Below are 115,152 nucleotides of genomic sequence, written 5' to 3' on the forward strand. Positions count from 1 at the left end.
TTAATTGGTGCAATTCATATAATACTTTATTTTTATTTACCTTCTACAGGTTACTCACTAGGTTCAGTTCATATTCATTCACTAAGACACTTACTGAATAATTTACTTTTCACTAATTGTTTTAATTTATCCATCGGCAGGTAATTCATACTCAGGATAACTATACTGATGCTGTACTAGGCAATTTGGTCAGTAGGAACTTCAGTTTTATGTGGAAATGTGGCTTATTTTATATACATATTTCAGTAGGTGATGAATCCCATTCAAGAAATACTACATGAGAGTAAACAGGAGAAAAATAGAGTTGAGAAAGCAATATACCACAATCTTTCTCAATGAGTAATACATTGCTTTCAAGAAGCAATTTATTCCTTTCAGTATAAAACATTTACACTTCAGTCAGAGAGCATTTAGAGGTTACATTCACTTCCCTGTAACTCCTTAAGTCAACACTCCAAACTGAGGTTATGTCAGTATTTCTGAATGTCAGAGGCATGATTCTTCCTCACGTTGGCATGAAGTACTCTCACGAAATTCTGTCTCTGATGATACTTGGTTTTGTCCTAGCTGCATACATCAGATCAATTCATGAAAGTTACTACCTAAAGCAAAAGAAAAATTAATTCGACTTATTATACACATATCTTTTAATACTAAATATATACAAAGAAAAAGGTGTCTTGGATTATTTGGCATTTGGCTTATATCCCTCAATTCTGAGTATAGTTATTTTGGTATAATCCAGCAGCTGCCTGCTGGAAGAGTTGTAAGGAGATTTTTCGTCTATGCAGATTGTTCCAGCAGCTGCCTGCTGGAAGAGATGTAAGGAGGTTTTTCCTCTATGCAGATTGTTCCTGCAGCAGCAAGTATTAGTTTAAAATTTATCTTGCCTGACTTTAATCTCTAAAAACTCAAAGATCATTTCCTAGGCTAAATTAATTGTTAGCTCTCCTGTCATCAGTGCAAAGAAATAGGTGGGGTAAATCTCTGTTTGGATGACACTGTATCAGACACCTACTTTAAGAAAGGAGGAATCAGGAGGTACCTGTCTCTTCACATTACCTGTATCCATGTGACTAACTTAGGTTAGCCTTTAACTTTGAGATGGCAAAAGTTAAATAAGATGTCTGCTCTTAGAGAACAATCTGCTAAGTGGAAAAATTGGTGTAATTTAATTTGGCAATTTATACGTCTCACAATTAGAGAGAAGATGTGGATTGATGAGAACACAGAAGTATCCTTATAATGATGGAAGTAACCTCTTGTCAGACCTTTCGTAAAGTATTGCTCAAGTTCCTCCTGGGACAACTTCAACTGCAGTAACTTGGCTGTCCTCCAGAAAATTTTACTGTATATTAAGGTGGGCTAGATAATCCTCTCATGCCTCCAAATTCAACACACTTAAGTATATATAAAATATTGAAGTTTTTAAGGATACTTTATTTTAGGTGTAAAAACCCTAAATGTATCCTGGATTGTTTCTACTTATACCAAAAAAATTAAAAATGTGTTTCTTTTCAACTTCAAAGCACCTGTCAAAATCCTAAACACAATACAAAACATAACACAGTATTTGTAAATCATCTATGTGAAAGAAGAGCCTTGTTTATGTCATGTTCACAAAGGGACAAAAAATACTGAATTCTTGAAAAACATAAATGAACTGTGATTCTCAGCAGGCTCTAAAGCAAATTTTTAGCAAGAAGCAGATGGGATTTCTAGAAATGAGTGAATTGTATGAAGGAAACGTACCAGCAGTCCCTGTTCTTTCTCTACTTTCAACTGTTATCCCGAGGCTTGGAAGACAGTGGAAAGGATTTAAAATTTTTGAGTTGAAGAACAATCTCTTTAATCATCTGAAAACTTGCCTACCACTGATGCTGATGTCCCTTCCACACACCACCTGCATTCACCCACACTCTGTGAGATGTTCTGGTACGTGAACATGGATTTCTAAACCACGTGTGACAAATTTCAGGAAATTTTATTTGTGATTTCTGTCATATTGGAGTAAGGTGCGATCAGTTTAAAATAATCAAGATGAGCAGAGTTTGTTCTTCCTTGTTTGTAACCTCCCTGAAACTGGGATCACTGTCGAGTTGCACATAGTACTTGAAATTCCTGTTCTAAGAACACAGCAACACATACCTACTCTTATTCTGTAAACGTCGTCCATGGCTTGTAAGATTTGCAGTTTCACTTCTGTTTTAATTTGTTTGTACAAGTTTTGGCTTTGATTCTAGGCAGGTAAAAAAAGGAATATATAGCAATCCGAACCTTACATTATCCTTAAAGCCTGAGAATAAACTCCACCGTTCATTGTCCGCTACTCATTTTAAAACTGTTTTAACGCTGAACTTGGGGTCTGTGATCCCTTAGGCTGCCCACTCCTGGGGCAGCCTGCACTGTGGTCACTACAAGCTGCCATCTACCCTGCCTGCGCTAAAAGCCATCCTTGACCGTCATTGACAAAACAACAGTTTATGCCTAGGTGTGACAGTGTCCCATCTAACAAAGCAGAGTGGCTCACATCATCTTATCTGGAGCACTAAATCTGCTGTCCGGTGTAATCAATGACATTGGGCTTGCCTTTGTTTTTATAATGCTGACCGAGATAAATGAGTTGTTCTCCACCCCAGGAAACATATGTGGTTTGAATTCTGTATGTCTCCTGTGAGTAGAGTCATTGTACTGGCATGTGTTTTTAAGCAGCCTTCCATCCTGTTAAGCAAAGGTCCCCCACTGCTCCTTTAGGGTATTATAGTTATGTTCCTTACATAATGCCTTTCATATTTGTCCATCATTTAAACTGTTTGTACAACTGTTCCTGAGACTAGAATAAATTGTTGGGACACAGACTTATCAGCAAAATAAGATGCTGAACCTGAGTCCTTGCCAAAACTTTGTACGGAGGTTCACCCACTGGATCATTTCCACAGCGCACATACGGTGAGACTTAGCAGATAACAGAGATTGTGTACCGTATATGTTACCCTAAGAAACCTGTCTTCTGATTACATTTCTTTCCCATTCTTGAAAGCTGTTGTCATGTCAGGTGTCTTCGAGTTGTGATAGTTCCTCTTTTAGCAATTAAAAATGCATACCCCCAATCTTTTCATCTACTATGACTGTTTACTTCTTCCCATCATCTCCTTCTTACAACAGTATTCAGAAATGGGAAACAATTTAGCCATCTCTTTTCATGTGATTCCAGCTACTAAAACATTGCAGTAACAGACCTTCAGATGTTACAGGGACTGTTTATACAAACACAATTATAAATAGGTCTAATAACAACTCCATTTAGTATCAGCAATATTGTTTATTCTGGTCGTACTAAAGATACTAATACACATGTTAACATAAATTACTTTGTTAACAATGCAGTGCAGCAGAAAAGACCCCTCTCCAGATTTGATAGGAAAACTATAAATTGCTTTGTACTTATAAAAATTAGGAATTGTATATAAGACAATCCACATTTCTACAAACTATCTCATAGCACCGACATTTCTGCCATTCCTAGTATCTACATAAGCTGGTTGTGTGCATTTAACAAGCAGATAACCCATCCCTCCACTGCTTCTCTAACCAGGGCTTAATGATTGTATTTCCCTTTAAGCAGGCTCTAAAACAACCCTAATGAAGCCTTCATATCCTTCTTTTTTCTGCTATGGAAGTATTAAAGTATATTGATAGCTTCATAAAGTTATGATTTGTCTTCTTACTTTGGTTTCAGGATCCGCCTTCCCCAGACTCAGAGCATTTACTGATACATTTTTTAATCCTGGTGCGGCAAAAAGCCTGTGTTTGCAAATTACAGCTGCTGAGAGATTATACCTTTTTTAACTCTGCTATGTTTCCCATTATTTTTCCCCAAAATGACATGCTCATGCTGATTTGTAAAGGTCATCTGTAAAGAATAATGCATCGTTGTCCCCTTGATACAGCTTCAGTTAATATTCTGAGTACTTTAATGCATTGGAAAACAGAGACAACACTTGGAAAACAACTGGCTACTAACAGTCCACTTTAAGGATTTATCCCTACATGACTGATGTCAGGCAATTTTTCAGAGTGAAATTAATCTAAAAAAAAATTTACTTGTTGGAATGTTGGCATATAGTCTGAATTAGAGGTGTAACATCTCCCTTTAGTCAAGAAAGTGAGACAGGCTCTTCCGCAAATGATTGGTATTCAGGAATCACTGCTCTGAATTGTACACGTCCCAAGAAGAGTCTGTGCCTCTCCTCTACTTACAGAAGAAGTACACAGAAATTAAGTCAGATAATTTAGCAAAGTTAGGTACTTAAAGTTAGGAGGAGCGACTATCTTTATTGTATTTCAGTCTGAAATAACTATCCTTGATCCTGCAAAAATATACTATGGCTATTTTTTTTTCAAGTGACTGCAGTAACTGAAATGCGTTGCTGTCTGCAGAAGCTGCAATCACTTCATCCTCCCCATACTTTATTCATGACTTTCCCTTTTACTGTAAAAGAAATTGTTTACAAAAAAGAAGTCTTCCGGAACTGTTTTAGTGCCTTAAGGAGGAGAATCCGACTCTTTCTCTTTAAAAAGCAAAGCTGAGGCTTTGTTGCTAGGGGGAGTGTTGTGCTTTGCTCTTGTCTGTACTCTGAAAGCTGCTGTATAAGAAAACCCAGGTAGGAAACAAACATTTTCCTTTACATCTGTTTCAATATCACTGCATTCTGTGTGTTTTCATGAATGAGACAGATTTAAGAATCCAAAATCCTCAAAATTATTTTCTAGGTACTTTTGATGTAATTATTTTTTTTAAAGACGAGTGAGAGAAACTTCACTGCATTTCTGTTGTTAGTTTTAAGTGCTTTGGAAACCGCGTCTGAGCTAATGGAGAGGCTTTATAGTTCTTGCATCCAATTGTTTATTACATTTTGAAGTGCCTGCTACAGTACTTAACTTCAAGAAATGCTAGAAAGCTGTTAAAGAAAGCAGCCATAAGGCCCTTTGCTCTGTTGCCAGCGTTCTCCGTTTACATATGCCTTTAGGAAAGACTCGCTAAATTCGATACATAAAGCTTGATATGAAAAAGAGGTTTATGTGCCAAGCAATAAAAATGCTGCCGTTTCTTGCAGTGCTGTATTTTTTGTGCCATGAACAGGGTATTTGATGAACCTTGCCTGCAGCAAGGAAATGTTGCCATTTTTGGGTACATCACCCTTTGCCCCACTGTGAGATACTTACAGAGGGAATTGGTGCTGGGGCGAAAGCACAGGTGGTTTGGGAGATAGTCACATTTGTCTAAGAAAACCACTTGTTTAGGGCAAGTTCAGCTCCCTGTGCTAGCTGAGACTTATTTAGAAACCTGAACATCCTTGGGGCTAGTAGCTGGTAAGGGCTAAGTCTCAGGCAGGAGATAACCACGTTGCTCCTCCTCTGCTTCTTCTGATTTTTTATTAGGCATCTCCTAAAAGATAAAGAGGAATATGAATATCACTCTTCATATTCTAGCCTGGGCTGGAAGCACTTTTTGAGGCGAGTATGCATGAGCCTGCACATACCCAGTACAAAGAAGTGATGGGGAAACAACAGATGACCTGTGTAGGCCTCAGTTAGTCCTCTTGCTGGAGGAGATTTAGCCAGGTACAGAAAAAGGCCCCACGTTTTACTCCCGTGAGTTGTTTCATGGGGATTTTCAAATCCAGAATAAATTATGCTGCTGCAAGTTACTTCATCTGTTAGCTCTGTACATCAACACTCCGGTTTTGCACTGGTGCAGCTATGTTGGCGCAAGCTTTGCGCCGGTGACAAGTACAGCTGAGGTCGCTTTCCTGTCGATTAAAGGTAAAGCAGGACAGGAACCTGCAGTAATAGTAGCAATTAATTGAGTTGTACAGATGTAAATTTAAAAATTTCCTAAATGCTTGTAATCAAATACAGCAACTTTCTAGTGTAAACAAAGTTGAAGCGATTTGGTGGGTTCCAGGTTTGGTAAAGTTGAAAAGCCAACTGAGCCCAACGCTGAAAGTGGGGAAAAAAGGGATTGAACGTGTCTCGGTGATCTGAGTCTTGCAGCTGGCTTTATGGACTGTAGGTGGATTGTTTATTAAGAAAAAAAAGTAACAAAAGTGTTCATACAGCACGTACAGGCCCACATTATTCACTGTTATATGGAATAATTAAATAAATGGATGCATACATTTTTGAATATTCCTTTCTGAAAAAAATCTGGGTTTTTTTAAGTACTAAGGCTGTATGTTAAATGGTATGTCATTTGAGTGTTCAGGGTGCAAAGGTTACATGGAATGTATCTCGTGATCCTTATGCACATATTAAAGCATATCTCTCATGAGTAATTCCTGCGTTGCTTGTGACAGCTAAGTCTCAGCCACTGACCAGATGAACCGCAGCGAAGAATCCCAGATGATAATCATGGAGGTTAGTGTCCAGTTAGTTGAGACAAAAATGGTGTATGATTATTTTTCACTGAGAAAAACAGGAATCTTTTATATACGTAACTGCAAAAAGTGAAGTCAGTCAAGAGTGTCTTGTAAGCTCGTTAACCCTACATCAGTCAGTACCATTCTAGTTAATGCAGGTTTGCATAATTATTCATTTCTGTGCAAATACATTGCAACCATAGATACCATACGCTGTGAAACAGGCACATTTAATGGGTATTTTTTATTCTATTTCATATTGGTCCAACACTTAGTTCATTATCTTATCTTCAAATTATTGGTTAAATGTATTTAGTCTTGAGTAGGTTGCAAAAACAGGAAGTTACCCTGTTTTCTCATCTGTAGAAATGCTTTTGAAGTGATGTTTAAACAGTGCCTGGTGCTATGTCAATAAAATGTCAGAAGGGGAAAAAAACCCCAAGAAACCTCTCTGTGCTATGAGGAGATAAATTGTAAAGACAAGGCAAGACGCTTTAGAGCGGTCAGTAGGCTTTAATCTTGCTAACAAATAGTAGTGTATGCTAACTTCAGCCAGTGTCAGGACCATAGCCTGGCAATTGCATCAGTGGAACATACATATATACACAGAGAGAAAATTGCTTAAATCGGGTGTTTTGATAGACTAGAGATTATCTCCACGGGTCTGGGGACAGGGCCAGCCTCTACCCCACAGCACAGCTCGCTCTCTCTGTGAAAGGAGGAGCTCCTGGATGACGACCCTGCCCAGGTGGAAAGGCTGAGGAGGACCTTGACAACTCGCAGGCACAGGAGAAAGAAAACGGTGAGCGTCCTCATGCCCACGCCTGGCGGCCGCCGCCACACCACCCCTCCACCGGCTGCGGCCGGGCCGCTGCAGCTATCGCGCATGCGCACACAGCGCGGGCATCGGCGGTGCGCATGCGCGCTCGCTCTCCCCCCTCAGGGTCGGGGTCCCACCGGCGGCGGCGGGAGCTCCTGCGCCCGCCTCCGGTCCTCTCTTGGCTCCCCTCACTCATGCGCCGTTCCTCGCTCTTTCCGCCCCGCTGCAGGTGCCGGAGGCTGTCGGTCCCCCCGAGCCGCGGGCGGAGGAAAGGAGCCGCGCCAGCATGGCGGAAGCCCCGTCCAGCGCTGCCTCTCAGCCCCTGCGCGGTGAGTGACTCTCCAACGGCTGGGGCGGGGCCGGGGGGCGGGGCCGACCCGAGCGCGCTTCCGCCATGCTCCGCCTGGTCCTGAGCCAGCGGTCGGGACTCCGGCACTCCATGGGCTCACCGTCGGTGGTGGTGTCCCAGAGCCAAAGGGGCAGCTTGCCCTAGCTGTAGTCGGTGTTACTTGCGTTAAGTGTTTCCACTTTGAGGTTGTCTTCAGCTCATAGACAGAAAAATTGCTGCAGGATCCATGTGTGAGGGGAGGAGCGTGGTACGCGCTAATTACTCTTGCCCTTGAAGAGCTTCCTTAAGCTCGCTTTTCATTCGCAGTATTAGAGCAGGGATGGAGGGGTGTTTGTTATGTGCCAAGTCAGCTCGGAGCATTATGCATACAGTCAGAGCGCTGCACTCGAAAGACATGCTCCTATCGTATTTAAATATGAGGAGATTATGAAATGTTCTTACATAAAATACACAAGATTTTTCAAAGGTGTTAGTGTAGACATGCAGTATTTACATATTTGAATGAACCTCATATTTTGTGCTTGAAGTGCTATTCATGCTTATGATGGTGTATGGATTTATTGATGGGCTATTTTAATAGTCACATGTGAAATACAAAGTAGGAGAGTGCAAGAGAGTGATGCAGTGGGAAGCTGTTAGAAGTGAATGTCACATTGAAGGCTTGGAAAGAATAGAGATTGTTGGTACTTGAAAAGTAATCTTCAATTTCTTCAGCAGAATCTCTGCAACATTCCTATTAAATACTTAGATTCACAAGATTAATGTTGTCCTTACTGCATGATTTTATGGGCTTACCTAAATAGGATGCATAAAAGAGCTAATTAAGACCAGAGTATTAAAAAGTCAATAAAACCAAAAGCCAGTGAAGTATAAACATGCTTAGTTCTTCATCAATATCAACGTTTATCAAAATAAAATATGTATTGTCCTTAAACTCATTTTAGCCAATTATGGTGTTTGTTACAGACATCTACAATTTAGGGATGTTTCCAGCTCTTTCAAGGTCTGCGTGCTTTTCTTTGGAATGTTTTTTGAGTCTCACTGTGCCAGCTTGTGCTAGGAAGGGATACCCTGTTGACAGATGGAGTCCAAACAGTTTTCAGAAGTGATTGCATGGGGAAATCAAGAGACACCCTCTAGTGATGGCTGTTTTCTTTTACAGGAGCTCATTTTCCAAGAATAAACAGAACAGCACAGCAGTACTCTGAGAAGAAAACTAGCCATTAGTTCCTTTATGTGATAAATGTTTTGTTTTCTTAAGTATTTTGCTCCGTTACTTGTTCTTGTTGCTTCTGAAATCCCTGTAATTCTGCTAATTTTGTATGATCAAGTGAAAAGTACTGCATGTGGTATTCTTAATAGACTGTATGATTGGTTTACTTAATTGCTATCCATCTGATTTTTTTTTTTTTTAAATTACATTTTAAATTTTGAGAAGACTTCAGCTCAAGGTGCAGTCTTTCATGCATCTATCCAAAACTTATTTCAATTTCCCCCCCCCCCCCCGGAATTCAGTCTGACAGATTTTTAAATATTTTAAATTTCCATCTTCTGTATGTTAAGCTTTTGAATATGCCTACACTGACATTTCCTATTGTGTTGCCCAGTCATAAGGTAAAAGTAGACTTCTTTTCAGTTCCTCATTGCCTTTACTAGCCTGATGATCTGTGTATGAATTTCTGCTTATCATTGTCTTGCCAAGTGATAACTATTTTAAAAAAATAATAAAAATATAACACCCACATTTTCCAGGTGCCATTGAAAAATTCTACATAGGCTGTTTCCTCTACTGTCTTGTTGTGTTTTTGCTTTAGTGCCTGTGATAATACATTGCCTCTATTCCTAGGCCTTTTTAGTTTGACATGGTTGTCACCATATTTGTTCATTGTTTGTGTTAAATTTCTGGTGTTAAAAGTATACACACACGCACCATTTTTTAGGAAAAGGGAACTGTATTTTAACATGAGTGGGAAGTAGGTAATGTTTGTGTTATTATCAATTTGTGACGTCCGTCAAATACTTGGTTTATTTTATGCTAGCATGGTATGATCATTTTCTCGTTCTGGTCCCACTATGGCAAACTTCTTTTGAAATATATCCATCAACTATTTCTTGACTTAATATTCATCATAGTCTCTGTTTGTTCCTATTAGTCTCTCAAGCGTTCAGTCAGTCTCTACTATTTTTTAACGCAGTCTGTTTGCAAAAATTTATTATTTTACTATAATCCAATTATGTGTGTGCTTGGATGCCTATATACCTTTCTTAAATGGAAAGACTTGGCTATATGTCAGTCCACTAGTCAGACTAATAAATAAGACTTGCAAAAGAAGAATTGCTTTAAATAAAAAGCCCATGTCTGATACTTATTCCCTTGTGAAGCTGGGACAACTACAGTGTTACAAAATCTTTTTCTTCATTGTTGGTTTTTTTGAATTTGTTAGTTATTTGGTTGCAGTTTCTGGAGTGTCTTACTATGCATTTATGCAACGATTGTATCCATGAAAAATACAAAAGTGTTTCTAGGACCTATGCTGGAAGTTACCATTCCCTGTTTTCTTTCAGGTAACTGATGCTTGGTCACAGCATAAATGTCTGTCTGTCTGCTTTCCCTCATGCCTGGTTTCTGCATCCCGTTCAGATACAGGGCTGGTGCTGAGACACTTGCAGCAGTTCTGGGTCTGCGTCAGTACAGAGAGCTTTGAAGTCACACAGAGATCTAGTGGGTTTGGGCTCCTCTGAGTGCAGGTGAAATCAAGGGAGAAACTTACTAGATGACATTTTCAGGTTCTCCGTTTGGCTTAATTTCAGTTTGACTATCCAGCAAGCTTATTAGACCTGTCCAAAGTAAAATATGGAGCCATTGTAGGATAATGACACTTCCAATGTAAAACGTGGTGTGAATTTTTTTGATACAGGCCTGTAATGGTGATCCTGCGAAGTAATGCCCTCATGGATATCAGTCTTATTCTTTCACTTCAAAAATATATTTTGAAGTTAAGCACAAATTAGTTGGCTGTAGAGCCCATTCACATAAGCAGAACAAAAGTATATGTACAGAGAAATAAAGTAACAAAAAATTTTTTTATGTGGTCCTTTTTTCAAGGAACCACAGGATCCCACAATAATTGATGCATTAAATTAATTTTACTGCACCTACTAAAGCCTTAAAATGTTTTTCGTTATGTATAGAAAGGATAATTCCCCTGTTGTCGCAAGGAACTGATTCATTCATAAAGAATTCTGCATATAGAGCATGAGTTCTGATGCTTTTAAGAGGTGCTTAAAGTAGTGGCAGATTGTTTCTGGCCTAATTTTGCATGTTTACGCTGTTCACTTTAACCTGGTTTATCTGGAAATGTTTACAAGCAGTTGTCAAGTATTTCAGAAGATCAAAAGCAGATTCTAATCTGTTGCTTTTTAGTTTTCATTCATCAGAATGGAACTGAAATGAAGCATTTGCTCCAATGAAATAGAGTATGTTTTTACACGCTAACTGAACAGAATACAATGGTAGAAAAAAGTCACAGAAGGGAAGTCAAAAGGTAATTTCAGACCAACTTCTCACCTTAAGTCATTTCAACTCTATTTAAGTCTTGATACCTGGTTTTGGTGGGGCTTTTTTTGGTTGGTTGGGTAGTTTTGGGGTTTTTGTTTGTTTGTTTTTTGGTTTGGTTTGGGTTTGTTTTTTTTTTAACTTAAAAGCTTGCACCAGTGAAGATTCCATAACTATTTAAGGGACTCAATTCCAATGCTAGAATACCCCGAAAGTTAAAAAGCTTTTCCAGTGTGTAACCACCTTCCTTATTGCAATTAAAGTCTGTCCTGTCCCTTTCCAGCAGACACAGAGAGCCTTTCTGTATGCAACAACCTTTTGTGGGCTTGAAGTCGTAAAAGATGTTGAAGTTTTTTCTCCATTTCAAAAACTCTTCAGAGTCAGTCTTTGAGCAAATGTGACTTCTGACAGTTCTTGCCTGTGTGTTTTATACACAGATAGACATTATTCCATCATTCAAACCGTTAATAAATGTTTTAAAGGCATTAGATTGAGGCAGACCCTGAAAATACCTACTCAATATGGGGTTTGAATTTATTAACTGTTACTTGCTTATCTTTTTAAATGTGGTTTTCCAGTGACTTGCATGTGCCACCCTCCCCGTCCCCCCGTTGTCATTTCATCAAAATATTTCCTACTGAAAGACACTTTCTGTAAGGCAGACTCAAAAGTTGAGATGTATGCTTTTTTCATTATTCACAAGAATGGGTAGAATATATGTTGAAGAACATCAAGACATATCAAGCCTACTTAATCTTGGCTAATCTAGGCCTTCTGTTGCTTATTATTTTACTGTCTTTTAAATATTTACAAATAAGCTGAGTCTTTTTTTTAGAGTTGAAGTTAGACTGACTTGTGTATGCTTCTGCAGCTCGCTCTTTCCCATTTCTTAAAAGACAGTTGCCTGAGATTTTGGAACTTGCCTGTTCTCCATCATTTCTCAGAATCACTGATGGTTCTGATTTTGCTGCAGCCAGTTCATTATTGGATACCCTGCAATGATGGTTTTTAATTAGCTCAGTCTGATAAATATTTATCTAGATCTTGTTCTCTGTTTTGTCATTAAATCTTACCCTGTTCTTACTCATACTGCATTCCTTGTTAGAAAAGACAAAATGCAAATAGGCTTTTCCGTGTGTCATCTCTTAGTGTCTCTACTGAGTACTTGCTTATTTCTGTCTCCAGTATTCCTCTTGGTAAAGAAGGGGTTATGGGATGCTTGCTTTTCTCTTATGTGTCTCATGCTAGTGATAATCACTTTGTGCCTTGTTCTTTCTTTTGAAAGTTTCCAAATACAACGAATGCTTCTTTTTACAAATACAGGCAGTAAATTGTATAATTTGAAAAGATTAGGATTCTCCCAAATCTTTTGATGTTTCTGAGTAGAATCAGTATTAGTGGGGTTTATCTTAATGTATTTTTCTTTTCTAAATGACAGTGGACTAAGGTCATCTTAGAAATTAGATTGCACTTTGACTTTGGTATAGTAGATAGCCTTTAAATGTTTAAGTTGTATATCAACATACAGTATTTTCTGCCGCCAGTAAAGCTCTTGGAATAATATTGAATCAGCCATAATGTGATATATGTTGTGTGACATTACCACTCCTAAGCCCTTACCCTTTGCTGGTTTATCTCCTTTTCATGAATTTAATGCCTTATATAAACCTGAAATCACCCTTTACTTAGACCTTGGCAAACAATGTTCTTTTGTAAGGGCAAAGAACAAATCAGTGTTTGGCTCAAAGAACTGACAAGTAATATAATTCTATAAGTGGAGATAACTAGAAAAACTTATTTACCTAGAATGTCATGTGTTCACAGATTAAAAATTAAAGAAAAAAAAAAAAGCCATGCACCACAAAGCACATGTGCGAAAAGAGCTACAGTTTTCTCCTGATAATCATCTTACAGTTGTTCCAGTAAAAGGGCCAGGGTGTTCTGTGTGGAATGATGGAGCTCCTTCTGGAAATAAAAGCTAGTTACAAAAGTTCAGGAGAAAAAAAATAAGATCTGAGGATTCCACGTATAAGAAGGGGTGTAAAGCATTTCTCTTTAAAAAGTTAATATTGCATATATCACTCAAAGTTAAAATTTCAGTAAGCTCCTGGGAATTTCCAGGTGAACTCCAGGGCTCCAGTGAGACTGAAGAGGTCTGTGCAGATGGGGAGACAATTATGTGGCTAGAATCAGTTTTGTTAAATGAAGAAATGAATTAGGTCTTTCAAAAACAAAAATACTTCAGGGATGACTTTCTAAGCTATTAGGTATATAAAACTATGTTTTCAGCTAAAAATATTTGGGAGACTTTTATAAAGAGGATAACCTTGACTCTTTTACAGTGGTAGTGCAATCCAAGAGAGGGAGATGGGTACCTTCTGAAAATACTGCGCAGAAGATGACCATAATTGTGTTTAATACATAAAGTTGCTGGAAATGTTGCCATTTGCTTACACATACAATCTCATTTATATTGTACATTTAAAATGTTTTTCATTAGTGTTTATATGAGAGGAAGGGTTGTAGGTATCCACTCCTTTGTATTTCTGACTCCAAGAGCGTAGCTTTTGTGTAAACGACTGGATAATTATTCATTCTTTTTATTTAGGTATCAGGGAATGCAGTAGGGTACAGGGTCACCCTACTAATATTTACTGAATCTACCTGAAGAAATCATAATCTAAGAGGATTTGATACATGGAAGATAAGGGGGAGGAATGCCATCAGTCCTTCAAAGGAAAAGGAGGCCCTGATAAGTTTGGTTATCAAAGACGTGTTCGCATTCAGTTTTAATTATGGAAGAAAAGCCTGGGCTTTTTGGGAGTAGCAATTCAAAGGCTGCAACGAACAGTAATTCTCCTTTTCCATAATCACATGATTACCCAAGTCAGTGTCCAAACCTGGTATTTACTATCTATCAAAAAAATCAATATATGCCACTGATTTAGAACTCAGATTTGTATGTTTCACAGGATCAGCATGTAGATCTAAAGGATGTAGAGTTTTGATGAGTTCTTGGGGTTGGAGAGTGGGCTGTGGGATTTTTTTGTTTGTTTGTTTGAAATCAACCTCAGGGGTAGTGGTGGCCTCCAGCTGGACTTAACACTACGGATCACAACCCTTTGAGCCCAACAGTTCAGCCAATTTTCAGTCCAGCTACTTATGTAGTCCATATTTCATCAGTTTCTCTATGAGGGTGTTACAGGAAACAGTGATAAACAACATCCACTGCTTTCCCTTCTTCCACTAACCCAGTTATTTCATCATAGAAAGTTGTCTCATTGGTCAGCTAGAAGTTTTTCTCCTTCATAAATCCATGCTGATGACTCCCAGTTTTCATCTTGTACTTAACATATTTGGCAATGGTTTCCAGGATTATTTGCTCCATCACCTTTTTGGGCATCAAGATGAGGCTGACCAGCCTGTAGTTCCCCAGGTTCCCCTCCATGAAGACAGGAGTGATGTTTGCTCACCTCCAGTCCTCAGGAACCTCCCTTGATCATCACCACAATCTTTTAAAGATAATTGAGAGTGGTCTTGAGGTGACATTGACCAGCTCCCTTGGCACTCATGGGAGCATCCCATTAGGACCCATGGATTTGTGTATGCCCGGTTAGTTTAAATACGGCCTTACCTGATCTTCCTCTACTGAGGGTAACTTTTTGCTGCCCCAGGCTTTGCTGCTGGTCTCTGGAGCCTGGTGTTCCTAATGGCAGTAGAAACTTGAGATGAAGAAAGCACTGATTACTTGGGTCTTTCTGTGTCCCCTGTCACCTGCTCCCCTCCCTCATTCAGCAGCAGGTAACCATTTTCCCTAGTCTTCCTTTTGCTGCTAGTGCCCCTGTAATATCCCACCAATTGGCTATCGCATCCATTGCCAGATTCAAGTTCAGGTGGGCTCTGGCTTTCCTAAGCCCATCCCTGCATGATCGGACAGTGTTGTATTATTCCTCCCAGGTCACCTGTCCCTGTTTACATCTCTTGTAAGCTTTTTATACATGAGTTGAGTTAGTTCATCCGTGTAGCCTCCTACGAGTCTTGCTTGACTTCCTGAGTATGGGGACAGACTGCTCTTGAGCTTGGAGGAGGTGAGCTGTTGAGCAGTGGCACGAGTAGAGCTGAGAGTAGCTTGTGTGTGAAATGGGAAGTTACTTGATGATGCTGTCAGTCATACGTGGGACAGGGTAAAATGCATCTTACTCTCTTGATTGTACTAGAACTATAGCACAAAAACACTGCTGGACAAATTAATATTTTGTCGCTACAAAAAGCAGGTAGCTCTAAGCTGAAAAAGGAAGCAAGTGTGTAAATTCTTTACTGTTCTGATCACACCTGTATCAGGATTTATGGCACATCACCATTCAAAATTAGATCTAGACAGTTCTGACTAACAGCTTATAAAATGCCAGGTAATTCTTTATGTATTTTTAATAGGAAAAAAGTGTGTATATGCTTTACTTAAGGTGGTTTATAGTATATAATGAAAGGTAAATCCATCGCAGTTAAAGGCATTTAAGTGATGGTCTATAAGGTCTGAATTCCAAAAAATGTTTCATTCCTTCATATTTTCTCATGAAAGTTCTTTCTGTTGGAACATGGGGCTCTGTATGGTATATATGGTTTTATTTTACATAATTTTAAGTTTCTTTCAGAAAACACTTAATTTAAACATGTTACCATGTTTTCTCTGTTTCAGACTTGCCACCTGTTCCTTCTACATCGAGGACAGGCTTTGCAGAATTTTCTGTTAGGGAGCGAATGAGAGAGAAACTAAAAGCAGCAAGGGTGAGAATCCTTCAGAAGTCCTGTTTGGTTGACTTTAGTCTTATAAGTACCACCCACTTCATTTTGCTTGCTTCGTGCTATGTGAATCTGAATTGAGATATCTGCTTTTTTATTTCTAATGCTGAAATAATACTTGGTTCATCAGTACAGTTATTTTCCAGTGTATTTCTATTGCTGTATTTTTTCTAAAATTTATATTTAATTTGTTTCTAATAATATAAAAGTTATCATTGTTTTATAATTCAAATAATACAATCATTACAAGATCCTTCTGTGTTTTTGTCAAAAAATTCCTTACACTATTTTGAAATCAATGGATTTCCTTGTAAGTTTACTGTGCAGTTTAATAAGGGGTATTAACATCTAGCTCTGTAAAATCGCTTAAGCTGATTATATAGTAGAAGATTCTGTCTCTAACACAAACATGCATAAGTTGTTGAGTTCCTGGAAATTATTGTAGCTTTGGTCTTACTGTATTTCTATTATGGCTAAGCATTTTTTGTTTGTTTGTTTGCTTAGTCAAAAGCAGAAATTACTTTATTGCAAGAAGACCCCAGTCCACGACCAAGGCGTTTAAAAAGCATCAGAGAAAGGAAAACAGAAGTCAGGTTGGATGAAGCGGTAAGAAGGTGCATTGTGTCTTGCTATTCTGGTAATAAGAAGGTGAATGTGAAACATGAAATAAATGAAAGACTACACATAGTCTTGATCAATTTCATTTATTTTAATGGGATCAAAATTATACTATTGTTTGAATTACTAACCAGGAAGGAACCTTTCTGATTATTGCTTTTAATGTAGATATTTAACAATAATCATTTGCTTTCATTGTAGTATAGACATAATGTGAAACTTCTGTCATTTACAGGTTCATGACTTCTGTTGCTTAAGGTGCCTTGAAGTATTTAAAAGTTACTCTAACACAAAGGACCACTGTATTATAGCTTTATATAAATTTGCACAGTGTAATTGCTAAAGGCTGGATATTAACTTTATGTTGTACCGTATTGTATTTCCTTGTTATTGTTTTGTATTCATGTTTTTTTAGTATAAGCATGTTCTTTGTTAGACAATGAATTTTATATTAAAAAAATAACAAAGGCTATGCCTGTGCAGACCTTGCACTCAGATATTCTTCAGAATTCACAAAGAGATTGCTTGCCTGTAGAAAATGTGTTGCAAAGAATGTGTATGCCCAGGAAATAACAACATGTAGCAGTAACGTTTTTATCTGGAATTCCAAACAATATGAATTAGCCTGGCTAAATTGCTTGTCTAGGGCAGAATTACCTATTCATGTAGGTTGTGGGAAGGTTTTTGGCCGTGTTTTCTTATAAAAAGTAATTGTCATAGGTTTCAGTTAATTAGTATTGGTTTAATATTTTTATATTAGGAAAATGTGGAAGTGATACCCTTATTAAAGTTGGTTACTAACTTCATATAAAGTGTATCTGAAACCTTCCACGTGTTAGTTTTGTTTCCTGTACTTATTTACACACGTATGAAGTATTGTTTTGTTGTTAAACAAGTGGCCATCAGATTGCCAGGGTCTGAGATTTTCTTTTTGTTATTATTATTTTGAAGTTTAGGTTGAATAGATGTAAACTTGAGAAATGTCTTCCTTTAATCTAAGAATTCAGGCCACAAGGAGGGAAAACAGATAGAATGTTAGATGTGTTTATGTTGGCTGAGCCTGATGAAAATCACTTTGAATCACTTAAGTGAATTTGCTGAAGCACCTCAGAACCAGTGATGTTTACAGTGATCTGTGTGTAGCGACAGATAAGGCTTCAGAAAACTGGAACTGGATAACCATGCTACCTCCTCTCTTGAAAAGGTAGAGGAGTATCACCCATGGAGTTTTAGAGTAGCCTAGCAATAATTGTTTGAGAGATAACAAAACGAATAATCAAGTCTGTATTTAAGCACCCAAGCAGTGGACACCACCTTTTTTTGAATAATACCAAATAGGTTTTTCCTGATTGCAGCAGGGGCTATATGAGAAGCTGGCCTTAGCTCCTTGATTCCCTTCCCTGGTCAGCAGTGTCTGTCAGCAGCACCCTTGCTGCTGCTGCACGGCTTGTGCTGTCAACCTCTCATTTGTAGATGGGAAGATTTTGCATTGCTACCCCATTTCTCCCCCTTGCGGAGATTAGCATGTGGTTGCTTGTGTTCGGGAGTGCAGAAACAATGATCTCATCAGCAGTGAAGAAAGTAAGCTAACATTTATGCAATGAACCATTTCTTGATACTCTGCAGTCTATTTCTTGACCCAAAGGAGAAAGGAGTTAAGTAGTAATTAGATGTACCCTTTTAAAATAAATGTAAAATCAGTATAATTGTTACCACAGTGACTGTGTTTCTTTTTTGGTTTGGTTTCACACACACACACACACACACACACACACACACTCCCCCCCAGTAAAAATGCAATATCTAATTATCTAATCTTTGTATTCAGCTATTTGTCTTTTTTATGGATCAGTAAATGTATGCTATAACATGTATATATTTTTATGCAGTCTGATAATGATAAATTTAGGGAGATGCAGGAGGATGAATCCCACTTACCATCAAAAATGAAGTTTCATGATTCTGTAAAAAAGCTTAAACAAAAGCCAACAGTAAGTACCAATTACTTCATTTCAATAACTGATATTAATTTCATTTAAACTTTATATGGCTTCATGATTCTGTTTGAAGAAGCAGACAGAGTTCAGTCTTAAGTAGTGGAGAGGGTTTTATTTAATTTAAAAATTCACAAACAGTATATGCCAACAAATGAAGTATAAAAAGGGAACCTTCATCAGATATAAGAAAGGCTTTGGGTCATTTGATTTAAAAAAAAAAAAAATCAAGTAAATCCATCTGGACACAAGTACTGGAGCTTGGAGGAAAAATGTTTCTTCTGTTTAAATCCTTTTTATTGAATGCCACCAATTGCCAGTTAAAGCAATTTACAGATTAGTATATTGATATTTATTAGCCACAAAATGCTACTGCTAATTCTTTTATTAGAGGATTCATCCTAACACTAAAGGAGCATGGGTCCTTCAGAGGCAAATGCCATTAGAAATTTCTCTTCATATCATTCACCTGGATATCTGCATTATAGCCAGAATTTAAACTTTGGCATTTCTCATTTGCAAATTGTTTATATTTAAAACAATAAGCTGGTTAAAATTAAACCAGGTAACTTTTTTTTAATAAAACATTGCAAGAAATATTTAGTGAAATAATAGTGTAGCAATAGAGAAAGTTTCATGTATCACTTAAAAATTTCAGTCAGCTTCATTTGGGTGAGTTGTCTTTGAGATAAAATAATTACTGTCCTGTGACAAGTGTTTATACATGCTGTTATTGCTATTATTAATAAAAGAGATCTTCACTTGCCCTAAATTTCTTACAAATGTCATATTAAAGTATCTTTGTCTTCTTTTCTTAGTTCCAGAATGATTTTCCTTCCACTGAAGAAGCATATAGTTTCTTTACCTTCAATTTTGATCCTGAACCAGACAGTATAAAGGCTGGAGCCAGGAAAAGGAATGAATTAAATGAAGAGGAGGAGGCAGAAGAAGAATGTGTAGAAACCCATGAGGATGAACAAGAGGAGGATGAAACGGTGTGAGCTATAGAATAAATGTTCATATTTTTATTCAGACTTCTTGAATTAATTTTAATCATTTAATACAAAATGGCAACTTTTGTTTCCTTAAAAATTCTGAAAGTATACTTTCTAAAGATCTCCATTGTAAGAAATAGATGAACTAACAGAGACGTTTGCACTTGAACTATAGGATGAAGATGTACGCCTAGTTAAAGATGATGATTTATTCATTATAGGGCAGACAGCCGAAGATTTTCTAGTAATGAAACCTGCTGATTGTGAAAGCTACTCTGAGCAATTGAAAAAGGAAAAAGAATTTCTCTTCACTCCCAGCACGCTAGCAGGTATGAAGATTGCGCTTATCCATTTTGTTCCTGGATTTTGCATAGCATGGCACCCTTTGATCTGCTGAAAAATCTTGTATCAGACTGTCTCTGGCAGTAGAGAGATACTTAATTGCAGTTCTCTGACACTGATCATCCAGTCAAGTCTGAAAAGGTCTGACAAAATGGATTAACTAGGAACACGCACACCTCAGCAGGTCACCAGCTGGTATGCTAGCAAGTGAACTCAGGGCACATCAGTTGCTCTGGCATAATTACCTTAGTGCTGTCTATAGTAAGTGCAAGATGGCTGGTCCCTCTTTCACTGGGGTTTAGCTATTACATTATTTAACATATGCAACAGGTTACTAGGTACACACATTTAGGTACTAAGAGTGGCTCATGCACTATGCATTATAACTTACACTATTTCTTCACTTGGCCACATTTGCAATTTTTTCCATGTGGCAAGTTTGTCAAGAGTCATGTAAGTAACATAAGGATTTTTCTAATTCAGGGGGCCCTTTTCCCAAAATCTGATTTTGTGAATTGGAAATAGTTAGTCAACATTGATCATGTCTCTGACCTTTTTGCCTTATTCCCAGAGAACTGCAAAGTCCAAAAAAATTGCTTTATAATATCACTTGCTATTTAATATTTGAAGTGGAAGAAAAAGAAATGATTCTCTCAGTGGTCTGTACCAGAATGGTATCAGCACAGCTTGCAATGTGATGTCAAAATGTTTTGACAGTGAGTGCCTCTGGTTTTCGTGTCTTGTAACTTAGTTCTGACTGCTTCCAGTGTAGTCCACTGTGTTCTGATTTAGGGGATAACTTTTATTGTAACCCTCAGTCTAATCTCTCCCTGTTTTGAGATTGCTCCTTGAAAAATACTGAGCCCATACACACCAGTGAAATAATCCTGCAGGCAGGCTTTAAAGAATTCCACCTGCTGTTGTTGGGCTAACATGACTTTTTATGCATGTTCCGTATTTTGTACAAGAGTAGCTTACGCAAACTGGTAATAGTAGTTTGGATTAATCGTATTTAAAGTTTCACTTTATATCGGAAAGGCTTAGAAATGTTTGTCTAGTCAGTTGTTGCTGCTAATGCAAGCAACCATTAAACCTAAACTCCACTGAGCTATTTGAAGTATTTTTTGGTGAGGAAATGTTTAATTATCTGTTTAGAAGACTTGTGACACTTTTAGGATAGATTTAAACTGTGGATCTGTCCTGATTAAGAAAAGGACCTGTTTTGTTTATATATTTATTTCTTTTTTCCCTAGTTAGGAATTCTGACAGCATGCTCAATATGCAGTGCCCTTCATTTTAAGAATGGCATAGGCTCTTAGAGAATTAATAAACTAGAACTACAGTTATAAGGTATTTTACATGCTTTTCTATTTAATTTCTCATTAGTGCCCACTTCTGAGAAGATGCCTGGAACCATGCAGCCTAGGTACCTTGAGGATGAGGGTCTTTACACAGGAGAAAGGCCCTTTGTGTCACAGTCTAATCAAAATATTTTAGAAAACAGAATACTCAGACAGGAGCAAGTAAGTCACCACTACCTTCTTAGTTGTCTTTTTAAAATCCTTTATTTATCAGTATTTTATTTAGTTATAGTTAGGTAGGTAGATGGTCATGGTAATATGCGGCTTTCATCTTTAAAATGTTTAGCAGTATCGGATGTCAGGAAATGCAGATTTTTGTAGGAGTGTGTTTTAGTGTATCCCAATAGTCAGAGCACCAGGCTGGGTCTTAGAAAACTGGTGTCTTTTCCTGGCTCTGCTTGTAGCCTGCTGGGGAACAAATCACTTCACTTGTCTGTGCCAGAGTTTAGTTGCCACTACAATAGGGGTAATTATAATTTACTTTTTTTTATAAAATGCTGTGAGAGCTAGTGGTATGTATAAAGACTTGTGCAAGAGCTGAGCACTGTTGTTATTATTTACTAAGATACTAGAAGATCACAACAAAAGGAAGCAATATGGAATGGCTGTTTTCTGTGTCCACTGAAGATAATATGAAGTAATAGACTTGTAGAAATTTACTGATCAGACTGTAAGGGTGATTAAATATTGGTATAGATTATCTGGAGAGGTTTTAGAATCATTTTAGATTTTTAAGAATGGCTTATGGAAACACCCATGAAGGTGGCTTGGATATATTTTATCCTGCTATATTATCCTCCTATACATGATAAGGTGTTTATAGTTTAGTTTAGATTTAAGCTACTATACAGCAGTTGCCCTTTATATTTTTTTATGATTCTATGAATTCGTTGTGGGCTAGCAGAGGTACTTCAGGAATATTCGCATCTAAAATTTTTAACTGGCCAGGTTCAGCCTGGTTAGTTTTCTGGTTTGCTTCACCGTGTTACCACATCGATCTTTGGTTCTAGAGTCAGCTTAAACCAGGTGTGGGAATAAGAGGACAGGCCAGCATCTTTCAGCAGCTGCACTGGTTTAAGCTATTCTTGAATCCAGGTCATGAGAGCAGAGGGATGAATTAGGACAATGTTTAACACGTGAAGCCATGGATAGCAATTAGTGTGTAAGATACTTACCTCATCTGCTTTCATAGATGCTGTTTAATTAGTTCAGGTTGTGGACTAGAAGAATTGAGAGATCCTTTGATAAATGATCTCTCTGAGCTGCCATTTAGCTCTTTAATTCTTTGCTTTATGATTTTTATAATCCAATTTAAAGATGTGAGTGGCAGTCTTGTGTAAAACATTACAATTCTTTAAATTTTAGTGATTTAAGAAAACAACATTTAAATGTTAAGTGATGTAAGTGTTGATTTTTTTTTTTCTTCTTTCAAATCTGTAATTGAATGTTGAAGGAAAAAATTCAGTATGTTTAAAGTTCGAGCAAGCTCTTGGTCTTTTTATTTCAAAACTTATCTATAGTATATTTGAAGATTTCATTTTAGTGTCTTAGAAAAGTTTTGGTTAATTGAGTCACAAGCAATTCATAGTCACCTTTTCTTCTGTAACTGCTTTTCATAAGAATTGTAATTTTGCAAGTTATTTCTTTATGAAGTAAGAAACAATATAAAATTCTGGTTTTATTTGTAGGGGAAAGAGTGGTTTGGTGACGATGGCAAAATCTTAGCATTGCCTAATCCAATTAAACAGTCTTCTACTAGGCCTCCAATATTCTCATTGGAAGAAGGCATTGCACCAGAACTTGAAACAGTGTATAGAAAGGTAGGCGTATTTCATATATGTGGTTCCTGAGACCCAATATCCCAGTTCTTCTGTACCAGAAACCCTGGTGAGCTGAAGGGTTTTGTGCTAAGAACCATGAGTACTGACTGCTTTTTGGGGTTCCACAACTGGTCTTTAAATGTGCTCTGCTTTTTCAAGTATATTCCACCTGTATTTTTCTGTAAAAATAGTGCATACAAAAGGATGGAGAGTTAGCCAGTAGTACTGGTTAGAATAGTAAAGTGACAGTCCATGACAAACTGCTTCAAGTCTGTGAGTCACCAAGGTCTCTGTGAGGCACCCTTGGATATTCTCATGCCAAAGTTGGGTACTTCCTATATTAGTGTTTCTGTAAAGCTCCTCGTGGTAGAAGCTGGTAGACAGACTTGTGATGAGAACAGAGGTGCTCTCTGCAGCTTGAGAGAGAAATAATTGAAGGGCATGTGCGTGACAGTTATTTTACAGTGATGAAACTCCTCTAAAATAAGTCTTTACATGCAGTTCGCTCATGTAGAAAGCAACTAATTTTGAGTTATGTTGCATCAGTTCAGACCTTTTGTTTTGTTTTGTTTTTGTGTTTTTCCCTCAACCACAGCATACCTAGCCTGGCAAACAGAAGTTGCAGTGTGCAGTCAGTACAAATCAAAATAAGTTTCAATTAAAACCATTCAGCAAGCTTTAAGCAAACTTTAATTGTTCTGCTTGTTAGCACTGTATTACCCCCTTGGAAAAACTGTGACTTTTTAGACTTTGAAGTAGATTGCTCTTTTGGGACACACAAGTGTTTCTGTCTGCTGCTGTTGATACAGATTTGAATGTTGCCCTTTAATTGATGCTGGTTACAAATAGGCAATTCTCAGGATGCATCCAGTACCACAGTTCTATGCAGGGTGTTTCTGCATACAAGAAAAGAGGTTGCTGCTTAGATCTTAGTAAAGATAGGCCAAGAGAGCTTATGTTTCAAGAACACCATGTTTACATGAATAGTGACATGTAAATACCCAAATCACTGTTGAAAGTAAGACATTAAGCTTAGGGGTCCTTTATGGGCAGAAAAATAGTTAAAGCATAAGGAATTCAAAGCTGTCATTTTTATGACAGATTATGTCATATTAAACATAAACATTTTTGATGAGAAACTGAATGTGGAAGGGTCAGGTGGACCTAAGTGTGTTTCGTGGCCATTTATACCAGTCCTGTAAAAGAGCTATGCAAGAGCTGAATTCCCCTCTCAATCCCCCTTTTTCCAGTTTTTACAAAGGGGCTGCAACAAACGCTACGTAACTAACAACTTCATCTTTTATGGTACCAGAATACCTCTGATGAATCTTTTCTGAAGAATTCTAAGAGGAGAGTAGCAGTAGTCAGGCAGGAAGCACTGCTAATTCTCTTCTGATCTCAGTGACCTGAGGATATAAGCCATGATTTCCTTTCAGTTGCAGCGGGTTGAGGCAGACTCTTTAAGCTTTGTTGCTGAAAGCTTTCATTGGGCTTTGTTGGTGTGAATTTCTGTGGCGTTAGAATGAGGGAGCAAATAACACTTCGTCTTCTGCACAATGCAAATGGTCTACAAGGAAAGCTGCCCTCTGAGAGCTGGACTGCTTATCTTAGAGCTCAGTTCTAAGAGGAAATAAAGCGATACTAAACAAACAGGTAAAAAGAGAACTAGCAGGCTTTTCTTTTTCAATTCAGTGTCGTTGTCTTCATCACTCAGCAAAACCTGCAGTACAGGCAGATGACTTCTTATCTCAGCCTCATATGGGCTATCAAAATTCTGTTGTGTAGAATATCCGTGGTGGTTTTATGCCACCCACTTGTCAATAAAGCAAGGAGGTTACCACAGAAGCCTTTACAGTTTAAGACTCAGTAGTTAGATGTAGGCAGTGCTAAATGGGTCATTTTCTGTCACAGAATCTCTTTGCAAGATAGTTTTGTCAGGGCTTGTAAATCCATTTTATTCTTTTTCAGGCAATAAAAGTGACAGCTGCCAATCAGTATCTTGTTGGACCTGGAGATTTTCAGGGGCCGTTTCAATTGGATATTGATATTTCTGGACTAATATTCACCCATCATCCCTGTTTTAGCCGTGAGCATGTGTTAGCAGCTAAATTGGCTCAGTTGTATGATCAGTATTTAGCAAGAAAACAGAAGAATCTTACCAAACATCTCACAGACAAGGTATTTCTGTTCCGTCGTCGTAACTTATTGAGATAATGATGTGACAGTTTAAGGTAAAAGCTGAATTTGTTTCTTCAGAGTAGAGTGATGAAATTCTAATTGTATGTAATGAATGTCAGAAGGTAAAAACCTAAGTATTTCACCTAGGTTGCTGTGTGTTCAGTGCAGAACTGCATTTTTAAGATTATGAATTTCTTTGATCTTCTATTTAAAATGAACTCTATGCAGGTTCTGAGGTAAAGGGAATATAATTGTTAGAATACAATAACATTTACATAGTATTCTTTAGAGTATCCAAAATGTTTTCCAGTAAATGACAGATAACACTTTACAGGATTGTGTACAGCAGCTCTGACAGGCAGACAGCAAAAGACAGTATTCAAGGATGGAGGGAAGTTAGTGAAGTTTAGTTTCAGTTGTTGATTAAAAGTAAAAGGAAGCAGTTTAATTCCACCAAATTCTACAAAAGTTGATGACCCATTTCCAGGTATGTATCTGTAACAGATGCTGTGTTTCAAATGCACACTGTTGTCACATTTACTGTGTCACTCTTGTGACGTGGCAAAACCCTAGGCCGAACGTAGACTCTTTGGTTCCTGGCTCCGTTACTGACTTGCTGGATGACCTTGGCTGGGCTGCTTACCCTCTGCATACCATCACTCTTCCTCCAGTTGTACATTGGAAGTAATGGTAGTGGTCTTCTCTGGTGTAAATATGTACATGAACATTAGGCATTGTTAGTACAATTCTAATATTATCAGGGTGCACAAGAATATTTTTAAAGCATTTTAAAATGCTTTTGAAATCTGAAAGGATAACAATTCTTTAGAAATATGAGGTAAATATTATGATATGACATAGCTCTATGTAATAGGGCTGGTCTGTTAAAAATTAGTTTGATTATTAAGTACATATAAATCAAGATTTCCATAAATTAAAGGTGATGATGATTTTCTACCTTAAAGGGCTATTATAAGGGAAAAATAATCATTGTATGCAAGGTCATTTTTATATTCGTGTAATGAGGGTCAGTAGGTGCTGTACAGATCCTTCTGAATTTTGGTATAAAGCATTAGGTTATAGTCCTAACGCTGGACAAATATTTCATACAGTGTCTCAAAATAATTCTTTGGTATACTTTAGTCTGTCATTACTTTTGAAGGATTGGCTTTAGTTTTCCATGAAACAGTGAAATAGGACATTTGGGTTCTCCATACCTGCATTACAGGAACCTGTGTGTGGAAGGGATTTCCTGAGTGTTTCCACAATACTTTGCCAGTATTGTAGGCAACTGCATAATATATTTTTCATAAATGGATTTTAACGGTTAGGTATTTTAGCCATCATTCTGCTACTGACAGGCAGTTTTAAAACCTGTCTCCTCTAACAGTCATTATTTAATGGCCAGATTGTTGCAGCCAAATTGTTCTTAAGCCTAAACAACTCTTCCTCCCTTTTCCACTCCCTCCCTGCCATGTCCTAGTGGACTTCTCCTTATCCACTTCTGATGCTTGCTCTTTGTATCTTAAAATATATCACCTTTCAGTCCTCATTTTGGCAGGCTAAAGAAACTGCACTTTCTGTCTCCTTTTATAAAACATGCTCTCTGTGCCCCAGATGGTACTAGCAGCTTTCCATGTGTTCGGTTATTCTTTCTTTCAAAATTTCTTTCAATGTCTTTTTTTTATACCAGTGAGTTTCATTTTGTGGTTGCCCATGTATGTTTTCAGCTGTATGCTTCCTGCTCTCCAGTTATATTATCTCTCCAATTTGATAGATTTATTTAAAAAAATCTTTGCTCCTTGATTTGTAATTTCATTCCTTCTACTTTGGATGTAGTTGCTTTCGTCTCCTGCAGTGCCATTAGCCATTCTGGTTTCACATTCAGTATTATCCTTAAGGAGATCTACAGCAACATAATAACTAAAATTTTAGTTCCTATCCTACTGCTGTTCCTTATTTTTCCTCTCTTCTCTTAGGAAGTCCTTTACATTCTCTTGTCTTCACAGCCGTGTATATTTTTGCATTCTCCTAAACTAGGTGTCCATCTTCCATGTAATCATTTGATGCCTATCTTTAAATCCTAGCTGAAGGGGTGGCCTCTTGTCTTGACAGTATGGCTTCAAAAGTGCATTTGAACTGTACCGTTTTTCCCAGTTCTGTCTCATCCTTAGACCTTATCTTCTTCCAGTTGTTACATGCAATATGTTATGCTTAAATGTTTTGTTGCAAGGTGTCCAGCTTCTGTAAGGCACTCATCAAATCCACAATCCACTCATTTTTGTTGTTTATTGATTTTCTAGGGTTACCTCTAGTGGCCCTTCCTAGACCCAAAAAAACCTTTTATAGGTGTTTTTTTGGCACACTCACTTTCCCCCCCACCCCTTTGATTCCGGAGTTCTCAGAATAATCCCTAGATCAGTCTTTTCCTCTTGTTTAGATCTGTCACAGTGATCAAAGTCAGTAAATCTCCCTCATACGTCTAGGGATCCTAATTAGAATTTCATCTTGAAGAATCAGCACCTCACAGACATGGCAAAACCCTGTAAATACAGAATCAAGACAATTCAGAGTTTTCTGTTATGTAGTAACTAGCTCCTTCATGTCAAGGTGCATTACACTATATGCCTCACAAATGTCAAACCATCTGTTAATTGCTTGTTTGTTCATTTAAGCTGCATGCTTTGAGGAATGCTGTGCAATGTAGTATAGATGGTGGTGGTGCTGGTGTTCCTAGACCCGTGGCACAACAGAGCATACCTGAATATAAAATTGAGATAAGGTACGTATGGATTCATGAAATCATTGTTTTTAAAACTGTATTCCTTTTTTCCTTTCCATGCTGGTACAGAATATGATTCATGTCAGACTTTTAAATTCTGCTGTAAATAGGTCTAGAAGAATTTTGAGGGCTTAAGAGTTCTTACTGGTAAATTGACTAAAAAAAATTATGAAGAAAATATAGCTTAGGCTGAAATCTTGGTTCAAAAGTGGTCTAATTTGATTACCTTTTATTAATTACTTAGTAACGATTTACTAGTGTGTTTTGCACAGTTAAAATGTAATTAAAATAAGGTTTCAATAGACATCAGCTGCGTGCATGAAGCTCTCACAACAATACAAGTGACGTAATTTTTTGAAAAGACAAAACCCCTAGTTTTTTCCATCTTCTTCCTCGTTACACAAGTGTTCTTGATTCACTTCCCATGGTTAGGTATTTTGGCCATGGTTTTGCCAATGGGTTAATATACATAAAATAGTAGAATTTTGTTTTACGGGATTACAGTTATTGTTCTTGGACAGTAACTGGATAGTAAAAATATATTACAGTTTTTGGCTTGGTAGTGAAAGTTAGTGTTATTTTTGACAGATGGACAGTGGTGAGCTGTAAGTGTAAGCAGTATGATAAAAATTAAGTTATTTTGGAGATCCATGCTGAACGGCCTTTTAGCTAGTAGATACTTAATAAAAATCTGGAAGTTTTTCACAATCTGAAAGTAGGCAATAATGTATTTATTTAAATAAACAGAAATTTAGACTGATGTAATGCGTCACATGATAATACAATATTAAAAAAATCAATTTTTTTTTTAATAACAATTCTACTTTCAGCCTTGAAATCTACATCTGCTTACACTTACCTATCCACTCACTACTTTTAGTTTGGGAATTGCTTCTTCAGATTTTCATCCTTCAAGCACACTGTCTTGTAATACATTGATATCTGTGCAGGACATATAGAAGTCTATAATGTATTATTTTATACTGAAGGACAAAGTCTTTCTTCCATTGAAAAAGGAGTAGTTTTTATTAATATTTTCTTAACACAGCTGCTAGAGGACTAGGAGCAGGAGGTGTGCAGTTACCATACCGTACCTCGGAGACAGGAGCTGTCACCAGGGAAAGCATGAGAATAGTAATGAGAAGGTTCACTATGGGAATGAGATTCTTGGATTTTGGCACCAACCCTGAGGCTTGCTTGATGGTTAATTCTAATTAGGTAGAATATTCCTTCTGGGTATCTTAAGTATTTTTCTAGGTCTTGAGTGCTTTATTTTAGTGAATCAGGAGGAACTCAGCTGAAATCAGTGTTGCATAAGTCATGTGAGATGAGCTTGGCTGGGATTACTCTAGGGCTTTTCATATCCGTAATTCTGTCTGGCTACAGCTCTGTTGTTGGAAGCTGTTACACATATGAGGCTCAGATGGGCTCAGGAATTTTTACTGTCATGGTGTTTAATACTAACTTGGACCACATATGTTGGTAAAAACATCTGACCTGTCTTGCCTCTCTTTTAACATTGCATTTCCCTGATGGTCAATGTAGTACACTCCTGAGAAATTACAGATGTGAAGAGAGTGTAGCATGGAAAATAATTCTTTCCTCCACCCTCCAATAACATAACTGATGTGTACTCTTTGCTGTCTGAAGATCAGAGCTGTAGTTTTCCATTGGTTTGAGGAAGAAATGTCATCTGAATACAGAAGACATTTGCAAATTAGCAATTTCAGCCCTACTGTCCTCGTTTGCTGAGGAGGAAGCCAACGTATGCTGCAGATTGCAGGTTTCAGGCTCTTCTGGCTGATGTATTTTAGCAGAGGTGATTCTCTACTGAAAGGTCCTGCTTCCAAATCAAATATATTAGATAAGTGTAATTACGGACCTATATGTTCCTCATGTCTTTAAGCTTCGCCTTCTAGCTTCATCTGGTAGGCAAAGAAGAAAAGATTGTTAAGCTGCATGGATAAGTAATATTCACACTGCTAGCTAATGAAGTGGAGAAGTTACTCATACTGCTTTCTGGAAAGTCTCTATTTCTTCTTTGTTTATTGTTTTTACTAAATTTGCTTATGCTTTTAAATAGTGTATGATGTATTTTTTCTCTCAGCTCTAACTCAGCCTCCCTGTCTTCCACATTCTCTGAATATTGCAAGTAGTAATGTGTTAGTTTACATCTTTTTTTTTTTTTTTTTTTTTAATCACATTATTTTTACTAGACGTGTTTAGCTGCCAAGATAGTACTGGAAACAGTCTGTGCTTGTGCTGCATAGACATTTACATCGAAGTGTGTGTTGGTCATTAAAAGTGCTAATGAATAGCTCTTTTACAAACAGATTAGAGGGTGGAAACGTGAAATACCAATTCTGAGGCAAAAAAAAGCCCTGTTAATTTTGTTTGTGTTGAGAATCTTTTAGGGCTGTCAAAGGACTTACATTACTTCATACATTACTACATCATCTCTGCAAGTCCTTTTTACTGGAGCTAGAAGCATGTTAAGTTTAAAACATATTTTGTAATGTACTATAGTAATAAGCATTACTTCATAGCAGCAGTGTAGGTTTCCTGGGCTGTTGTTTACATGAATTGACTTTAAAATGTTTTTAATGATGTACAGCTGTAATAAGCATTTCAGAAAACTTTGAGACCTCTAGAGAATGAACTGTAATGGAAGTCAGATTGTCCAAAATGCAAGAGATTAGAGTACAGAAGGAAATCAAATCCTGCCATCTTCAAGTCTGGGTTTTATGCTCTGTCGTGGTTTAACCCCAGCCAGCAACTAAGCACCACGCAGCCGCTTCCCCCTTCCCCCTCCCAGTGGGGTGAGGAGGAGGAAAGAGGGGAAAAAAAAAAAAAGTAAAACTCGTGGGTTGAGATAAGAACAGTTTAATAACTAAAGTAAAATATAATACTAACAATAGTAATAATGAAATATAATAATAATAATAATAGTAATGAAAAGGAATATAACAAAAAAGGAGGGGGAGGAAGGGAAGAAAACAAACAAACAAACACAAAAAAAACACCAGTGATGCACAATGCAATTGCTCACCACCCGCTGACCGATGCCCAGTTAGTTCCCGAGCCACAATCCACGCCGCCCGGCCAACTCCCCCCAGTTTATATACTGGGCATGACGTTCCATGGTATGGAATACCCCTTTGGCTTGTTCAGGTCAGCTGCCCCGGCTGTGCTCCCTCCCAGCTTCTTGCACACCTGCTTGCTGGCAGAGCATGGGAAACTGAAAAGTGCTTGGCTGAAGATAAGTGCTACTTAGCAACAACTAAAACATCAGAGTGTTATCAACATCATTCTCACACTAAATCCAAAACCCAGCACTGTACCAGCTACTAAGAAGAAAATTAACTCTGTCCCAGCCGAAACCAGGACGTGCTCCTTGGATTTAAACCACTGCAGCCGTCAATCAAATTGAAGCCCACATCACTTGGCTTTTGGTATCACAAGTTTTCACTCTTGTTCCACTGAGTTACACAATTCTGATTGATTTTGTGCATATGTGTATATATATTTCTAGGCAAACCAGAAGACTTCGTGATGCTGAACAAGAAAAAGACAGAATGTTGCTTAAGACCATTATAAAAGTTTGGAAACAAATTAAATCCCTCCGTGACTTTCAGAAGTTTACTAACACACCCATGAAACTTTATTTGAGGAAGTATGTTTTGATAACACTTTTTGTACGTCATTTGCCAGCAGTGGAGTTTTAATAAGATTAGTCAATTTGGGAACTTACAGTTGTGATATGAAGGGTGCAAAAGTAAGAATTTGAGCAGTGTCTGGCACTGGTTGAGCCTGCCACTATTCTTTTTGAGTTTGGGGAGGAAGGCAGGTTAAAATAACAAGTAATTACTGTAACAGAAAGGAATTTCTACAGGCTAATGAGTAAAGAAAAAGTAATTATATTCATTCTGGATAGTAATTATCTGCTGTCAACTCTTAGACTATCTATGCTAGTATTTTTAAATAGAACACACTTTTGATATAATGAAATTAATTCATAGAGAAGTAGATTCATGCTATATATCATAGACTTAATTGTAGGCCTTATGTTAATTTATGCAACATGTTGATAATTTTTGTTTTAAAGGGAAGAGGTTGATCAGAGATTAGATGAAAAAGCATATGAAGCAGAAATTGAGGCTGAGATAAATGAATTACTAGAAGAATGTATGGAAGAATATGAAAAGAAAATGGAGGAGTATAAAACTGAGCTACAAGAGTGGAAATCCTGGAAGAAGACACAGGTTTGTTTAAATCATTCAGTTTCCCAAAAAATAAAATCATTACTTAATGTGTTGAAAACTTGACCTTCTAATACAGAAAAAAATAGGATTTCAGGATATGCATAAATTTTGTATGTATTTGGATACATACAGTCTACTTAGAATTTGTTAGCAAATTAATTGTTAATTAAAAAATAAAAATGTGCTAGGTTTTTGTGGAACATTGTCTTCCTGCTGTTGATTTTCAGCACTTCAGCAGTTCTTTCTTTAAATTTAATAGTTTTGCAGTATTCGCATTAAATTCATGTCCTTCTTGCAAAGAGAAAACATGGATGAATTTTGTGTGTGTGTGTGTGTGTGAGTGGTGAAGCAAAATAATTACGGGGTGTTTCTACTGAACTAGCAGTTGATGTCATCTCATGTAAATTTATGTTCAGGAATGTCCCAAAACTGAAAAATGTAATTAACATTCTAGCCTTTTACCTCTGAAAAGCTTTATTGCTAATAATCCGTACTGTAGTTAAGGTCTCAGTCGTGCTTCAAGGGGATATTGACAAATACAGGAGCTAGAACAATACACTGCAACAGGATGATCTTTGAAATAGCCTGTGGCAGTGCCAGTAAAATCAGACTTGCTTTCATAGTTATGTGGCAATGTACTGGATACCTCAGGGTAATGGTGATTATACTTGAATATAATTACTGCCCAGTTTGAACACTGTGGTTTTTTGGATACCAAAGCAAAATAAAGTTTAAGGAAATACTTCAAATACAGTTTTCAAGAATCTAGTGCATCTGCTGATACTTTTATGGAAAGTTTTTTCACGTGCATGCAGCATCTATGGGAGGCACTGAAAATGTTTGAGGGGGAAGCTGATCTGCAGGTGTTGGAAATTCCTGTTATCAGAACACAGGTGGGCACGTGACTCATTAGTATCACGTCAGTTCACTTGTAGGATAAGATGAATAAATGTAAACCTTAAAATGAAGGCAGATAGTCTTCAGCATTGATCCTAATGGGAACTGTTCATGTACCTCTAGCCAGTTATGCCTTCACAAATACCATGGTGGGTGGTTCCAGCCAAAGCTGCTCTCGGCATCTTTTCATTGTGTTAGTCACACACTGTCTTGAGACTGAGATGATTGTGGTTCTTTCCTTTTAGAGTGAAATGTAGTACACAGACCTTCCTTTCATACCCAGAAGTGCTTTTTTTTTTTTTTTTTTTTTTTTTTTTTTTTTTTATTTTATTTTACTCAAAGTACTTTTTTGGTTAATCACTGCTGTTTGTGTCTTACTAGTGCAGATCACATGAATCTAAGGAAGACACTAGAGGTAGAAGAGACTAGATAAATTTAAAAGGAAATAGAAAAACAAAAAGGGTAACATAAAATTAGACCTAGAAAGAAAGAATATTTATCAATAAAAATACGTGAACAAGTTGTTTGGCTAAATCCTTCCATTAGTGAGGAGAAACTGGTTTCCTCACCTCCTCCTGTTTTGTTTATGGTGTCTTAAATCATGAAGTGGCTGGTGCTTCCAAGCAAGCTGTACTTCCAAGTAATCAGTAAGTCTGTGGAAGGAGGAAGTTGCTTGCAGTTGTTTAAAACTGAAAATGCACATGAACACTGGAGTTCTGCAGTTTAGGAGATGCTGAAAGCATGTGGTGGTCTGTTTGTTTATTCTTCTGTTTGGCATAGAGGAAGGGAGGGGATCATTTGCTCGTGCTAAAGATACTGCTAAGCTAAAAAGCTTGTGCTCCAAAGTTTGTGGCACATGTGCATTCACTTTGTCAATGTGTATGCAGACAATACATCTCGAAGAACTGTGTCTACTGGTTGAGTAACCTTCCTTCAATCCTAACAGAATGCACATGCTAACTCAGGCTAAATGAGAAGTCAGCTGCTAGCCAGAATGTTCAAGAAACATGTTTATTTTGTAAGTTGGTTGGGAAGGTTAGATAAATGTTTTCTTTGAAGCACATTATGTTTTTGAAGCATATGAATGGAATGCATTGCTGAATTCTGAATCTGAAGTAGTACTATAGAATGAGAGAAATCTTATTTTTGTGTGTGGTGATTTTAAAATTATACAGTCATTTCTCATACATGTTTATCACTTGTGAATTAAGAGAACAAGAGAAAAAAACTCTACTGGTTGAAACAAGTTCAGGAAGAACATTATTATTTTTATATGCAGAAGTCCAAGAAGAAAAAGAAGAAAAAAGACATTCATGAAGAAGAAGAATCAGTAGAAGATTGTGATCTTGGTGAGGAACGTGTAAAACCCATCCCACCTAAAATGGCCAATAGCCTGGAAATAGAGCAGCAGGTGAGAGAAAAAGCTGAAAAATACAGAAGGAAACCTGGAGAGCCTGCTCTGATTCCTGAACTGGTCCTGTCGGGAAGCATAACTCCAACTGAGCTATGTCCTCGGTAAGATAAATGTTGGCCTGCAAATTACTTCGTTCATGATTTTCTGCTATTATTTATTAATTGATTGTTTGTGCAACTTCAGAAGGATATGCTCACCATTCTGTTTAGCCTCATGATAAAACTTCTGCTTCTGAAGCTGATAGAACTTAATTTGTTTTCAAGGCACATGTAACCTTGTATATAATGGGCTTGGAGAATGCATGTCTACATATTCCCTTTGAACCTTCTGATATTCCTTGAGCGTCTGCATAGAACAGTGGTGTATATATAAAGACGTTGTTTTCAGTGTAGAGTCTAGGTCACTTCTGGCAGTACCACTCTCATTAGCTAGGTCTTTGCACTAGGTCTGTGCTATGTCAACAAAGGGAAAATAAAGAAACCGTGTAGTAAACCAGAGATTTCACTGTGTATAAAACAAATAAATTTAGTTGTTTGTGTTACTTTCCACATTTACACACACAATTTAAGATACATCTAGCAGATTTTAGTTATTTAAAAACTGCTTTGTTTCGTACGTATTCAGCAAATAGCCTCATCAGGGAATATTGCTTGGCTGTTCTACTCCCAATGACTAAAAACTTTAAAATCTTAACTCAATTTGATATCATTTATTGTGCTCTGGAGGAAGGGAGTAGAAGGGAATTTTGTTTCCCTAAATAACTCCTTTTATATGGAGGTGGCTTTAGTGGATCTAAAATTTGACCTGTTCATTTTTAAATCATTTTATATTTATAAGAAGATAAAACAACTGTTAAATAATAGTTTCAAAGTCATTCCTGTGTAGTGACATTTTTAGAAGAATACCATCTTTATTTAGGTGACTTCTGTTTCCCCTTGAGGAATCAGATTCTCATTAAAAATAACCAAAGAATAAAAATGTTATTAAAAATATGACAGCTTGCTTGACATATTTACAGAGCAGAAGTTTTGCGACGAGAAGATGTGAAGAAACGCTCAGCATTTATAAAAGTCCTTTTCAACTCCAAAGAAGTATCAAGGACTGTTACCCGACCAATAAGTTCAGATTTCAGAGTTCACTTTGGACAGATCTTCAATTTACAAATATTCAATTGGCCAGAGAGTTTGAAACTACAGGTAGATAATGATTTATCATAGTAACTTTTAAAAAGATAATATGAAATGTAATTACTCCTGTAATGCTTGTATTTTGCTCTATGGTAGTGTTGTAAAGACTGAAAAACCTGTGAAAGACCCTTTGTAAATCATCAGTCTTATAGCCCTTCCTTGCTTCTCCAGTCAAAAACTTTTAACTTTGCTGCTACATTCTTGAGGCTTGTGCTTTTTATATATATATGTATGGTTTTTATATATATATATATATATGTCTTATATATAACATGACTATAGGCTGCATGGGGGAAATTAAATAATTGGGACATGTGATTAAATATATTAGTAGAGCAGCCTCTTAATTTTAGAAAAACTGATTTATGTTGCAGATAAACTTGCCAAAATGGTCGTCTTAAAACATTATTGTCCATACAGTAAAATCATCATAATGTTTGCTGGAGGGGGATAAGAAAAAAATTCATTGCTAGTAATGTCCATAACTGCACTTGGCTTGATCAACAGTGCAGTTAAGTCAAACCGCCACTACCCCTATTCCAAGTATGAATTAATGAATGAGTCACATGAATAATTTTCAGAGCCAATACAATATATTTTTAGGAGGAACACGGTCAGGACCCTATTTCTCCTGTTAGGTGACTTTTCTTGTTAGGTAACTTATCACTGGTGGTTCAGGGGAGGGTGTATGCCCGTTGCCTGCTCCATTTATGTAATGCACAAATTGAAAGGGAAAAGGAATACCATCTTCTTGGACTAAAAAAACATCTGAATGGAGAAATCACTTACATTACTCTGAGCCTGCAGCTGTCTAGGAAGAGGGAAGAAGCCTGCAGTACTGCCAGAACAAGGACTGTGTGCCTTACCCTGCCTTTTGTGGTAAGGGAGAATCAGTGAGGCAGAATCCTTCTGGCATCTTCACCTGATGCCAGTGACTGTCACAAGCAGTTGCATATTGTACAATGATGCTCTTTAAAGCCTAGAGTTTATCGTACTATTCTCAGGTGCATTAGAAAGGTAAGGAGGATATACTTCTAAGAAGAATTCAGACCAAGTTAGCTGCTGGTAGCCAAAATGTCTCCTAATTGCATAGTTTAGAAAGTAAATGAATACAATTGCCTTAAATGAATTATTTCATGCTTAAGTCATAGTAAAACCTTTTTTCCAAATACCCTACAACATGTTTTCAACTTCTCATGAATACATGTGTAAATTTTTTACTACGTCTGTTACCATGTTTTTTTCTAGATATATGAAACGATGGGTATGAGCAGTACCACCTTGTTGGCTGAAGTGTTCATACCTGTTCCTGAGACTACAATTCTGACAGGCAGTGCTCCTATGGAAGAAATAGAGTTCAGCAGCAATCAGCGTGTGATGTTGGACCATGAAGGAGTTGGGAGTGGTAGGGACTCTCAGTCTTTTCTCAGTTCAATGTTTCTCATTTTGCTGAAACCATCTAGCAGTAACAGGCTGGTGTAAGTTTCAGAGTAAATTCTGTTAAGAGTGTTTACAGCTTCTGTAACTGAATCTTGTAAAATAGTCATGATTCTTATTATTAAAGTTTGCTGTGGAATTTTTGTCTCTTACTAATTTTAAGCTGTATATAATAAAAACGTGTGTTTATTATTTGGCTTATTAGTGGAGCTCTGCTAGCTACAGAAGGTGTTTGGGGTTTTTTAGTATTTAAGTAATCAGGCCTCTGACACTGCAAAGCAAGCAGAAGGTATTAATCAGTGTAGCTCCAGTGATTTTGATGTTTTAAACCAATGAAGAACTGGCTGTATAAGTCTATACGGAGAGTAATTTTTTGTCTTCCTATTTACTTTGTTGACATACTGCAACAAATTTTATCCCTGAGACTTTAGAAAGATAAAACAAGGGAGAGATAGGAAAAGGGGAAACAAGAATAATACGTAGTAGCATATGGAACTTTCAAGTTTATATAATAAGTTTGAACAGCATTATGAGATTACTGACTTGCATAAATTTGCCACATATGAAATACAGGTCAAGCTAGAGCAGAAGAATAGATAAAAAGCTGCGGAGGAAAGAAATGTGGTAAAAAATCATTACAACAAATGTGTGTGTAAATGTCATTGACCGTGATAACTGTATATACAACTGCGTATCACAAAGCTTTAGGACTGACTTTTCAGTCATGCGTGAATTGACTCTGAATTTCTGTTTCATTAATAACAGTATGCTGAATCTGAAAACTACCAGAAATATTAAATAGTGTGCATCTGTGAAGGCAAAAAAAGCCTGTGGCATAGCTTTCAAGGCATAGCCTTTCCTTCCAACTCAAATGGAAAGCCTTTCTCTAGGTGGAATGGAATCTTTCACTGCTTTTGTAGAGCAGAGTCCTTCCCCACAGCATCCAGCAGAACCAAGTTGTTTCACATTGCTCCATTTATATAAAGGCACAGGTTATTTGACTACTTATTTTTGGGAAGTATTTTTAAAAATGTTTAGGCATTGTGTTTGAATGCATGAATATACTACTTTGGGTTTTTTCCCCCTTGATAGGTGTGTCCTTTTCATTTGAAGCTGATGGTAGCAACAAAATGACTTTAATGACCTCTGGGAAAGTATCCAATAGTGTCTCTTGGGCAATTGGAGAAAAAGGAATCCCCTTAATTCCTCCAGTATCTCAGCAAAACACAGGCATTCCAAGGTAATATGATATGAATTTTCAGTGATTCATGGGAAACTGATTGTACTAGTATTTTTTAAAAAATAGACTTTCATAATCTTTTTCCCTAAGTTTAGATATTTTACTTTGCGCTGTAACCCCCTGCAGATATCTTAGGGTACACATTTTTGGTAAATAGATTTTAGTTAGAAATGTTATCTTTTAGTATATTATTTATAGACAATATTAAAATTAAACTCAAGCTGATTAGTTCACTTTTATAATTTTCTAATAGAAGATGTATATATTGGCAAGGAACTTTCCTGTAATCATTTTGCTAAGAAGAGAAGCTCCAGCTTGCTCTTGTCTGAAGTGTGCTTGGGAAAGCTATTGGGACACATGCTTTAAATGCCTTTTCTGTAATTAATGATAAAAATTACACTATGGAAGCAGTAGAAGTTAGTACGGGGGCTTGACACTGTTAGTGAATTAATCGGTGAAAAATTCTCGTCTGTCAGACCATTCCAAGATAATACTCTTTCATGATTTTTCTCTATCAGAAGCCTGTTGACCTGTAGAAATGAGTATATTATTCCATTCAAAACAATTTAATTTGCCCTGTGGCTGCAAGTTGGATATTGTAGATTATTTGTCCATTTTGTGCTTTTATATAATTCCAATAAAGTCAAGGAGATGACACATAAAGTCTGCTTTTGTATTGTCCTCAGGTAACTTCACTGTAAAGCCTTACGAGTTTTCCCATACTTACTAACACTGAGCAAGTACCTCTTCCAGCTGATTAGATTCTGTCATATTTTTATTTATCTAGAGGCTGGACATTGGCATCCACATAACTGTTACTATTCTTGACCCAAGCTGCAGCCATTACAGTAGTTTGCTGATCAGCTTATGAGTAACTTGCTGACTTCAATGAGACTAGAATAGCATGAGATTAAAACATAAGGATGCATTCCCAAAGGCTAACTTTAAACTCGGGAGACTAATCACTGTAGTAGATGGAAAAATGGGGAATTTCAGAAGGAAGTTAGCTGTAAAACACTCTTCTTTGAATCACCCTCTAGAGATGAACAGCCCTCTGTGCCTTTCCATTGTCTGTTGTGAAAGTCAGAGACAAGATTTTCATGCCTAAAGTTAGTTTTTGCTGCCCATTAGCTTTTCAGCACTATTGTGATTCAGTGTGCATTTGTTGAAGACTGGTGCCTAAAGATATGACCTTGATGTTACTGCTTTATCTGCTGCTCCAGTAACTGCTGGATATTTGGCTGATTCTAACCAAGTGCAAGAAAGATCCATCCATAAGTTCTTAAAGCTTTCTTGAAAATATTCAGATAAGTAGAGAACAAAGACTCAAATTAGCACCCCTAACAAGAGAAGGGGCAACATCCACCTTCTGTGGTATTTGGCTAATAACATGAATGTCCTGGTGTATTGGTTTTATGTGGCAAGGTTTTGGTAGTGATGGGGCTTCAGGGGTGCCTTTTGTGGGAAGATGCCAGGAGCCTGGGTAGCAAGTCAGTGTACAAATGGCCTGCAGACTACCTACCATGCTCCTTGCTGTGGCGGGTTGACCCTGGCTGGATGCCAGCACCCACCAAGCTGCTCTATCCTCCCCCTCCTCAGCTGGACAGGGAGAAATAAACGAAAGGCTCGTGGTCGAGATAAGACAGGGAGATCACTCAGCAATACGTCACGGCAAACAGACTCGACTTGGGAAAATTAGTTTATTTATTGCTAGTCAATTAGAGCAGGATATGAGAAATAAAAGCAAATCTTAAAACACCTTCCCCCACCCCTCCCTTCTTCCCGGGCTCAACTTTACTCCTTATTTTCTCTACTACCTCCCCCCCGCCCCCGAGCGGCGCAGGGGGACGGGGAAGGGGGGTTTGGGTCAGTTCATCACACGTTGTTTCTGCCGCTCCTTCCTCCTCAGGGGGAGGACTCCTCACACTCTTCCCCTGCTCCAGCGTGGGGTCCCTCCCACGGGAGACAGTCCTCCATGAACTTCTCCAACGTGAGTCCTTCCCACGGGCTGCAGTTCTTCACAAACTGCTCCAGCGTGGGTCCCATCCACAGGGTGCAGTCCTTCAGGAACAGACTGCTCCAGCGTGGGTCCCCCGCGGGGTCACAAGTCCTGCCAGCAAACCTGCTTCAGCGTGGGCTCCTCTCTCCATGGGCCACGGGTCCGTAGGTCCTGCCAGGAGCCTGCTCCAGTGTGGGCTTCCCATGGGGTCACAGCCTCCTTCGGGCATCCACCTGCTCCGGCGTGGGTCCTCACGGCTGCAGGTGATATCTGCTCCACCGTGGACCTCCATGGCTGCAGGGGACAGCCTGCCTCACCATGTCTTCACACAGCTGCAGGGAATCTCTCTCTCTGCTCCGCCTGAGCACCTCCTCCCCTCCTTCTCCACTGACCTTGTGTCTGCGGTTGTTTCTCTCACATCTTCTCACTCGCTCTCTCTCGCTGCAACTGCAACTCCCTGTAACTTTTTTGCTTTTCTTAATATGTATCACAGAGGCGCTACCACTGTTACTGATGCTCGGCCTGCCAGCAGCGGTCCGTCTTGGAACCCGCTGCATTAACTTATCAGACATAGGGAAGCTCTAGCAGCTCTCACAGAAGCCACCCCTATAGCCCCCCCCCGCTACCAAAACCTGCCACGCAAACCCAATACACTTGCCTACTGTGAATACAAGAAAGTGAGCAGGAGCATCCAAAGGATAAGGAGTGGAGCTGGGACTCGTAGTGTCAAGGAGGACCAAAAGCAGGGCTGCGCCACAAGGGAGAAGGCTGCAAGGGTGTCCCAGCACAGGCAGTGTCCTCGCAGCCAGCATGCAGTCTTATAGGAGCTGAACGTGACAGGCAGAGCAGGGTGCTGGCAGCAGTCCCAGACATGGCAAGGAGATGAATCTGGCCCCGGGGTCTATCCAGAAACAGCGGGGAAGGGGGCAGAGACCAAGGCTACAATGCAGGTCTGAGAGCGCCATCCAGTAGACAGGTCAAAGACAGGATTTAAGACATAGCGCAAGCAAGGACTGTACATCTGAGAAGTTCTTTTCAGTATGGATTGTCAAAACTTTTATGTTAACTTTTATGCTGTGAGGCAATTTATCATCTTACTTCCTAGTAATCAGCAACATGGAATAGTGTAGGTGTATCATAAATGTATCAATAAGCACCTTATTACCTTGTATAAAAATTCTCTTCCACCATTTCCTTCATATTTCCCCTTTACTTTCCTTTGCAATTCATCATTCCCTCAGTTGCATAGCTACAACTAAGAATTGCGTAGTGGAATTTACTATTCAGGTTGTGGGGAGCTTTTTGGTTTTTTTCTGAGATTGTTTTAAATATTTTTTTTATATTGCTAAATCATATGTTTTAGGTATAAGTTCTGTCAATGCTGTCTTTTTAGTGCTTTAAAAAATATTGATGCTATTGCATCCATTGGCACATCGGGCTTAACTGACATGAAGAAACTAGCGAAGTGGGCAGTGGAAGCAAAACTTGATCCAAATGACCCAAACAATGCAGCTCTGATGCAGCTGATCATGGTAAGTGGCTTTTTCAGAGCTGTAGGGCTAATGGAGCTGTGAAACACCTAGTCACCAGTACCTTCTGAGGCAATCTGCATGCATGCCAGGGAGGTAGTAGCATTTGAATTTGTGATGGACATACTTGTGTGAGTGTTAAGAAGCAAAATGTCTATTAAAGATATGATTTATTAATCCATTTAGTAGTGGGTTAATGATTTATTAATGAGTATGATTTATTAATCCATTCAGCGGTATTCTAGTGAAAAATAGGTATAAGGGAATACGCAAACTGATTAATTTATAAATTAAAAAAAAAAATGAATTTTGAGTTTGTTGTTTCCTTAAAGTGCAGGGGTATTCCCAGTGTACTTCTATGGTATTAAATAGGACGTTGCTCATTAGTGACAATAGCACAAAGAGATCTAGTGTGTTGTAGAAGTTGCGACTTTTCTAAACATCAAATTGAGGAGCTATTTACATAACTGAAGCTGTGTAAATGAATCGTCTTTACAGTACAGCTTCCTAGGTTACTCTGCTATGTTACATTTTTCCTACTCTTTAATGTTTTGTTTATGTTACGAGGAAATAGAATTTTATTATATTCTTAAATGTATAATCTCATATACTTTGCTCAACAAAAACCTACTTTAAAACACTTTGTTTCTATCTATCTCAATGGCTTTTGCTTAAAATTGTCATCCTTGCAATATGCATGTAAGACTTACAAAGGTTATTTTGTAGACCTTTGGTACTTTGTATGAAATAGTTAATAATTTTTTGACTAATTTAGGTTGCTACAAGTGGAGAGGCACATGCTCCTGATTTCTTCAGATTGGAACAGTTGCAGCAAGAATTTAATTTTGTTTCTGATGAGGAATTTAATAGATCAAAGAGATTCCGACTCTTGCAGCTCAGAAATGGGGAGGTGGCAGAATTCCGAAACTATAAGCAAGTGCCTTTACATGAACGAGAAATCAGTGAGAAAATCTTCCAGGTAGAGTGTTATCTGAAATATTTCTTTTCTAGTTTTAATGCTAATAATATTTGACTTGCAGTTAAGTCAATTGGGCCCTTAAAGAATGTACAGCTGTGCTGATGTGTAAAAAATGAGAATTTTATTCCTTCAGTCTTTCCTAGTGTTACTTTAATTTAATTAAGATAGCTTCCTTCCAAGGCAATATTTCCACAGCTATAGTGTGGAAGAAGAAAAATAAAACACAGCAACAGCTGTAGACACAAATGTTCTAAGATAGTTTTTTGGGTTTTTTTTAAAGTAAGAGACTTTTTTTTTTTTTTAAAGTGGTTTCAAATATAGAAAGGTAATGCAAAGATAATTCAGGTTTAGGCTTATTAACTTTTGAGCCCTTTCTGTGGAGACTGCTGGAAGCAATGACTAACAAGAATTAAAACCTTTTTATGTTTTACTACAGCCTATGTTGCAGTTATTTCTGTTTTAGTACATTGTTCCAATTAGCTTACCCTGTCCTTGCCTGTCTGTTAATTACCTTACTGAAATGCAATGTGTGCATTTTTTATTTGGGTCATACTTCAATTATTTTTAATCTGAACTCCATTATTAGTGTGAAGTAGCGCATTCTTTTGTTCTTTAGCAATTCGTGTAGCTAAGGAGCATTGTAGTGTGTTTATTGCCTTAGCAGAATCAGAATCATCTCAGATTCTGGCAACTGCTGCTTTATCCCTACTTCTTACATAAATTTCTTTGAAAAATCCCTTTCTTCCATTTCTTTTAGATTATATCTTTTTTTAAAGATACTTATTAATTCAATCATGTCTGGCTTTTTGCAGTAAACATTTTTCCTTTTTAAATTTTAGATTAGTTTTGTATCTTTTATTTAAAGATGTGCCACATCTTTGTTACACATTTCTGATCCAGTTGATTTTACGAACTAACTTTGTTCATTTCATGTTATCATTCAAAATTGAAAACCATAGTTTAAGAACTGTTTTATTTGTTTTTTTCCATTAAGGGTAAATTGGATAAACCCATGATCACCCATTCCAAGTTCCTTTTATATGACATGATCTTCAAAACTAAGTTTAAAGTGGTATTGTTCCTAGTTGGTTTACTAGCTATTTGGCAAAGTAGTCTGAAAATTCATAGAATTGTGGAAATATTGTTTGGAAAAGATTGTCTGGAGGTCATCTAGTCCGGCTTTCCACTGAAGTGGTGGGACTGTCGCCAGCACTACATGAGGTCAACTGTGTATTTGTCTAGCCAAGTCTTGAAAACCTCTAAATGGGAGGTTCCACAGCCTTTCTGGATAACCTGTTCCAGTGCTGCACTATCCTTCCAGTGATTATTTAAAAATAAAATTAAAAAAAAAAAAAAAAATGTCCAACCTGAGCCTTCCAAGTTGTATTTAATGGCTATTTTCCCTTGTTATATTGTCTGGAACTACAAAGATGAGTTTCGCACTCTCTTCTTTGTAACTGCCCCTCAAATACTTGTGGGCTGATACCGGATTGCTCATTAATCTCTTCCTCACCAGACTAATTAAGTTGAACACCTTGTCCAGTACAAGAAAGACACTGAAATACTGGAGCAAGTCCAGCACAGAGCTATCAGAATATCTACAGGGCTGGAGCACATGACATACAAGGAGAGGCTGAAAGGACTACATTTGTTTTGGCCTAAGCAGGCAAGGCTAAGGGGGTATCTTATTGCTTCCTTCAGGTACCTAATGAGACAGTGCCAAGAAAACAGAGCAAGACTCATCTTAGAGGCGAGATGATGATAGACAGAAGTTACCCCAAAAGAAATTCCAGTTAGATATAATGAAAACATTTTTCACAAAGAATTCTAGAACACATTGTCCAGCAAGTTTGTAGAATTGCCATCTCTAGAGATACTGAAAATTCAACTGACAAAGGCCCTGAGCGTCCTGATTGGAGTTGTTCCTGCTTTCAGTGAGGGTTTGGATCAGATGACCACCGGAAGTCTCTTCCAACCTACATTATTCTAAGATTCTGACCTCTTCTTGTAGGTCATGTACTCTAGGCCTCTGACTGTCTTAGTAGTCCTTTAGTGAACCTCATCCAGTTTCTCCACATGCTTCTTGAACTGGCAGCCCCAAACTGGACACAGTAGTTTAGGTGTGCTCTCACAAGTGCCAAGTTGGAGGGGCTAGTAATTTCCCTTTGTCTGTAGACCATGCTACCCCTAATGTAGCCTGTGGTTTGCCTTTTGCCAAAAGAACACATCATTGGGTGTCATTAAACCATAACTGCCAGATTTTTTTCAATATGGTTGTTATTCTGCTGGTTGCTTTCCAGTCTGTGCCAGTTACCCCACCCTCAATACAGAATTTTGCCTTTTCTTCATTGAGACTTCAGTTATCAGAGTCTTCAGTTATCAAGAGCCCTCTGAATTGTGGTTCAGTCATTCATTCTATTAACCACTCTTCCTAATCAAGTATCGTTGGCTAAATTGCTGACTGTATTGTGTCTCCTCATCCAGGTCACTGGTGAAGATACTGAGTAATATTGGCCCTATAATCAATCCCAGGGGTACTTTGCTAGTTAGAGAACACCAACTGGACACTGAGCTATTGATCCTTACTGTTAGAGCTCCGTTGTCCATCCTGTTTTCAACCCAGCAAGCAGTCCATTCAAACCCATACTTCCTCAGGTTTTCCCAACCAGGAATAACTGCATTCTGCTTGTTGACAGTGGTGATATTTTCAGTCTATATCCTATCACTATTCCTAAATGACAAATTCTGTAGTCATACCTAAATCTGATAATGGAAGTTTCCTGCTGTCGGTTAACTGTGGTAGGCAGCTAAGCACCACACAGATGCTTGTTGACTTCCCTTCTCCCTCCCACTGTGCACAGGGGAGAGAATAGGTAGAGCAAAAGCAGGAAAACTCATGGATTGAGATAGTTTTATAAGCGAAGGAAAGAGGAAGAAGAAAGAAAAAACAAACAAAAAACAAGTGATGTAAAGGCACTTGCCACCTCCCACATGTAGACCGATCCCTAGCCAGTCTCTGAGCAATGGCTGCCTTCCCCAAAATTCCTTTCCTTTCCGTTTCACTGCTGATCATGATATTATATGGCATGGAACATCCTTTTGGACATTTTGCGTTAGCTGTTCTTGTTGTGTCCCCTCCCAACTTCTTGCGCACCCCCAACCTACTTGCTGGGGGGGAGCTGGAAAAGGAGATAGTGTTGACACTGTGCAAGCACTTCTCAACAATAGCCAAAACACTGGTGTGTTATCAACACCATTTTAGTCACAAATTCAAAACATAGCACCATACCAGGTGCTATGAAGAAAATTAAGTCCATCCCAGCCAGACCCAATACAATTAGGCCATGAATTATCTTCTTTTTTTCCCCACTGTGCTGTTTCCCCAGGTGATTCTGTTTTATTCGTCCTCTCCAATCTTTTTACAGTGTACAGCACTAATATGCAGCACTGCTATGAAATCTTCTTTTGCTTTATATTTTTGGTTCCTTGTGTTCCTCAGAACAAATGGGTCCATCATCTTACCAATGAACCCAGCAGCATGCGCTGTAGGATTTTGATAATCATGCTCATGGGCAAGCAGAATGTCTTGATACACTTACAGAAATAAAGCAACACAAGTGTCTTGGATCAAATGGGAAGAGTTTCAATATTTGGTGTTCAACACCAGAGTTGGGGCCAGTCAGTCTGTATCTGAGTATTTGCTTTATCAGAAGTTTATGATCTTTTCCTGTGTCTTCTGAAAGATCATTTAATGCCAACAGTTTACTAACAGTTAACAAGTACTGATTAATGATTTGTGAAACTTAAATCATATTGCAGTAAAAAGACTTCTGAAGGGAGCAATGCATATGCATGTACCAGTTAGACATCCAACTCCCAATATTGGACTTCTAGCTTAGTCATCACTAAAGCTGCCTAAAAATTAAGATTTCTGGCTCAGAAGAGCTATTCTTATTTATTTTGTTGCTAATCCGAAGTCATTCAACAATAATTATTATGCACTGAAAAAGTCAGATAAAGATTTATTGTGGAAATAATGAAGCACCATGTTTCCAGAATGCGCTTCCTGGACCCTTTATGTTAGGAAAAAATTATGTTCTCTTAAGTAACAACAGTAGCAAAATGACCTGAAGATTAATTTTACTGACTATCTTTTACATGATAACTAGCTGTGGTTCTAAAGCCAACCTGATTTGCAGACTGCCATTAAGCTGCAGGTCCTGGGAGACCCCCTGGACTTGTAGACTCTGTGTTTTGCTTGGAAGCTGAGTGTCAGCTCTAGCATTTTCTTAATTTATTAGACGCTTTCCTAAACTTATTAAGTTATATCTGTCAGTACAGCTTTCATTGTAGTCCACCAGAATAGTAACCACAACCCTGAGAAATATTCCATCAACATACTTCTCCCCAAGAACCACGTGCTTCTTGTAAATCTCTTTTTGTGGTGGTAACCAGTATTCATCTCAGCCCCTTGGTTAGGCTACAGACTCTTTTATCAAACCTCAGGCAAAGCAAAATCTTTACACTCTGGCTGCTTAAAGAGCTTTCACTTTCTCACAATGTACAAAGATTTTTATTATGCTATTAAATCTCTATTTCTTAAATATAACTTAAAAATAGCTCAATAATTGCTTCTCAACAAACTCTCCCACAAGAAGAATTTCTTCCAGTGTTAGACACTATGAAAACTAGTTACGTGTGTTAAAACACAGTTCAGATTTCAGGTCATCTTCCATGAATACTGCATCACTTCTGTTTATAAAGGATTCTCCCTATTGCAGCTGCAGTAAGAGAAGCCATTTCCAGTTGAAATGGAATTTCAGTTTACAGCAGCAGGTCAAAGTTCAGCTTTAAAAGAAGAGAGGGAAATCTTTGAGTTATTCATAGTAATATAACCACATGAATCTTGTAACTTAATGGAATTCTTGTCTCTATTCGTGGAAGTTTAGCAATGCTATTGCTGTACACATTAGCATTAAAAATAGCTTTATAAACCTCTGACATCTGTTTTGGTTTACTGTGATCCATACATTAATATTAATGAAATATTTACCATTTTTCTTGTATGTAATAAAGCACTGAATATATATCAAATCACAAACTCTAGTAAATGTCTTTAGGACTATGAGAAGAGACTGCAAGAGAGGGATGTGATTGACAGCAGAAATTACCTACATGCACACAGAGCAGTTGTTGCCAACTATCTACAGAAGGTAAGCTCCAAAAAATATGGATACACCATATTTCTCTAGGCCATACATTGCTTCTATACTTGGATGCTTTATTTCCATGAATACTAAAAACTGATTCATCTCTAAACATGACCTACAGACATCTTTAAAATTCCAAGTTAGGCCTGAAACTGGTCTAATTGAACAAGTGGAGGTTGTGAATGACTCATTTAATGTTATGCAATATACAAAATGACCAGCCATTCTGGATTTTTCTAGCAGTTCTGTAAATTCTTTTTTGCTCCAGTGTCCCAGAGATTTGTACTGTTGCATCCCAGGTATTCAGTGATTTCCCTCTCCTCCCTATTTTCCTTCTTGTAAGCTGTGATGCTAAGAACTTAATTATCTCCATGAAAGTGGCCCTAACCGCTGTTAAAAATCATTTAATGCAATACACAGTGTCTTGTCCTGCAGCCTAAGGCAGAGGGCATATCTTCCATCATATTACCTTCATTGCGGTATTAGAGTAACATCTTCTCCCCCTTATCTTGATTTAATTTATTTTTCTAGTCTGTTCATTCTGTTAGGATGACATTCTCTTTAATCCTTAGGGAAAAAAATTATGGGAAAACATTTGTCATATAACCAAGAGAAGTTTGCAATTTCAGGCTATTTTGGCAAAATAGCAAGTGCAAAACATGGCTACCAGTTTCTTACCAGTAGTGGAAATCTCAAAAAGTGTATCAAATCCTAGCCAGCAAAACATGTAATGTGATGATAAGGTTGATTTCATGCAGGACAAAACAAATTGCCTGTTAGAAAGAATGGTTTGTAAAAGAATCATAGACAATGAAGAGTGTTTAAATCTCCCAGGCAAGTGCCAAAGCCCAGATTCAGTACAATAATATCAAAAAATTATTTTTAACAAAGCTGTCATGTCTGTGTCAGCCCTGTATGTTTTGCATGGTATTTAAGTGTGTACTCAAATACATGGTTTATGCAGCGCACTGAATAATAGTATAGTAGTACAGAGTAACATGCATTATGGTACCTTTATTTGTCACTCTTCTAGATTAAATACAAGTAGGCTTTTTTAAAATTATATTTGGATATTTTACACTTCTATAAATTGTCAGATGTGCTTGAAAATTAGATTGCTGACATCAGAACTGAAATTCAGTTCACTCTGAAATGTGATCTTTATATGCCTATCACTTCAACACAAAGATATAAGACTAATAACTTAAATGAAAACTTTTAAAAATGACAAAGGGAGATGTATTGCAGAAAATTGTTATCGCTGCTCTGCAACTGATCTTGTAATAGCACAGTACATAAAAGGCATTACTAGCATTAGTGGTAGGAAAAAAGGACAACGGCAACACTCTGTCAGTCTGCTTCCACATAGTTGTTGGGAGAAGAGGGAAGACTTTAATCTCTGTCCTTCAGTCTATGACCTCAGCATAGAAATGAAAGGAACTAAGGATTTTAAGCATTTATTTGAAGTCATAGTATTTGTAATACAGGCTTCATCGATTGTTCTGCAGTTCAAAGTGTTGCTTTTATTCCCCATAACTACTACCATATAGATTTCTCTACAGCCTTTTCTGCAACTTCATTTAGACATGGAAAAGAGATGTCTGTTAGTGTCATTTATTGTTGTGATTGTTTCCAATGATGAGCTATAAGCAGGTAAGACTTCATTTTCTGATTGTATGCTTTCATATGTTCTTATATCTGGCTAGCCAGTATGTTTCTAGAGAATCATTGTATTTGTAAAATGAGCTTATATTATGTTCTGAAGACATATTTGCTGGAAAGAAAATTTTTCTTGGACCGTGACTCTCTTAAAAGTGGGGAAAAAATAAAGAATGTGTACGTGGACATTTTGTTTGTGCTTTATAGACAGAATACAAACGTTTGCAGTGGGTTTGGATTAGAAATGTACTTTTGTCTCTTCTCCCTCCCCATTCACAGGTTCGAGAATCAGTAATAAACCGTTTCCTCATAGCAAAACACCATTTCCTTCTCTCTGACCTTGTCAATGAAGAGGAGATTCCCAGCCTGGGGTAAGGGAGCTATCTGTATTTGTTCTAAATCAAAATAATTAATGTAAAACTGTCTGATCTTTTTTTGCAAAGCGTATTGATGTGACTAACTGATGCGATTTTGTGTTTAGTATAATATCTAAACTTCCAATCACTATGTACACCTCTGCCAGTACAGACAGTGTATTGATACACAAAGTGCATAAAAACTTTTTTAAGAAAAAGTCTGGTTTTGGCAGAAGTAATGTGACAGCATGTAAATAAGATTTAGCAGGATATAATGCATCAGGCTGCGATCTGATGAGCTGAGGATAGCCGTAGCTGGTGCCAGATTGAATGATTTCCAAATACCAGACAAGTGTCAGAGGTAGTAACACTACTACTGGTTCTATAGGTGATGCTCACTTAGAGTCGGTGCATATGCCCTGCAAATAATGTGCAATAGATTTTTTTAACAGTAATTTTCTTTATTTTACTTCTCATGTATTTCTGTTTGCTGTTGCTGGATATTGTCATGTGCTGTTTATTTTCAGAAATGTTATTGGGTTTGGAAATAACTTCTTTTTTCTTTTAAGATGATTATTTGTTTTATTACTTAAGCACTTTCTTTGAATTTTTGTTCCAAATCCCATACTTGTCGATTTTGACATTTATCAGTCATCACAGCATAGATGACTCTTAATTAGTGTTGCTCACTTAAAATCTGTGTAAGTAAACAGGTTGTGAAAGATAGTTATTTTATGTAGGAGTTGCTTGTGTTCACTGTAAACGTGACACTCTTAAAATAGAGAGAAAGCATTTTCAATCAGCAGTATAAATCTAAACAGTCCCATCTGCTGGAGATACAGAGACTTGCTCTCCTACAAAAGAGTTCATTCTATTTTTTAGTTCATGTTTTCACATCACAGAATGGAAAAATCCAAATGAGACTATAATCAGCTTTTGGAGTTGTTTAAAATCAAATGCTTCATTGATATTTCCTTATCATGAATACTAAGTCATATTGGATTCTATTTGCTAATTTATATGGTTAATGAATTTAAAATACACCATGATTTATTTAAAGTATCTACTTAGTAAGATATTTCAGTAACTCATGGGTTTGTGTTATTTTGACAGTAATTACTGTGATTTTTTTATTATGTGTAAGGAAATAATGCCATTGGCTATCAGTTTTTAAAGTAGATTTTGGAATGTCTGCAGTTAATATCAATGATGTGTAAAAACATACATCTGCTTTTTGTTCTTTTCTGGTTTGTTTTTTTTTTTTTTCCTTTGGTTCTGCTTTGCCTTGGGTTATAAGTTCTGAGGGTCCAGGGTATGTTGTGGAATATTCATTCTGCTTCCTTTCTATAGCCTATTGTTTGTTGTACATAGCTGTGTAATTAGACTTTTTTGCCTGTTCCATACAGTGGTTGTTGTCATCTGCTAGATACCTTGTTTATAGCACTGTAGTTTAGATCTATCTTGAAGCTGTGTAATTGTCTTATTTGTATCTTACCTAGTTTTGGAAAAAAATTTTTTTTGCATATTTAAGTTACAATTTCTGAAATATAAGACAGAACTGGATTGTGTTGTACTAAACAATTAAAACATTATGACATTTCATAGAGCTTTGTATGGCACTAACAGGAGCATATATTTCCTTTTTCTGTTAGTGCATAATTTGCATGTGTGTCATGGAAACACTAGAATGCTGGATTCTATGCAAAAATGACTAAATATCTGTTTTACGATTATTAGTATTTTGGGACTCAGCCTCTTTAAACTGACAGAGCCAAAACGACCATTAAAGCCAAGAAGAAAAGAAAGGAAGAAGGTCACAGCACAGAATTTATCAGATGGAGACATAAAACTGTTAGTGAACATCATTAGAGCTTATGATATTCCAGTGAGAAAACCAGTGACGAGGTATGTTTAAATGCCTGTTCCCAGTACAGATACATTTTCTGGTTGCAGCTGTTTTGAGGACAGCTGAAGCAACTAATGTTGAAATTCAGCCATGTGTGTTGTTTTGACCCTCATGATAAAAACATATATACATACATTTATCTTTTTATTAATAAAGAACTGCTGTTTTGTAAGTTTGTAGAATAATATGATGATTTATCAATAACTGCTAAATTCAAGAAATGTTGTATCAAAAACCGTATTCATCTGCTTGCGGAAAAAACTGTCTGGAAGATAACTTACAGCTTTGACAATGTTATAACTCTGGTAATATCAGATGAATTATACCTTAAGCAAGACTGCTAGTTATGCTCAGGGCAATTTTAATTCATAGTATCTTAATTAAATACCAAAAGAGAGTATTAAAAAAATCCAGTTCTTCATTGTGGGATACTATGTTTGCCTCCTGAGTGTGGCATGTTGGTCTTCTCCTTCATGAACTGTTGAAGTTAATGGACTGAGCCTAATTTGGCTCTGAGTAATTTTAAAGGTGACCATTACCTTCAGGCACATTAAGGCAATGCCTGCACTGCATGATGCTGTGTCATGTAGAGATACTTGAGTTCTAAACGCTCTGTTTCAGTTCCAGAAGCATTGTATTAGTGCAGCATTCTCTCTCTCTCCCAAAATGAATACACCTTGCATTTAGCTCAGAGGTGTTTTCAAGCTGACCAATTACTGTGCATACAGAATTTAGTGTCTTCTGCTGGTTTATCTCTTTACTATAATATTCTGTTGGATTTCTGTAAATAAGTTCATACTGAGAAAAGCAATTCATATTAGAAACATGTTGACAGGAAGGAAAAGATGAAAAATTCAATTCATTATCAGTACTACAAAAATAACTAAAAACCCTCCGAGTCTTTTTGCATTATATGGTATCTTATTTTGAGCTGCTTTCTCCATGAACAGTTATTCTTTTATAATCTCTACTGTGGTGTTATTACAAAAAAAGTTATGTGGAAACAGTATAAAAATAAACGTATTAACATTTATTTTATTTCACTCGTGGGTTGTCGATTGTGTAATATTCATATGGGTTTAATTTTGTCGTAGAGGCCTTGCCTGAATACCATGAAGTCTACACTGTTTATGAATTCTGTGGGGATTCATCTCCTTAAACTGAAAAACCTGTAGCTCAAGGAGATTGTACGGGGGAGGCAAAAAAAAAAAAAAAAAAGTCTGGGGTTGATAAGCTCTTCAGAAAAGAGCCTCCAGGTACAAAGCAGTCTTTTGCAATGAGGCTTACAAAAGCTATACGCTTGCTACCCCTTTCTGGCATTCTTTTCGTGTTACTTGATTGAATAAATATCTTTCCAAGGTTAAAGTCATAACATAAAAATATCAGAAGTATTTCCAGAATTTTGTATGGTTAGTACAGAATGTGAGGGATTCATATTTTGTATTGTGTTCTCTGTCTTGTCTTGTTGTTGTTGTCTGTTTCCTCTCATAGCAAACTTCAACAACCATCCAAATCTTCAAGGTCCTTTAGTGAGATGTTTGCAGCCTCTCCGTCAGCTCAGAGCCCAGCTGATAGCCCAGATTGGGCATTCAACCAGGTATATTACAACACTAACATTTTCTTACGTGAAGTTGTGAGCATTCCACTTTTCCACAGACGGTAACGTTCACCATCAGAAAGTTATCTTATTTGTGAGGTTGGCTTGCCCACTGCTTGATCACCAAAAAGATAGTAAAGCTGCAAAAGGTTCAGAGAAGGGGCATAAGGATGTCAGAAATACGGAATGGCTACTGTGCAGTGAAAAATGGTAGGGCTTTTCAGCCAGAATGGCAGTAACTGCGAGTAGGGGAGGAGGAATATGGTAGAGGCACAAAATCATGAGTAATACAGAGACTGTGGATAGGGACTGACTATTTACTGGCTCTTTCAGTACAGGGGTGAGGGATCGTCAAATGAAGCTGGTAGGAGATAGGTTCAAAACAAACAGAAGGTTGTGATTCTTCATGCAGCAGTGTCGCAGAAACACTAGACAGCGATGTATTTTGAAAGTCAATTTTCTTTAATGATATCAAAATGTAACGGTCAAGTTGGACAGGAATGTTATGTTGTATTGAGGTATAATGGCCGGATGAAACAGGAATATTAGGTCGTAACACTGCAACGAACACAACTTGTTACAGGTTCAGGATGTCAGTTGGGAACTAGTACTACACAAACTGTAACCAAATCTAAGCTTAGAATGACGACTCAAAATGCGCAATCACTCACCAATAAGGCGAGGCTCGCAACCTGCAGGAGTTTCCGTGGGCGGCGTCCCAACCCACGGGGAGAGCCCCCGGCTGCAGACCCGCTGCTCCGAGGAGGACTGGCTCCACGTGCCCTCCGGCGGGGCTCCATTTATACCCTAGGTCGGGTCGGGTCGGGGCTCGTGGTCATATATGGTCAGTGGTCTGGAAACTTCTCTTAACCGAGGGGTTTTCCTGGTTGAGGTGTTTTTGGTGGGCTCGGGTAGCTGGGGTGCATGGCTGGGGCACTCTGTGTACGTGAGTCCAGAGTCCAGTTGCTGTGCAGCTGGCCGGCTCAACCCCCAACCCGCGGCTTCTAGTTTAACTCTTTCCTTCCCGCGGTTGAGAAGTTTCGGCCTTTATCGGGGCAGGTGCACCTGCCACAAGCAGTTAGTAGGTGCCCAGAGAAGTTGCTTATGTGTATTGTGGACTAAAGAGGTTTACTTGCATTGAAGTGGGTATTGGACAAGTATTTAGAAGAGTGATCCATTGGGAGTTACTAAATAGAAAAATCATTACAGGCTTAGGAAAGGCCTTCATCTGAAAACAGTTGAAGCCTGGAAGAGTAATAGGAGAAAATATCACATATGCCTGCTCTGGTCTTACTCTTCTGTATGTGTTGTCTGATGGCCGTTTTCACAGCCTGAATTTTGGGCCCGGTGCACTCTTAGTCTAAACCAGCACAGCCATTCTTATGGCTGATACTGAAAATACATTTGCTTGCTATTGAGGACTAAGGTCAGCATCCTTCTGAATGAAGATGGAAGCCCTTCAGGGTTTTTTCCTGTTTTTCTTATGATTCTCCTTCAAAATTACAGCTTTTTGAAATGTAGAAAAGGCTCTGTCATATGCATTTGAATGTTAATGAAATGCTCCATTAAGGCATTTTTAATCACATTAGGGGTTTGTTGTGTCTGGTAGAAGTTGCTTATCTGTAATAGGAGCCAGTTTCAGAGACAACCAGGATTGTAGCAGTAGGCTTCTTGGATTACAGATAAGGGGTACAAGTGCACTTTTTTCCGCTGGTGTCTGGATCACATGTTCTGTTTCAGTTACCTTCTTTGATTAGATAAGCAGTTGCTTTCCCACTCTGGGAGAAAATGTGGTTTTGCCGGTGTATATAAATATGTCAAGTATTCTGAATACGCATAATCTTTTGGAAATGCTAACATAAAATATTTTTTAAAGTTTCATAAATGCTTAGAAGCCTGGGAAGTGCAGTATTTAAGGTGTATTAAAGTTTTATCTGGGCTGGACCAACCTGATCTCCACAAAGTATACATTTATTTTTCTAAATACATGAAAATGTGTAATTTTATATGTTCTGATGAATTTTTATAGAGGTCTGTTTCCTTTGTTTTGATCTCTATTTACAGGTTTTAGTCCGTCCTTTTGTAGAAGTTTCTTTTCAGCGCACAGTCTGCCGGACAACAACAGCAGAGGGTCCAAACCCCAACTGGAATGAGGAACTTGAGCTTCCATTTAGGTGTGGCAAAATGAAACCAAATTATTTCTGAGTAATAATAATTTAATTTGAGCATGCAGATTTACTCAGATTTTCCTGTTCTGTTCAAATCACTTTTCTGGTTTATTTAACCTTTTCAGAGCTCCTAATGGTGACTACAGCACCCACAGTTTGCAGTCAGTGAAGGATGAAGTCTTCATTAATGTTTTTGATGAAGTACTTCATGATGCTGTAGAGGTGAGTTCATAATTGAAGGACAGTGTATATTACAGAATATTATGAGCTTTTTGAAGTTGACAGAATAAGACTTTTCAGTGTAATAGCTTTCACCCTCCTTTGCCTCTTTTTTCTCTGTCATTCCTTATGATTTTATATCTAGTCAATACTGCCAGATTGTTAGAGGGAGGAATCTTTATAGTGTTAACCTTTGTCTGTACAAATTAAGCTTGTGCTATATAATCTGCTCCTAGAGTTGAACACGTGTATGTAATCTGTTTTACTGATATTTAATGAAATTGGAGATACTAAAATTGAGAGGCAACATCTGAATTGTAATCTGAATTCTATTCTCCTTAAACTTAATCAGAATTTTTTACTACATTCCAGATGAATGATCCCAGTTCCTGTATTTTTCGTTAACTTTTTATGCTCTCTGTCATCCTGTTTTACAAGCTGTTTGGTGAAAAAAACCTCCATCTTTTGGTTGTATATATTAATTTTTTGGAATGAGATAAAAATTGCAAGTGCTAGTAACAAGAAATTTTTGTAAGCTCTCAGTGTTGGCATAACTCCTTCCCCTGTTGAAACCAGTGAAAGCTTTCCCAGTCAATTCAGCATGCACAAAAATAGCAGCACTCAACATTCTTGAAAATATAACCCAAAAATAAATAATGCACACATTTCACTGAGAACAGAATTCTGTCCTCAAAACTGACATGGTATCTGATGAAGCAGAAGGAAGAAAGATACAGTCTTGAAACTCAGGTGTCACTCTAGCCTTTAGAGTTTTTTTTTTTTTTTTTAAAATAACTTGTAGGCTGATCATACTAGATTTGGAAATCCCTGATAGGCAATACACATGAAAACAATGCTTCCATTCCACAGGGTTTAGTTAGATTTTCATACAATTTTACCTTCAAAAAGCTTTTTTAAATACTAGTAAAATATTTCACAAGAAGACCAGAGCTTAACTTACTTTGTCTGAGAAGACTCTTGTGGACTCCTTGGCAGATTTTTGAGTTCTCCATCACAGATTATACAGGACTTGAACCCTGAAGTGCAAGCATGGACCATGATGTTCTTGTATTTGTTCAGCATCTGGCATGCTTGAAAGGCATGCAGAATAATCATTGCCATACTAGTAATTGAACTGATATTTATAGTAAATTATTAAAACAATACAAAAGTTTTATTAATGCCTTGATTATTGATGGAATTAAAGGAAATGAAGCTGTCTTACAAAGTCTTATGTTGGGCAACTTTTTAATAGGATGATCTTGAAAGAGGAAGTGGAATCCGCACTCGTGTTGAGAGACACTGGCTGGGATGTGTTAAGATTCCATTTACTACCATATATTTTCAAATGAGGGTAAGTGTTAATAACTTGGAGTAAATCTCTTAAAACACAAAACTGGAGAATGGAAAGGGGCTGGTAATGGAATGTCAGATTTAATGATGTTCTCTGTACTTGTTAGTTTATTTTTATTGAATTATTTGAAAATGTCTTTGAAACCACTGTTTTTTGTCAAATTTGGTAAGTATTTGTCAGTAAGTTCAACATTTTGAAGGGAGAAGAGATAAACAAACATACTTCTACACTGATAATGCAGCCTGGCTTTCTTCAGTAATGAGGTTGAAAGTGCAAATTGTTTAGATGGTTTTGTCAGTGGCTTTTGAGATCTCTGGTACTGCACAGCCTAGATGATAGGTGAATCTAGGAATAGGAATATCACCTAGGTAGGTGATAGGAAACTTGACCTAACTTCTTTTTTCATACTTTTCATGAATCACCAGATTTTCACCTTTGCCTCTCCCAATCCCTTCTTTCCTCCATTTTTAGAACTTTTCAAGAGAAGCTTTCTTGCAAGAGATATCAACAGTTAGTCATGGGAGTAATAGTAAAACATGCAGTTCTTCATAGGGGAAAGGCATTTTTTTATCCAGCCACCCATCCTGGACTTAGGTTAAAGAAACTAATTTTTCACATCAATAGTCCTATCAAATCATAATCTTACTGTAGGACTCTCTTTCTGCAGGGCAGTTGCTTTCATGTGTAGATGAAGTCATCATATCACAAAAGTCTCCGTTTCTTACTTCATGAAGATTCTGACATCAGTTGCATACCTAATGACACGTTAATTTGCTCTTCTCTGGCTATATGGGGCACTTCTCAGAACCTTAAGGGCTTTAAGACGTACTGTGAGCCTCCTGGATTCTTTGGGTGGAGGATAAGTCTGTAGGAGTCTCATTTAATTTAAATGCAGTGCTTGGAGTTCAAAGTGGTTTTCTTGGGCTCTCCATTTGCAAGGCATAACAGAACATAATTGTCATGGGATTCAAGAAAGCATGGTATTCTTTTCATTGCTGAGAAATTTTGGACACTGTATGTCTAACTAGTGCTAGTCCACTTGCTTCTGCTAGATCATTAATAATATGCTATCTTCAACTTGGGAGGTTAATCAATGAATTTAGGTGTTTGAGGGTTGTGGTGCCCTGTAGAATGAAGCTTGCATTGACTGCAAAGAAGATATAAGTAGTAAGAAGGTATAGCCTTCTTTTCATGAGTCTTAGGCCATCCTGTGCCGACAATGTCACATAATGTGACCGCTGTTGTTATAGGTCAACAAACAAGAAAGAACAAGATCCTTTACTCTTTTTAGGGAAATGTTCCATGCTGAATGCATGAAATTCACCTGAGAAGTGTGTCTGCTCACAGTCCTGACAGACTTAATGGGCAGACTTAGACATTTTAACAGACTGCTTACCAATACATAGTGAAGGACACAGCCTATAATCCATCTTTGAGGATTAACAATACTGATGTCAACCTCTGTTCTTCGTCCTTCTTGTTGGTGTATCAATCTTTCTGTTGTAGAACCAGAGTAGCTCCAGGATTCCTGTCAGATGCACTCCTGACTCTTTGAGGAGGTGTTGCAGTTTGTGATTCCCTAAGCATAGTGTGAGTGCGTGCATAGATCTTCCCAGCATTAAAGATTCTTTTCATTTGAACAGGATTTCTTACTGAATTTGAAAAAGTCTGATCAGCGGTTATATCAAGGTGCATCTAGCAATTAAATTTCAGTAGCAAAAGAAGCACTTGTTCATCCTGTTCTACTATACTGCAGCAGAAATTCTGAGTGATTTATTTAGAGTTTTCTCCTCATCAAAACTTAATTTTGTTCTTAAATGTTTGATAAGCCAGCCCAGTGAGTCATCTCTGAATTCTGCCCAAATCAGGAGGTTAATCTTCTTGCTTTTCTCTTAAAGCTGTGTACTTCCACTGTTGAGACTTGCCCAAGCAAGCATGGGGCATGCTATCTCTTGTCTGACACAACCTTTCAGAAAGACCTTATCTTCTGTTTGTGGTGGCAGAGGCAGGTGCTAAAGGCTGGTGAGTCTTACCAGAGCACTCTTCCAAGGGGAAGCTGGCTGAATGGGCCCAGTTCCAGTTGCACCCAAGAAGCATCAGCAGCTTCTGCGTGGAAGGTGTCCATCTGTGAGATGATGGAGCATCATTCCCACATCACTGAAACATAGGCAAAGGCCTGTTGGTGTGATGCTGCCTTCAGAAGTGTAGTCCTGCAACCTGTATTTTGCCATTTTGTCATTTTTCCAGGTAAATAGTGCCATGTGGAGATTGCTGTTTGAAAGAAAAACAGTGAAAGGCCAGCACTCTTTCTTTCTCGAAGAACTAGTGTGTATGATTTCCATTACATTAAATATTAGTGTCCATAATATGCAAGAGAGGCTGAAATCCAGTTGTAATTAGTACATTTAACAATGAGATGTCTCATGTTTTCCCCACGGTTAATCTGTATATATGTCATATTCTCTCATTTTATTGTTTTTTTAATTCAGAGTAATAAAGGAATTAAAGGAATAAAATGTTTGAATACAAGTAGCAAATGTATTTGAGAAGGAATTTTTGCTTTTTTGCTTCTAATGAGAAGTATTTCTCTGTATATGTTGTAGATTGATGGTACATTTAAGGTGGATATTCCTCCAGTCCTCCTTGGCTACAGCAAAGAAAAGAACCTGGGAATCGAGAGAGGTTATGATTCTGTGCGAAATCTGAGTGAGGGCTCATATATAACGCTGTTTATTACCATTGAACCACAGCTCATTCCTGGAGAGTCAGTCAGAGAGAAGGTAACTAATCAGTAATTCATCATACTCTTGCTTTTTGTTTCCAGTGGTGCAGTTCTTGAGATGCATATAAATAGATATGCTTAGTGTACCGAAGGACATGAATACAAGTACAGAAGGACATCAATACAAATTCTGAGTGTTCTACTGCAAATTTTTTAGCTCAGTTCAATTTAATTGGATGCACCATTAAGTTAGGTGGTCACTTAATGCAGGACAAATAACTTTCACCAGGTATCTAGTTCCAATGTTAGTAGAAAGCAAATTTGCATTCATTATCTGTGAGCATATAATTTTCCCATTTACTTCTGTAAACAATAAAGTGTTCATGTGAGTATTTGTGAACAGTGGACGAAAAGGAGGTGGCAGGTGCAAACATAGTATTTTCTTGCTTCTGTGTTTACACTATTCAAATACAGCATTTATTATTTATGGCTTCATGCATACCTCCAGATCTTGAAGATAATTATTTCTAAAGAGCAGCTGTTAATTTTTTCAGTTATTTTACTAAACCAGAAGTGCCTTACACTAACAACGACAATATGTAGTTAAAATGCATACACCGCTTGCTATTTTATGTAACATTATGCAATGATTTTGAGATCCATTCAGCAAGGATGTATGTTTTTCATGCACTAACAGCAGCAGTTCATTCTTTTCCAATTCAGTGCTACACTGGTCATTTATTAGAGACAAACAGGAACTGGAGAGAAAGATCTATCTTTCTATAAGATCTATCTTATTCTATAAGAATAAATATAAAATTGTATGATGCATTCTAAAACCCCTTTTTACTGTTAAATTATAATCTTGGAAACTATCTAGTCCTATGTCTTCTTGCTCTCATGCAATACTGTGGGAATTGTTACAATTTAGTACTGTTGAAAATAAAGAAAATTAATAAAGTGCATTCAGGGATGCCTTTTAAGGTTAATTAGTTTGAATGATAAGATTAATACGAGGACTCAAAACCATAAATATAAACTTAACAGCCTTGAAGCACCTTGAATAGATGAGACCTTATTCAAGAGTTTCATAGTCTTAATCTTCACATACAGTACTTAGTTGCTGGGAAAGAACTGTACTGAATTTGTAAGGAAACAGATCTCTGTTTATAGAAAGACCTGTTTCCAGTACTGTTTCAAAAGAAAAATCATAGAAATTCAAGTAAGGGGCAAGATTATTGTAAAATATTATGGATTATATGTTGTGAATCTTGACCTCTTTAAATAATGAGCAAATGTTCAGAATTTGTTGCATAGATGCAATTTGATGCTTAGTTACAAAAAGTTTATGTATTGTATTAATGCTTAGTAAAATGGTGCAGTTTGGTAGCTATATTTAGAATTGATTTGAACACTTGAGAGGGAAAAACCAGCATATTTTATTAAAGTCATAGATCTTTCTGACATAAGTTCTCTTTCATTTCAAATATGACAGTAGGAGCTAACTGCCCCTTGCCAAAACTGAGACATAAAGAACTAGAAAGAGACTGAAGTACCTTCCATTCTGAAGATGCAGCAAAGAATCGTAGCACAGTAAATCTTATAAAAATTCTGCTTAGCAGCAGATGATTTGTTTACCACGGATACTAAGCCAAACCAAGTTATTTCTTTAGCAAACATTGTACAGGATTTTCAAATAATCAATTTTTTTCAAAGCAATATAAATAGAAAATAATAAAGTATAATTTCATGTTAGAGGAAACTAAGTAAAGCAGGACCAAATTTATTAAGAGACTGTTCTATTCAGGGTGGTATGTATCTAATGAAATCTGTACATAAAAACACTACTAAAGTGACATGTGCGTGTATTCTAACCGTGACTGAAAAAGTTTTAATTCTGTGCTGCAACTCCCCAAATGTAACACATACACTTATTATAGAAAGTGTTTGGCATAAAATGACAAAAACTAACTAAATATTTTTGCTGTCCTTTGATCCTATTCCTAGCCATTCCTGCTGTAGTTAACTCATTTGAAACATTTGTGTACTGTTTTAGGATGCTAAGCTTAATTTTAGTTTAATTTGACAGTAGCTTTTTTTGTTTCTTTACCTGTTTTTCCTCTCTTTCCTGCTGTCCTTCCTGAATCTCTATATAGATGAATGAAATGCTTAAGAAGGTACAATATTAATAATCAGTTGAGAGATTCCTTTTGTTCCCTGTTTAAGATTTAGCTTGGTTTTGTGCCATTCAGCAATGTTTTTGCACTTTGCATTACTTGACTCTGACATAGTAGTTGTTTATTTGTCAGTAATATTTGCAGTGAATTACTACATTTAAACTTACAAAGTGCCAGTGGCTGTACATTTCGGCTGTTAATTATGGTTGAGAAGAATCACCACTGTGTGCCTTCTCTGCTGACTTGGAGGTCTAGCTACAGGGCAGTGCCCAGCTGTTCCACCTCTGGTCAGTTTGAGAAGAAGGGTAACAAACGACAAAAAGTGGTTTATTTTGAACAAAAATATTATGAAGGATGAGCTTTAATTCTCAGTACCACTAGAAATATACAAGGGATTCTAAGTAGATGAAAAAAACTATTTTGACTCATTCTAATACCTTTAAAAGATGACATAGGTGTCATAGGTTGTCTTAGGTGACATATGAGCAAATAATTGTCATTGTTATGTAATTAATATGTGCTTTTGAGTCCTAGATTTACTTCTGGAAAATCTCATCTAAAAGCGTTAGAATTTTAGACAAGTCTGAATTATAAGGATTCATCTAAAAATTACTTGGACCTTCTCTGCAAATATTTTGGCATTGCAAATACTGCGACTGGTTGTTGCAGTATTATTTATATAAAAATTACTGGGATTTTGTGCATAACCTCAATTGTGGTTTTAATGGAGTGTTATGTTTATAGCATGTAGGATTAGTACCTAACCATAATTGTTTACCTTTGAATTAATATGTGGTGTTACGTACTCATCCCTGCAGTTTTACTTTGCCATAACTTTCACTACATTTTTCAGTGCTTTAATAAAGCCAGCTTATAGGTACAGGTCATTATGTGCCTTCGTAAGTAAATGCAAATTGCCTGATTTTCCATTACCTTGACCTTTCTTATATGTCTGTGAGCCAAAGTATATACTACAAGGAAAGTTCAAAATGCTATTAGGAAAGAATTTTACACTCTTTTTATGCTGCTGTAAATGGTGAAATAAGGCTGAATATAGTAAAGACTTAAGCCCAAACTATAAATAAAACTATTTTTGTATAAATTCTACTGTCTTTTGAAGTTTGATACTCAAGAAGATGAGAAGTTGCTCCAGGCAGCAGCAAAGTACGAAGCTGAATGTACATCAAAGTTTCCAAGCCGCCAATGCCTAACAACTGTAATTGACCTCAATGGGAAAACAGTTTTTATTACCAGATACATCAAACCTCTGAATCCACCACAGGAGCTTCTTGATGCCATCCCAAATAGTCCTCGAACAGTAGCAGTAAGTACTTAGAAAAGCTAGTGAAGTTTCTGGGATATGGATTTCAGAATGTGTGTGTGTTCACATGTGCACATGCACATAGGCACATACCATTTTTATATGTCTGCTGTACAGCTACGCTTTTTGTAAAGGAAAAACTAGAGATACAAAATAAAGTAGTAATGACTATGTGTGATACACAGTAAGTCTATCCATAATGATGCTGGACAAGGATATTTTTCTTGGAAAAAAATAGGTATATTAATGAGTATTGTCCTTTAAAAGACAAAGAATTATCCCAAACCTCAATGGGAGTAAATTATATCAGTCTTTGATACAAGTTCTAAAATGAGCTAGCTGCTACTGTAATGAGGTTAGTCAGTGTTTTGTCATTGATATCTGTGGAAACAGCACTATGCTTCACATCTGGTATAATAATACTATTGTTAGATATCCGTGTCGTGAATTGAAGGGGTGACTTGCTCTGTTTTGTTTTCTTGCAGGAATTGGTGGCTCGATATGTTGCTTTGATTCCTTTTTTGCCAGATAGTGTGTCATTTGCTGGAATTTGTGATTTATGGAGTACATCAGACGTAAGCAATGCATTAAACAGAAGTTCTTTATCCTCTTGAATGTGATGTAACATCCTAGCAGCCCCTGCTTTCGGGGGGAGATTGTACTAGATGAGCTCTTGAGGTCCCTTCAGACCTAGATTATTCTGTGATTCTATTATTGTGAGGACTATTTTTCTTTATGAGCCATTTATTTCAAAGAATGAGGACCAAAGCTTGAGAAAAGTTGCTCATCCTGATACAAGCCAAAATTTTTGTCTTCAATAGTTTGCAATTGATTGACCCTAAGAATGCTTAGGGCTTCAAGCTTTTCCTGGTTTTTTTCAGTTATAAAACAGTCCAAAATGGCTAGTCATACACAAGTGAAAGGAGGCTGACTGATGGAGACTTTAAAACTAGACTTAAAATCGATCATTGTAGTTCCAAGGAACTACAGAAAAAACATTGCATGTAATGTCAGCAATAATGGGAGATTTAGCCTTCTCTGTCACATACAAATAAATCCTGTCATCTGTAGAATAACAGCAGACATTAAGTTAATCATAGGTGATGTTTTTACCATCTCAGAACTTTTCTGCAAAATTCAGAATAACTCAAAAGACAAAGACCCTGGTTCTTGTGGTAAAATCTCAGATCTGCATCATGGATTTTCACAGCATTCACTCTTCATCCTGCATGTTGAAGCAGTGCCCAATAAACAATAAAGATCAGTTGCAAAGATCTGAGAGGACTCTTTCACTTCAGAAGTGTTAAGAAATATTATTAAATGTTGTAAGTTGAAAACACAGTTGATAACTGCATAGAAAGATGCAATATTTTTTTTTTTTTTTTTAACCTCAATTAGCAATTTCTTTATCTTCTGGCGGGAGATGAGGAAGAACACGCCGTGCTCTTGTGTAATTATTTTCTTAGTATGGGGAAAAAAGCCTGGCTTATCATTGGAAATGCTATTCCTGAGGTAAGAGGATTTTTTCATTTGGTCTGAATATTGACTTTTATTCTGTGAAGTCTTTTGGTTCCCACCAATGGATAGAATTGTTTCTTGCTGGCATGTTTTTCCTGGAAGTTATCTAAACATTGGTGCTGCTGGAACTGATTGTTTTCAGAGAGAAAAAAAAAAAAAGTTGAAAGTATATCTTAGTATAAATATAGTCTGTTTTTTTTTTTCCTGGACCCATGTTTCCACGCTTAATCTGGTAGTAGCTGTCATCCTCATAGTACACTACCAAGCATCTGTAAACTACCAGGCATCTGTAAACCTTGATTGTACTTTAGCTTGTACACATGGTGTGTCCAGGACAAAGGTAATGGAGACAGTCCATTCACACGTCTCAGTCGTGAATACACAGACTGTGACAGAGTTTGGGTGAGATTGGGTAAAGGTTGAGTGGTGGCAGGAGAGGGTTAGGGGCTTGCCAGGAATCTTAGTGCAGCTGATGGCAAAGCTGCAGCAAGAGCAGTGATAGATTTGTTCAGGCTCAACAAGTCAATCTTCATCTGCCTTCTGTAATACAGGCACGTTAGGCAGTCTGCTTTGCCTTGGACTGCTGTATACCCTCCCATTGCTGTCAGCCCACTGTGGCAGCAATCGTCTGGCTTATACTGGCTAAGAACTAAAACATTTAGATTCTTTTGCACCTTAGGAGATGCATTTGTTCTAAAAGGGGAGCACTCAGATTTCCAAGTAACCAGTGCTGCTCTTTTCAAAGAGATGGTAAGACTGTTTATAATGCCAATTTCCACCATTAGTATCTCAGATGATTACCAAGCACACGTGAAAGTTTGCTGAACAGAATTTTGGTAGAAATCCCTGTCCAAACTAGTTTTTTCAGCACATTCTGAGATACTGCAGTGGCAGAAACAGGTACTCAGGTACATTCCTTCCACTCCAAATCTGATGGAGATGGTGGTCCTTAATAAAGCATTCAGCTTCCACATGCTGTAAGGAGGGGGATTATTCCAGGTATTTCAAGGTCCCTGGAAAATGTGGGAGATGATAACAAGAAAATAGAAGAGCAGTTTAGGGATTCCTGATAGAGAATATAAAAAGAGAGCTGGGAAATTCCTTATGTGCCTCTATGAGGGAAGGCTGATGGATGAGACACAAAGTGTGCTGCCTAGGTGGCAGTCCTTCAACTCAGAGATTGCCCATGGATGAGAGTTGTGGCAGTAGACAAGTAGGACATGAAGTGGCATACATTAGACATTCCTGTATATGAAATTTTGCATCAGTTCGTAGCTGAACCAAGACGACTTTCAGAATCTGTATTTTAAGAATGGCTTGGGGCTGTGTATGTCTAACATTTCTCTGCCACATCAGAGAGAGAGAACACATTATTATGTGTTTGTTAGTTGGCTGAGTTGTAATGAACCTGTAAGTTCTTCCAACCAGTTTGCCCCCAAAAGTACTATTAATAGTAAAAATTTAATACTCCAAACAATACAAAGCATACTGTCTTTGTAACCAGTTTTCAAACATCTTTCTCATACTTTTTTTTCTTCCTAGGGACCAACTGCGTATGTATTAACTTTGGAACAAAGTCAATACGTAATTTGGAATCCCAGTACTGGATGTTTTTATGGGCAGTATGATACTTTCTGCCCCTTACAAAATGTGTACTGTCTGATCAGCTGTGATAATGTAAGTGTACCCAGTCTTGTCACATTTCTATACACGTAAGAGCTGGTAACTTGATAGCTTGACCTTATGCATCATTTGTTCATCCATGTAACTATATTTATGCTGTCATGTTATTAGTGATTTTATTCCATCTTAAGTAGGTTTTTCAGCTACTTTAAATTAAAATAAGAAGGATTTTTTTAATCAGCATTTAGGTGGATCATGACATCTGTTCATATAATTTTCATTACTGGGTTTTACACGTTTCCCAACTTGGATGGCCTAAGTTTACCACTGCTTAGCTGAGGAGTAGCAATTCAGCAAAGCTCATAGTTTACAGGTGAAATGTAACTGAAAACTGAAACATAAAGCATATTGGAAGGAGTCACTTGAGTTGCATATGTAATGGCGGGCACAGCCCTGAATGGTTCAATGTGTAAAACACAGAGCTGGCACTACAAGGCACAAAAACTGTATTGATTTTCTGCCTGGCGTCAAGTCTTGCTGTTTATTTGCTATCAGTCAGATACAGGTAATACTAGTGCATGTTTACAATTTGTTATTCACTGTGTGGCTGGAAACCCTCTGAGAAAGAGCAGTGGGGGAGAGGAGAGAGAAGACATCGTGAGAGCTGTGCAGCTCAGGGCAGGTGAGCCAAAGGCTACAGAATGGGGCAGAGCTGAGCCTGTGCTGGGAAGGACAGAAACCCTGGGAGGTTTCCTGCCAGCAGCATTCCCTGACTTGGCTGGAAGCCAACCCTCTGGGGACACAAACAGGGACATGATAGCAAGGTAGAGAGATGTGTGAAGGTCTGAAACTGAGGAAACAGAAGGTGAGTTTAAAAAAAGAAAAACCTAGGTTTTAGTTGAATGAAAACTGGAAGTTGAGTTTAAAAGTTTGCTCCTCAGTTTTTTGGAAACACTGTAAGGAAACAGTGAGTCAGGCTTCCATTGTGCACCAAAATATAGCAAACATTTGCTTTTATTTTCTATATTGGAAACATACCTGGAGAAGTCATTTGAAGTGTCATGCATTGTAAGTTTTGTTTTTTAATCTTCTGGGGTTTTATTCTAAACACAAATCATGACTTTGGATGGGAATTTAATATTCTAAAGCATATTTATTTTAAAAGTGTCAGTTCTGTCTTTCATTGAAAGTGTTCTGGGGTGTGGTTGATTTTTTTTTTTTTAAGTAGTACTAAACCTACAGTTAAGAAAAATGTAACTTAACTTATTTGTTAATTGCTGGAAGAGGCAACTAAGGACGTCAGCACTGACAACCTAATCAGCTAACCTTGAACTACAGAGCTCAACAACATCTTTCAAGGCAACTAATTCCAATCTACATGTGACAGCAGAGCGATACCACTTCATATCCAACCGGGGAAAAAACAGTTACGTTGTGTCATATTGGCTGTACACAGAACCCTCAGTTACAAAAGGTTACATATTAATTACTACATTTGCATACTAATTGTTGGTACATTTTGCAGCCTTAGCAGTAGTTATTTAAAGGTTGTTTTGAACAAGAAACCTACAGTGCCTGCATGCTTCAGACTAGGCTCACAGACCAAACTGAATGTCTATAAAGAAGTGGTGTGCAAGACATGGGTTCCCCTTGATGACAAAATATACGTAGGAGCTGTGTGTGTCTGCAACATCTACTTATATTCTGCATCATAAGCTTGAAATAGCAACAGTGCTGGGGTGCAGCAGGCTACCAGGCATCACAGCCACAGCTGCACGGTGCTGGGCCACTGGAAGAATTTCATCAGAATTCAGAAAAGACTTGTGTAGCAATCCAGAGGGGTGGAAATGCAGCTCAGCACACCAGGAGAAACTCTAGAGTATACCGTAACCCAACACCATGTGATGCTGAAGTGATGGTAAAGGCAGAAAGTTGCTGAAAGCATAAAAACGGCCGTGGTGCACAGTAGATGAGGCATTGAAAAGGAAATACTGGAGAAAACAATGATTCAGCAGGAAGAGTTGCCAACTGCAGACAGTAATTGTGTTCATACACTGGTCTCAGTCCATACTCAGAAGCACGAGACCTGACAGACCACCACCATTCCTTTTGATGCGAGACTGCAGAAGTTGCACATCAGCTGTCACTATACAAGATTGCCTTGTTTCCTATGAACTCATACTGGTCATTGCTATAGGAGGTCAAGATTATATAGTATTTTATTGCTATGTAAGTGGAATGTGTTCCATAGCTGTGATTATATGCTGAAAGTTACAACAAACTTGCTTTCTTGCAGATTTGGTTTAATATGCAAGAATATGATTCCCCAGTAAGGATAAGTTTTGATATCAGCAAACCAAAACTTTGGAAGTCTTTCTTTTCAAGAAGCTTGCCATACCCTGGTCTCTGCAGCATTCAGGTATTAATGGATCTATTACCAACTCGATTTGAGGGGTTGTGAGATCACAGACTTAGTATAAAGAAGCAGAGACTAAGTTCTTCGGACTTCTGCGGTTAAGTGTATTTATGCAATAGCACTGGGTTTTAAAAAGATTTTCCCAGGCACTCCTTAAAAAAAAAAAAAAAGTGAAAGCAAGAATACTACAAAGTATTTGGTTTTTTACAGAATGAGTGCACAGCTGTTGTCATCTCAGGACAACAGTGAAGTAAATGGGACAAATCTTTAACACAAACATATCTAAAGTAGTAGCTTGGTATTATAAAGAAAATGTCAACTTTTGTCTTATGGCTAGGAAGGCATTATTTCAAGCTGTACACACATCCTTAGTAAACAAACAGGAATTTCTCTACAATTTATCAAAGGTATAAGTAATTGAAGTTTACTGCCAGCATTACACACAAACATCTAGTTAATGTTTTTATCATGTCTCTACTAAATAATAGATTATTTTAGCATAACTGTGAACTCATGTGAGTACCATCAAGGCAGTAACTCCTGAAGTTACATTGTTGTATCTATAGAAGAGATTGCACATTTTAATATTTAATTGTTTTATTTATTGCTAGCCCGAAGAATTAGTTTATCAGCATTCGGACAAGGCTGCTGCAGTGGAACTACAGGGCAGGTAATTCTACCTCCAAAACAAATGCTGTCAGTGCTGATCACTAGAGCGTATTCATACCTCAGTCCTAAAAACCTGCTTTGAATGCTAGGAATTGAGAATGGACTTTACAAAAAACAAAAACAAAACCCAGCAGCTGTAGTTCACAGGGATTTTTTTAACTCTCTCTCTCTTTAACAGAGATTGCCAGATAGAAAGAACTGATCAATCCATTGTTGTGGAGGGATGAGAGAAGGTGTAAACTAAAAAGGCCCCTGGCCTCCCATTCTGTTACCGAACACACAGGCACCATATATGTTAGCATTGCTTTTCTGTACTTTTAGGTAGTGGTAAAATTAACTGAGGTCACTTGTGTTCCCCCTAATCTGTACTAAGTGTGCCAAGGGAGATCAGTTCAGATGTCCAGTAAATACTAGAATTGTAATAATCAGTCTATTTCATTGCAGGATTGAAAAAATATTAAAAGAGAAGATTATGGAATGGAGACCAAGGCACCTAACTCGTTGGAACAGATACTGTACCTCTACCCTACGTAACTTTTTGCCACTGCTGGAACAAAACCAAGGCAAAGATGTAGAAGACGACCATCAGGCAGAGCTGCAAAAACAGCTAGGAGATTACAGGGTACAGTTGTGAACATATGTGGCTTGTGCATAGAAGTGGGAATCTAAATCCCTAGGATTTAGTATTGCTACTCTGTGTTATAGAAGAGTGTCCAAGCTAATTATTTTCTCTACTACCAAAAGTCACAAGAGCTTTTATACCAAAGATAAACCAATGTAATATTTACAGAGTGAAGGAGTGATGATTTATTTCATTTGTAGATGTCGAAGATAAAAACTTTCTGTTGAACATAAAGATAAGAATGTAAGATAAATTGGCTGCACTGTTCTTGTATTATTGCTGTACCACAACAGTCACTACCTCCAGTACATAAATGCAAGTGCAGTCTCCTAGCACTGGATGCTTATGGGTTGATTGGTGCATTAGCTCTCAAGTCTGGTCAGTAAGAACTTGGCACTGGTGCGGAGTAGTACTACACACAGTCTACGTACAGGTGCAGGAGCCCACACAACAGCATGCTTTACTTCAGTTTTGTACTCTTTAAAGACAGAAGAAAATTTACTGAAGTATTCACTGCAGCCACCCGTGTACCCATGCATTCTTCCTCCAGGCCGTTCTAAAGCTTAGGTCCTTCTGCTCTTCATGTAAAACCCACATGGTGACGATACCATACACAACTATGGCAATTTTCAAAATGAGTTGAGGTTTCAGTTCCTGTTGGACCCGAAATGTATTATGGGCAGGAGACGTTTGCCACCTCAAATCCCCAGCCAGTGCAGAGAGGAAAACACAATGAATTAAAACCAAGTAAGAGGCAGAAAAGCAGCAAAGTTATGCTGTATGTGTTCATTAATGTAACTTTATACTAGTGGATTTCTAAACATCTTCACTTCAAACTTAACCCAGAATAAAGAGGAAAAACGTCAGAAGCTTGCCTGGAGTATATGAAATAGGGAGGTGGTATTAAAATACAAAATAGGCTTTTTTTTATTGCATCTCAGGCCAGCAATAGAAAAGATAAATTTACATGCACAGTAAAACAGATTTTTAAAACTATGTATTTATTCAGATGCCTTTACCTTTTCTTCTTACCTAATGTGTTTTTTTCCTCTTTCTTCCTCCCAGGTCTCTGGATTTCCTATTCATATGCCATTTTCTGAAGTCAGACCTTTAATAGAAGCTGTACACAGCACGGGAGTTCACACCATTGATGTTTCCAATGTTGAATTTGCTCTAGCCGTGTATATTCATGCTTATCCCCAAAATGTTCTCTCTGTATGGATTTATGTTGCTTCACTTGTCCGAAATAGGTAGTATAGACCAGTCAGAATACCTCAAGAAATTTGCTTCTGTAGGGGTAAACGTAGCAGATTTCTCACACTGCTGATTTGAGCTATCCCAAGTATTTTAAAAATCAAATGAGAACCTGATTTTTAGTAGCTGCAAACACATGAGCTTTATTCACCCTACAACCACTGAAGATACTACATATTACCACTAAGGAAGAGATTGACAGCTTAAAATTCCAGTACTAATAGGTGATTTTTATACAGTATTTTATAGCTCTCGTACAGTATTTTATAGCTCCCAGTGGGACATCACACTCTTAAAAGCATTACAGATGTCCACACATAGTGACATTGTAGAGTAAAATGGTAGAGTTTAGCCACCTTATTTTCAGGTGAAACTTGGTTCCTGGAATCATGCCTTGAAGACTATGTTTTTAGCTAGTCAGTTTATTTTATCTACAGCCCTTCTTCCTCTTTAAAGACACTGGCAAATACAAATAGTTACAGTTTTCCAGTACTTGAGTTCCTGAACGAAGATCAGGACTATTTCCATGAATAAATTTCATGCACCACAGGGCCATCAGGGAAGGCCATACTTCAATTTTTAAGAGGCTGCTTCATCTGCTTCTTCATACTTAGCGTCTGTATAACGCCAGCACCATTTAGAGGTGTAAGACAACGTTTTCTTCAGAAGTTAAAGACCAAAGTATTTAATAAATATTTATAACAAAACCTAAGTGGAATCTCATTCATTTTATACAAGAGTTTGATTAAATTACTTTGGAGTTTGAAATCCTTATCTGCAAGTTACCCTAGTAAAAGATTATCAAAAGAATAGTTTACTGAAAAATCAGATGTGCTTATTAGTATGCAAGTAGTGGTGTTAACTGTTAGTACTGATATAAATATATATCCTTTTCCTGCAGTTATCTTGCTAATCAAACTCTTCCAAGTGAAAATGACGGTGGGTTGAGCGTAGGAAGAATGTTCATCAGAACATATCAAAGTTAAGATTGTTCTCAAGCTGAACTCCAAACTAGATTCAGTGTATCTAATAAACAGGAGACACGAAATCTTTGGTTTAGAGCCTGGGGTTGCTGCCACAGGTTCCCTTCTATGAACCTCCAGCAGAAAGGAGTAGCTACATTGTCATCACATGATGCTTTGCTGAACAACATTGATGACTTCTCCTAAGTTTAGTCCAACTCCCCTTCAGAGAAGGGTGAAGAAGAAACACAGTATAAGTAAGTGACCAGAATTTTCTGCAGCTGATTCAGTCCTCAGCTGTGTCTCTACCAATCTGCACAGAAACCACCACCTAGCAGCAACAAGGAGGACAAGGACCTCTAGCTGCACCTTCCCAGCCTCAGAAACAAGAGTTCTGGAACAAGGACAGATGCAAGAAAGCCCACCGTGCACCTTGTTACTATTCTCATCTTGCCTCAGTCGGCATTGCACAAATAGTCACGTATCTACTCTAACCTTTGGGCACAAAAGTTTAATGCAGCTTACTTGAAGCAACAGTTGCTGGAATAACGGTATCCTTTTATACCTCTTTGTAGGCTTCTAACTGAGCACTGTACGTTCTGCCTCTAGCCCATGTTCAGCTGTTAATCGTGAACAGCCAACTCTGCACCAACTCTACATTCACTAGTATTTTTTTACCTTACTACTCTTCAGCATTAGAAGAGTACCAAAACTTGCAGTTTATTGTAGTCTCCAGCTATGCCTGCAAGCTGATTTCCCAGACACCAAGAATCTTTAAAGTTACATCACCATGACTGCTGTCCTAAATAAATACTACTAAAAAGAATTTATCCAATTAGTAAAACAGGTAAAAATTACTAGCTTGACATATTGTCAGCCTTCAAAATTAGGCAGGATGGGGGAAAAAAACCTCTCTGCCTTCTACAAAGGCTGCCACCTACCCCTCCTCTGCCCAAGAGCAAAACCACCTGCAACAATGCCACTCATGAGCAGGTGGCCATTAAAGTTTGCAACTTAACATGGGCTACAATACTCACTTCCTCTTGCAGTGGGCTCTTCTCCATACCACCCCCCCACACACACACACACACTCATGCACTACTCATACATTACTCATCTCTCTTCCTAGTGCAGGTTTCACTCAGCCCAACAATGGATTCTCTGCCTCCCTGCTCGTCTCCACTATTCAATGAGGGGTCTGTCTAAAAATCAAAGCAGTGGAGAAAATGTACTGTTGTCTTCCACAGATTTCGTATTAATGAAAACTGACTTCCTTGGAAGCTGTTTCAAAAATGCATCTTGACACAGTCATGGGAAGAAAAAAAAAAAAACCAAAACAAAACCCTCAGACACATTGCAAGGTTCACAGCTCTGCAACCACCACAACACCCATCCACCCAATCCCTGGAGCCTACTGGCATGGTACACCTGGATATTACACCTTAAAAGCATATATATTCAACCGCTACATAAACTTTTTATTGGTGGGAATGTTTTATTTGAGTATGTCTTTCAAGCCCAAATACAAAACCAAATGCAAAAGGAAGGTGGGAATTTCCCTAATTTTGCAATATAAAGAACGACTCGAGGATGAGAGGCAAGGGGAAGAAACAAGGCTCCTAAAGCTGTGTACTTGTTACCCAAATGCAAACAATACATTTCAAATTCTCTGCAGAGCTTTATATTGTACTTACGGTTTCAAAATAAAAAACCATTCACTTAACACAAAATAATCCAGTAAAGTATATTTAAGTGCCAAACTTGGAAGAAAGTGGCATTAAAAAAAGTCTGAATGTTTTCCCATCTTCCCCAAATTAAGTAAAACAAAACCCAACACCCTTCAAACCAAATGAGATTGTGAGATTGTTACAACACTGTACAGTACACTCATACTTAAGATTTGGAAGTTGTGGGCAGGGTCAGGCTAGTATAACAAATCTCACTCCGAGGATTGTTAACACAAGATGCGAACTGTTAAGTAAAGTGCATGAAAGGAAGCCTGCTCAGCTAAATGAAGTAGACTGAAAGATCAGAAGTCAGCGGTCATTCGCCAGAGCGGCAGCAGGCCCGAAAACCACACTGCAAATTCTGGCATCCACTGGCGGTTTCAGCATGAGGACCTGCACAAAAACAGAACAAATGTGAAAAGAAGAAAAGGCCATTTATTTAGATCCCGAATTCTCGTAACCTGGTAATTCAGAAAATGCCTCCTTTTTTTTTTTTTTTTTTTTAAATACACTAAACTTCATTCAGCACTGTGAAGTCTGAAACACTGCCAGTACTATCACAGTATAAAAACCTCAATTGGAACAGTTAAATTTTTGAAGAGATTTTTGCTCTGATAGCTTAGTTCCATGAAGATAACACATTCAAAATGACACAGATGTATGATGAGCAACACTAAATGAGCAACTTTAAGCAAGCTCTCACAGCTAGCTTTCAGAATTGAGGTATATTTTCACAACGCATATTTAACTCCCATTTTTCAAATTCAGATGATGACTTTATGGTTTCTTTGGTAATGCCATAATCTCCAAAACTATTTCTACTATAATGGAAACAGCTTTTTAGTCTGGAAGGTTTTTTTCCTCCATGAACACTTCATCATTGGCTAGACCTCGCATACGCTGACTGGAAATTCAAAAGCTAAAGAGAAAAATCACCTTTAGTATCACTGCAGTTATCAGAAGCCATAAGGCTAAAAACTAGCTGTTCAAAAAGAAAGAAAAAGTTGCAAGCACAGACAGTACAAACCAACACTCTAATTCTACCCACCTCCACTTACCTTCGCTTACTGTTATCCCTTTAATTTGAAATCTTAATGTGATCATGAGATAAGAAACTATTAAATTTTTAGTACAGGATTTTATTTCCTGCAGCCATATGCCTGCTTTAGAGACACAATGCACATACATTCAAGTTTGCTGAACGCTGGCCACCCAACATAAATTGGCAGTGGGTTGCTGAGTTAACTAAAACAAGCTGCTAAAGACCTAACCAGGACAACCAAAATTTCCCCCCCTTTGTATCTGAGACAAATCAAAGAATATTTAAGGTGGTTTTAATACATTTAGAAAAAACTAGCAAAATCACGTAATAAACTAGGGCACCATGCTATGTCTGGCTTGTTTTTTCCCCCTTAAACAGTAATTTAAAGTCATAATTCAATTAATTTCCAAGAACCTGGTGTCTGGAAATCAGCTTTCTGCTTCGTGCCACACACCGATGAGCAATATTCTACAAGGTAATTAAGTTAACATGCATGAGACTGAATAAAACAAACCTGAAGCTATAGTAAAGGACAATGGTTACAGTATGCAAAATAATAAACTTTTCATTTGTCAATAAACTCATTTTCCTTTTCAAATCTTTTTATTCACCTTAACTAAATTTTGATCCTCCAAGTCACTTACGAGCTAGAGTTTGAAAGCTTCTTCGTAAGTCCTTTAAAAAGAAGACTCGGTGCTTCTGAATAGCTGGTTTAGCAGAGCATGTTCTGTGCAGCAGCATTTTCCAAGTCGTAGCTGACCTTCCTCATCATTGCCACAGCTAAGCAGCGCATCAGTTATTTTGAAGCAACTGTCACATTTCTAGTAAAATGCTTGTTGACAAAACGTACAGAACCCCAACATCCCAAGGAAGTGAATACTCAGTATCCTTCAATATTGTTTTCCATCCTTTTCTTCCTCATGCTCATAACTAGAACACAAAAACTGCCCTTCTAGGTCTGACCAATGGTCCATTTAACACTACCTTCATCACTGGCAACAGCAAGTGTTACCTAGGGAGACGATATAAGCCTATCATGCATACCTTTTATGTCTTCCCAGCATCCCTACCTGTTGTAGAGACGTTAAAGTCCATTCCCTTTAGTATTTGTTTATGGCTCAGTTGTGCATGCATTTGTTTAACCTCTTTTTAAACCTGCTGATACTAACTGCTTCCACAATTCCCCACAGGACCAAGTTCCAGAAGTTCACTACATTGTGCATCTGCTTTAATTCAATCGCCTACCCACTTCATCTACTGTCACTGAGCTCTAATACTGCAGAATTTGGAGAGTTACTGCTGCACATGCACCTCATCTACTGCTTTCCCAGTTCTGTAAACAGTCATCCCCCTTTCAGCCTTCTCATTCCCAGATTGAAACATTCCAGCCTTTCGAGTGTCTCCTTGCAAGACAGCCGCTCAGTTCCCTAACTGTTTCGTAGACCTCTTCTGTATCTTTTGTAACTCTATTACATACACTCCTCAAGACAAGGAGACCAAAACCACATGCAATACTCCAAATGTGAGTAAGGCTTGTAAGGCTTCCAGGACCATGTAGCAACACTCTCTATCTTGTTCTCAACACCCTGATGATGCATAACTTTGGTGGCTTTTTTGGCTGCTGCTGCAAACAGGAAAGATCTCAGAATTAGCACCGACAGCTCTCTGAAATCATTGTTTCTACATTGCAACTGCCAGCTCTGAATTCAGTTTCATGCAATCACAGTTTGATTACTCCCAACCACTCAGACATTAACCATACATACAGCTATACCAAAGCTTGTAAGAAGTCCTTCTGGAAACCTTCAGCACCAGTATCGTTGAGGCAGCTCAGTACCACTCAAAAACTTGGAAATTGTTGTGTGCATTTCTTACACCACAACAGCAATGGAAATGCCGAATAAGACTGATCACAGCACAGAACTCTTGGGGGGCCGGAATGGGGAGCGAGATGTCACCTCCCAGATTCCTGCCCATCCTGAACAATGACCATTAAGCCCTGCCCTTTCTTCCTATCCTTTAATTAGCTTTCAGTTTTTAAATTTAAACCAGTCTTACAGCAACTTAAAATCTCAAAAACTTAGAAGTTTCTAAGTAAACTGCATTATCTGAAAAGTTTTTAGGTTCATTTCCTAATTTATTAGGCATGGAACTACAAATGACATTAACCACACCACAGTGAAAATTCACCCTTCTTCCTGCGTGCTGCATTTCTTGTCCCATGTCTAATCCGCATACCATCACTAACTTTCCTTTATAGCCTCTGATAAAGAACTCTGACGAAACGAAACATTCAAGGTTCAAACCACATCTTCTGAAATCTGCCACCCTGTATTCTTTCTTAGCATATACAGGCAAATCCCATAATTTGGAGGGTATTTTATGCTCTTATTCCAACAAGGCAGTAAGTATCATTAATGGTTGTTTTAACAGTAAGGCTATTTGGTTATGACTCATTTCATTTATGTTTTGGCATGTCAGTTGATCTCCTCCATCACAGGTCATTTATCTCCTCTATAAATGCCCTAGCCCTCCTTAGCTTGTTCTATTTCCATTTGATACAGATAGCAAAATTCAAATGCCTTTGCTTTTGATAGCCACAGAGAGCGTTTTTGTTTCCCTAGCTTTATTTACTACAACTGACTTTTGGCTACATCTCTTTGGCTTCCTAATCTCCGATTTCCCCAGTCTTTGCTACTGACCCCATATGGACCGGCCTTTGTTTTCAAACTATCTAAGTTCAAATGGCCTCTTTAATCTTGCCAAAAAAACACTCTCTCCTGTTTCCTTTGGACTCTATATACAAGGTCTCCAATTCATCTCACCTCACTAATGCACCAGGTTAAGCAATATGGTAACTGTATACAGTTCCTTTTATATTGTCCAGTGAGCAAGATGGTCATTTCAGATCTTATAGTGGGGCTGAATCACTCTCAGAAGGGTCCCTCTCTTTCTACTGACTGTGAAGACTTAAGGAGTGCTAGCAGTGAAGTGCCTAAATTAAATGTGTTTTGGGCTGGTTCACCTGGGAAAGCAAGTTAATCAGATTCTCACCTGATCTGCCACAGTCTACATTACTGGTTTAGTTACCTCTAAACTGGATTATTGTAATGCTCTTCACATGCACATCTGATTACTCAGATGCTTCAGGTGACCCACAACAGAGGTGTGTTTACTCATGATGAACAGCTCTCTGTTTTCAAATAAAGTACATACAAACATGTCTTGCAATGTAAGAAAGGAGCATAGCTATTTGGTTACTCCATTTTGCTACATGTTCTAGTGAAACAAAAATTAGTCAAAATTTCCTAGAAAGAAGTTAGGCATTTCACCAAGAATACATGACAACCCAGATCAAGACCATGGTGAACCACTCCAGCCAGCACAACTGGCTGACACCACGTCCCTTTAGCCACTTGTCCTAGCTCTTGCCTGTGGCAGCAGAAACATTCATGTGGTCTACAGCAAGATGGATCCCGGACCCATAGGGGCGGGGGGGAAGGGAAGCAGCTTTCAGCTACCCCAGTTCTTGATTGAGTTTACCGAGTAGCCAAACAAAGACTAATGCTGGCCACAGGAAGGCAGTAAGAACGAGCTGGGAGGAACACAAAGGAAGGAAGGAAAGACAGTTCTTTTTCACAGCCACCACCAGCGAGAGGCTCCGCCATCAATACTGCATACCATATTTGCTGTAACGTAGCAAAAGTAATACATTACAAGGGAGTTACCAAAAGAGTGATCAAATTAAGCATTAGCTTTAAAAAAATATATAAAGGCAATATGAAATTCAAATCTGAGTTTACTAAGTGCTACTCTCTATCAGCCTTTGGTAAAGTTACACTGACAGACCTTTATGAGAGCACCTTGGTTATCTGTAGAACTTAGAGAGACCAAACTCTTGAAGTCTAACAACAATGCATTCCCATATAAATCTGCACACAGGAGTCCATAAATCTTAACAGAATTTGCGAAGTCTTGGCTCCATTGCCGGAAGACAGATCAAACTATGACCAATGAATTTAAGTGCCAGAAGAAAAAAAGAAAAAGAGTGACTCATCAGAATCACCACAACTTTATTTCATTAATGCCCTGTTTCTTTAATTATAGCACCTGAGGACTACATCATTAAAAACTCTAGAAACTGAATCATACTTAAAAGCTGGAAAGAGCTACTGCTGCAGAAATTAGGGAGCCCCATTTTTCTAATCCTGAAGCTGACAGCACTCCAGGCTTTAAAACTGAGAATACAGTAAGGAGATTGAACACAGCTGAACAAAACAGCCTATGGGGAAATAAAAACTTCTAAGGGGCAAGAGGTAACTCAAACATTAAACTCTTCTTACTGAGTTCAGTGTGATCTACAACCAAATGTGTTTTAGACATTAAACAAAATCAGCAATTAGAAGGGGTGTATACTGACAGATTTGTTTTCAGCTGCAGCTGAGGGTTATCTAACTCCAAGTCTCCCAGTGTTGAGCAAAACATAGGTAGACATCCTAAACATTAGTATGCAAACCAAGAACTGAAGTCATACTAACAGTAAACAAACAGAAAATAAATTTGGAAGTGTGCACAAATTCATGGTTTCTGCTCATAAAAACTGCATCATATTACTGCTGTGCAACAGCAGTCTGTGACTCAGATCCAACGGAGTCTATCTAACCATAGCTGCTCTACCTTTTGTTTTAGCCTGCTAAAAAAGCAGCTATGGTTAGATCAGCACTTGCAATGAAAATCTGAAAATTGCAAACATGCCTACCAAACAAGTCCAGCAGGCCCTCCACAAAGAAAATCCAATGACGCTGTGTGTAAGGGCCCCTGTTAGGCTCAGTGTTTATAGAAAAAAAAAAAAAATCTGAAAATAGGCTGTAGGTGAAAGTAAAGCCCTTATTTATCAACAGACAACAAAATGGTATCTTTATTATTCAAAGATGACTAAATTCCATGCTGTTGGCTCCATTTTTTGTTCTGCAAGACTGACGGGTTTTCCAACATGATCCCAGAACATATCTCCTTCCCCGAAAATAATCCCTGATAAGCTGGTGGGCAAAGAAAATCATGAAATTATTCTCTACATGCTTACAGATCAGTAATCTTTGTGCAGCTGTTAATAATACAATCTATACATGTAAAAAGAAACATAAACAGCTTCAGATATGGATTGATTTAAATGAAACAGCTATTGCTTTCCCTACAGTTACTATAGAAATACCAAATGATACAGAAATAGTTCAAGCTGTCACAGAAATCCTGCTGCCCACAGAGTGGAGTTAGGCATTAGTTTCACACTGAATAGCCCTATCACAATGAAGTTTAAGTGAAAATACAACGAACAGATAAATCTGCAGGGGATTCAGTTATAAAAGATTATTTCCCATTTCAGAATTTTGCTTAGGACACCCCTTTAAGTTTTTATTGACTTCCTTCTTAAAGGAAAGAGCCACAAACTTCTGAGATGCTACTATTTCTCAATAGATGTGACAAGTCAGACCATTACAGCCTCACTCTCCTGTTGATTTCTCTCTACAGGAGTAACTGTTCATCCAAAGGCATGCATGATGCTTTACAGAACCAAGCAGAGCTTATAGGCTCACAGCTTCCAGCAGGCAGCAAAAGGAAGGAAGGAAACAGGAAGAGGATCAGGACAACTTTACAGAATAATTCCAAGAAGTATTCTGTTTAAATATAAATAATTTCTTGAGGATATTATGGAATAGGGAAGCTTTAAAGTGGTGGACTCACACAAGAGATTCTGGCTTTGTAAACTAATACTAAGACAACATAGTGTATTTTAGGGACAAGGAGAGAAACAGAAATGTCTGAAGACAAACCAGAACATCAAGTCTGGTATTAATGACAGAAATGAAAACAGAGCAAAAATAGCAAGGAATCAGAAGTAAAAGGAAAAGGCTTTTAACTGGTCTTTGAAGACATCTTTAAACTCAACACAATGCAGGAAGCAGAGTCAGTGAAGGATTTTAAAAAAGGAACCTTAAAATTTTCAGGTTGAAATGCTAGAAGATTTTTAAAAGCTGTAGGCTGGATGGAATAGAAGCAAGTAACAAAAAGCAAGTGTCTCAAAAGAAAAAAAAACAGCAATCTATCAAGAAAGTGCATAAAGAAGTGCAAAAATTATGGAAGCAAAATATGATTTAATACTTTCACTTCTAATACTAGGATCCAATCCAAGTGCATCATCTTAGATCAATTTCAATGGATTGAATACCCAAATGTCAGTACAGATTTACTTGCAGTACCAAAGCTCTGGCATCCTGTACCCCTGCTGTGGCTGCATCTCAATATAGCTGCAAATTATTGAGCTGAACACCATGAACTACCAGGGAATATAATTTTGTTTTACACACAATTAGCTCTTATAATCCTGTGAACTCAATTTTATTATCCTCGTTTTCCCTTCCCTTCTGTTGCACTTACCTGTTTTAAATTCACACACGGAATACAAATCACACCACGGTTCCCATCTCTAATGCTATGAAAGCTTACTGGACCTAACATAACAGACTGAATTCCAGTGTGGTAAATGCTGAAAAGACTTGCGCCATACGTGTATTTTATGCATTTATCCAGATCCTTCTCCAGCTTAGATCCAACCCTAAGTTACTGACTCAAGCAAAACCAAAAAAACCTAAATTACATTTTCCATAAGGACAAGTGATCTACATTTTCCATAAGGACACATGATCAAAAATATCCTATACCAAAACTACTGCAATATGGAAGGTTTGCATGGCAAAACAAGTCATTCCTTTCCTAAAGATCACCGCTTTGGTACCAATCTAATGAAGCCTCTGTCTGAAGTTATGATCACAAAGAAAACATACAGCTATATGACTTACAGGGAAGATATGGAGAGGGCAAGTGTGTATTAGCTCTATGGAGACTTACTTTCTAGCCCCTATTACTTATGCTAAACTAAATTATGAGATACATGGACTAAAAATGCTTTCCTAGGTAATACAGAACTGTACTAGTGTCAAGCAAAAAAACCCAAAAGAACAAGTGAGGAAAAACTGATCTAGCTGTCATTTCATAATTAATCTGTGAAACACAGTGCCACACAGCCAAGAAAAAAAAGTGGTATTTTGGTGGTTTTGTTTTAAAAGTGTCCTTACATGAAACATCGCTCCCCAAAAAAGCATCACATCTTCATAAAAAGACATTACCGTTAATGTTGTCACAGTAGTAAAAATGTTCATCGTTTAGAGAAGGGCATGCAGAAACTAAATCCTGCAGGCCTGCACCAGTTACAGTGAGACAACCCGAGAGGTTAAGGTGTTCCAAATGCGGCAGTCCTCCTCCCAGAGTCAATGCCCTGTTAACAGACAAAAGAGAGGTGTTAAGAGCCCGCACAGCAGTAGACTGACAAGTACTCCACTATGTCGCGAAGTCACAGACTTAATTGCATCTTGTAACAAAAAACCCACACCTCTAGTAAACCATGTAGTTTTAAATCTGGCAGTTTCACACCCTATAATGGGGATCACCCCTGAAGCTGCATAACAGACCTGAAAAATGAACCGATTTCTACAGAAACTAACAATTCCTTCTGACAGACTTAAATGGTAAATCACTTTGCTTATGAATGACTCCAGAGATGACCAAGTATTTCAAAGAACTACCAAGACATTCTTCTCCAAAACACCATTGATTTTGGCAACTATTCCAAGGTGATGTATATTCCTCAACCTACCCTGAAAACATGACACTCCCAAGTTTGGTGCATTATGGTTCCAAAAGTTTCACTGTCTTCTATTTTTTTGGTTAAAATTATTTTGGAATCCAAATTTGTATTTTCCTAGGACTGAAAGCAGAGCCTCTCTCTGCCAACACACCATCTTATTATTCAAGTGGAATTCTATATTTTTCCTCTGAGTGCAAGAGAGTTTGGCTGCTGATGCAACAGCCTCATGGATGTATCACACCTGAGCAATCCATGTTACTCTGCTTGCTTCTCTGCAAGCTCACAGGGCAGCCAGCCCAAGTTCAATCACAAACAAGTTCACCTACTTGAAAAAAACAGCAGGCTTGAATCACCAAGCTGCAGATTCAAGCCAGGACATAAAACTGAAAATGCCTTCAGAGCACCACTGTACAACCTTCTCCTGTCAGCAGGCAGAAGTACAACTGTGGACCACAAAACCAGCTATCAGTTAACAACTTTTCTATGAAATGAACTGGCAAGTGTTTCTGTTAGGAGATTTCATTCTCTTTCCTCAGGGCCTCAAACTATTCTGATGAGTGCAAGAAGCACTTGTTGCAGCACACTCTCAGCTCTTAAATACTGTCTTTTATCCAAAAAGCACTAATGGGAAACTGGCACCACAACTAAACCCTTCCCATGACTCAGTGACCAAATCTCCCTTTGGTCCTAGATTACTGAGTCATGAAAAAACAGACCAGTAACATGCAAACTACACACAGCACGACCTAATCAGCACCTAACGAAACTCAGCAGTACCAGTCCACTCCAACACTTGACCAGCAACAAGCTCAAACACAAAGCACAGCTATCTGAAGCTTACTCTGAGCAAGACTAACACTGGTGAGTGAAAGAGTGTCAGAACCACCACTACAGGAGACATTTGAACAGTTGGTACTTCTGAACATCAAATGGGGATGAAGTCTCCTGAGAGACAAATCAATACCAGCAGCACCTCACACTATTTCTCCGTTGACTACAGCATACAGTACAGGTAGGCGTGAAGTCTTCCCACTACACAAAGCTTTAATTAGCCCTAAGTGCTGCAGCACACCTGAGCAGGTGGCTACAAGTACTGCAGCCTCATCCCATTTTCATTATGTAGCAATAACTACATTTTTCTGACACAATACAAAATATCAATGGCAAATATTATCACACAGGAAATTTTCTAACTCTTGAAGCCATCTCAATGTTCAAGTCAACTATTTTTTCCCTCTAATTGTTATATGAAGTCATATTTAACATGATGTTCTGCACATACAAAATTATCATAGAATCATTTAGGTTGGAAAAGACCCTTAAGATCATAAAGTCCAACCATAAACCTAACACTGCCAAGGTCCACCACTAAACCGTGTCCCTAAGCACCATGTCTACACATCTTTCAAATACCTCCAGGGATGGTGACTCAGCCACTTCCCTGGGCAGCCTGTTCCAATGCTTGACAACCCTTTCAGTGAAGAAATTTTTCCTAATATCCAATCTAAACCTCCCCTGGCACAACTAGAGGCCATTTCCTCTTGTCCTACCGCTTGTTACTTGGGAAGAGAGACCAACGCCCACCCCGCGACAGCCTCCTTTCAGGTGGTTGTAGAGAGCGATAGGGTCTCCCCTCAGCCTCCTTTTCTCCAGACTAAACCCCAGTTCCCTCAGCTGCCCCTCATAGGACTTGGGCTCTAGACCCTTCACCAGCTTCGTTGCTCCTCTTTGGATGCACTCCAGCACCTCAATGTCTTTCTTGTCATGAGGGGCCCTAAACTGAACACAGTATTTGAGCTGCGGCCTCACCAGTGCTGAGTACAGGGGGACGATCGCTTCCCTAGTCCTGCTGGCCACACTATTTCTGATACCAGCCAGGATGCTATTGGCCGCCTTGGCCACCTGGGCACATTGCTGGCTCACAGTCAGCCGGCTGTTGACCAACACCCCCAGGTCCTTTTCCACCGGGCAGCTTTCCAGCCACTCTTCCCCAAGCCTGTAGCGCTGCATGGGGTTGTTGTGACCCAAGTGCAGGACCCGGCACTTGGCCTTGTTGAACCTCATACAGTTGGCCTCGGCCCATTGATCCAGCCTGTCCATAAATTACATTGTTATCCAGACAGGTTAAATGAGGTGTTACTCCAGTTTTATAAAGTTTCAAGCGTATTGACAGGCATAATGAAAAAATCAGTGAATCAACACGATTTCCTAACAAGAAATCACTAAAGATCAAATCTGAAAGCATTAATACTGCCTAGAACAACAAATTCACAAAAATACTTGACTTCAGAGGATACGTCTAAAAGATTTTATTTTTTTTTTAAATCCCCAAAGGAAAAGCTGGAGAAAGTTTTCAAGTCTGGTACTATAAAAATTTTAAGATGCAAAGACCACTTAAAACTTAACAGTGTTTCTTCAGTAAAAATGTTTCTACTGAAACTAGGCAGATTCACCTCAGAATGACCCAACAAATAAAATTAGAAAAAACATACTGCAGCAAAATAGCTCAAAAATGTCTCCTCACCTGAGAGCACGGTCTGTGATCTGGTAACATCCAGACAGACTGAGAAACTGAAGAACTCGTGCAGTCTCTTCATCTGTTTTTTCACTCCCAAAGTATGCAGAGTCTTTTTTCTCTGACTGCTTAGTCCTTGTTGGCTTTTTACACAGTGCAGAGGACTCTGGAAGTGCTTGAATAGTTCTTAGTGCTGTCCCAGCACAACAAAATGAGTGACCGCAGTAAATCAAGTCAGTAGAAGCACAGTGCTGCTGCCACCCTCTAGTCCTTAATCCATAAATGTCTCTACTGTAGCACGATGCAGAACAATTAATGTGGGATGTTGGTTCCATAAGACAAAATCCTTCAACGTTTCTGTGTCTCCACTCCGCAGCATCTTCAATGTCAGCTAAATCATCTGCATCTAGCATCCACACATAAGCAGAATTGAAGTTTTCTGAGCCATCAGGTTTAGTCCAGTGCTGCTCACTATCTCCTCCCTCAGTGAGGTTTTCATTGTTGATTTCATGCAAACAATTATACTTCTTGTTGGACTGCAGAGTAATCTCTCTGTTTTTCCACAAAGTCTTAGCATTCCTGTTTCTGCAGCTTTTCAGAATACCTCTGGTATGGTGAGTTGATATGATACCCAGTGCTCTGGAAATCCTCTCTATAGCCACATCTGTGATTTTTTCACATCCAGACAGATCAAGGTGGCGTAGATTTTGACAATAACCAACTGAAGACCAACTGCAATGAGGGAAAAAAGTGGTTTGGTTGGTTGGATTTTTTTTTTTAGTTTTTGTTCAGAAACAGGTGTTAAGGCTAAATATACAAAAGAACATTTCACAAGTAAAATACCTATATTAGTTCACAAAATATTTAAAGAAAAGACCTGACAGGTTAGATTTGATACTCCAAGTGCTGTACATGTGCCTAGAAAAATTATGTCTAAAGAAACGTGAAATGAATCATGAATCAGTAACAAGCTGTATTTTTTCCGTATACTGAGACTTAAAAGAAGTCCAAATTCACCACTGAAACTTTAAAGAACTCCAAATTTGCCATACATTGAACAAATTTTTAAATAGTAGATCAGACTGCAAACACCAAATACATACATGACAACAATTTAAAAAAGCAGCTTTTGTTGTATATGATGCAGTTACCAAGAGCCATCTAAGTTATTACACATCCCAGTTAACGTCTCAGAAGGCTGAAGAAAACTTAATGAACTAGCAAATTTCACTACCACCACTACCCCCCCCCCCAAAAATACATCTGAGATGTAATATTCAGTTCAAAGTATTTTAATAGTTGTAATTTCCAGTATTTGAGTTTCTCAAGCTTGGCTGTTTACACATATTGAAATATCAGTGTACTTAGATCATATATCCTCCTGTCATTTCCCATTTCTTTCAGAGAGAATAGCTGGATTCCTGAAACACATTCTGTGTACAGCATTAATTATTCCATAAAAGTGATTAGGATTAGAGATAGTAATGAAATCTGAGACTTTTTCATATTAACGTAACCTCACCCCTTCAGCCTTATCTTTTTCAACTGAAATAGAAATTTGATCTACAGTAATAGTCACATTATTAGATACAAAAGTATATAGCTGATTTAAGTAACCTTTACCTATCCATAGTTAACGTTAACTATCATTTACTTTCCATAAGAGATTACTTATATTTACAGCAAGCCAAACTCATTTTCTGAGTTACAAATTGGAGTGTTGGAAATACAGATATATAAGGAGTGGCAAATAATGTAAGTTTCACCAGAGACTGACAAAAGCTCAAAGACTGATTTCTGAGCCACAGAAATTCCATAAAGCTTTTACTTCAACTAAAACTTCTTGTACAAGCTGCAGAGTGTTGTTACCAGCATCCATGGTGGTAAACTTTTCTGTGTTGTTAACACAGAAAACTTGAGAGCACTGTATGATGAAAGTGTTGAACACTGAAATAGCCACTGAGTTTCAATATTCAGTAAGACCCATTGGTGCAGGCTCTGCATCCATGCACCATCCCACTGACATCAGTGAAATTTCTGCAGCCTTCAGTAAAACTCAGGAATCCACACTTACTACACCTAAGCCTTAGAGCTTTGCCTACCATTTGATCAGTGTCTGAAATAGCAGTATTCCAAACCCTACCAGCTATATCGGACCAAGAGCACTACCATAACTGAGTGACTCTGCAAAATCTATGGACAATTTCAAGTTGTTAATACTAGAACAAAACACAATTATTGTTATGAATAGCTACACATTGATAGCTAACACATATCCAATAGTGAAGACAGAGCATTTTAAATGGCCATTTAGCTTCACTTGCTATTTCATTGATTTGTTACTCTGGTTTAGTTCTTAGTTATGTGTGAATCCTGAACATGATTTCTCTATTTCTCTCTTTATTGGCAATGGACTAAGACATGTTTGAATGTTTTTCCCCCTCAAAAATCTGGATTTTTTTTTTTTTTTAAAGGAAACAACAATTATCTAACCTTTCAAATGCAGAGTCTGAAATATCAGTTTGAGTGAGATCCAAATATTCCAAGTTGGGGCAAAGCTCCAAGATCTGTCTAACCTGGAAAAGGAAAGGAAAGTAATCAGTAAAGACACAAGCCAGTAAGGCTGCACACAATGTCAAGAGACAACATACGAATTAACATTCTCTTGAATCGCAACTCATTTTCACTACCCAAGTGTTTTAAACTCAGGCACATCAGTTATTAATTAGAGGCGGCATAGCCACAATTATTAAATGCCAATTTCCAATTACGTACCATTTTGTTAGACACTGCAGAACTGTAGGCCAATACTAATGTCTTCACTGAGGAGCCTACATGCGGGAGGACATTATGAATTAAGCCATGAAGTAAATGTTTTTCCATTTGTGCTATATTAATGGCAACTGAATCTTCAGCTGCTTCTTCTGCAAAATAAAACCAAAGAGAAAGACTTAAAATATGCTTTGAGTCATTTGGAATTCATGTTGCCATCTTACATCAAACAAGTTATCGGGAAACTAAAGAAAGCTTAACAAGGCATAAGTTTCAGAAAGCACCTTACATCAAACTTTTGCTGAATTCTAGCTCAACGTACTATTTAAGCCTCATCTTTAAAAAATATCTGCTTGTCCTTCTGACAGTCCTCAAGAGTTTAACTCCAATGGCAAGTAAAACCAGTAAGTGTCTTAACAGAAAATTATCATTAAAGGACTTGGCAAAATATTTACTACAGATTATGTACTGCTCAGAGCTGTCTGGGGCAGCTGTTTCCACCAACTTGTTTTATACATTGAAATACTCTCTCACAGGGCATTTCATATCCTGTGATATAACAGCTTAAGACAAATTTTAAATTAAGCCTAGAATGCATTAGGATGCAAGATGATTCATCCAAACTTCCTGAAGAGATGAAGCCTAGCTTCTACTTCCTTCCTAACTCCAGGCACGTCCCCATAACTCTTCTTCTACCTGCACTCATGCTTGCTCTCTCCTAGATTAATTAATTCAGCTCATTAAAACCAGCTGCCTGCTTCTCCCCCTCCCATTCCCCCTTTTTTTTTTTCACCCAGCTGGGAGTCAGGATGAAATGAAGATGAGGAAAAAGAGCACTCCTTTCAGGAACCTGAAGTAGTTGCTAGACAAAACTTCCCAAGTTCTTTTTTACTGTATAAGTCTACTTGGCTTAGTAAGCATTTAATCTAGACAGAACATAAGTATTATTGTATTTGTCATTATTTTAATGTACTGGTATCAACTGTGACAAATATCTATATTTTAAACAGATTTTACAGAAAAGACTCCATTTTATGCTTTTATTTCTTATAGCTATGTCATCTTCAGAAAAAAAAAAAAAAAAAAAAATCACCAAAATCAGAATTTACCTACCAGATTCATCTATGTCAGCATCTTCATCCCATTCCTGGAAAGCACGACTTTCATCTTTTCTATTTTTCACCCATTCCTCATCAGGTTCCATCTCAAGATCTGCCGCAGGACCACTATACCAATCACCTACTCACCCCCCACACCCCCCAAAAAAGAAGGAGGGGAAAAAAAAGTTAAGACAAACTTCTCATCACTGCAGAAAATAGCAATAACAACTTCTCAGTATACTGTGACCTGGCCCGAAAGATATAAATGAATTTGGCATTCATCTCAACTAAGGTTGGACTGAACCTTGACATAATTCTTCTTTGATCTGTATGTTAAAGCTTTAAAAGATTCCTGGAACAGTTTCAGTACCATTACAGAACTCACAGCCTATTATGCTATTCTGAGACATGCCCGTTGTCCTTATTTTCTTAGTAAGGACCAATATGATTGCAAAAATAACAGAAACTATTACGGAATATTTGTACTTTGTAGGTGCTGAAGTTCTTTCTGGTAGATAAATTAACTATCAGCTTTTAGTATAACACTTGGTTTAAGACATTTCCTTTTCCTCTGGAATCTCACAAATATACAGTCAACCAGGATGTATTTTATTAGCCTGTTTTTAGTCACTGCACATGACAACTCCAGGATCAAGAAACTCAAGTTCCAGAAGTAGCCTACTTAACAACAGCTATACAATACTCGATTCATACATATGACTCAAATCAACAGACAATCATTTTTTAGAACATCTGGATGAACATGAATATCAGCAACAGCTCCACTGTTTTAGCTGGTAGGGCACCCCCTCTCCCCAAGGGTTACTGCACAGGCATTAATTTACTTCTAGTTTGGGTATATTGTAGTGTTGGGCTCAGTATAAGCAGCTCTGCTGCCTTCCTCAGTGCAGACACGCTTAAAACAGAAACACCTTATTCTACTATCTCGCTAGTGGGGGATCGTACTATCCCCAAAGCAAGAGCAACCCCTGTTGAGTGGTATCTAAAGGAACAAGGTTTCTTATATAAGCAACACAGCAACAATGAAATCCTAATTGATTGTCAACCAACTGTGAAGCAAAAGGTTTTGGTAACATTTCTCATCTTTAATCCATCTTTATAATACATAAAAAGCCTCAGAAGCCCTCTCTATATTAGAAGGAAAAAAAAAAGTTAAAAATTTAACTAAGCCTGCAGTTTTATGTTCTGTTTTTCCCCTTTGGCAGTAACTCCCATTTGAGAAGCTTCCACCCAGTTTAGAGCACTTCTACACAAACAACTGTAGTAGTATAGACAGTACGTCATGAGACTAGCTTCCTGTTGTGCCAACACCAGGTTTAGGAATAAGTCATTTTAAGCAGTTGCCAATTATCTTTTCTGTATAACACTGAATTATTGAGACAACTAGGTTTTAGATGAAAATGAAAACTTAACAATTTGAACTCTGAAACCTTTCCTGTGCACTCTGTCTTTTGCAGCTCAGGGACCAAACTACTATTTTCTGTAATATTTATCCAACCAAAAAAATTAATTCAGACCCAAAAGTCATTCAACTCCTGTCTGCCTTGTACAGATTTTAGAAGCCGTAAAGGTCCGGCCAGAAAGAAGTTTTTAGCTTTTATGTATCTCAAAATTTAAGTTATATATTGTTAGCTTTCTCTCTTAAAATCTTAAAGGCACATAAAATATAGCTTATTAAACAGCACAGATTGTCTCCTTTTTACTCAACTACACTGACATGGCAGCAATTGTGAAGCCTGCAATGCCATACTCCAGTGATTGTTTAATACTCACATAAATATGGACAAATAGAAATATAAACCTACAAATATACTCTGATGACTTGTAACTGGTCTCATGGGAATACAGAGTATTTTGTCTATTTGAACCGGTACTTTTGCAAAGGTTACACTTCTCAATAGGAAATTTTAATTAACAGGACAGTTTGAGGAACAGAAGTTATAAAAAACCACTTAGTCCTTACTGCAGTAGAAGTTTTTGAAGTAATATATCTAAACAATCAATACTAAAACTAACATTCATGCAGTTTTCTTTGAAGTTTGACTATAAAAAGTAAGAATAGATTGTGAGGAAATGTTAGAACTCCATTTTGTTTTAAACTTCCATTCTGCAGTTATGTATTTTACTTCTACCTAGTAACCTAATGAAATAAAAATTTACTGACATAGGTGTAATAGCAGCATTTATAATTCAAAACCCCTTAGATTCTTAAATCATAATTAAGATGTTGTATTAGTGAACATACTTGTTAGCATTCATACAAGCAAACAAACCTCAGTAAAACTAATCAACAGTTTGTATACAAGAGCTACTCATGAGTTACAACCAAGACAACATTTAGTTTCTTAATTCTACAAGACAGAAGTATGTTTGGGGGATTTTTAACATTTAACCAAGTTTCAGGGCACTATCCTTGCCAGAAGGGTACACCCTTCCAGCATGCTCAGCTGTCAGGTTCATTGTACGTGACAGCCTATACTAAAACATTCTTTTATAGACTCAGAAATTCTGATAATTGACATGCTTTCAAAGGAAGAATTAAATTTAACTTACCTCTGGCCCAGCGAACAGGGTAAAGATGTTTCCAGAGAGATCCCGTTTTAGCCAACTGTGACCATTCAGTGCTTACTTGACTACACTGACATAACTCTTGGGGGTTAAGGTAACTGAAAATGGTCAGCATTACTTCAGGAGGAAGATTAGTAATATTTGTGGTGTGCCCTGTTACTTCGGTTTCTGAAATACAGAAAGTGTTTGTTAAGTAAAGCACAGCCTCACAGCTTTAAACAGTAGTAGTGGAACTCACATTTTGACTAGGGCAATGAAACAATAGTGTCTGAAAAAATTTTAAACAATTGTTTGGCAAAAGAGTTGAAAAAATAGTATTGCTTTGGCTTCAAAAAGCTTTCACTGTAATAACACCTTAAACAAACAAACAAAAAAAGGCAGCTCAGTTTTCATTTGCCATTTTCTCAGCTGGCTATTTTTTTTCCAACTCTGGCCCCCCAAGGGTCAAAAAAAGCCCTGGACAAAAGTAAACTGCTGCTACTCAACCACAGCAAGATGAAAGTAGTGTCTGCTATAAATGAAATGCTTTCAAAAATGCCTTCTGTCATAGATGATATATAAACCTGCTTTGCCACATTCTCAGGAAACTACTGGCACACAGAATCTACCAGCTGGGACCACTCTTACTGAAAGTGCTCAACCTCTTGACTGGGACACAGCAAGAAGTCCATGCTTAACTCCTTGCAGCTGTCTCATATTTTATTTGTAGCTTTAACTTCTAGCATAGACAAATTTTAACTTCTGAATGGTGACAAGCCATTCAGATTGTAAAGTAATACTAAATATTAGGTTAGAGACTAAAATTTGACCACTGTAATTAATACTTCAATGGACAGCAGTAGGAACCACCTCCAATAGTTCTCCCTTATCGCCATAGTACAAAGAGCACTGCAAACTATATAAAACAACAAATTCAGTGCTTTGGTTAGTGGGGTTTTTGCTGTTTTAAGAGAATTTTTAATGCTTTGTTAAAGGACAATTTACTTGAGAAAAAATATTTCTAAAATAGTTTTCAGGAGTCCTTAGAAATAGCAGGTTTCACAAATCAGTAGGGATTTACTTTTAAAGTTAGGACACAAAGTACATAAGACTTTACAGCAAGAAAAGCACCAGGTTTCTTTTTGCAAAGCAGCTTCAAAAGTGAGCATAATGTAAAAACTTTACCCTGTGATAATCTATTGCTACTTCAAAAAAATGTAACAGTTTCACTCGATGAATCAATATATTTATTCATACACCTGGCAAGTTGCTGCAGGTAAATTACAGAGAATTTCACACTAAAATGCAGTTAAAACTGCACAGGATTGCAAGCTGTGGTTTTTCTTCCATTTCTAAAAAAAAAAAATGCAGGACACATACTTCCCTCCCCCTCAAGTCTAGAACACAACCATTGCAGAATTACTACTGTCCCAGAACTGCTATTCCAGCTAGACTTAACAGCAAGTAATGCTATAAGGCTACTTCTGTCACATTCATCTGTTCAGACTCAACAGTATTTCACACCATGGACCATGATCTTTTCTGAAGGCTTCACCTAGAGGGCAGAAAATGACCAGTTCAGTAGTTCAGAGAAGTCAAATTTCATTAAAAAATCTGATTACAGAGTAGTTTTTCAAGTTTTTCTAATGAGAGCACCACATCTTATCAACACCACAAAGTCAGTTCATGAGGGCTTGCTCTACTTACCAGTCTTACACCCCAGTATTACACTTTTGGTACATTAATTCCCGTTCTTTGGGGCATCAACTCGTCTTTGTTAGTTAAGAGTGAAAACTGTAAACACGGACAACTTAGGCTGCTTCAACAGTCATAAAACAAGCCTGAAGTGCACTTTAGTAGTTATCCGTTTATTCTAAGTTTTATCAGGAAAGGTAGCTACAGATGAACGCAAATTAAGTATTCACTTTCAGAACACACGTTTCATCTGACTTACACGCTGCAGGAATTCATTCCCTTGCATCACTACACACACAGAGTTTCTTCCTTTCTGATTCCTGAGAGGCCCAGGGAAGTTAGGTAGTGGAGCTGGGGAAGGTGAGTTACTTTTAATTTGAAATATTGTCAGTTGGCTAACTGTTCTGTGTTATTAAACCATCAACAGAAAAGCTTACAAAGCACTCCTGAAAACCAAGAATTAAATTCGGGGTCTGCAAATAAAAAATGTAATTTCAGTAGAAGTATGAAATTAGAAGTTAATTATCATTTCTGCCTGTTTATTATATCAAATATTACCATGAGAGGGAAGGGAGAGGACGAAGGTTGAGAACAGGTAAACAGTGAAGTACTGTCTGCCTGCCAAGAAGCCTGTATCAAACAGTAAAGTTCCTGAAGTTTCAAAACTGGTTTGAAGAAATTCCCATTTTCGAAAAACTATTTTATCTGCCCGTGCGTAACTTCAGCTATGTCACTGGTGTGGCTTTTTAGATAAAAATTGCAGTCTGAAAATTACTTTAACTTAATTAGATGCTTCACCTTGATCTGCCTTCTCATCCACAGAATACTTAAAGACCTTCTGAAGCTCTTCTGCTTGATTCCACTTACTAAGACCTCTGAATTCTGCCGCCTCCTTCTGTGAGCAGTGCTGTGCAATTACTTTCTTCTTAATATCTTTCAATTCTTCATAAGTGAAGTATTCCATCAACATTGGCTGAAAAACCTAAAGCAAAGGAAAAAGGAAAACACTCTGGTGGTGACAGAGATAGTCGATAATGCTACACAGACCTACTAAGACAGAATTTCCTGTTTCAAATTCTCTCCAAGTAAAACATGCCCTACATTAAGTGAGCCTAAGGACAGGACCATGGAAGTTCTGAGTTCCAACCCTCTGCTTGCCAGTGGATCACTGCATAGTCTCAGGCAAGCTGTTTATCTGTTTTCCCCAACAGAAAACGGAAGCGATTAAAGTTGCTTAAACTATATAATTTATTGAGGTACTCACACAGAAGGCAAAGTGGCAAGGAAGAAAAACATGAGAAAAGATTTCTCTTGGACAGACTTTGGAAGATTTATTCTCTCCAGAAGATGCTTCCCAGTTTTTTGGATACCCATAAATCATCAGACTGGCAGTACTAGTCTATGTTTCAAATATAGGTCAGAGGCTGTTTGGGAGTGTCAGTTTGAGTCATGAAGCACTGGTTTACAGGACTTCTCTTTTTCCTTTAAGTTTTGCTAGGCATCCCCTTAAATAACTACCTGCTGCAAACAAATCCCAGTCCCAGTGGGCTTTTGTTACCAATTTTTTAGAGGACCGGAATGTCATCATAAATTTTCAATATATTCACTGTTTCAGAATGTGTCACTTTGCAGTCAGAGAACAGAACAATGACACCACAGTCCTGAGTGCAAATTGGCATAGTAATGAAAACAGAGAATTGTGAAAAAACTGAACCCCTAAGCCCTTTGTCTCTATTCAGTCCTTCCAAACCCCAAGGAAGATCAGCATAATATTTGAGGAAAATTTTTACCTACCTCTTCTTCCTCTTTCATATGAGGAAGGAAATCCCTGGTAAAGGCTTCCAATCTCTCCTTCAGTTGTTTCGCATAGTTTAGCTGTTCATATTCATTCTGAGAAGAAAGCAAAGATTTAACTATTACCTATTCTTGTCCATTCATTCAAGGACTGAACTGTTAAATAAACCAGTGTTTCAAAGTAAAGCCCATTATGTCTTCCCTCTGCATGCAGCATGTTTGCTCTATTTCATGGTAAGAACGTGTTCACTTACAAAGTTTCACGACAAGCTGACAGTCTGTACTGGCCTGTTACTAGGCAGAACAAAGTATTCCCTTCCTGCCTGATTCCAATTTATTTTGTTATCAGATATGAATTAACTTGTCTAATCACATTTTTACGTTGGACCAAAGACTAAAGTCTGCCAATCTACAGTCTCACCCAAAGTTCAGAGTAGTAACAGACTAATCTAAGTATTTGCATGTTTTGCATAAGAATTATTCTAGGATACAGCCGTTCCACTTCATCTTTTAACTGCATACATTTTACATTAGTTATTCTACAATCCTAGCTTCCAAATTATAATCAGAATTTAGTCAGACATGCTTTATAGATATTTACTTTGGAAATGGAAAGAACTTTTAAATAAAGATGTAACTGGCTCTTAAATGTTAAGGTTAGACCAACCTCATCTATCAATTTGTTAGCTTGTTCTCTGTGCCAGTAATAAGAAGCTGGTTCTGAAGTCTACCCAGTAATTGCAACATATTGAAGTTCCTCATAGCTCTTACAGTAAATGTTGTAAGTTTTTCTTTTCAAACTCCTACAACATCAAGAAACCCTGACTATTACAGAAAAAAGCTTAAGCCATCAGTTTAAATTAAACTAACCACACTCTCAAAAAAAGTTAAACGGTTAACATATCTAAAAAGAGCTAGAGAAATCTGTTTTTCCACACTTAAGAAGTCAAGTAACCGAATAACACTAGCATCCTATCAGAGAAGGTATAACAAAAAGCCAAGTGTTAAATCGCCTTCACTTTCCTTCATTTTCCGATTCACTAATGCAAACAACTTAAGACAAATTTTAAGGTTTGATATGCACAGGGAAAAAAATTATTTGTAGGATTCCCAGGTCAAAAACAGCCTTAGATAGTAAAATGGAATCCATCAACTGCGTATTTAGTATTTTTCTTACTGAAAATATGGACCACGTGTACTAGAAATGTAATATGGGATGTCAAATTACTACTGGAGACTATAGTTCTTAGAGTGCAGGAAGGGGGAGTTGAGTTGGGTACCCCAAAGGAAAGACACGGCAGAATTCAAGTAGGATTCCACTGGAGAAGAATTTAACAACTTTAAGTTGTGAAAAAGCCAGCTGAAGAAATAACATTTAGAATTTCTTGAGGACTGGAACATTAACAGCATTACTGAGCAACAGATTACTGGAAGGAGTACATGACTCACTAACAGAACAAAACAATGCTTTTTTTTTTTTTAAAGTCCAGTAATCATCTCCATTTGTGACAAGAATACAATGCTATGTGCCACAAAAAAGATACTCAGGGTTTCCTAACAAATTAATAAAAAACATTATTTCTGTAGTCAGAAACTGTTTTGACCAATTAGCAGAGCAGTCTTTGTATTTGAAACTTCCATGTTGTCTCTCCAACACACCTCCAATTATGCAGTGATGGACTTCTGTCACAAAATACACCTCTCAAAAGAATTACTAGAAATTTAGTAACTGTGATGAATGGCAAAAGAATTTGTGTTTCGGACTGGAAAGTTTTCACTACTGTATCAAGAAACCACAAATGTTTCTTCTTCCTCCTTAGTTTATTTGTAGAGAGTACAAAGAAAAGTTGAGGCAAACTAATATGTAATCACAGCATGTTTTCCTTAGGACACAAGTCCTTCTTATAGTCTACTTACCTTTACATTCTTTAACCCTTTCTCAAAGAGGCTAAGCATCTCTGAGAGTTTGTTGTCAGAGTGCACATTGTACACTGTCCGGCTACGTTGCTGAAGTAAACCAATGATACACTCATTTTCAATCTGCTCATGCATTTTAAATTCCTTGAATGTGGCATAAAGAGATTGCAGAAGAGCCCGAAAATCATTGTTGTTGGAGAAGTTGGTCTTTGAAAGCTAGAAGAAAGAAAAGCTCATAAAAAAATCAATGAAAATCACGTCAAGGTCAAGTTAAATCCTTAGAACACATATTAGCTCCGGTTATTCACTGCTCCCATTACTTATAACATAAAAGCTGAAAACCTTCAGTTTTATACAGAAAACTGGCAAAAATAAAAATTGAATTTGCAATTCAAGCAACTCGCTTCAAAGACATCAAAAATTAGAGCAATGAATGCTTTTAATTTCAATCTTCAAGTGCAATAGATAAAAATCGGAGATTCAAGTGGATATATAGGAATACACAAACTAGTCTTCTATTCTAATAGTAATTTTCCCATAATTTATCTAATTGGTGCATTAAAATATAATTTAATACAACTTCTAGAAGTGGGCAGAATTAATATTGGCATTTGAATACTACAGATTAATATTTATATAATATCCCTATTAATATGAAATTGTTCACAGAATTCATATTTTAACCTTCATGACTGACTTGCCATTTGATTCTTACTTGTTAACAGGAACTGACACAAATTCTATATAAAACCCTCAAACTTGTTTTAAAACTTTCAAAAACTCATTATGCATTGTCATTTCATGTATAGGTTTCCTCTTATAGTTCATTAAAACAGTAAGCCATTCACACTTGAATTCCGTTAACTCCCCAAAATAAGTTAGCAGAGCAGTTTTACTACGATGTTGTGCTTTGTGAATGAGGTTTAAGTAAACCAAGGGATTTAACTGCACAATTCTCTCATTTCCAGTGGCAACTATGTAACTACATTTCCCATCACAGGCTCTGAAGAAAAAAATGAAGCTATACATTTTAGAAATATTACAAAGAACTAATGATAACTGCAGAAGTTTAACACAGCATATTATACACAATAATGCACATTGTAAAGGAAAGCATGTTACATTTAATGAGACAAATTCTGAAGGCAACTGTCTCATTCCACATGAATGAACAGAGCTTAAGAAAACAGGAAAGCAGTATAACAACTTTTTAAAGGAAGATCATCCTTGAGAGAACAATGCAGTTATAGCATTAGCTTTAAGAAGCCAGTAAAATCAAAGTTGTATTTAAGCAACATAAGCCAATCTTGTGAAACATTGAGATAAACAAATGTAGAAAGATTTCCTGGTAGAAATCAATGCAATCTCCCCAGCCTGGCAGGTAACTGAAAGGCTGAGCCAGTTTCCCAGATCTACATTTTAGTCTGTACTAAGAAGCCATTATCATAGGCCCCTGAGCCTACCTTTAGGGACATATTATCCACAAGGAATGCCGAGTCCTACCAAGTGAATACAAACTATGCTAGCTGTTGGAAAAGGTTTCCAGTGGGTCGAGAACCAACAACTCAAGACAGCACAAAGTTCTAGGTAACATGATAGCGCCATTTTTATATGCTTACAAACAGTCACCATTAGCAACAATATGTTTTAAAACTGCATTTTGCTTTGGTGAATGTAGAAAACCAGTATTTTTTCCATTCTTATGTTTTATTCCATGTGCAGCTTCAAGAATCATAGCCTATAGAGGTATACAAGAGCAAGCATTCTAAAAATAAAAATATTTTAGTTTAATTCAGAAAACAAGCCACTGGGATATTCAGAAGTGTTTTAGTTTACAAAGGTTCTGGATTCTAAGAATTTTACTATAAATGGGAATCTGAGACATATGTTCATACATAACACTTACATACACCAAAAACAACCATAAATTGAGATATCTAAAACTTCTATCATTTAAAAAAAAAACAAACCCAAATGTACTTATTCATTCTGACATTGCATTGCCACTTCCTGGCAACCACTAGCAATGCAACCGAAACACACTGGACATCTGCCAAGTACTTAGGCAACTCCAAGTCAGCTGTGCATACTGTACATTACATGCTGTACATATAAGCAAAACGACCGTCATTATGGAAAAAACAAATTTACTTAGCCTCAGCAGAGATAGAAAATAGGGCAAAGTTAAGGATTTGGGTTTTTTTTTCCCCAGTATCTTTTGGACCAACTACCGGCAGGTCAGAAGAAATTCTTATGTTTGTGATGCACTGTGTTAGGATTTGAGGCATGCATTGTTACGTACATAGCACAAACGGGAAAAGATCTTGGCTCCAAAGACCATTTCTATCCTATGGTAAGCTCAGAGACTGCAATATACAGAGCAGCGGTACTAGATGAAACTAAAGGCTAGATTTTCCATATTGAAAAGCAGAAGTCTGAACAAGCACAGGAGATGGGCGCAGCAATACCTCTTCAGGATAGCCTCCTCATCTCCAGCCATTTGTGATTCAGACCTCAACAATGGTGAAGTTTGGTTTCTAATGTAACATTTCTCTTGATCAAGAGCTGTATCGAAATTGTTCATTCTACCCACAAGGATCCACAATATCTTAAGTCAGTCCCCAAAGACCCTTTTCCCCAAGAAACCCATTTGCTCCCAAATGCTTAGCATTTTGATTGACAAAAACATAAACAAGGCTGCTGAAGTGTGTAACAGGAAGGTTAGACAAAACTATTGTATTTTGCTCTTCAGTTTTTAAAAAAAAAAAAAAAAAATCACCACAAAATTGGTTCCCATACCAAATGGCATCTTCTCATCCTCCTGACTCAAAGTCTTTTCAGGACTCAAAAACTTCTGTTGAACCTACCTATTATCATCCACAAATCTGCAATAAATAAAGAATCCATTTGTGCATGCAATTTAAGAATTCCTGTTATAAATGTATTATTATAGAAGCCACCGTAACATGAAACACTTGCATATTCACCTCTGCTACTGAGGCTTCCAGCAGATATCCAAGTGATTAGGAACTATGGAGAGGATATTGAAGTTTAATGACTGTACTTGAATCAGCAATCGGTACATTAAAAAGGTCAGCTGAAGCTGAGAAAAACTGGCTTTTCAGAGGACAGGTAGCCTAGCAACAAAGTCACTCGGTCAGATCCGTAATTTCATTACCAGGACTGATGAAGTCTTATGACGGGGGAACAAGACTATTAACAGACAGCAGCTGCTCCACTCTGAGGTCCACTTTTCACCACCTCTACACAAGGAAAACTAGTGTAGGAGTTTAGTAGTGCAAAAAGAAAACCACCCCCCAAACTGGGATGGAGAATCCCAAGAGAACAGCAAGGGGGAGGAAATGGATTGTATTAAGGATATTTGCTGACTGGTCAAAAATATAAAGCACAGTGCATGTGTGATCCCTGAGTAGGCTTAAAACACACCACACTAAACTGATTATCACAGCCACAGGTATTAGAGACACCTGGGAGCTTTCTGGACTTTTGAAGACATTACATTTAAACACTTTTAAGTTACAGCACAACTGTTTTGTGTTTGGAATGCAAACTCTAATTGAGGAGCGGTACCATAAGGGAAACACTCCTGGTGCCTCCTGAAGCCTCATGAAATATAAGAATTATACATAATTCAAACAGCCTGAGCAACAGGCCAAACAGTCAGTCAATCACATTGCAAATTCTGTCTGAAACACTTCAGAGACCTTTGGCTGATGCAGGCATACTCTAGAAGTAGCCAGGAGCTGTTAAATTCAGTATTAACTTTATTTATTAAACCCTTATTAAAAAAACCAAAACCACACACATCATCTTTATTTCATGTAAACCAGGGAAGGCACATCAATAATCCAAGGGCCACTGTGGTGCCAGCAGTGAAGTAAAGCACGAGGTCACAAAATAAGTGTACCAAATCTATTCCAAGTAACAGCATGACAAGGAGATAGTCACGCTAACCTAAGACTGCTGTTCTCCTCTAAAGTTCTTTGTACTTAACTGGTCAATTTAAGAGGTTTGCAGTATACAATGCTTAAAATCAAGAGTGAAATAAAAATTGGAAATACTGTTTTTTCATTACAGTTGAAAGCAACGTGTGAACTAGTATTAGGATTACTAAGAAGTAGATCTTAGAAGTTTTCTGCCATTGATTCAAGATCAGGTAATTCCATCCTTCCTTTGCAGGAAAAAATAGTAACTCTGAATTAAGAAACCACTTGATGGATACCTTTTTTTAAACCTCAAATTATGCAATTAAAGAATAGCTATGCTTGAAAAATCTTCGTAGCTCAGACAATCATACCAGTTTTAGGTGAGTGCCCAACTCCACTGCACTACAACAGAGCCATTAACTTGGTCAAGATGAACGTACAGAGATGTAGCAAACAAACATCTTTCCTTACTGTAAGCTATTATTTCATTTTTGTGCTTCAAGAACAAGATGACAATACCAGCAAGATTAACAGTAATTGCTATTTATACAATGCTTCACGTTCATGATGCTCAACTGAAGGTAAATCTACATTCAACTCTTGCATCTCCTTTGTGGCTTTAGTGCTTTCATAACAAAATGAAACTGTCAGCTGAAGACAGAGATATTTCTATCCAAAACATTGTGAATAAGTAAGAAAGCTTAAAACTGCTAATTAAATCACTGAAAAAAACACAGTATTACTTGGTTTCTGGAAGTGGTTTACATATGTGCCAATATGGAAAAATGTCTTCCTAGAAGAAAATTAATTTTCCAGAAATGTTACAGTGAGTAAATTGGAACAGTTATTACACAATATCTATGCCAAAAATACATTTAATGAGTGGAAAGGTTTGCTTCTTCCTTAAAGATAGCCAAGCATACTATTAACTGGCAAGAAGAAAGTAGCAAACAGGAATAATGAAAAAGTACACTGCTCTTAGACTAGCACAGCAGTAAGCAAAGTCTATGCTGTGTGCTAGCTTTCCCAGTTAGATGTATCTCTCTACTCTCAACTACAAGCTGGAAAACAACAAAAATATGAGGAAGGAGAACAGGAAAGGGAAAATTGTTTTTTCCACTCTGCCTAACAACTTCAGAAATTTAAAATGGAATAATTACTCAAGGTTAAAGAAGTCAAAAGTGGCTACAAATTCACAAACTGCTCTATTTCAAATGAGGGTTTCCCCATCAGCACCTGTAAATTCTGAACAACCACTAATCCTAAAAATTCAGTCTGGAATCTAAAAAAAAACCTGAAAACAATTTGTCTTCCTTTTCATGTATCATCACAAGTAACATTTTTGATAGGTCATTCCTATATATTCTGGTTTCCATGTGTAACCACTGTGCTCATTAAGACCTATACAAGCAGCTGATTGCTACTGGAGGTGAAATAAAGATACAGCATTCCTGATGATCAATGCAGACTAGATTTCTGCCATCAGTTAACTCAGCAGATTCAAAACTCATCAAAAAAACAGTAAAATCATTTTCATTATGGAGCTGGCAGACCACTTTGATTAAAAAAATCTAACATTTTTAGAATAGAATAGCACCAAAAAAAAGCAGCATGGCATTACTAGTCAGCTACAACTTTTCACTCTTCGATTTTTAGGTAGTATCACTTCACGTAGCACTAAAATTCAAAGGACAGGAACTCGGATTCTGCAGAGATATTATCTCAATTTTATGAGCAAGAAAATGGAGGGACAGAGACCATAACAAGGTGTGCCTGTGTCAACACCAGGAGCATGCGGTTTCATGTTATACTTCATCTGCTGTAAATTAGGGGGTGGGGATGGAGGAGGAAACACCCAGAAGCAGCAGCCCTGCCCCTGCTTCCAGCTGTACATTCCTACCACTTCCCTGGAATATGCTCTAGCAATTCTGCAGCTGCAACATGAACTCATTTGGTGTACTGATCCAGTAAGGAGCTGTGCCTTTTTAGCGGATTCATTTTTCAACTGCTCAGTGCGCTAGTCTGACAGACAGCCTACAGTGACACCCTGTTACATCTTACATAGGAATCCACAACAAGAAGTTCAGTTTACATTGTCGCCAAGGAAGAACTATAGCGCCAAGATAGCCTAGCAAGAAGGATGACTGTCCTCTCAGCGTCACCTGCTCCTTGGCTTATCTTTATGTAGAGGTATACGAGGTGAACAGTAAGAGAATGAGCTGAACTACTTCACGCTCCAGCTGTTCAGATGTATGAAGCCTTAAATCAGAGGAGTAATACAGGTTTTCTACCCTGGGTGCTTTTCTTGGCTGTGGGTCAACCCAAAATAATAGTAATTAGTAAGGCAGGCAGGACAGGATCTGGCAGAACTCAACAAGAAATCCAGAACTTTCAAATGCCTGTCTGTCTGTCATCTCTATATAATCCTGTCCTCTGTGTAATGTCATCAGTTGTTTTGCAGCTTAACTAAATCTTGAAATAGCCTTTCAAAAAGGAAAAAAAAAACCAAACAACAAACACTATATTAACTCAAAGATTAAGGCAGACAAAAATACTTTGTTTTTCAAAGAGCACAGGCAACAACGCAGGTAAAAATCTTGTATTCTCTATATTTTGAAAGGCTAAGGTCAAGCTGATAAATGCCAAGCACAAGTGCACAGTGGAGGTGGAAACAAACTGCTGTATTTTCATTTTTATTGAGGTCTTTCATATCACTCTCTTGCACTACATATACTGTCAATTTTCTGTAACGAACACCTGTATATCAGTTTTTGAATCATGAAGGGCTTTTCACAAAGAGACATAAATAACAATATCGGACTGACTGCACCAAGATTTTCAGTGATGCAATTGCTACGAAGGTCAGACCCCCTTGGGGACCATAGCAGAAAGCACAGCTCAGGAAGCACTGGTAAAATCAGCTGAGCCTCCTCCACCACGTGGTTTCCACAAGTAGGAGTCTACCAGGGATGAAGGAACACAGGCTGTCATTAGGTCTGCAGAGATGAACCCAACAAAACATTAAAGAAAAATCTAGTAAGGATATGAAAGAAAAGGGCCTCAAATGAAAGCATGATGAACACTTGCAATGATGCTGTTATTTAGGTACCTGTGTCACAACACTTCTCATATTCACTCTAGATGCCATAGAAGACTTGTTTCCTGTCTTATATCCTCACACAGATAGGTTCCTGCTAAGATCTGACCTTTTGGCCTTCTGTCAGGAGAGACCTAAAGTCCCAAGAGTGAAATAACAGCAGCCTCAAGGCTCCTCTCCAGTCTCCCACTGCAGTAACTCACAAAGTACAAACACAGCAAAAATGCCTTGGCCCCTCTGCACCAGTCTCACTGCAATTTCCTAATACAATCAAAGGTAAGCACTGGAAACATTCACCACTCCGGCTTAATCCAACTTGGGCACTAACTGCAAAAACAAGTAAAAAGGCAAGTCTCAAGAATTACAACTTATATTCTATTTAATCTGCTAAAGCATATCCTAAGATAGCTGCATAAAACTTGTACGAACACTGATACACAGTGTTTAGATTACAGTCTCTAGCTTTTTAGAAGGCATCAGTTTCTCTTATTTTTTTTGTGCCACAGAGTAGGAAAGAATAAATTGTTGTTGCTTAAAGCAGAGAAGGGCAAAGGTTGGTTATTACTGCTCTCCAGAGGAGAGGACAAAAGATGAGAGCAACATGCAAAGGGTCAACAGAAAACTTTTTTCCTACAATTCGAGGGCAAAAATAGGTGCTAAGCAATTACTTGAAGAAACCCTGCTACTGTATCTGGCATAAGAAAATACCCTCAGGTTTTTCTTATGAAGGCAAAAAAAGAGACACAAAAGGGCAAAGCACCTGGTAGGTAAGAAAAAAACAGGTGTTTTGCTAGATAAAAAAAAAAAAGAAATGGTGAGAAGGTTTGAGGTGGCAACAAGAGCTAAAAGTGTCCTGAAAAAAGGAGCATCATTGTTGTCCCCCATTTCAGACCTCCTTTGGCACTGTACTTAAAATGCATTTGCTTTAAAATGTAGATATTTAAAACACATTGTCACTTCCAGATTCATCTTCAAAATACTCTTCTGCATGAAAAATTAATTCAAAGCTGTTATTTCCCAATAGGTATAGCAAGAAGTTACTGAACTATTCAGCATCCAGAAGCTAAAATGGAAAGACGACTGGTAGAGTCTCTGATGAAATAGTCAGAGGCATGGACAGTAAATTGCTCACCCATCTCTGGATGCTAATGAGGAGGTTTAATTTCCTTCCACCAAGAAGGAAGGAATTTCCTTCCATCTTCTACCTGTAGTGATAGTGTAGCCCATCGTTTGCAGACTTATTAACACTAAGCATCCTAAGCAGCTGTTTATTCATTCTAAACATAGGTGAAGGCAAGTGCTCAATGCTACAGAATGTTAATTGGTAATAACCAAATACTATGAATTTCTAAATCAACACACACGTATTTGAAGCAGCAGTGGAAAATAAATGGCAGTGTACCGAAATACTGAAAAGGGATTTCAAAAATAGAACAAAAGCTTTACCAACATTTGTTGATTAGAAACAGAAGGAGACTTGTCTCCATGGAACAGTCATTTTCTGTTCTCAAGGACATCAAGTGAAAAATACTTGATTTTGAAATAGAAAGTCAGAATGTTGATAATTTGTCTAATTTTTCAGATTTCAGTCCCCCTGGCTGCCACAAAAAGTATAATCATAATGTGGTCATCTAATTCCCTGCCCAATGCTTTACAACGTCAATCCAACTTAATTCAGGAGTATTTTTCACTCCTAAAATGGTTCATCTGCAATATCCTTATTGTAAGAACATCACAAATTTAACACATGGAAACAATTCATTCTCTTCAGTAGAGGCCAAAGCTTGCAAGGCAGAGAAACAACTGAAGCACAATAGAAGGCTATTGAAATAGACATAAAGGTTAAAGAGAAATGCGAGTTATCAAAAGAAACCACTATTAGGAAATAAAGAGAGGAACTTTTTAGCTATATGGAAGTTTTGAAAAGAATCCTACAAAAATAACCAAGAACTTACCACTGCAGGTAAGTAGAACAGAACAGCATTGAGACTTCAAACGAGGAGGACAGAGACACACAAAAACAGAAAAAAAAGTCTATATATACTTAGATAAAAGAAGAAAAGGGATACTTTAAGTCAACTATTTAACAGGAAAGGCAGAGATGACAACAGCAAAATTAAATGTCTTCTTTGTTCAAGTCTTCATAAGGAAGTTAATTAGAAAAAATACTTATTGCAATTAATTTTTAACAAGGAGCCAGAAGTATAGGCTAGAAAAGAAAAATACTAGTTAAATATTTATACAAGTTCAATGCATTCAAGTCAGCAGAACATGACAAAATTGATCCGAATTTCCTGGAAGAACTAGCCAAAGTAATTACTGAACCATGAGAAATAACTGCAGAGATCTTTTGTAGAAAGGTGCAATCACAGAAGACTGAAGTCAGGCAAATAGAAGAAGGACCTTAAATGTTTTTGATCACACACCCAAAGGTTTCACAATAAAGCTGAGCTATTAACGCAGCTGTTTACTTCTGCAATGGTTAGTCCTGTTCCCTCCTCCCATACTGTCAACCTGGTTCTGGAGCTTGTTTGACCTCTTAGTGAGCCAGTTTTACTGCATTACCTTTCGCTTCAGTGCGCTAGATGAACTAGCTGCTCATCAAGGGGCCAGACAAGCACAGAGGATATCATCAACAATTAACCCTTCCAGCAGCAGCTAGCTGTTAGATGCACGAACTTCACAGGATGAAGTCTCACGCTGATTTTGAGAGGCAGACAGAAAGACATGAGAACAAGCCATCAATCACCAATAACTGCATTATAGCATTTAGAGCACGACTATTTTTCCTATTCCTTTTCCTAAAGCAGCCTAAATTTGCTGGGTAATTCTATAACACAAACATTTGAAAACATACTCTTCAGCTGCAGTAACTCCACAAGACAGCAGGAAGTTTGAAATCCCATACAGCAATACCAGGTGTCTTGTCTCTGGGGAAGGCCCAGTCAAAATTTAACTGCAGCATATATCTAGACCAGAGTCTGCTACTCGAGTAGCCCTGATCTTGAAGCTAATGAAGTAACAATCAGCCAGCACGGATTTGTTTAGAAAAAAGAATCTGATTTACTTTTGATAAGATAACCAAACTACTTAAGAGGAAGACGATACATGTTACAGATCGTGATTTCTCTAAGGTTTTTGATACCATTTTGCCTTACAGCAAACTAATATAATCTACAGGAAATCGCAAGGTAGCTCAGGCACTTGCAAACAGTGCTCTCAAGCCATAGCTACCAATGTTTCCAACCAAACCACAATGGGATTTTCAATAAATGATCAGTTGAAATCTGTGCTGCCTCATAACAGATAAAATACTTCCAGCCACAGCTGGGAAAGCAGGACAGCTGGTAATACACGAGTGGCACATTCTCGAGTGTATATACTGTGGCAATACAAGATCATAATGCAACAACAGAAACGGTTTCTGCTGGACATTGACATGCTGACTTGGACAAGCGCATTCTTCTACATACAAGACAGACATCTAATGACAAATATGAAAGGAAATTTGAGTATCAGTCCTCAGAGAAGTATGGGATTAAAGAGAAGCACAAAGCGAGTATGCTGCTGTTAAAAAAAAAAAAAAAAGAGATTGCAGAATAACACATCTGCTCTACTCAACACCAGCAGTGTCCCGTTTTGCACAACAGATTTCAGGAAAACATAGACATAATTAGGCTGAGGTTTCACAGTAGCTTAAGCCAATCTAGTTGCTGGCTGTCATGGTCCCACCCTCTGCCTCGCATTGGCTTCAGTACTCCTCTGACCAGTGCTTGCTGGCAGCACTACATCAGCAGAAAAACTACCCCGCTTCAGAAAAAAAAACGTTTTCTGCCAGCTTAGAGCCTTTGTGAGTCACTTCAGCTGCTGATGAGAGCAAGAAAGGCAGGCAGTCGTAACAGTGGCAATCAGATAGCTTAAACTGTTACAGAACAGCAGCTTAGTCCTGACAAAAGCAACAAGTACACTGAGGTACAGAAAGCGTGACCCATGTGATGAAGTAGAATGCATCAGTTTGCTCAGGCCAGAAAACAGATAACTAAGATGGAGGACATGGCTACAATTTGCAAATCGGCACAAGATCTTTCTGAAAATGAAGAACGGTTCACTGGAGATAGGAAAACAGAATCTGCTCTATTTGTAGCAAAGATGACGTCAGGCATTAGGAAAAGCATTTTAACTATAAAGACTGTCTGCTGTAGCGCTCTACTACCTACAGGGGGTACACCCTCTGAGGACTTAAAGAATCTACTTATGATCAGAGTAGGCAATAGATCTGACAACTTTGTGGGTTTCCTTACTAAACAGAATTTTAGTTATTCTTATTATCCAAGTTCAGGACACTGTGTACAATGCAGGTAAAAATGCCATTTAAGAATGCAGCAAACATATGGTGAGATCTCTGCTAGCAACAGTTAAAAAAGAAGTAGGATAACTTTCCTAATGCATCAAACGTCTTAAATGTCTGATTCACTGTTCTGTCTCACATCAAGTCCTGGAAGAACAAAATAAACTGTCTCTCTCTGTCCTAAAAGATTATTTAAGTACCTACATACTTTACCCATCAGTAACATTATAGCTGTTCCCCTGAAAAACAAAGCTCAGATGTGCCCATTTCACCCTTGCTAACATTTGGTAGAATTTACTAAATTCAGCCACTAACAGAAAGCAACTATATTACAGTGTACAGGGAATATGAGGAACAGCAGGTAACATGTAATTCACAAAATTAAAGACCCCCTCAAGGATGAACTAAATTTATAAAGAGTGTGGCTTTACAGATTATAATTGCCATGTAAGCAGAACTACAGTCTTACCTAATTACATCTCAATCACACAAGAAGGAAAGTCAAACACAGTTCAGAGTTTTTTCTGATGCAAAGCTAGCCTTACGTGAATACAAAGGTCATAGGCCAGGCAGTGTCTCCAAGTTCTGAAACGTTAAAGGATGCAAGATCGAATACTTTAGAAGAGTGCCGTTCATTCATGCTTGCACTTCTTCAAAAGAAAAAGGAAGCAAGCAAACTCCTGTATAAAAATTTTTAGAAAATGAGAGATTATGTTCATTGTAAACTGGATAGTTTTAATCAAATTTGCCAATATTTAGGAAAACCAATCATTCCTGCCCAGGCAGTCTTACTTTTATCAAGACATGGTAAGTTTGGTCAAAACTTTGTGGGAGGCTCAATAAAAGTGACAGAAATGCCTCTCTAGGAACAAAACCCAAATGACTACAGTATCTGGAGGTTCAAACAAAACCTGTTCAGATGCTGTCAACAATAAGCTAATACTGCTGCTGGCAGTCAGGGGGAGAAGAGTCCCAGGTGTTTGTTTCCCTTCATGCAAAATCCACTCTGTTAAGATATCACAAGTTTTCACGCTGCCACAGATTAAAAATAGTTAACTGCAAACACACAGATAAAAGGCAAAGTGAAATTACACAAGGTCTCACCTTCTCCTCCCCCTAGACCCTCTGCTCAGCCTGTTCAGTTAGCTAACCGAGCAAAAAACAACCCACGTTTTCTTTACCCGATTAGCAAATTGAACAGGTTCACACGAAGGGATCTGGTGAGCCCCAGAGCCGTACAAGGTGGCATGTGGAAAACAGGGGAAGGAAGCGAGAACTCCCCCATCCTGTTGGCAGCAGTAAGCTATTACACTGTCTCTCATGTAACTTCACCCTCCTTTTAAATGTCTGTTAGCCAATCTGGTTCTCCAAACAGCCATTTATGCCCAGAGATGGGAGGCACTACTTCTTTCAGTATGCGTGCTGGCTTTGAAGTATTTGCCTGAAACCCTTCCATTACACTCAGAGCTGCTGCAGCAAAGTTTGCCTTTCAGGTGACACATCAGCCTTGACTACTAACTACCCTGATGCAAAAATAAAAATTACTTTTGTCCACAAGCAAAATTATATATACGTAAAATAAAAAACCTACCTGGGCTATCTTTAAGCTACTCACCAATTAAACGCTGCACATAAAAACGCAAACACAGCTGCTTGCAGACTGCTAGCGAGCACCATGCACAGCACCAGCGTCTTGCCTGGCACCGGTTAGTTAACAAAAAGCGACGGGCCTTGCCGCCTGCCTCCCCGCCGCCCCTCGCAGCACTACGACCCCTCCGGGGCCCAGGGGCACCACTCGCAGCCCCGCGCCGTAACGGGGGTGGCTGCTCCGCCGCGGCCGGCCCCGGCGCCCACTCCCCAGCCCCGGGCCAGCAAGTCCGGGGGGGTCAGCGCCGGCGCCCCCCTTCCCCGCGGCCCGGCGAGAGGGAAGGCGGCGGGAAGGCGTGGTCCCCGCAAGGAAGCGCCGCTCCTCCAAGCTGAAGAGAGCGGGACACCCCGCCGGGCGCCGGCGCGCAGCCCGGCAGAGCCGCCGGGGCACGCGAAGCGAGGGGAGCCCCGGCCCGGACCTGAGGGCGCCGAGCGGGGCGTGGGGCGCGGCGGGGAGGCGGCACCACCAGCCCCGCTGCCCGCGGCGGGAAGGGCCGAAGCGCCGAGGAGCCCCGCAGCAGCGGCGAGGAGAAGTTGCCAGGGCGGCGGGGCGCTGACAGCTGCACACCCCCGAAATCCTCCCTCCCGCCTCTGGGGAGCGGGGCAGAGGCCGCCCCCGTCCGCTACCTTGTCGCAGTAGAGCCCCACGAGCTGTTTCATCCGCCAGTGCGGAGCCGAGAAGACGTCCACCTCCTCGGGGAAAGGAGCCATGTTCTCCCCATAGAGCCCGGGCGCTGGCGGCGCTAACGGCGGCGGTAACATCCGCGCCGCGCATGCGCGGCGCGCCGCGGAGGGCGCCCCGCCGGCTCCGGGCGCCACGTGACCACGGCCGCCCCGCCAGCGCCGCCGCCCGGCCCGCCGCCGCGCGCATGCGCAGGTCGCTCCGCCGCTGCCCGTGGGGAGCGGCCGGCGGAGGGGTGCATGGCGGCCCGCTGGAGGTGCCGGCTCCGCAGCGGCGGCGGGGGGCTGGCCGGCGGCTGCCTGGCCCCGGCGCGGCGTGGCCGCGCCGCGGTTGTGCGCGGCCAGCAGCGCTCAGAGGCTAGGCCTGAAAAATGTGCGGGGGAGGAGGCTGACCAGGGCCGCAGGAGGGGCTCCTGATGCAGGCGGGCTCCCGGGCTGCGCCCGGGGCACGGCCGCTGTGCCGTGGTAGCGGGTCTCCAGGCCCGCCAGGTAACCTGGCATGCCGGGGGCACAGGAGTTTTTATGCCTTTAATTAAATGGGAAGGAATTAAAAATCGCGCTGTGCGTTTACATGAAGTAAAGAAAACTCGCTTCACCCAGATAAACTGAGGAGATGACAACGTGAGCAGTAAAAGAGGGTGTCTGCAGAGGAGCTCGTGTTTGTGAGGGAAGACGTATGCTGGGTCCCAAACTGGGCTGCAGCAGGGAATCTGTGCCCAACTTTTTGCAGCATTTGTGCCAAGTAAGCAGAGTTAAATGCTGCATTTGTTTAACATTCAAGACAAAAGGAGCAGGAACACCAGCCTTTGATACTCATCTGCCCATGCAACATTTCAAAAAAAGTAGGAACACTTAGCAGAATTGAGAGTACACATCAGTTTGACAAAAGGTGTAACTGTCAGCCCACCTGGCAATGTGTAGTAAAACTGTCGACCAGCATGGCGGTGTGTACTAAATGTCCCAAAAATGCATTGTCAAACATAAAATAAATGCAGCAGACCTTTCTGACTGAAAACTATTACTGTACAAAATCTATGTTGCAGATATTAAATAGATTAAAAGCTAGCTAGTTTATAGATGTAAGCAATTAATTGTAAACATATTGAAATATTTCAAGCAAAGGCACACATACGTTTTTAGTTCAGTATTCTTCAACGTACTAATGCTTGGGAATAAAATGCAAAATTATTGCTGGTAAAAGTAGTAGATAGTGAATTGAGAAGGAGAGATCACGTGATGAGGGTTATCTAGATCACACTGTGTACAATAATCTTTTTGTCTAAGGAAATGAGGCTTAAGCAATTGCAGTACTGGGTGTTTCCTTTTCCATTCATCCTTTCCACCTCCAAGGACTTTTGAACATTTTGGCCTACTTAATCATATTTGCAAATATGTATGAATCTTGGAAGGTTAAATTCGTCCAAATTTTGGGAAAAAAAGCAGCTACACATGAGAGAAGAAAAAGAAGGCAAAGCACAGGTGTTACACAGCTAGCCAGCCAGCACGTGGTTGTATTGACTGCTTGGCTAGTAAGCACAGCTCTGACTTTGGGCTTGTGCATTTCTTGCACAGAGAGTGTATCATAGCGTACAAGGGAGCGGGTGAGACCTTGGGCTACTGCTGTAGGTAGAAGTATGCACCGAAGACACAAACCCTCAAGAAACAATGTTTGGTGAAGTTTGTTGCTTACAGAGGAGCTTGTTAATATGAGCAGTTCCAAGGTCATATTTCCAGGCCTAAAGCATGAAGTCGTACAGAACTGGGGTTATTCTGCCAGCAATTCATGCCTGAGTAGTAATAGAAGATTAATGTTCCCACCTGTTACACCTTCCTTCTGCTGGAAGTTACCACTCCCATCTGGTAGAAATAACAAGAGAGAACATGTCCGTTCCTCATCTTCCAGGGCTTCAGAATATAAACATATGCTGAATTTCATGGTCGTTTGAGCTAATATTCAGTTTGTGAACTAGAGTATCTCCAGAGCAGATATGCTGGCAGTTTTGCTGACTCTGCTTCATGGGCAATAACCTCTTCTAGGAGAGAGGGGCAGAGAGCAAGGGACAGTGATCTGCATCCAGCATGAATTGCCAGAGCTTGGGAGGCAAGATGGACAGCCAGTTCGTGGCAGTGAAGTACAATACTACAAGAGAAAGTGCCTGATAATGGGATTAAAATATTGAATTTTTCATGGACAAGTTCAAGGGGAGACTTGGTCATTTTCTGCAAGAATTTACACAGAGAGAAGATTTCTGAGGGTGGATTCTTCATTAATATAACAGAAAAAGACATCATGAGATCCAATGACTGGAAGCTAAAGGTAGACAAGTTCAGGCCAGAGCTAAGGTTTGACTCTCAAGGCTATCAAACCATTGGAACAATTTCCCTGGAGGTGTGTTAGTTTAGCCATCACGTGAAGTATTTAAATCAAAACTAAGAACATAAATTAAAAATGGCTGTGCTGAGTCAGATCAGAGGCCCTTCTGGCCTAATGTTGTATTTCTAGAAGTGGCCAGTGAGGAAAGGGAGCTTGATAGGGGATGAGATGGGAATCCCAGCAGTTGTTGGACTCATTTCTGTTCCCTCTGGGATGTTATGACAGGTCATCTCTTTTTTGGAGAACACCACTGCGCAGCCCCCACATCTTCTTCCTGAAGTTGATGAGTCCTAACCTGGTGTGCCCTTGGAGAAAAGCCATCCATCGGTATCCATCTTTATGTCTTTTTAACTTATACTGTGTATTTTAAGCAGAAGTCTTAGTCTTGATGCAAAAATCAGTGACAATTTCTGCCCTGTTCTATATAGAAGATCACATCAGTGATGCCTCTGGTTTCTGTTAGTCCTGAAATTACTGACCAAAATTTGGTTGCAGCGAAGTTGATACTAAAAAAAAATTCATTGACTTCCATGGATTATTGCACACTCTAATCCTGCACCCAAAGCAGTGATTTGAAATCATTTGATTAGCATGCTGGTGCCCTATCAGCATGGCCATGTTTCAGAGAGGTTAGGAAGAGAAATAGGGAGAAAAAGCATCAGAGAAGTAACTGAAGTACAGCATTTGCTGTGTCTCCACCATATCAAACACAACATTGTACATCCATTTCTGGGTAAATCTGGCTTTCCTGAAGACACTGCTGCAGGTAACAAACCAAATGGTTATCTTTCTATCACATTTACAGGAGAAATCCATCATCAGCAATTTACTTGATGATTAGCAAGATTTTGCCTTCAGCAAAATCCATCAGCTGAGTACCAGTGCATCAATGTAAGCATGACAGTATATAAGGACATAAATAATAAAGATGTATGTATTCACCAAGACATGGAGACTGTTTCATAGAAGAAGAAGCAGTATGTTCCTCAGAAATGTGAGTCCATAGACAAATTACTCTAAGGTTGAAAAAATGTTTTTTTAAAAAGGGAAAAATGTAGTGTGGTTGTGTTTGCAGCAGTGTATACCACAGAATATTTACACTGAAGATTAGATTAATTGATGCCATTTGATGATCTAACAAAGTACTTAGGGAAGAGAAGCTGGAGGGAGAATAAGAGTAAACAGAAGTTGAAGAGATTTCTTCAGTGCACAGGAAGTACGTCTTAATCCTTTTGGTTCTTGTTATGATTGATTCCTGCCTGCAAGGCAGTTTTGTTCGTGAAGAACACTTTAAACCACATATCATCACACCAAAACGTTGCTGTCAGTGTCCAGGGGAGAGGTGGAAAAAGAACTGACTGATTTTACCCCTGTGTGATACAAGATTACCTGAGAATTTGGGTATTTATGTGATCATTGCTTTACCTGCGTATTTCAAATTTTTTTGTTCTTGATACGTATTTCAGAATTTTTTTCAGCCATTAGAGAAATA

At 38.2% G+C, this 115,152-nt stretch overlaps 2 protein-coding genes across 3 annotated transcripts; one reads left to right on the forward strand and one right to left on the reverse strand.

Moving 5' to 3' along the window:
* Positions 1 to 5,518: 5,518 nt before the first annotated feature.
* CC2D2A (coiled-coil and C2 domain containing 2A) lies at positions 5,519 to 72,462 on the forward strand. The gene is made up of 37 exons (XM_050895316.1): positions 5,519 to 5,625; positions 6,360 to 6,420; positions 7,141 to 7,224; positions 7,472 to 7,571; positions 15,844 to 15,932; positions 16,452 to 16,553; positions 18,455 to 18,556; positions 19,378 to 19,554; positions 19,730 to 19,883; positions 21,283 to 21,419; positions 22,946 to 23,077; positions 25,046 to 25,255; positions 27,931 to 28,037; positions 31,570 to 31,710; positions 32,143 to 32,299; positions 34,476 to 34,711; positions 35,629 to 35,806; positions 37,046 to 37,202; positions 38,327 to 38,474; positions 41,867 to 42,005; positions 42,778 to 42,981; positions 48,102 to 48,194; positions 50,130 to 50,221; positions 51,944 to 52,111; positions 53,604 to 53,709; positions 55,774 to 55,883; positions 56,003 to 56,099; positions 57,352 to 57,450; positions 60,054 to 60,230; positions 63,470 to 63,673; positions 64,156 to 64,245; positions 65,069 to 65,182; positions 66,731 to 66,865; positions 69,108 to 69,230; positions 69,839 to 69,897; positions 70,341 to 70,518; positions 71,584 to 72,462. The coding sequence occupies exons 2-37, from the start codon at positions 6,382 to 6,384 to the stop codon at positions 71,770 to 71,772; spliced, it is 4,827 nt and encodes a 1,608-aa protein (XP_050751273.1). The 5' UTR covers positions 5,519 to 5,625; positions 6,360 to 6,381; the 3' UTR covers positions 71,773 to 72,462.
* A 1,725-nt stretch (positions 72,463 to 74,187) lies between these two features.
* On the reverse strand, positions 74,188 to 111,331 carry FBXL5 (F-box and leucine rich repeat protein 5). Of its 2 annotated transcripts, none has more exons than XM_050895404.1 (11): positions 111,233 to 111,331; positions 97,567 to 97,782; positions 95,650 to 95,745; positions 94,654 to 94,837; positions 92,167 to 92,349; positions 89,606 to 89,731; positions 88,496 to 88,644; positions 88,214 to 88,296; positions 85,730 to 86,452; positions 82,688 to 82,836; positions 74,188 to 74,854 (listed from the first exon to the last, which is right to left on the reverse strand). In XM_050895404.1, exons 1-11 carry the CDS (start codon positions 111,314 to 111,316, stop codon positions 74,778 to 74,780), a joined length of 2,070 nt encoding a protein of 689 aa, XP_050751361.1. In that variant the 5' UTR covers positions 111,317 to 111,331; the 3' UTR covers positions 74,188 to 74,777. The 2 variants fall into 2 exon arrangements, with proteins under 2 accessions (XP_050751361.1, XP_050751363.1); XM_050895406.1 differs by having other exon boundaries at positions 97,567 to 97,733; positions 111,235 to 111,316.
* Positions 111,332 to 115,152: the final 3,821 nt, after the last annotated feature.

Source organism: Gymnogyps californianus, chromosome 4 (genome assembly GCF_018139145.2).
Source record: "Gymnogyps californianus isolate 813 chromosome 4, ASM1813914v2, whole genome shotgun sequence".
Taxonomy (NCBI): Eukaryota; Metazoa; Chordata; class Aves; order Accipitriformes; family Cathartidae; genus Gymnogyps; species Gymnogyps californianus.

Bases quoted from the DNA above. Each gene is read 5' to 3' on its own strand.
- CC2D2A (XM_050895316.1), top strand. From the start codon at position 6,382: ATGAACCGCAGCGAAGAATCCCAGATGATAATCATGGAG. The intron at 35,807-37,045 runs GTAGATAATGAT...GTTTTTTTCTAG, and splicing joins CAGAGAGTTTGAAACTACAG to ATATATGAAACGATGGGTAT. The intron at 42,006-42,777 runs GTAAGTGGCTTT...TGACTAATTTAG, and splicing joins CTCTGATGCAGCTGATCATG to GTTGCTACAAGTGGAGAGGC.
- FBXL5 (XM_050895404.1), bottom strand. From the start codon at position 111,316: ATGGCTCCTTTCCCCGAGGAGGTGGACGTCTTCTCGGCTCCGCACTGG. The intron at 97,783-111,232 runs GTAGCGGACGGG...TCTTTCTTCTAG, and splicing joins TGGGGCTCTACTGCGACAAG to CTTTCAAAGACCAACTTCTC. The intron at 95,746-97,566 runs GTAAGTAGACTA...CTTTCTTCTCAG, and splicing joins AAGGGTTAAAGAATGTAAAG to AATGAATATGAACAGCTAAA.